The sequence below is a fragment of the Calonectris borealis genome, chromosome Z, assembly GCF_964195595.1.
Source record: "Calonectris borealis chromosome Z, bCalBor7.hap1.2, whole genome shotgun sequence".
Taxonomy (NCBI): Eukaryota; Metazoa; Chordata; class Aves; order Procellariiformes; family Procellariidae; genus Calonectris; species Calonectris borealis.
Window position 1 is genome coordinate 73,384,736 of NC_134352.1, and position 144,179 is coordinate 73,528,914.

General features: G+C 37.5%; 1 protein-coding gene across 1 annotated transcript; it reads right to left on the reverse strand.

Annotated features, from left to right (window-relative positions):
- Positions 1-545: 545 nt before the first annotated feature.
- Positions 546-68,134, reverse strand: SLC1A3 (solute carrier family 1 member 3). The gene is made up of 10 exons (XM_075136877.1): positions 67,565-68,134; positions 65,690-65,964; positions 46,371-46,508; positions 21,256-21,460; positions 19,806-19,848; positions 10,631-10,926; positions 8,757-8,990; positions 6,004-6,198; positions 4,445-4,579; positions 546-3,180 (listed from the first exon to the last, which is right to left on the reverse strand). The coding sequence occupies exons 2-10, from the start codon at positions 65,868-65,870 to the stop codon at positions 2,976-2,978; spliced, it is 1,632 nt and encodes a 543-aa protein (XP_074992978.1). The 5' UTR covers positions 65,871-65,964; positions 67,565-68,134; the 3' UTR covers positions 546-2,975.
- Positions 68,135-144,179: the final 76,045 nt, after the last annotated feature.

The window sequence follows — 144,179 nt, forward strand, 5'->3', positions numbered from 1 at the left end:
TTGGTGTATGTTCAGTAAGGCAGGATTTCTCCCTGCTGCCTCCATCTGCTCCAACCAACACAACTTTCCAGATGCAAGTGATTGAGCTCATGTCTTTTATACTTTCCCAGTCCTTCTGACAAGACATTCACTTCCATTAGATGATAACTGCTAGTGAAGTTGTTGCCGAATGAGCCCTGACACCATCACAAACCACTTTGAGAAAAACAGTGGATTGTCAAGGATGGCTGTAATGTTACGATGCTGTAATAGCCCAGTCAGTGGGGGTTTTGGACCATCTAATTATACACCCAAAATGAACTGGCAGCTTTGCAGTAGCTGAATCAATGAAAACGTAAATACTTATTTTTTTAGTATTTTGCAGATATCAACATGAATTTATATACTTGAATTTGAATGAACTTAAGTAGGACGAACATTGGTTGTTTTAATTTTTAATGTTCCTCCCTCCCCCCCCTTTACTAATTTATTTTTGATCATGAAACTGTAAGCAGGTATTTGAAGTGAGGAAGCCCTGCTGTACCAAAGCCGTGCGATATAAATGGCTTGGAATTCCTGAAATCCCATATTATGAGTTTGTTGGCTCTGAGTTTGTGCGAAGCTTCTATTACAGAGCCTTTGAAGGAAATTCTAAATCACAAAAAAGCAGTAATGTAAAACTATTTTTATTGAAAATACATCTACAAAGTAATGTTTCTCAATCCATTCTGGTGCATACCAATGCAGAACCAATGAGGGATGGGGAAGGGAATCTTTCTATAATACCTGATTTCCATAAGAAACAAAGTTAGTATAAAAAAAGCTCACAGTCTTTGTGACACAATTCATTTTTCTCAGCTGATGTCATAGAAAGACAGCCACTTACATTGTCTTTGCAATGTATTTCCAAACAAAATCTTAACAAAAAATTAAATTGTTATGCCATAAATTCTACAGTTAATGTTTATACACACATTCTGAATACAGTATCTATATAAAAATATCTCTAATTACATATCAGAAAATGCCTGTCTGTATCTTAGATTTGCATTCTCTTAACAAAAAAAAAAACCCTACTTGTTTTCTTTCAGTCCTAGATTCATTTAGAGCTTTGTTGGTTTGACTGCTCAATACTTTGTATTAAACCCTGCTTACTTCATTCACTGGAGAGTTCCTGCTTGTATTGTCTGGGTTACTCAACCGGAGAAGATGGGCAGGAGTTTTCAGTCCTGAAAAAAAAGTCTTGCCTGGGAAAAGATTTGCCTTCAACCAGCATGCTGACATTTTCACTACAGTCACTTGAGTGGCAACTAGGACATTGCAAGGGAATCCTTCATTTCCATCCTCAGAATTTTTTGGTAGGGGGAGGGAGAAAGAAGGCAACCAAACATTTTAATAAAAAAGATCACTCAACACTATTGTGCCTGTTGATTAATATTTTTTCATTCCCCCAACTGTAACTGTATTATAAAACTTTCCAGCATAACCTCTATAATAATACAAGGCCAAAAGGAAAAAATACATAATTTATATTTCTAGAGAAGGGCTTCATCAGGGAATAATCTTGAATTGAACAAAAAAAGCCACAGGATTACAAGTGCATTGTCTTCTTTTTTTCATTCTTTCCTTATCTATTCCCTGAAAGAAACCTACAATATTGCGCTTTAGAATCCTTTCTAATTAAAATTTCAACATTTATTATAGTACTTACTATTTTGCAATTTATATAGTTTTCCTAGTAAAAAGTAAAAAAGCACCCATTAGTTTTATTTCCTAAAGTGTTATTTTTTCTTTTTGAGATGCTACTGATAAACACACAATGATTTCAAAATTTCACATTGAGATAGAGAGCCGCCTTCTCCAGGTGGAAAAATGTAAGTCCAGCTAATAGCTCTATAGCTTATCAGTGGGATGACCAAGCATTTGGGAGGTTTCCAATTTAAAAACCTTCTGGTGGCCTCAGGGATTCAGATTTAGAATTCAATCCCTTTAGGATCTGAGCATCTCACTCTTCTGCACCTTCTGCAGAAGTCTGGCTCTGCCTTCTGTTCTTATTATTGCTTTTTAAGTAGATAATTGGTGTACCGAGAGCATGCTATGTTTTTTTTCCAGAGATGAAGACACATTTTCTGTCCCAGCCTAGGGCCGTGCTCCTACAAGCACTTAAATACATAGATTGTTCAACTGGGTTGTGATGTTGAAATTGATGGGGCAAATCCAGATTGGAAGTACATAGATACATATGTAAATGTTTGCAAGTCAGTGGGAGCTGACTAGGCTAATTTTTTGTCAAGATCAGCTGAGGCTAATACGAAAAACTGTGTCTAGATAAAATAACTTTCTCAGAAATATTTCAACTCAGCTGATAAAAGTGCTGATTTGGGGTATTTTTTTTCTTTATTTATAAATCTTCTCCCTTTTTATCCTTTCAGTTAATGTCCTTCTTTTTATCCTGCTAGTATTTAAACAACAATATAACATTAGAAAAAAAAATCAGATAAAAAAGGAAAAATCCTGTTAATTTGGTCAGCTGGATGTAGTTATCAAGTTAGAAGTATTGATTGTGTGTTTATAGATGTTAAGAATTTTGCAATAGGTATTTAAAAAAATAAAACCATTTTCAGGCTCTGTTGTCTGTTTTTCCTTTCCAGTTCATAAAAAAAAAAAGGAAAGAAAAAAAAAAGAATAGGTTCACAGGACTGAATAACGTATGCACTGATTTTTGTTTTTATTTAATTGACAATCTCTCTTTTTTTATCCTCAGTTAGCACACGTCTAGCAGGACCAGTGTTGTGGTCTGTTAATTTTTTTTAAGTGGGAAGCCAACATATACCGTGATCACTGCTAATTTGGAATATATTTTCATTAATTCTTAACAGTGCTAGCATAAAGGGAGAAAACAAGGTATAAGTGAACTTCGTGAATTCAAGATATAAATGGCTGGAAAAAGTGTGTGTTTTCCACACTTGTAGTGCTGGACTCATGCTTTCTTTACCCTACATCTTGGTTTCACTGTCTAATGGTTTTTCACTCTCATTTTCTTGTGAGATCAGTTGGTATGGTTTCTTCATTTCATTCTCCTCTATCACAGAATTACCCATTTCAGCATCCCTGTTCTTCAGTTCATGCCGTGATAAATGTTCAACAATTCCTGCTCCGATGGAGTCTCCCAGGACATTGGTAGTGGTACGGAGACGATCCCTAAGGAGAAATAGTAAGTTAGCCTTGATTTCACCGCTTGTTCAGAGAAGCGTGCAGACTAGCTGTTAAAATGGCCTTTAAATAGCTACTAGATGATTTGGCTATTTTATGTATATTCATTTATCTGAACTATTAACGCCTTGATTTCTTCTACAGAAATTAACAAATATACTAGGATTTGGAGTCACAAAATGTGTTAATACTCTTGGCAACTTCACAGCAAGAAACAGCTGTGTGATGAGGACGACAAAGAGGTATATGGAGATGCTTCTTGGAGGCTTTTCTATACTCTGGTCGTTTGGATTTATATCCTCTGAACATGTAAGCCAATGAGAATCTACCTTGTTAGGGTCATTTCCCTCCTGACCATAAACTATGGTCAGTAAGTTAGGGTGGAATTCTGCTGAAATAATTCAATTAAACTACAACAATTCAGCCCTCTTAGAGGGCTCTTCCCAGATGTAGGAGGCAGCTTGATGAGAAGTGACCGGCACTGTTGCTCAATAAGTGTCCACCTACGTAAGGCTGTGGACATGTGGTCAGATAATCATTTGAAGACATCATGTTCTGATAACCACATGAGCAGCTTCTTGCAGGGATCACTTGAGAAGACTGAAGGGTAAAAGCCTCTGGAAACTGTAGGGGTTAGATGAAATAGAGGTCGGAGGAAACCTTCTGCCTTTAATTCAGTTCCTGGACCTAAGGGATTTCCCCATCTACCTACCAGTGTCAGTTAGTCATCTACAGACAGGGGAATGGAAAAACTGAGGGGCAATACATTGTGGTGGCTGGATAAGAGAGTTACACAACTGTTTTTCATTTCTGTGTCCATGGAATAGACATATGAACCTTTCCTAGATTAGATAATCAGCAGGGCTGCAATGAACTGCGTCCGATCTGAACCAGCTCTGAGCCTGATTGATGGAAAGGTTGTCATTGCCATCCTACAAAAAAGAGAAGACTAAAGCAATTCTTTGCTAATTTAATTACAGTGTGTCTGACAGTTTTCTTAGTACCCTAAGGATCCAGGTTTCTAAGTAACCCTTTTGCATGCAAGAGGAACCATCATTAAGTAACACCCCTCACCATCTGCTCTAAGAAAACACATTAATCGCAAGAAATTGTGATTCTTTTTAACACTTCTTTCCAACTGCCTTCCACAGCAAAAGAAGTACGCCACTGATTGCAGTATTGCCAGAATGTCCTTGGCTATTACACTTCTAAATATTGTCTAAGCCCTTAGTGATTCCGTAAAAATACTTACAAGAACCAGTCCACTGCAATGATAAGAGTGATGTCATCTGTAGGCAAACCTACTGATGTAAGCACAATGACCATGGTGACAAGTCCAGCTTGAGGAATGCCTGCAGCCCCAATACTGGCAGCTGTAGCTGTGATGCTGTGCAAAGAGATGGCAAGAGCAATTAGTTGACTTCCATAATAAACTCTCCTTACCATCTGGCAAACATTAAGAACAGATATGAACGAAGAAGGCATTTGCTCAGTGGTAAATAAAAAGATGAGCCCAGTCCCTTATCTGAGCACTGCATAGCTGCAGGGGAGTGGGGATCTTAATCCAAACTGTTTACACTAAACCTTTATCCAGAACCCTCAAAACATGATTTTGTTAGGCGGTAAATTCCCTACTAGATGCTAAGGGCCAGACAAAAACATTATAGCTACGTGCCCCCACCCATTGAGCAAACTCACTCCACAAGCTCAAACATGTTAAAAGCAAAGCTGAGGAGGTAATTTTATCCTGGCAGATCTAATGCATGAACTTTTATTCTCTGTCCATCTCACTATAACTTCATGCCAGGTGAAGTATCTGTCCTCCAGCAGTTGGGAAAGCTGCCAGAAACCCTGAATCATACAGTCTAGTAACTTGATAGAAATATTGCTTGTTCACACCTGGGTTAGGAAGAATTTGTTTTGTCAGGTGATTTGGCATGGAGCAGCTCTTGTACTAATGAATGTGGAACTATTGCCTCAGAATGTGGAGGCAGAGTTTTGCCTTCTGTTGATGAATATTGAATTAAGCTGGTGGTTTTTACAGAGAGAAGCACTTCTGCTTGAAAATCTTCTACATTCCCAGTTCACCATATCTGAACTTTCAGTGTTTCTGAGAGATAAATAAGTGTGTCTTTGTCCTACAGCGTCCCTCTCTCCCCTTGCTGACATTTCTTTCTTCTGCACATGTAGCACATCACCCTTTTGTCTTAAGCTGTTTGGGTAACATAATGAAATTAATGCAGATCAGTTACCATTGAGTGCTACTTTGTGGGTTGTTTGCTGTTCTATTTCAAACACGAAGGTTTGTGTGCTTGAAAACATACTTATCTTCTCCACCTCTATCAGCTGGTGTAATAAAAGGCATTACTGCGCCTTACATAGCTTGCGCTACTTGTATCCTGAGACCACCAGGAGTAGGAAAACACTACCTCTCCTAGCATTAGCACTGTGACGCTTTTATGCTTTGGACGTGCATTATAAAAAACCTGGTACTGATTCTAAGTCTATAGCTCCCAAGAGCCGCATGAGTTCTTAAGAAAGAAAATTTAAAAGTAATTTAAAACTGTTCTTGTTGACTCTTCTAAGTGCAGTGATAAGTGTGTCATGTTACAGTTTTTTAAAGGTTTACCTAAGGGAGAATATGTGCTGGGGGGCCTCTTCTGTGCAGATGTAAATCATTACAGTTATTCAGCTACTGTAGCAGTTCTCGTTTTTAGCCTTAGACGCTTTTGTTTAATCCCACATATAACAGCAAGAAGGAGTCTGCACAAAGGTGCTTTTATTAGATGTAGGTAGTAATGGCTTCTGTACCTGATTGTGATAATCTGCCCAAAGTTCAGATCAAAGTTGTTAACCTGTGCAATGAAAATCGCAGCCAAAGCCTCATATAAAGCAGTTCCATCCATGTTAATTGTAGCACCGACTGGAAGTACAAATCTTGTAACTCGTTTGTCCACTCCATTTATTTCTTCTAGACACTTAAATGTAACAGGTAGTGTTGCAGAACTGAAACAAAACAAAAAAGAAGGTAATATATGATATAAATTCTACAAAGAGGGAATGAAAAGAGTGTCACACATTGTGAGGACAAGAGAGGTTGTTCTAACTGTCTTAATCTTTATGTGATCTACCAGAATTTTTTTTTTAAAAATGTGAAGGCTGAATGATAGAGGTTCTCCTAATGCTCTTGGAAAGTTTTTCCAGTGGTTAATTATTGTCACTGTCTATGTAGTCCCTAGTCTGAATGTGTATAACTTCCAGTATTTTGTCACGAATCCAGCTTCTCATTTTTTATGTCATGGAGTTATGACTGAATCATCCCTAAGCGTAGTTTTCCTGAAGTTATACAAATTGAGCTATTCAAGCCTTCAGTAAACAGCATGTTTTCTCTTATTTATTTGCTGGCTCCCCTGGAAAGGGCATTTTGATGGATGATTACATTACTTTACCACTTGTGGGTTAACACCAGTAGGCAGCCAAGCACCACACAGCCACTCGCTTACTCACCCCCATACCCTGAGTGGGGCAGGCAAAGAGAAAAGGAACAGTAAAAGCAAGAAAACACAGGGCTTAAGATAAAAAAAAAAAGTTTAAAAAGTGAAGGATAAGTGGAAGAAGAGAGAAAGAAAACAAAACAAAACAAGTGATGCAAAGGCAATCACTCACCACCTCCCACAGGTAGACCAATGCCCAGCCAGTTCCTGAGTAAAAGACGGCTAGCCTCCCTAAAATCCCCTCTTTTCCCTTTTTATTGCTGAGCATGATATTATATGGTATGGAATATCTCTTTGGTTAGTTCAGGTCATCTGCCTGGTTGTGTGCCCTTCCAACCTATTCCACACCCCTCAGTCTACTCACTGGGGGGGCAGAATGAGAAGCAGAGAAGGCCTTGACGCTGTGCAAGTAGTGTGATCAGTGTTGTTTTGGTCACAAATCTAAAACACGGCACCATATGAGCTGCTATGAAGTTAACTCTGTCCCAGCTAGGCCCTATACACCACTTAACCTTGTTCCCCTGCTGCTACATCCAAATATGACATAAATGATAATTTCATTTAAAAACCAACCCAGCTGAACATTTTGGGTTCATGCTACACAAGTAGCATATGCCCATTCAGCCCACATGGCACCAAGTTCCTTTTCAGAGACACTGCCTCAGAGGGAAGGATAAGGTGGCCATTTTATAAGAGCTGCCTGGGATCTTTGTTCTTAAAGATGTAGCTCTGCATCTGATCACGCCAAAGTAAAGAGGTTTTTCAAGACCCAGCAATTCAGATTACTCTGTCTCAGTGACCTCTTCATTCCTAAGTACTTAGCAGACTTTCTTGTCTTTGAAAACTTTATCAATATTGATAAAATAAAATACTGATAAAATGTAAAGTAAAGAAGGGCTGTGGAAGATTGTGCTAAAAAATCTCTTTGATGACAGTCAACGTACAGTTGAATTTTAAACAGCTTTTAAATCCACTCGCAGTATAGTGTGTTCTCTTGCCTCTATCTAGGTTCTTAGAATCTTGAGCAGCACCAAGTGGAATGTCTTACAGAAGCTGGAACATATCCTTTTAACGCTATTACTGCTATCCACCAAAGTTGTAGTTTCATTTTATTTTCTCTTAAACTATGTTGACTGGCGTTTGTTTTATTATCTTTTTTTAAAAATAATTATTAATCAAATTCCCTTTTAGGCATTCCACAAATTTTCAAGGATTGACATAAAGATGTCGAATGTGAAATTAGTAATTGTCCCTCTCTATCCATTAATATAGTGTCATAATTTTTTAAGTCCTCAAGAGCTTTTTCAGTTATACAAAACTTAATCAGATTCTACATTAATGGTCACAATAGCTTCTTATCCAGATCTTCAAAATAATCCCAAACACCAGGGACTTGAATTTGGTAATACAGAATGTCTGACTTAAAACAGAATCTGTCTTTAGAGACCCTTTCAAAATCTATTAAAATGAAAGGTGTTTTATGAAAGCTCATATGGTATAGAAATGTATATTTCATTACAGTAATGTTTCCTTTCATCATAGATGCAAATATTTTTTTATTCATGTGATGTACCTAGACTTCCTCAACAAAGAGCAAAAGTGCCATTTCTGTTGCAGGTTGTATATCCATCGCTGGCTATCAGGACTTTGAGCACAGAATGTCAGCTGTCAATAAAGGCTCTCAAGGTCTCTCAGAATCCCCTCTGAACTTTCCTGTTTGCTGCTCCATTTTGCCATGCACATCTTTTGCCAGCTGCATCCTTTACCAGGAAGCCATTACAAACTACTTAAAAATCTCAAACACCAAGGCTAATAAAAGTCACAAGGGTTCTGGCTGTACAGTCTGCATCACCAAACAGACTCATTACATCTCTGCTCAGGGATTCTTATAGAAAATAGAGTTCAAGTCAATATAATGATAATAATTATCTCTATTGGAGAGCAGTGGAACTGAAATAAAGTGCCCAAGTGAATACTTGGATACAGAGTTAACCAATTACATTAGACAAAATTGTTTCTAAACCCATTAATATTATAAAAACAATATGGCCTTAAAATATTGTATTGTACCTGGAAGATGTTCCCAAAGCTGTGACTAATGCCTGGATTAAGCCTCCAATAAATACCCATGGGTTCTTACGAGTGATCAGGAAGTAGAGAAGAGGTAGGACAATGACAGCATGAATTAGCAAACCGATGATAACTGTTACAGTATACATGGCAAGCTGACCACCGATCACACCCATATCTTCCATCTCAACAATTTTTCCAGCGATCAGGAAGAGGATTCCAAGTGGAGCATACCTGCAAGTAAGAAATCAAATCAGTGTTGTACTGAATAAAGTAGAAATTCATCCCCCATCCTTTTGTGTTTATATGCAGGCATAAATATAGGATTTCACTGTTAGGATGATGCAATTTTTCAGGAGCAGTTCAAGAGTTTCACTCTTTAGTTCTTAACAGTTCAACCTGGATTAAACCACGGCAGTGAATGTTTCTGATGCTCCACTGGATTCAGGGTCTGGTAAGGATTTCAAGTTGTATAGCATGCCTTTCAGACATGTAGGGAGATGAGCTCCCTTTGGAATGCAAGTGTCATTTAAGAGCTAGTTTAGCCAATTCTGTTATAATTCTGTCTGTATGAACGAAGGCTCAGCCAACATAGTTGTAGACTATGCCAAGTGCCCACTTCTATTATCTCGCCAGTGCTGTTTCCCATGTTGTTGGGGAAGGAACCCACACAGAAGGCTGATAACTTCTGATGATTTCAAGCTGCTTCAGGCCATGCCCCATTTTCTCCAGTGGATAAATACTTCAGCGTGAAGCCATCTGTATGACAGAGGTTAGCTGCATTGTGAGGCAGCAACAAAGCTGGTATGACCTGCTTTTTCCTATCGGTAAGGGCAGCTACAGATGAAGAAAGAGCTAGTGCTGAGCATAAAACTCTAACATAATTCTGCTGCAGCTGGACTTTTGGTATAGCCTAATTTCTATAAATGTCCACTTGTCTTTTCACACTAAGTTACCACAGAACAAAATTTATCCAGCATATCTCAATTGCAGTTTATGCCATCAAATCCATGTAGAAATTTCTCAGAAATAACATTTCTTATCCACTGCTTTATCATATTAAGCATGCTTGTAAAGGAGGAGGAAAGATTTTTGCTTTGTATAGGTGTTCCCTGGCAGAATAGAATTTTAGTTACCCGAAAAAATATACTTATTTTTAGTTTCATATCTAGTACTGCAACACATGTGTGTGTGCTCTTGGGTAGGCTTTTGGAGTTAATTTGTTTGTTTGTTTGTTTGTTTTCTGTAGTAAAGAAGGTAACAAGACATAATTCTGTTTCATAATTAACTTTCTACCTGACGAATAATGAATCTTCATTCTACCTAATGTGTGAGGGAAAAGGTATTGGTTTTATTTACCTACCGAACACAATAAAGAAAATAGGAAAATTATGTGTGTGTGTAAGCAGTGCAGCTACAATGCAAGGACGTACATATATACTACACAGCTGCAGGAACCAGTTGTGTTGGAAACTAATGATAACAAGGTCTTGCTGTGTAGAAAGAAGATTATGGGAGAGGTTTGTCAGTTTCCTTTAGTGAAGTCAGATTAGGATATGAGGAAACTTTGATAGCATACTCTTGTGATTGCTATCTTTATGAAGACATAGAATAGCTCTATATAAGCTTAGCAAGTTCTGCCATAGACCCTGTTTTTTCTCATGTCAAAAGCTAAACACGCTGAAAGAGTAGGTATATTTGGGCAAATCATTGACATGGGTCAACACAATCTTGGGTTCATTTATGAAAAAACCTACAAGGTAGTTAAGATCTTATTGTCTGACTTCCTGCCAAACTCTTGCTATCCAGTGCCTGACAGTGATGAAAAAATATTGTTAGTAACTTAAAATGGAATTTATCAAAGAGGCACTTACCACATGATTAGAGCTACCAATCTCATGATAGCCTCATTAAGGCTATCAAAGAAATCTTTTAATGCTTGACCTTGCTCCTTCATGCTTCCAATCACCAGGCCAAAGCTTATTGAGAAAACCACCAAGCCAAGGGCATTCACTCCATTTACAGAACCTGGAACAGGAACTATTTCCTCTTTCATTCGGGTGAGGGTTTCCATTGCTTCTGACACATTGCTTATTATGGAAGCCACTGTGGATGTGTCATTGGATGGAGTATCTACTTTAAACATTCTCTTTTCATAGTTAGTTTTGAACTGTTAAAACAAAAGTAAAAGAAAGATAGGAATTCTGTGAATTATAGCAAACAAAGGTAAAAATCACACATTAAATTATTAATTACTATTGTAGGATATTTCAATTCTTTGTGTAATATTTGTTGGTAAAATGTACCGTGATGAAAACCTGGCTTTCCTGAAAGCAAAAAAATCCAGATTAACATCAAGAGCTAAATCTTAACCTTTAGCTTCCAGAACTAATTTTCTCATAAATATGTCAAAATCAAAGATGCAGATTTGTCATGCTCATGACTTTTGTGACAAAACCATTGATTCTTAGTTTGCATTTTTATAAATTGCTATTTTCCTCACCAACGCATTTTCAACTCCTAAATAAATAGGTATTTTTTGGCTAGTGAAAATATTTTCATGTGCTCTGGAGTTTCCTTATTTTTTCATCTTTTTGAATTAGAAAAAATTAGACTGAAAGTAACTTAAATACAATGTACCTCTTTTTTCCTTTGCTATAGCAAAGCCATTAGTTTTCTACACTTTTGCAGTAACAAATCACCACTTTTCTTAATTGAGAAAAGGGTTCTACCTTAAACGGTTCCATTATGGAATAGGCAAATCAATTTCAAAATCTCAATATGCTCCTAAATGTCTACTTTGAAAACCAGTCTTTCACCACCTAATGATTTTTCAAAAAGAAATGTGCATCCTAAATATTTCTGTCTGGGCTCAAAAAGCCCTGCAGCCCTGTCCTGATTAAATTTGTTGAACACAAAGAATACTAAATATCACTAGTAAAATGTTTCTAACATATCTCAGGGTGCTAAATACCCTACTAAGGCAATGGGATGCTGGTGTCAAGGTTATTCAGCAGCTTTGGATTTTTATTCCTTTGGGCCTGCTAACAAAAGAAAGGACTCCTAAGTCCAGGACCTGTAGCATTATTAGTAATATCTGGAGACTGTTGCGCATTCCAAAAGTATTTGAGTGAAATGCAGTACTTATGACTAAGATGGGAAACCTGAATATCAGCATCTATCAACACTGACCTAATTTTCTGTTATTTTCCACACCTGAACAAGTTTTATGCACTCCTTCCACATATTTGCTGTATCCCCCTGAAGGCTTTAAGTGTTTCAGCATTTCAAATAAAACTTGCTTACAGGAGATTTATGGAAAGTTTCTGACTAAGATGCAGCAGAACAAATCTCCATGGAGGTCAGGTATTCTTGAGTTTTAAATGAAATTTGCTAAAACGTTTTAAGATTTGGGCTGTGGCTAGAGGAGACAGCTGAGTTGTTTGAACAGCTGGCTTACATGGAAAAGCCCAGTTCCACGCCCTCACCCACTCACATCCAACTTGTGATAATTTCTCCTCTCTGTCAGTTCTAGTTTGATCTCCCAGTGAGTCAATTCTACTTTTTAAATCTGCAGAAAACTTACCAAGCAAAAAAAGTGGCCATTTTTGGGTTAAGGTTATGGAGGTGTATCAGCTCACTGACTGATGAATGCCAGAGAGGGCAAAACTCTGAGACTGGAACTACACATCTGGGGAAGGAGGGATAGGGTTGCCTCTTTAAGTGACAGAGAGTTATTAGAGTGGAAATGGAAATTTTCTAGAAGTTCTCACTAAATTTTAATTCAGTCCTGACAGGAATGTTAAAATACTGTCTAACACTGTACATCAAACACTTCTAATTCCTTTTTTTTTTTTTTTAAATGTGTACAAGTATGATAATTATATGTATATTTCTATTATATATGTTTTCTAATAGAAAAAACGCTTAGGTAAAAATTCCTTCATTCCTTCATCTGAAGGATGTAATTATGCTGGACTTGTGGGCGCACAGATTAGACAAACATAAAAAAGCAAGCTGCTTAATGAGGGGTGGAATTAAAGCCTAATTTCCTACCGAATTTCCTACTTTCCCTAGGCACATCATAACTGACTTTGTCCTGATTCTCCTCCATTACCCTCTGGTCCTTCTCTCATTCCTACCTATTTGACTAGGTCAAAAGCAACACGTGGTGCGGCTGTTAGACAGCGTTAGTTGTGTGCTGCCTGGCGGGGTGGCTGCTGCCTGTTGGAACAGGCCACGAGCTGAGTCATAAACTGCTTTTCTTCCAGAGGCAGCAGTCTTGATTTGCCTGAGAATTGGCCCCCTCATGTCAAATTAGGTTGGAATTGGCCATTGGGCTCAAAAATTATGACGGGGGACTGAGAAGAAGTTAGGCAGCTACAGGGGAGAAAGCACAATCACATGAAGTTTCCTACCTCTAAAAACCCCAGTTAGAAATTATTTTAGGTTGTAATAAGCATATTCCTTCTTTTTTGTGCTGATTCTGGAATTCTGTCCCAGCAAGAAGATGCCTTTAATTCTTTATTAGTTAAGTCTCTTTAGGGGTATAATGTGGATTTTAGGACCTCACTTGGCAAAGCCCCTTTCCATTTCAGCTACTAGACTGGTACACAGAGATGTAGATCTTATCTGTGGACTCACCCAATTGGTCACACTTAAGTATTCAGAAGTGTTACTAGGGAGAGCAAACTTTTTAGAACCCCTTCCAGAGCAGTGGAGAAATGGTTAATTTAGAGGGAGATTCAAAATGGGAATCTGAGCAACAGGAGTCAGAGCAACTTCATTTGCTCTGGGACAGTCACTTGAGCTAGCCTTTCTTTCATTATTGCTAAATGAGGTTAAGGATAACTCTGTGGATGTGTCTGTCGTCTTATGCCCAAAGCTGTGTATCAAAAGTCATGAGAAGGTTCCTGGTGAAGCAAAAGAAATTCAGGAAAACCAAATATGGGAAATGCAAAGGAGGTATCTACTAAGAAAAAGTGTAGCTTGAGCTTTATTCTTGTTAGTCTTTTTCCACATGACACTAAAGGCAAAATACAAGATTGCTTGACCACCACAAAACAAATTTTCTGTGTGTGGAACGGTGAAAAAGCCAACTGTTTATAGGAGGTGACAGGATGAAAGACCACCTTCAAGATCATAGAAAACGTCAAAGGTTTTGAAATAGATGAGGTAATAGCAGAGTTGACTATTACTGCTCTGCAGAGAAACTGGTGATAAGAGATCATTTTGTAAGCTTTTATGAGATTCCTACTTTCAGGCAGATCTCTATCTTGGTGGGAATCAGAGTTATCAGCTGTTCATGCAGCTCAAACTGACATTTTAATATCACACTGGGATTTGCAGCATTCAGTAATGGAAGAAATTAGACAAATAAAAACTGCTCATATAATAGGTTGTAGACGTAAGGGTCTTAGAAGAGCTGGTTATCTTTTACTAGAAGTCCACACACCTATACTGATAATCTCTGATGGGCTAGACAACATCACTGAAGTCCCGTCATTTCTGAGGATGTTTGGTGCATTTTGTCTCCAGGCAGACATTTTTTTGCCTGGTAAGATTTTAGGTGCAAAACACTCATAATTTTTCCTTAAGTTCATGTATAGAGAACAAATTAGGAGCAAGGTAAATATTATTTTGGAACATATTAATACTAATGGCTTTCTATGAACAACCTTATCTGCAAGTAAAATATAAAAATAATAGCATTTCTGGACTTTTTTACAAGACACGGTGCTAATGAACAACTTTAAAATGAATTTTAATTAAGTTATCTCATTATGAATTAGGCAATATAATTACTTTATTGCATAATATAATGAATTAGTTGTTTACACTTTTATTATTATTTTGTTTTCCTTAGTGGTACATGTTACCCACAGTCCTTTGACTTGAATGTATTGCATGACTTTTTAAGAAGCAACATTATAACATGGCAGTAGCACATTCCAGTGGTTAACTTGCAGACAAGGTAATTGCATAGGTAACTGCTCTGAAAACTCATAATTTACTTTCAGTACTCTGAGATAGTATAATCGGCACTGTCTGTGCTAAGTCTGTATGATGATGTAGTTTTTAGTGAATGATGATTTTAAAAGCAACGTTTGCTTAAATGCAAGCCTAAAAAAATGAAAAGAAATGAAAATAAGGCAGTGATATCCCATCTTCCTAATTAATTTTTTCATCCCTTTCCATATGGACATGTGTGAAAGCACTCTAAATTGTCTACAGAAGAGCTGATAACACAGGTTAAAATAAATCTCAACCAGCAAAAATTATCATTGGGAATAGACAGCATATATTAGTTAGTATTCATGTCTGGATGTGTGATTAACACTTCCAATCCCCTGGATAAAGATGAGTTCAGGAAAGAATATTTAATTTAAAATAGCTCAGAAGAAATGCAGTTATCAGAGGCATGTTTCCAGTTCTTTAAGCTTCAGCTGGCGTCAAATTCCACCTAATCACAACAATCACAACCCTCCCCAAATTGTTAGACTGATTCTGTTTCTCTTGATGTCCCAAGTTCACTTGTGTTTCTTTCATCTTTTGATATATCCCCAGAGCACAGCACAAAGAACAAGCAGTTAAAAAGCAGTGTCTGCTTAACAAGCAGACTGCTTACAACTGCTTAGCCCCAGGCTAGATAGCATTTTTGAATTTAGCAAAGAAAGAGAAATGGAGATATAATGACCAGAGCTGAAAGATAAATCCAAAGATTTCTTTAGACATCCCTAAACTGGGGGTGAATATAGTGGTATAGAGAAAATTTTGAAGAAAGTATTTTAGGTAAGTGTGCAATATTTATCTGCAGACAGTCTTTTCAGATTCTCCTGTTACTGATAAAAATGACAAAAGCCTCCAAATGATCAGTGCATAGTGAAGGTAGCAACATATGTCATATGGAAATAACCAGCATCAGAAAGTATGCTGTTTGGATTAACAATCTGCTGTTTCCAGTGATCCCTGTCTGCCACTGATTTAATTGGAGGAGGTCCTGATAGAGACAGAGTGCCAACAGGACTTTGGTCTTTCACAGGAAGAAAGGGAGTAACTAGTGAAGAACAGAGTGAAGCTAAAGCCTAACATTTTCCAGAGTATTCTTCTTAACTTCTTAACTTGACCTGCTACGCAAAGATGGCTCTTTGTCCCCATAAACTTTCCTGGGGCATGGGGCTGAATGCCACCAGTTAAGCCTGAAATGGTTCTGCCGATTCTCAGCTGAAAGGTTTGAATGGAAGGATTTCCTTAGCTTTTCCGTGCGTTCTCTTTCTCTACTACAGGGAGTCCTCCTGGCTTCTGAGATCCACAGCGGGGGGTCATTTTTGGAGAGGAAGGGGCATTTTGTTCCACCACTCTTCCTGTTTCTGGGGAAAAAAATGTGCAAAGAAGGAGGAAGAGGAGAAGAAGCAGCAAGAGGAGGCAGCTTTGTTTGCCTCACAGACTGGGAAAGAAGAACAGGAAAGGGAATCCAAAGGACCAGAAGACTGAATGAGGAACAGTAGAAAATTTAGGAAGATCCTTCCTAAATAAGACCTAAGGTCCCAGTCTTCCTTCATGACTCTTCTTTTCCCAGCAGCAATCCTATAAATGCTTTCCCAACTCTATCTAGAAGCCCTCCCCACTCTGGTTACCCTCTCCACACAGCTCCATTTCATTTTGCAGGAGAGCAATTCTACATCCAGAAAACTAACTTTAGTTCACTAAAATCAATTATGCAAAGGAAAGTACAATTTTCCAAGTCTTGGTGTTACAAAATTTGAGTAATAGTTGATCTTTTGAGGTTAAAAACTTTGGAAATGATAGTTGGTCCTGTGTGCTAGTGCAGCTGCTTTGGGAAGTGCTTGCTATTGATGAGGAAAGTAACAGGTTCAAAACTTGCTGTGAGTACTAAAACAGTCATTAGAAGACCTGTCTGCTGGCCATGGTGAGAAAGAAAGAAAAACCTTCCAGTGGGTTCCAATGCAGATCTCTGTCAGGAAAGAAACCTGCCTAAGGATACTGTAAGACAGAATGTGAGCACCTAATATATTAAAGGATGTGATTTAGATGTGGAATGCATATGCCAGTGATAGTTTCCAGGTGTGCAAAGTTGTGGATCAGTATTATGCCTTTGAGTGTGGACGACTATGAGTAGCAGTCTGTTTTGTGTTTGGGCCAGCAAACACAGTGTTACAGAGCCAGATTAGTGCCAGATGGATCATTCTTCTTCATCAATCTTCTGAGAAACTTGTGAAAAACCTGATGTAAACTTTTGAAAAGAAAGTTATGGAGTCAGATGTGCAAAGTCATCTGGATATCTATGAATCTTACGCATACTTGTTTCTCATGTAAAATGTTTTTAGTTTAACAAATCTGCTACCTAAAAATATAGGTTTTGGTACCTGATTCAAAAGGTAACAGTATCGGTATGACAGATTTAAAATCCTGGTGCTTCAGTAAGCATAGCTGCTGCTGAAAGTCAGAAAAAACTTTCATTAAATATTTCATGTTTTTTGAACCATTTTTTTGGAAATCCCTTTAAGCTGTAAAGCACATGAGAAATACAATATACTTAATGTAAACAGAATCTACAGGACATCTTTAATTAAGAACATAGATTTAGGACTGCTAGTCACTGATTCTATGAATTGGCTCTTGCAGACACTGGCATCAGTGCAATCACCTGTTCTCTTTATCAAGAGAATTTTTCAAGCTATATCTTAAAACTGATGAGGTAGTTTATTCCCATGACTACTAATTGAAGATTTTTCCACCTTTTAATTACAAAGGTTAAAAACCTTACTAATTCCCATTTTAAATTCAGTCATAGTGATTTCCATTTCTTCTTGTATAAACATTTTTCTTTATCTTATACAGCTCTGTTCCCACTTTGGTTTTTGTACCTGAATAGTTTTTAAATTAAGCTTCGTATTGCTTTGTACACTGTGTTCTTTTGATAATCCCAGCAACTCCTGTCTCCATTGTGCTCATTTTGCATGAATCTTCCTATGAATCTAATGACCTGAACATACTCAGTATTCCAAACGGTCACATTCTTCTGGCTTTATTTCCTCTCTTGGAGTTATGTCACCTAATATATCCTAGAACTGAATTAGAGGGGTTTTAATTTCTTTTTTCTTTCTGATGATGACCTCCCATTTCAAAGCAGAAATTACTGCTAATTTCTAAATGTTTATTTCACATGTGATGAAGAGCTACAAGGAGATCACCAAGCATGCCAGTGTCTGCAAGAGCCGATTCATAGAATCATAGAATCATACAGGTTGGAAAAGACCTCTAAGATCATCGTGTCCAAATTCACTTTGTTGTTGTGACTTTATAGTATTACAGCGTGCCAGGGACACACCACCTTCTTTGCATTTGTTAGATATCTTGATACAGAGTGCTTGGACTTTCCTGTCATCTCTAAATTTCATTGTGTGCATCTTATGGCAATGTCATTCATTAAAATTTCAATTGAGGTACGCCCAGTCCTTCAGCAACTTCCACTGCTATCTCCACAAATTTTACAATTCTTACAATAATCTTATCCCCTGCTCAACTGTTTCACTCCCCTCATACTAAAAACTCTGTTTTACAGAAGTCTAAAGAGATTAGATCCATTGCACTTCTGTGGCACCAAAAAAAAAAAAAGATGGAAGGTTATTCTGGTACAATCTATATTTGAGAAACCTGTGTTATTCTTTATCTTTTTTTTCAGGTATTTTTCATCTTCATTTATTACGAAGTCTTTACTCTTTTCTTCAAAGTACTTATATCCTTCAGTACAACCAAGATCAAGCTAATGGGTTATTAACTGCTTAAATCAATTCCCAAATCTTTTCGAAATTGCAATTTGAAAGGTAATAGGATTGCTTTCACCAGTTATAGATAGTAACTTCCCAACTTGAGAGATTTATTAAAAATACTTGCTGCTAGATCTGTAACTTTATACCCTAATTCCTTCATTACTTTGAGATAAAGATGATATCATTCCCTAACTTTATTACATTAAATTCTTTGAATTTTGTTTCTAGTTTAGATACAAACTTTTGTATTTCCATACTGCTCTTCTGCATCACTGTCCTGAGTTCATCATCATCCTTACTGAAAACAGAGGCATAGAATTTGTTGGTTTTGGACCTAGGTCTAGTTTATCTTTAATCTTGACGAAATCTTTAATCTAGAAAGTCACTGCTTTTTATTGGTCTCTGTTTATATAACTAAAGAAAATGTTATTGTTTATTTTCAATTCTTCTGCAAGATGTAACTCAGCTGGACTTTGGAAAGTTTCTGCTTTATCCTCTTGCTTCTTGACCTCCACATTTCAGCTTTTTTTTATTGCTACAGCAATAACTGGTAAATAATATCAGTCCAAGATTGTTGGTGGGGTCAATATGAAGCAATTAGATTTTGGAAATACACATTATAGGTTTCACTGAATCTCTAATGTCCTCCTTTTAAAAAAGGAATGCAACTAGTTACTATTATTTTCTTTGTAGAACAGTTAAGGTTAAGACCAGGCTAATGATAGAGGAATTTGGGAAGAAACATAGAAAGAACTCAGCTCTGCACTCCTATCATAGGTGGCAGGAAGTCCCCTAGTTCGATTTGTTATTGATGTCCACCAAATTGTTGCTTCTGTTTCAAACCTGTGTATATTTCTCACATGAAATTCTTGAATATCTTCCAGTCTTTGTACGGAGGCTGCATATCTCAGTATCTCCCACTCTAACATAACACTGTTTTTGAAAAGTAAATTCTGTATTGACTTTAATGAAGCTTGCTGTAGACTTAAGAATTCGACATTTTGAAAAAGCTTATTTTTTTATTTGCTGTGCCAGGTGTGTTTTCTTCACTTCCTATAGCAAATACTGAGACAATATTATTGAAAACAAAGCACAGATTTGTTTGGGTTCATTTGGGTTTTTTTGACAGCTGGCAGCATACATAAGATTTGTTTCTGCTGTAAGTACAAGTACGTGATATTCCTAAAGCAAATGCTATTACATTTCAATTTCTTACTTTGTTGTGTTTTAGCTGGAAATAATGAAACATTTTTACCTGTTTAAAGCAAGCTTCCACCAGATTTGGAGGGAACATATTTCTGTGAAAAAGAAAGAAAATAGCATGAGAAGTAATAAGACTCTAGTAATATCTTAAGTAGGGGCAGAGCTAATAAAAGAATTGACCAGCTAATTTTCAAAAGAATCCTAAGACAAATATGTAATTATTTATACAGTGAGTAGAGCTTTGCATATAGCATTGGTCTGGTTAGTTTTATCAGGACGAAATGTAGTAGGGTTGGATAGATCCTGGCAATTGCAATCTCTGTATCCAACATTGTATAGCAGGTCTGGTTATGGAGCAGAATATTAGCTAAATTACCAAATGAACAAAGCTCTGTGGGTCAGTGCTGACTTTTAATTTGGTACTTATTAATGCTTTCTGAATCCAGATTAATAAAAAGTTATTAATATTTAATGCATTTCTACTTCTCAAACAATTTTTGCAGTCTCGTAGCCTAGTGCGTCATGACATTTATCACTCAATTTGGAGTCTTGTTGTGATTAAGAAATAAATATTTCTGAAGTTTGAGTATTCTTTCATAGTAACACATACACATATAATTATATATGTGTGTGTATACTTGTTACGTATGGCGTTTTTTTTCTTTGTTTTCCAGAATGGTGACATTTCTGAGGGAATTAGAAGCAGCCTAACTGAATAAATCTTGAGGAATCTGAGTGCAAACCTCTTCATGGGTCTTTCTGAAGTCCCCCTTCCTGGCAGCATGACTCTTGGAGGCCTTTCTCCATGTCTCTGGCTTCTCCAAATGGGTTAGTGGAACACAAAATTTTGATGGCTTTACCTGTGGAAAAGCTCCCGAGTTCAAAACCTCAGCTTCCCTACTCCCTGGAATACATCTGTGACATATTAGCTCTATAAAAGAGGCATTGCAGAGTCTCTGAGCAAGGAGAAAACAAGATTTTATATCTGTGCCCCTCTATTTCAAGCAGTTTACTTGCCTGTTCCTGGAACTTATTTCCCATCCATACAATTTAGCAAGTTGAGTAGATGCACCCAGATTGGCGGCTACAATTCAAAGTTAAGATGAATAGCTAAATCAGGAATTCAAGTGAAGTGAGAAAACTGTCGAAAGTTGGAAGTAAAGGAAAGCAGAAGAATTTGGTAATAAGGATTGTGCTATGGAAGGAGGGGAAAAGACCCATGCAGATAGCAGAACAGAAGTCTTTCTTTTGTGCGTGAAAGAAAGAATCTTTCTTTGAATATTAAAAGCACTTTCTTCCCTTGCAACAACTTGATTTGAAAATAAATCCATGTATTCTTTTGTAACGTTGTAAGGGTTAGAGATATTGGTATCACATAGTTGAAAGAAATTGGGCTAGTTTATGCAGTCACTGTCTAAAATTCTCTACTTTTGTTCTCATGTGAATCTAAATATTACTGTCATTGCTATTGGTACAGAAAATGTGCAATATCATAGCCATACCTGATTAAATCAAGAAAGGCATCTGCTGCTGTCACTTGCACAATTTTGCCTTCTCTGTGCATGTTTTCTTTAGTACCTTTCCCAGGGTGGATGATGACCACAATGATTATACCAATCAGTACAGCAATGATCGTAGTACTCATGTAGTAGACTACTGCTCGGACTCCCATCTTCCCTGATGCTTTACTATCCAGGGCAGCAATTCCTAGTAAATTTAAGCACAAGGACATTCACCTCATACAGTTGTGAGTAAAGACTATAAATGATGCAAATGGTTTTGTGGGAAAAGTTTTGATGATCAGTACTTTTAAAGCTATCCAAGGTAAGTTGGCCCTCTTTTGCAGCTCGTACTGCCACTGTGTTCCCATTCCACCCCTAATGCTTGTTATTACATAATTTTCTATTACAAACAGTTACAGGTTTCTGTTCTTTGTTAACACTTTGTTAAAAGCAAAGATTATTGGACTGATGCAGTGTGGCACTCCCTGTATTCCAGTGAGCCAATTCATGGTTTTTGATTAGCATAGTTACCATAGTCTGAAAAATGTGCCTTAGAAATGTGCTGCACCTAATTTTTAATAGTAAGAAAGAAAACAGAGTACTCTCAAGTAATGTTGATAATATTTGCTACAATTAATGTGTATGAAGAGTTTTCTTCAATCCCTAATGGAATGTCCTCAGTTTACCTTTGTCCCAAGCCATGGGAGTTTAAAACAGATTAAATGCTGTTAGCTTGTTTCAGAAAATCCTTACTATTGTATGAATAAGCATTTAAAGTCTTTTATAAGCTTTGCAAAACTTGCGACATTAATCCTAATTCTTGGCTCGTCTTAATGCATCTGATCTAATGTGAATACTAGGGTGCTCACTATGGCACTGCTAAAGTGTTTGTTCATCAGATTGCACCACAGGGCTGCACTGTGTTTTTTAAATGAAGGTGCAGTTCTGCCAGGGAAAGAGCTTTGAGTCTCTCACAAGCAGTGTCTCATGAGGACTGTCAGCAATGGAAATGCTCTTTCTCTTTCCAAGCAGGTGCAGTTGGTGTTCTTCTCCTTAAAATGCCCCTTTGCTCCTTCTCCTTAAAATTTCAAGTAGTTTATAACTTCCTCCTACCATTTGTCTCAAAACAGTCGCTGATGCTTCCTGTTGGAATCAAGCTTTCAAAGTGCAGAATGAAAAAAGAGGTCAGGAAAGGACCTCTTTGCTTTATTATCTCCTCCTATGGGCCCCTATATGGCACTGTCTAATCCGAACTTCTGCGGACTGCCCACACATTTATCTAGATGCCATCTTTGAACATATAAAATATAATGAGAGTTAACCATCTTCTGCTCTGGGTACCTATCTCAGAGGAGAAAGCATTTAAAATAAGGCAACAGGACTGCATGAATATAAATAATATGGAAACATAAAACTAGAATCATCACCTGGCAAAACTAAATGTTTTCTCAATTCGTTGTAGATATATCATACTTCTGTCTATCTTCTAAAGGAGGAAATATGTGCTACTGGAGTTACAGAGAAAGTACTCCTGTTGCTGATGTAACTGAGATCAAGGCTGTGTTCCAGGCTCTGATCAAATCTTCAAAGTATAAAACCAATCACATGCTTCATACTTACCCTTTCATTTCAGCTAGCGTTTGCCTGTCTTTTCAGCAGAAGCCGTTAAAGCCGGTAAGATTTGTACCCCCAAAAAGAATTGCAAAGGGAGATCACTAGATTCGCACCCTGAATTGCTTGATTTACATGTGCCATTGTAGTGGAAGAACAAAGCGTTATTGGCACAGTAAGAAACGGAAAATGGAAATCCAACATTTGAAGCACTTGGTCCTTCATTTCCCTGCTCAGCTTTTCCATCTGTAAAACTGGATGATAATGCTTGTGGTAAGTTTACATTTATGTTTTGAAATTCTGTGAGGGAAATGGTAAATACTACCAAGTAATAAATAGTTTTCTTATCTTTACAAAGAGGAAGTAAGTCCTGTAGCCCTCTTGTCGGTGGATGGAGGATTGGTTATTTTTTTAGAGTCCTCAGAATAATGCAATGCAAAATAATGCAAATATAATTAACCAATGCATAAAAATAAAGTTAATAACTTTTGGAGAATTTCAGGTCTGTTACTGAGTTGCACAATGTTTATACAGACAGCATTTGTTACAAATTTTGTTTTTAAAATATCAGTATGTAACTTAAAATGAAGTGTAATTTCAAAAGTGAAAAATGAATGCATGCATACTAGTCCAATCTACTTTACCTTTGTATATTTTAATTGCTGTTTTATGTTCTTACTTGCTATTTCCAAAGTAGCAGCAATGGGCTGTGTATTTTTTCATTTTAGCTAAGATCAGCTTTAAACTTGGTTTACATCCTGAGCATGAAAAGGTTAACCCATATAGTTTGGTAGGAAGGTTTGGAAACGCACAGATGTTAAATCAGTCAGTTCCCAGTATCCTGCCCCTGCCAGGTAATAGATTCAGGACCAGACATTGAGCACTGACAGTCTAGAGGGTTCGCAGGCATATGTGCTTACTGCTTTAACCAAGCCTGATATTTCTTTGCAGTCCACACTTCGTACTAGGTTGTCTCCTACACTCCAAAAATCACTAGGAGTCAGTGTAGGGCATATCTACTGCTAAAGATGATTGCTGTGTTGAAGGATTAGAGCTTGTGATCCTATTTCTTTCTTGGACTGATTCTGGGTGAACCACGTGCAAGTGATATGTCAGGGAGCAAGAGTCATTGCTCTTTCCTTTATAAGCTGCTTTCCAGCTTGGTTTCCTATTATGCTCCGGCTGTGACTACATGGCCCCTTATTTTAGGTTGCTCAGTCTTATTCCTGCTCTTGCTTATCATATAAATGACTTCTCAGCTTGAAAGTAGGGAACAGCAATTCCTGTCTTCTTGAGCTCTAGCCGCTCGTGGCATTCAAAGCAGGGGGATGACAGGCTCAAGTATGAACAAAAGCTATATGGGGAAGAAGCAAGCTCTCACCTCAGAGAGCCCTTACTGGGGAGCTGCTGGGCTGAAGTTAATGGGAACTCAGGGAACTCGCAAGAGGGACATTTGGTACCGTCCAGGGCTGCAACTGCAAAAGCTTCCAGCATGCCAACAACAAGAATTATCTAAAAAAATATTTAAAATCTGTTTTTAAAACATGAGAAAATGAAGGGGTTTGTTTTCTTTACGTTTTAAGATGTTGACAAGATTTCTTAGAACTGAATGGGACTCTGGAAGGGTCCTTAATGGAGAAGCAATAAAGTTCGCTCTAAAGCTTTCATGTGTCACAGACCATTGTATCCTCAGTGTGTCCTTTCACAGCCAGCCAGCAAAACTCACATTGTCCCGCGGGAGATGTATGTGCCCCTTTCATACTGCTTGCTGCTCTCTCCTCCACACGGCTGCTGGCTCCAGCACCTCTGCCTCCTCTCTTCCTCTCCCCTCCCCTTCCCCAGGGGGCCTGGGAAACTTTGCTGTGCCACTGGTCCCCACGCACAGGGATGCCTTGAAGTTGTCAAGGCAACCTGGAGCAGAGCGCCTGTAATTTCTCCCAGCGTGTGCGTGCACACAACGTGAATGGGAATGATTTTTTAAGTATTGATGGGGAGGGAGGGAGGCAGGGAGGGAGGAAGGGAAGAGAAGAAAGAAGGGGCAGGCGTAAGTCTGTAAAACTGCAAACAAACCCAAACCCTTACCCCTGTCCTCCCCTTCACCTACTCTTTTCCTCTCTTGAGAAGTGAGTGAGGAATCAGTCACACTGTGGGTGAAATAAAGACATGACAAGGAGTTCTCCAGAGTGTCAGGGCAAAAAGCAAAGCACCGTGTTGTTCTTGAACAAAGGTGTTTGTTAGAGAAGAAATGAAAATATTTTAGGATGTAGGAAAGGCAGCAAGCAAGTAAGTATGTAACTGCAAGAGAAGGAGAAAGAGAGAGAAAGGATGCAGCAAAGAGGAGGAAAAAATCTAGTTAGGGCAACTTGTTAAAAATTCTGAATTGTTAATCTGATAGTTCTGATTGTTCACCTGACTTGGTTCTGCAAATTAGCATGAACTAATGATGCAGCAACTTTCCTGAATAGCTACTATACTAGGACTGGTTTTGTGTCAATTATATTTTTTAATATTGAACTTATGATTCTAGATTATACAGAATTCTAGAATTTACAAATCCAGAGTTGCTTCTATTGTTTTTAATTTTCTTGCCGTTGAAAGCATGCCGTACATAATCTATGTGTAATCTTGGTTTATACTAGGGCACACTAACGCAGAGGCATGGTACTGTACTCCTCAGTAAGATCAAAGGTAAAATATAATGAGCATTTTTTTTAGATAACGTTTAAGCCAATAACAGCTTTGGATCTGCTTGTTCAAAAATAAATTTCAAGAAATTATTTTAAAAGCCAAAAAGCAGAGCCTATGCTAAAAAGTCCTACAACTTCATAACACTTTCTCCCTTTAATTAGCACAACTCCATCAACTGACTTTTTGCAGAACAGTCCAATGTCCTCAAGTCATAAGTTATGAGCTATTTCTGCGATTTGAGTTTAAGCACATACCTAATTTTCCTGTTACAGTACTTAAGAGCTTCTCCCTGTGGGTTTTTTTAGAAAGAAGGAATATACATATTTACACAATTAGACAGAATATGCATATTTATCACAATGAGAACTAGTTGGCAGCTGGTATGACTGAGGCCTTATTTCTGGGTGTAAAGTCCTAGTCAGCAAAGCATTCTTGGACTTATATTTGTCTTTAACGTTAATCACTAACTAATGTGGTTTGCCTAATCAGGGCCCATAACTAGTAGTTTTAAAATGGGATCTTTTTCTTTACACTCAACAGTAAGGAGCGTGCCACTGAAGAACTGGGCAAGTAGCAAGATTCATTTTCTTTTGCTTTTCCTAAAAAAACCAGTCACTACTTAGGACTGATCCTAGTACCTTCAGTGATTTTATCATTTGTCAGAGGAAGCGAGACTCTGTCACTGGGGGGAGGGTATGAGCATGTGAGTGTATGCATATATGCATGCGTATAATTTCAGTTTGAAAACACTTAAAATGCTCAGCTACTGCTTTTCATGTTGAAAGTCCCTGTTTCTGAAATCTTTTTGCTGTCCTTTAAAAACTTTTGGAAAATATAGGAAGTTTATGTGTTTGCTTTCCTATGCCAAAATTCTTGTGTTTGTAACAAGAGAATCTAACATTTTGCCCACAATATCTTTAACTTTTGGTTTATTTAAAATTACTTTTGATGCATAATGATGAAAATTTTAAAAATAGAATAGACTATTTCAGCTGGAAGGGACCTACAACAGTCATCTAGTCCGACTGCCTGACCACTTCAGGGCTGACCAAAAATTAAAGCAAGTTATTAAGGGCATTGTCCAATTGCCTCTGAAACACTGACAGGCTTGGGGCATCGACCACCTCTCTAGGAAGCCTGTTCCAGTAAAGAAATGCTCTCAGTAAAGAAATGCCTCCTTATGTCCAGTCTGTACCTCCCTTGACGCGGCTTTGAACCATTCCCACACGTCCATTCACTGGATACCAGGGAGAAGAGACCAGCACCTCCCTCTCCACTTCCCCTCCTCAGGAAGCTGTGGAGAGCAATGAGGTCGCCCCTCAGCCTCCTTTTCTCCAAACTAGACAAGCCCAGAGACCTCGGCCGCTCCTCATAGGATGTTAGTGTAATAATGTAGTCATCCTGCTCAGTACGAGAGGAACCGCAGGGTCAGAGCCCTGGTGCAGGCACTTGGCTGAGGAGCCACCGGCGCGAGGCTACCATCTGTGGGCATATGACTGAATGCCTCTAAGTCAGAAGCCTGCTGAGACCTAGCGATACGTTGTGGCAAATATGTAAAATAATGAACCAGATCTGAATGAGTGAGTGAACAAACTGTGCATTCTGGTCCTCATACATGTTGACTACTGGAAATAAAAAAGGGAGGATTTCTATGGTCGTGATGCATTCTTTCCTTATTAAAAGTCTTAGAACTGAATTGATGGCACTTCCTTGCTAATGTAGATTTTTATATAAATTTCCTTTAAATGTTTTGGACTCAGTCTTTAAAAACAAAATATTATGAACAGAGCATCTTTTTATTGTTAATTATTTCCCTGTTTATTTTTTACGATCTCTTCATTAAGATGTTGTAGTTGCTTGTTAAGCGCTCCTATGGTCGAACAGCAATAATGGCAACTGTTGACTCTGGAGTGTTGCCGTAATTTTGTTTCTTTAAGGTTGTCTTTCACTCTCCTAATGAAGCAGTTTTAAATGGGCTACTCCCGACCCCCTACATCCACTAAGCACTGTGTGATGAGTAAACTCCCAGTGTGAGACCATGAGAACAATCCCTTTTGTGTATGTTGATGAGGATTTGTGGAAATGAATAACACTGTACAAGGTCAGGGTAAAATATGCTGACAGAAAAATTGTAAGGAAAAGCAATAGTTAAATAAAGACAGTGGAACTATCGCCCAACTTTAATTAACATTATTAAGCTCTAGAGCTTTATTCTCATAGCTGCTAAGCACATCCTGAGTGGTGCTGAGCATTCCCAGAAAACCAAAGTTAAAAAATATTTAAAGCTTTGAAAATTGAGCCCTTCACAAGGTCAGGTCCAAAATTAGTCCAAACTCTAGATTATTATTTTTAATAGCAGTAGCACTAAAAGAATAAAATTGCAAAGAAAAAAGCTAAATAACATTTTCAAAGAACTGTATGCATTGGTAAAGTTAATTAACATTAAATCAATGCAGCTAATGACATAAAACACATGTCTGAAAAATAGCTCTGTATGCCTTTTTGCATCAACTGATGGGACAATCTGCCCGCACATGTCAGTTTAACTTATCCTCATTTGAGTACGGAAATTTAAATAATGAAATTAGATATTTTATTAATTTTTCCAGGTCCATTAAGAACACTGGGCAAATATCTCACAGGAAACTTAGCAGTTGTATTTGATCCAAAATTACATGACCGTGATTAAGCCAAGCTGACTAATGAAACCCATTGCTGGGATATAGTAATGCAATTCAATGAGCCAGTTAAATGGCCCCTAAAGGACTAGACCTGCTCCACAGCTTTGTAGTCCTGCGCCATCCCTTGCCACCGGAAAACTATTAACTTTGGGTTTTATAGAGTTAGTTTTTCTGTCAGTTTGTCATTCTGAATCATCTCAGAATTGTGTTATGTGAACACCAGAACTTGTACAAGGGAAGCAGAAGGAGAAGGGCAGAAAACTAGCATTTTGGCAGCAGTTTGCCATTACTTCAAGTTGGCTGTATTGTTAAACTGCATCCTTTGCTCTTTGGTGGCAGCACTGCTAAAAGCAAGTTAAGCATTCCTTACTTCCCCCTGCTTATCTTTAAGCTGACTCTGTTCTCACCAGGTAGCTGAGCAAACACCATCCACCATTTGATGACAAGGGGAGAACAAGGGTGTGTGAAAGAGCACCTGGGCTCAGGAGAGCTCTGGAGGGCCCCAGCTACTCAAACCAGCACTGCCTTCAAAAAAAAAATCAGCATAAAAATATACTCTTATGAAGATACACACATGTTCCTGTTACCTGTAAGAAAAAAAATCTCACTGTGTGAGTGGATCAGAGGAATCACAGACTTTAACAGAAAGGTGGGACTTAACAACATGTAGGAGAGTCCACATAAGGACTTAAATAAAGTGATGTACCTTTCTTTGTGGATTCTCCACTACCAAAGTGAGGAAAAAGGTAGTATGTGATAAAAAAGGACCTTTTCCGGAGGATGCTAACCTAACCCTGCCATACGTACTTATTTCTGATATTCATAGAGTGCTTGTTTTGAAATATAACTGTACGTGGATGCTGGTTACCTCTCAGTGATTCTGAAAGCTTTTGCATGTGCAAAAGTGATCCAAACTGAACATTGTATTCTTTGGTCTCATACTTCTTGATGGAAACATTGTAAAAATATGCTAGCAAATAGGTATAATGTGTGCTAGTTTCAAATATATTTCCTCCATCCCTTTCTAACTCTTGTTAAGAGAATATATTTTGTAACCGACCATGTTTTTTCATCGTTCATCCTCTTGGCTGCAAACACATGCTCTTCTAGCCACAGTTTATTCATTAGAAGGAAAATGTTTGTGAAACCACTGTAAGATAATGTTATAACATCACTGGCTGGTGTAAATGGTAGAGGCCCAAATAATCTGTAGGGCCTTTACAGTGATTTTTACCTTTCAGTTAATCATGAATAGTGAAAGACCATTTCGTTGTTATTCGTCACTGATACTTTCAGTGGAACTTTATGAAACTTGGCTTCGTTTCAGTGGATCAAGATTAGTTGTTATCTTATAAAAAATATTACCGTAATCTATGCTGGAAAGTATTTCCTGGGCCATCAAGTATAGCATTCTGATACAGCAGGCAAATATATTATACAGTCTTGGTTAGAAATTTATTAAGCTTGAGGTTCAGATCAGTTGCCATTTTGACCCTAACTATTTTCATGGTAGGGTATTCCGCAGCCTTGCTCACTTCTTACTTTGCTTATTTTCATGCACAAATAACTTGATTGGTCAACAGCTCAATGTCCGTATGGGGATCAGTGACAAGTGGTGTCCCTCAGGGGTCCATACTGGGACCATATCTTCATCAATGACATAGACAGTGGGATCGAGTGCACCCTCAGCAAGTTTGCAGATGACACCAAGCTGAGGGGTGCGGTTGACATGCCTGAGGGACGGGATGCCATCCAGAGGGACCTGGACAAGCTCAAGAAGTGGGTCTGTGTGAACCTCATGAGATTCAACAAGGCCAAGTGCAAGGTCCTGCACCTGGGTCGGGGCAACCCCCAGTATCAATACAGTCTAGGGGATGAAGGGATTGAGAGTAGCCCTGCCAAGAAGGACTTGGAGGTACTGGTGGATGAAAAGCTGGACATGAGCCAGCAATGTGCGCTCGCAGCCCAGAAGGCCAACTGTATCCTGGGCTGCATCAAAAGAAGCGTGGCCAGCAGGTCAAGGGAGGAGATTCTGCCCCTCTGCTCTGCCCTGTTGAGACCCCACCTGCAGTGCTGTGTCCAGCTCTGGAGCCTTCAGCACAGGAAAGACACAGACCTGTTGGAGCGGGTCCAGAGGAGGGCCACGAAAATGATTGGAGGGATAGAACACTTCTCCTATGAAGAAAGACTGAGAGAGTTGGGGTTGTTCAGTCTGGAGAAGACAAGGCTCCAGGGAGACCTTATTGCGGCCTTTCAATACTTAAAGGGGGCCTATAAGAAGGATGGGGACAGACTTTTTAGTAGACCTGTTGCGATAGGACAAGGGGGAATGGTTTTAAACTAAAAGAGGGTGGATTCAGACTAGATATAAGGAAGATATTTTTTACGATGAGGGTGGTGAAACACTGGAGCAGGTTGCCCAGAGAGGTGGTCGATGCCCCATCCCTGGAAACATTCAAGGTCAGGTTGGACAGGGCTCTGAGCAACCTGATCTCGTTGAAGATGTCCCTGCTCATTGCAGGGGGATTGGACTAGATGACCTTTAAAGGTCTCTTCCAGCCTAAACCATTCTATGATTCTTACTTTAAAATTCTCCTCTGTGTCAGGACACTGTCAGCCAGTGAGGGCAGGCAAGAATTCCATAAACCTCCCAGAGTGTGCTTGTTGTTGCTAATATAGACACCAAAGTATTACACCTCCCTCCCAGTAAAATGAAATATGTAAATATGGTACACTTAGATACTGCATTTCTTGAGTGTCGGTGATATTTGTGTTACTACAGGAAACCTCTTGCAGGACTATGCTCTACTATTCTGAAAAGTATAGTTGATTTACTTGTCGGGTTTGCAATATAACAGAATACGTTTGGAGAAGCAGTAGGAAAGTACATTTCCTGAAACTCACATCTGCCTGAGAAGAACCCTGCTGTGGGGCTGTTTAGATACCCATTTAACTCTTCGCATTATTCCATCTTTTGCTCACAGTATTGGAATGTGCCAAACAATATGCTTTTTGAAGGGAAACTAGGGAGTAATTTATCTTCTTTATGTGTGCTAAGCAGAGCAGGAGGGAGAGGCAAGCAGGGATTCACAGCAAGCCATGGAGCAGTGATTAGTAACAGCTGACAGTCTCAAACCAAGACTCTCTTTCTTTGGTTACCTCATTGTAATAACAGAGTACAAAGGACTGACTGTCTTCAAGCCAAGAATCAGAGACCCAGGAACACAGAAAATAGCAGCTCACAATTTTTTTGGTAACAAAACACTGCTGCTACCTGCACAGTGCAATTCTAAAAAGACATCCTTTTATGTCCAGACATTTGGACTAAGCTGTCCTGGAAGTGGGATTCTTCTGCTGGGCATAAAGCTGCTTATTTTCTCTATCAGGAGTGAAAAAATGAGCACATTTGCTTAAGAAAAAGCATAATGTAACACGGTAAATTATTTCAGTTTAGTTAGGAAAAAAGTTAATTGTGGTAGCTGATAAGCCAAAGCACATTACTTAGTTTGAATCCTACAGGACATGTTGTTACAAGACTGAAATAAATATGCTAGTAGTTGTAAGACTTCTACCCTATTCCCCAAGGATGAAAATATTAATTTTCACTTATTCTGAACATATTGCCAAAAAATATCTACTTTAAACATGAAACGCACTGCATCCTGGCAAGATACCACTGATAAATATACCTTTGCCTTCTGGATAATGTTAAGCACATTACTTAGTGCTCCATAAAAATCCATAATGCAATTTCTTAAAATACATGTGGAAGCTTTTAATCTGCTAAAATACGGGTCTGAGTTTTGGCAAACTGTGCCTGGCATCCTTCACAGACATGTTTTTGTATGTGCAGCACTTATTAAACAACATTCCACAAATGAGCTGTTATCTGACTGGTTGTATACCATGTGATGAAGCTATAAACTATTTACTATGCTAAAACACTCCAGATCTACTTTAGCTGCTACAGAAAAAAAATATGACATACTTGAGAATACAGATGTGAGAGTAGAGATGTCTGTAAAGGAACAGTAGCTAGTAATGCAGGCTAATGTAAAAATGCATTTGCTTTTACATCTTTGGTATGTAACAGATGTCTGAAGAGACACTTCTGTTGAATTGCTAGAAAAATGAAGTGAACATAATTCTAATTAGAGAGGTGCAAGATTTAAAGAATGGAAAATTAAGGTTGCCTGTCTAAAAAAAAGATAGAGACATATCTTTATCTGTGTGCAAAATGATGTGGGATTTGGGATATGGGATTGTACTGATCTGTAACTTGTCACAGCTCTATGCTGGAGGCATCACCTTCTCACTCCAAATGTCATCCAGTATTGTTGGACAGCCAGTTCTTGGCTTCTTCACTAAAACTTCCAATAATGGATTCTATTGCAGTGATAGTGTCTTTTATTTGGATGATTGTCTACTAGGATCTGACACTAGTTAAGTTAATTTTATAGAGTTCATGCAGCAGCCTTCATTTGGAAAGAAGCTTTGCCCAGTTGGATGTGACTCAACTAAGATTTGAACTAATGGTAGTGTGTTACTAATGCATCTGGTAACAAACCAGCCTTTGGATTTCCACTTGGAATTGTAATTTTAACACAGTTTTTAAAACCCTGAGATCATATTTCTTCGCTGTGCTGGTTTTGACTGGGATAGAGTTAGTTTTTTCCATAGTAGCTTATATGGGGTTATGTTTTGGATGTGTGCTGGAAAGTGTTGATAACACAGGGATGTTTTCGTTACTGCTGAGCAGTGCTGACACAGAGTCAAGGCCTTTTCTGCTCCTCACCCCACCCCACCAGCGAGTAGGCTGGGGGTGCACAAGGAGTTGGGAGGGGACACAGCTGGGACAGCTGACCCCAGCTGACCAAAGGGACATTCCATACCATATGACGTCATGCTCAGCATATAAAGCTGGAGGAAGAAGAAGGAAGGGGGGGACGTTTGGAGTGATGGTGTTTGTCTTCCCAAGTAACCGTTACGCGTGATGGAGCCCTGCTTTCCTGGGGATGGCTGAACACCTGCCTGCCCATGGGAAGTGGTGAATAAATTCCTTGGTTTGCTTTGCTTGCGTGCGCGGCTTTTGCTTTACCTATTGAACTGTCTTTATCTCAACCCACGAGCTTTCTCACTTCTTCTTTTCCGATTCTCTCCCCCATCCCACCAGGGGGGAGTGAGCAAGCGGCTGTGTCGGTCTTAGTTGCTGGCTGGGGTTAAACCACGACATTGCTAATTCAGCAATATTAAGGTAATTTGGAAAAGAACAGTGTGACATTGCTTTTAGATATGTTCAAAAAGACTTGATTTTTTTGAGTAATCTGAAGTTACTCTAGTAACTGCCCACTCACTAAAGAATCCTGTGTATTTTTTGTTGTTGCAGTAGCTACTATCTATCCTTGCACCAGGTTTACTAGTAATCAGAATTCCTCTGTCTTTTTCTTTTTTTTTTGAAACCTTGTCAGTGACACAACACTGATTGGTGCATCTGTGTCCAACTTAAAAGTGATAAATTTTCATTTCGTTTTCAAGCTAGCAGTTCATTCATCTGCTGCTGTTTTATCCATTGATCTTCCAGAGAACTTATCTGAGCTGCTCATGGAGCTGTTGCTTTCCTTTTTGTCTATGTTACACACACCCTGCTGGTGTTTACATGTTCTTGTAATCCTTTTAGTTTATTACATTCCTTCCCACATGCCAGGCATTTTTTCAGTTTGTACTATTTTGCAACAGTATGCATGCTTCCATGGGCTGTTCTTGATTGATTCACAATTTTTTTACTGACTTTTCTCATCTCACACCTCAAGAATAATTTTAATTTCTGCCAAGTGGTAGTGCTATCTGCATTCACATGAAGCAACATAAATCACTTTGAATGGAGCTCCATGCTGCTGTTGCTGTCCTGCTTCCCATATTGATATAAAATTAGCTCAGTTATCTATCATCTACAACAGTGAAGTCAGCGATGTCGACATAACATTTTCTCAATCTGGGGAAGTTTGTCCTGAAAGACATTACCCCCGGTACTGTATTAACTTTGGCGCAGGACGTAGTATGGTGGGGCCTCAGTCCCTCTGATAGTTGAGGTACAAATAAGATGCACCACTACATAGTATTATCTGTCCATGTCAAAAGGGGATGCATGGAACTCTTTCAGGTCTCTAAGTCATTATTTGCATTAGAAATTGCAGAACAGTAACTAATTTGGCAATACAGGTACTTTTAGATTCTCATTTTTCAAAGAATCACATTAATTTGGATTTGATAAGAAAAATTCTGCATATAAAGATTAATATGGCATCAAAATGCATCTTGTATTAATAAAGAATCTAGAAACAATCTGAAACTTCCTCTATCAGGCGTAGCAAACTCTATTTAAAGAGTATGGGATCTGACACAGATATAATTTGAAAAAAATTTTACAGACATTTTTAAATTTATGAACTAGCAGCCTTTTAAAACATCACATATAATCCATAAGTTAATATCTTAATAATAAATAAAAACATCCTAATGCATATCATCATAAGCATTTTTCAATTTTTTTCACGGACCATAGGATTAAATCTTAATTTAATTACACCCTAAATCCTCCCCAAGAATTTAATGGCTAACAATCAAATCAACTTTAGAATAAAAATACTTCCTGTTTGTGAATTTAAGGTCCTCTGGTAATACGCCGTATGACTACTAAGGAGTCATTACTTTAGCTACAATTAGTCTGTTACATTTTAAACTGTTGTTATAATTTGTTTTTTTTTTTTTCACAATTCGCTAATGATGTTAAGACTGTTCTGAGAACTCATTATGAAAGTGTGGAATTGGAGTTTCATGTGAACAGGCTTTTGTTTTCCTTCTTTTCTCTCCTTTGTTCCAGTGACCTCTTGAACTTTGGTTCACTGATTCAGTTACAGCCTTGCAACATCAAAGCTGTACATATTTTGCTTTGTCTTTCTCCACCTCACAGACTTGTAGGAGGCAATGGAAAGAAGTTAAGACTTCCTCTGGAATGACTGACAGTAGCAATCAGTGCTTTTTAATAATATTATTCCACTCTTTTCCAGGATGTTACAGTGCTAAGTATGGCTGAAAAATAGGTTTTAGCCTCCACAATTGAAGTGTTGTACAGTTGCCATCTGGGCATCATCTGCTTGCAGGCAGGATTGAGGATATGAATTTCTACGAGAGGTCCGAGGTACCAAAGAAAATATCAGCTGATTTTAAACTAAACAGATGAAAGAGAAGAGGGTTTTTTTAGATCACTGTTGTTATTGGACTGTGATGTTCTGCAGAACAGAAAAGAAGCCTACTTACTTTTTAACGAACTATTAAACATCCTATCCTGAATTTGAAAGCTTTATTTTTTCTATGGATGTAGTCCCTTTGCACAGCTTCATTAGCCTTGAGACAGATATTAGGCAGGCTTAGTAAGCTAATGTTCTTTACCGTTGTTTTCAGGGTTTGGGGAGTTAAGACATACTGCAATTGGAAATATTGGACAAAGCTGATTTTCAGTGCAAGAACGTATTCATTAATGAAATAGCCATTCATTAGGTGAACTCTTGACCAAAACCTATTTTTTCTCTAGCTCTGAAAAGAAACTATATTCACTGAAGAATCTCTGATATTATCTAAGTATTCAGATCTAAGTTAGAAGTGGGTGGTGAAATGTCAGAATAAAGTAAGTATTTAGCTTTGCCTACGAGTAGAGAGAAAATAAGAGAGCTGTTTATGGAGGAAAGAATCAGCATCAGAACGTTAATTCTAGTGCAAATAGTGTACTTCTAGTACTACGCTGTACTTTTCTTTTTCTTATCTACCAACAGTAAGGAGCTAGCGGTATAGTTGTCTGGGGATGAAAAGGTGTAATTATCTGAAAAAATGTTAATTCTGTTCAAGTATGTAATTATTACAAACTGAAGCCTGATCCTGAAAATGTGCTTAACTGAGGCATCTAAATAAATGTTTGTGTTAATGTACTTAGTCCAAAAAACTCTTCACAATTTGTGATATGTTTGAAACCCTTCAAACTCTTCAGTGAAGCAGAGAAGATGAATATTGCTTAAAGATTAATACCAGATCTGATAACTCTAACTACTCAGGAATTACAAGTCATGGTCTCCAAATACTGGAATACCCTAAAACCCAACATTTTTTCAAATAAGCTCTTTGTAGTGTGTCTCTTGAGTTTTCAGAATATATTCAGAATCTATTTTTGAGCTTTTCTTCAGAACCAGGGGCCCAGGAATTTAGTTTGCTTTGATACTTGACTTCCAGAGATGATGAGTCTTTAAGAATAACGTAAGATCTGAAAGCTTCTGTTGGCATGAGAGTTGAGCACTTGACTGTTTTCTTTATTTGCATGTTTCTTACTCAGATCTGAACTGCTATTCAGTTGTGTGAAACTGTAAAGAATTTTATCTTTCCACTTCCCACATGATATGGCCCCGTAAATAATGAGACCTTTTTTTGCACAAGTCTTTCTGTATCCTAGTAGTTTTTAATTCTCTTTGTAGATCAGCATTGGTATATCTGGTTTTGATAGACTCTGCAGAGAAAAAGGTCTTTTCAAGGTACTATCAATAGAAGGAATACATGGAATTTTTGTATCTGGTGAGCCGATGAACAAAAACTTAAGAGCTTGCCATCCCAGGTGCTTTTCTTGACATTTTGCTAGATATAACTGTCTTCACAAGAGCAGGAACTGAAAGTTTGTGGTGTAGTAAACTGCCCTGTTTTTATAAGTGTTCAGATCTCTGAGGAATCTGTGTTTGTACTGATCGCACATGTCCCTCTTTCAGATGGAAATGCCATGCTTCACAATGATGAACTTTTGGCCGAGATCAGAAATGCTAAATATACAAACTTTGTTGACCTGAGAAACACTGAGACAGGCGACTCAAGAAAGGCCAACCTTGAGAACAAGTAGGAGCCTGTAGGAATTTCTTTTTCCACATTTCTGGAATTCAGATGGCACTTGCTACCTTCCAGAGACACATAGATGGGATTTTTGGTAAATTGAATTAACTTTGCTATGGTATGTATCAGTGACATTGTTCAGTCAAACCTGGGAAGATCAAGTCCTAGAGAGAATCAAAGGAAAAAGTCCTTGTGTAAATAGGGAAAAGTGTCATCAGGGTGGCCCAAGTGAAATGTCTGAGGCAGTGCATAGAAGTATGGGCAGAGTATGCCCAGACCCAGCCAAAACTGATGCTTTCTAGAATAAGCCATCACCAAAAAACCCAGTCATTTCTGGGACTGGTGGTACGTTACAAGAGTTTTGCATCAAACTTCAGCAGTATAACAGCACCCTGGACTCACTTGAGTGAAGAAAACCAGATCGGACTGTGTGAGCCTGAAAAAGATCACATCGAGAGACTTTCCACCCAATTAAAAAAGGCTAGCAATTCTGTAAGTAGATTCTAGGTTTCAGCAAACATTTTGCTGTGTTCACGGCTGCCTCAGATACTCATCTGGAGACAACATTGCGACAAAGAAATCAGGAAAAGATATTTTACCCTGTACCACCCACGTCTCTGCAAAACATTACTAAATATGAAAAGGAACCATGACACAGCTGGAAAGCAATTCCTAGCAACCAGGCAAGTTCTTAAATACTTGCAATGATATCTTTGGAGAAACTCTTCATGCCATATACAACAGCATTGTTTATGTTTTGTTGCAGTCATTTCTCAAGGTCAGAACTGGAGGATATAGAATATATTCGGAAACAGCCTGGAAGAGAAAGTGAAGAAAAAATATGCGCTAACAGGAGCGTCTGGATGAAAGGAGTTGTAGCTGATGCAGGATCTGCTTTGGGACTCTCTAACATGCAGCTCAAATCCCCAATGTTGCTGATCCTTAGTTATATCTGTAGTCTCAACAAATCATTACAGATTTCCATCATGATTGTCTCTGTTTTCTCCTTCTTATCCTCCATCACCAGTGAGAGCTGTGTCATGCAGCTGGATACCAGGATGAACAATGAGCTAGGCAGCCCTCCTCCTCTTCCAGACAATCCAATATCTTACTGGAACCCAGACCCGAGGCTTGAGTCCTGTAGGTCTTGTGGTGCACAGTGACTTTCCTTGTTCTCCATTGCTCAGAACTCAGGTGGGGCACCCAGCAGTGCTATCGAGAGACAAGTATTCAGTATTTCTGCCTCCAGTAATGATGATGATGATGGATCTGCCTTACGGAAGTTTATAATCCAAATACATGGCTGAAGGACAGCATGTAGCAGATCCAGCAATTAATTTTGAGAATTAAATGGAAATAATATATATAATAGGTCAACAACTGCCCATTATCAAAACATGGGAAAAAAATCAGGGGTGAAAACAAGGGTAGAGGACCTAATGATAACATTACTGTCTCCTGTTTCTGAAAGATGACAAACTTCTGCGTGTGATTTGGTCTACAGTTGGTCCTTCTGTAATGATCTATGTAGCTGATGCATTGATTCAGAAGTACTTTGTGTCTGTCAGATTTTACAGCATTGATGAAAGGATGGTATCTGTTACTTCTGCTGGTGTGCAAGTACTCCCAGTAACATCCCTGGTGTCCCCAAAATGCAGCCTCAGGAACTTTCTTGATTAGATTCTTCTGGTCTTCATGAGCAGTTATAGCAAAGACAAACTGACAAGGAAGCAAATATGGTGGAGTTGCGCTACATTCACATGTAGGAAATGGGGATGCAGATCACGGCGTTCAGACTAGCATTAAAAAGGCGAAAGAAGTAGGAAAGTGAAAGTTGTTAAAACCTGAACGAAGCCTCTGTGTACCTAACTATCTCTGTGTGTAACTCTTCTCTTCACAAGTTCTCAGGCTGTTTTTTGTCATACTTTGATATGCCCCTTACACTATTACTATTTGTCAGCTTCCCAAGAGTGGCATAATTAAGAGCTGCTAATATTGTTGTGCATAGTTTTTTCCTTCTTTTTTGACATATGGTTTGTCTTATCTCTTTTATTTTTAGGTCTAATTTCATGTCAATGGAGTGAATTTACATTTGTGGAAGGTGAGATGATCCTCAGGTCCTGGGAGAGTTTTTCCTTGGTTTTGAACTGGCTCTCAAAAGAGCTATGTGTGTCAGAAAGCTGAAACTGTTGACAGTAGTCATTGCCTTAGAGCCATTGGCAGGTGAAGACTTAACAGGTGAAAACAGAGACACCCCTTCAATTTGATATGAAATTCTATGGAGTGCAACAATAACATAAACCTATGGGAAATTTGTTAGCCCAATGGTCCGCCAACCTACTTGTTTGTCTTCAGCTCTACCTGACAATAGATTCTTATTGAAAACTATGAGAAACAGAAAAAGATAGCATTCACTGCCCTTGCTTGCCCTTCCTGCATCTAACCACCAGTGGGGACTAGGGCCTTCCTAAATTGCTCGTTCCCTAAATTTAATAGTCAGTGATGGCTGTATCTGTGAACTCTCCAGTTTCATTTTGAAACTATTAACTTCTGGCTGGTGGCACTGTACAAAACAATTTAATTGTGTGCTGTGTAAAAAAGTACTTTCTTTTCTTTATTATAAATGTGCTTCCTAGTTATTTCATTGGACACTCAATATTTCCTTTATTATGAAAAATAATTATGAGCTGTAATAATAAATTGTTACTCCATCTAAGCCTCAACAAATGATTTGTGATTTCTGTTGACTTTTATGGCAGTCTTCCACGGTTGTATCTTTCTCAAGCCAAGAAGTTGTCGTCTGTTTAATCCCATTAGAACTCCATTCCACTAATTAGCCCTGTCACGGGCTGTTCATGGTGAGTCTGAGAACTCTTGCTGACTGAGAGCTTGTGATTAGGTGTAGTATAGGTGTAGCATGTTCCCCTTTCCCAGGTGTATTACTTTACACGTGGCACCATTCTAGTTCATCATCACAGTCATTAATTGCTGAAAACACTGTTCTTTACAGTTTCAGTCTTCAACATCCTGAATAAAATGCTTGCTTTCAGCGTCCTAATTCCCAAAATGCTGAGGAGACTTGGTTTTGCATTTTGGACATTTTGCTCTACAAAATGCAAACCCAAGTCTTTTCCATTTAAAATCTTACATAGCTGATTTTACATTTCATAATATTTTTGAGTTTTTTAATTTTCAGGTGTGCTATTTTTCTGTAACCAATTCATATTTGTTTGTATTAAAATAAAAAAAATTGTTTTGAGTTGTTCCTAAGATATTTTTAGTCCTTCTGTCTTTGATTGAAATAGAAATGTTAATAAAGAGACAGTGTGGACTCACAATGGTCCATCAGTGCTCAGGCAAGATGCTTTAACTCTTATGTGTTCTTCCAAATACTTTTTGCTTTTTGTTTTGCCAGTGACTTGCCTGCCAGCAAGCAAAGTCTTAATGTTATGCATCTGAACTAAGATAAAAAATCAAAACTAAGCCTTTGTGGATGGGAGGTTGTTAGCTATTATCAAATCAGTTGGAATCCCATGCAGAATGCAAACTGAATAAAAGTGTGTAAAAACCTGTTATTCAATATTTCGTGAAACAACTAAAAGTAGTGGTCCACTAAGAAAAGCTATATTTTGCAATGAAAGTTAAATCAGCCTTTAACTAAGGGCTTCTAGCAAACTTGAATGATTTTAGAGGGGTTTTTTAGTTTTGCTGTCTTTAATTATTGCAGCCTTTGTTCTTGCACACCCTTGCTGTTTGTGCATTATTGCTTGCAGAGACTAAGACTTCAAAAACTACACTGCTGCGTACTTTCTGCTTTTGGATGCTGTATATCATACAGCAGGTATATCAATCCCTGTCATACAACTTAGTTTAGGTCCATCACACCACCTGCTAACTTCAGGAGAATTTAACTTCATGGCTAACACATTCCTGTTAAACTGTTGTATCTAGTAAAAAAATATGGTCCATTTATGCATACCTGATTATTGCTGATATCATCATAGCTAGCTGCAAGCAGTCACTAGGTAACTTTGGGTGCGATATTTCTACAGCAACTGTCTCAGTGATGGCCCCACATACCATTCTTGCTGTAATTATTTGCTTAAGTTTATTTCCATCTCTACAGTGGTATAACTAAAATAGCTATATACTTTTTGTCTACTGAGCTGTGACAACTTAATCTACATGTCTCCATTAAAATTTCCATCATATATAGCCATCTTCTTTTCTGCCTAGTAGCTACAAAAAAACTTCACCAGCACTACATCTGAAAGGAGAAAGAAAGCACAGATACAAAAGGGAAACATGATTTGCCTGAGGTTATACAACATGTCACAGCGTTAATTTTCCACATTTTACATCCATAAGTTGCTTTGGGCAAAATTTGGCTTTTCAGCAGTTGAATCCATTCATATCCAGATGCTGCATTTTTCCTGACTTACGTAAGGGAGTGGCTTGGAGACTATTTCAACTTCAGTTTTTTCTTTGAATATTATCCTTGTTTCATTACATGTAATTTCAAGCAACTGCATCTGCAACCTGACTGTTAATTGTGATTTCTACTTCTGTTTTGTTTTATTACTTTGTGTGCCTTTGTTTTTATCTCAGTGAGGAGATAGACCATGTTCCTTACTCCTTGTTTCTAACATTGTCACCATTCATTGCACTCCTTTGATAGCTGAAATCAAAGGCAGCCCAAAGGAAAGTCACTTGTGTCTCCTGCAGTTGTCAATGTGTAGTCGGTTATTGCAAGGCTGCATCAGAGGCAGGGAAGTTTCTCTGTCTTCCAGAATCCATGAAAGACAGTCATGTCATTATTCAAATTAGAAAGGAGAAGACATAGTACAAACTACATACTAAGATGTCTTTCCTCTTTGAGGTAAACCTTCCATACTCAGTCTTCTAAACTGTTTAATAATACAGCCTTCTTTTGTGTAAGAAGATTCACAGTCTTTTTCTTTGTGTTGGTACAGGATCTTGCACACAAAATCCCAGTCTGTCATTAAGATTCATTTGTACCGTATTAGTGTTACTCCCATTAACAGTTTGGACAAGCATTGTCATCTCACGCAGAGTGCGTTGTACTGGTATTCATGATTGGGATCTTTGCTTGATTCTGTTATTGCTGACCTGCTGTATAATCTTTGGCAAGCCAGTGAACCACGGTGTTTCACTGTTTCTACATTCGCTTTCTCTTTCCCCAGCTTGATTTAAGTTAGTAAATAAACTATTTTCTTACTGTTTCTGCAATGATGTGCAGCAAAAATTATTCTCAGATATTTTTATGTTTTGCCATACTTTACCAGACAAAGATATTTGAAAGAAATGCACAGAATTTAATCCTAGTTTACTTGCATTTAAAAGTAGTGGTCCCTGTGCAACTAAATTGCCAGCTTCCAAAATTTTGAGGAAGGAGAAGCAGCCTGTCTATTAAACTGAGCACAGAATTGTGCAAAATATTTGCAAATGACCCTTATAAAATTTCTCTAGCTTTAAGATTTGTCACAAATGTTATGCTCCAACTACGCTTTTTATAAAGACTGGTCATGAATCATTTTTGTGAATGTGATTTCAGGAAATTTATAGTTTGGTTAAGAAAAGGTATCTCGTTATGATGCCCTTATATTCAGTGAATAACTGAAACATGCAGATAAAACTTGTGGGCCAGTTTTAAAGGCTGGAATTTCAACTTCATTATGATCTTGTTATAACAGCTCAAAAAATGTTAATGCATAGTGCTCTTAATGCAAATCTTGCAGTCTTTGCCTATTTCATGACGAGTTGAATTGTTATCGTATGTGTATATATTTATTTTATATACCTTTTAGGGACAATGAATATTTTAAAATAATTATGTCAAGCAATTTGCTTATGTCAAATGCTTCAAGTTATAATTAAATAAGAAGGTATACAATATTTTGGACTCCTACAACAAATTCAAAACAGAAATGGAGAAAAATTGTCAGCCCTGTGTTTGTGTAAGAATTCAGGCCAGATTTGGCCATAAAATAATCCAAATGGGTATTTAATCTATTTTTTTTTTGTTATTTATGCTACCTCCCATATACTGTGCTTTAATTTTGCCTTTGACTTTGTAAGAGATACTGATTGGGAATGCTGACTTAGGAGTTCTCCCATATGAAAGACTGTAGAGAATAAAGACCAGCGTAGAGTGTGCAGCTGGATTTGTGTCTAAGCCACAAAAGATGAAGAATACAGATATTTGTATAATCATATTTTCCTACAAACAGTAAAAGATGGTGAAAGGTATGCAGATAACCTCTATTTTCTCCCAAGCAGATGTTAGTACATGCCTGGTGACATACACATCAGAAGATAGAATCTCATGGAGAAAACTGCATACCTGCTTGAGCCACATGCTCATAATGGTAAGTCATAAGGCAAACATGAGTAAAAACCTCTGCATGTGATTCTACATTGTTTCTTTCATGACAGTACCAAAACAAGCTACAGAGAAATGTGACTGGGTTGACTTCACCTCCTATAGTTTATTTTCCAAAGAGTCTGTGAATAACCATTAGAACTGTATACCTGTAGAGCAGAAGTCTTCAGTTTCTCAATTTATCTTTCAATTACATAACAACCCATAGCTTCTGTAATTATTACTTTGTTTTTATTGTTCTAATTTCTTTGACATTCACAAAATTTGTGAAGGAATGTAATCATCCCCAGACTATTTCTAGTACCTCAGAGACCGTACGTTCTGATATTGTCATAACCAGTTATACTGAGCACACTTACACACAGACAAATGGAAACCCAGAACATCGTATCTGGGAGACACTGTCATGCCTGCAAACAGCAAAAATACTTATTCAGATCATTTACAATCGGAAGAAGCAATTATATTATCAGCGTGAAAGACCCTGGAGGAATCTTTTGAGATTAGTTAAGAGGCATCCACTTTGCTTGCCAAACGAAATACAGGAAAGAAGAGATTTCACTCACAGATGCCAAGACTGGTCTTAAGAATGACTTGAGAAGCATAAGACTTTTTATCCAATTAATATCCTATAATGTGTAAAAAAAAGAAACCAATAGCATCTATAAAATTGCACAGTAGTACACCTGTAAAGTTTATAGTTCACTATTATTTAGATACTCAATATTGTATATTTAATTGAGTATGAGAGCTCTGCAGCAAATACGAGAGCATCTTTTTTAAAAAAAAAACAATTTGTATGCTAAATGAGGTATTGTTCAGTGTAGAAAACACTTTTTCCACAGTTTTTAGCAATAAACTGGGAAATGTCTTTTAATCCCATGAAAAAAAGACATAGTCCTGTTGTATTTAACGATTTTTTAAATCTGTCGTTTCTGAATTGCATTCAGTTTTCTCTGATTGTTCCCTGCCTGACTAAAGAAGTTTAAAATGTTGTTATTCACCTTGAAAATTACTGTCTTTACTTCAAAGGGAAATTCTAAGAATAATCCACTTAATATTGCAAGGCACTTGTATGATAATAGGACAAATTTTAGACAAAATTTCTCTTCACCAAAAGCCTTTATATAATAAAGGAAATTTATTGTTATGAAAAAAGGGCATAAAAAATGATGAAGGTCCCCAAAGAATTTAAAAGTAAAAAAAAGCTATCAAAACCAAGGGTATTGTTTGAATCCAGAGATAGAAGATTCTTTTCAGAATAGAATTAGTTGGAAACTCATTGTTCTGGTATTTCACAAAATCTCTACTAAGACCTGGTGATACAGCAATGAGCTTGTTCTATTACAAGGCCACCTCCTTGTGACACTTGTGACTTACTGAGGTGCATTTGCTGATCTTTACCTGAACAAAGTGTTTCTACTTAGAATTTTGAAAATGAATTCAAATGTTTGTATAGGATGATCTACCTAATTTCCTGTTTTACCTTGAGCTCTCTCAGAGAATCAGTATGGATGCAGAGTTACAAGGAACTGAGCAGGTAATTTCTCCTGCAATAACTCATCCTATAAAATGGCGCAGCAGTGCCGGTCTCGACTAACACTGAACAAGGGTAAATGTCTCTCCTTTTCGACTTTTAATGGTTCTTCTATCAGTGTCCAGCCAACCTGGGGAGTTCTGCAGGTGGAAGGGACAAGAAGACAGCAAGGAGATATGACATGTAACAGAATTATACACTGGTTGGGAATAAAACCTCACGTTGTTTCCCTTACAAGATTTATAAATTTCTCTCTAGTTTCAGTGTGCATTAAGCTTTCAGTATCCATATAATATGTGTGTATTGAAACAAGCTTTACTTTCTCCTTGAAATATGTGAGGCCAAATGGTTTTGTAACTAGTTTTCCCTAGTTTTCTGCTGTGGTATTAACAGCTTATATACATACATACTATCTTTGATATATGTGAATTTGGGGTCTATGCTCATTTGCATTTGTAAGAGGAGATCTTAAGATTAAGATATTTGAAAATCAATGAAATAGAGAACAGCTTATCATATCTGGATCCTCTGACAATTAAGGTAGTGTGTCAGGTGTTTAGATCCTAGGACTGCACAGTGGGTGGTTTTGATTAAGCTCTCGAAGCTGTACCACTGATTTGCTGATAGACCAAAGTTCATGCTTTCTTTTCTCCAGATAATTAATAGGGTAAATACATCACAGGTGCATCCTGAACATTCACAAAAAATCTCTTCCATGAAACTTAAGTGGAATGACAAGGCATACATCATCATAAGAAATTAATTATTATATCTCTAGCTTAAGGAACAACTTAGTAAAGAGAGCTTGAAGCTTAATAGAGTTGCTGACCGGAACACAAGAAACCAGAACTGATGGAATGAAGTTTCTTCCAAATTATCCAATCTATCCCATCTATCACCTATTTTTTCTAATCTGCTGCTAAAAGATTAGGAGGTAGACAGATGCTTTACAGAGCTGGGTTTACAGGCATGGGTTATTGCCCAGGATGAATAGTTTAAACTTTCTTGGGTCTTGGAACTGTTTTTCTGAGATACGTTATCTTTGATAACACTAGGACACCGTGGAGGAAATATCTGTTCAGAAAGTAAGAGGAGAAAGTGGAGTACAGAGCCAGCTTCATAGCAGCTACATATAGTAACTTGTAGAGTTAGATTGCCTTGGAATTCGGAAAAGCATCTTTTAGTTTCTTTGTATATTCATTCAAGCCTTTTGTTACATTGTATCTAAAACAGCAAAGGTATCACTGTCTGCAGGTTATAACACTTTTTTTACCTGTGACTAAACTGGATACAATTAGTGGCAGGACCAGCATTTGCAGCATTCTCATGAGTAGTTCTCCTGGAAATGAAAAGTACTTGACTTCCCGATAGCTCATCTTATATGATCGGAGAGAAAATCCAAGGATTACACCTGAAGAGAGGGAAAAGATATCACGAGTTACTCTTCTATAGCAGTAGTAACATCTGAACGTGAATATCTGTATAGTACTTACTTGACATATCTGGTTGTAACATGCAGTTTTTATTATGCCCCAGATTGCACTCCTGATTTGCTCTCTCAAACTACTATTATGAGTAGTCCTACTGAAGCCACTAAATTATTTTTCACTCCAACCAATTCAGAAGGGTATTCGTGCTGCTATTTTTAAAAATCTGGATTAATGTAAAAGGTACACCTTGAGCCTTAATGAAAAGGAAACAGCCCCTGCTACTGCAGCCAAGTGCTTTAACTTGCGGGATTTTGAGTGTCATCATATACGCATTGCACATGCATACTAGCTACTAACCTTCAGAAGTCTTGTCCATGCCTGTTTTCTCTGTGGGGCCTGATCCTGTAGGTGTGCTTCAGATTGGATGAGATAACCAGGACGGACGTATTTGAGAATCCCCTTGTGGTTATGTCTTTACACAGCAAAACAGCGTCAGGCCCTTACGCAGGCCTGCCTGCAGAAACACAGGCACTTGCAACCCAGCAGCTGATCGGGGTTGGAAGGTCTTACTGGGTGATTCATGAGTGGTGGGTTTCAGTGCCTGAGGGAGTGGAGTAAGGGAGTGCCTGGATCCATTTATCTTGCCGGGAACAGATAAATGGTGCTTGAGATATATTCACAAACGGAAGCCATAGACGGGCTGACATGTGGCAACCTAAACTTCTCAGCTAGAACTTCGTAGATTTTGTCCTGAACTTGGCACCAACTGCTTTATTTGCTTATTTGGTTAATTATTTGGTTAATTGACACAACCAGTTACACTTTACTGAATGTTAAATGGTTTGGTGCCTATCTGATGCAGGTTTTCTAAACCCAGCCAGGATCTGGAACACTCCTTAACCATATGTATCGTGAAACTCAGCTATCCCTCCTTCCCATTCCTGACTCCGTGTTCTTCCCCACTGTCTAGTGTTGGCATTTGTGCTAATTGTGGTTGTATAGAAAGTTGGATCAGAGAATTGATCCTGCTGCTAAAATATTTTATTTTACTGCATTAATTTTCAGCCAAATCAATTCCTCGAGGTAATTTGATTGCATGGCTGCACAAGGGTTGGTGCCTTCACAAGGGAATAGGTAGAAATGTGCCTTGGAGAAGAGTGGGACTGCCCTTTTTGGTAGATAGACAGACTTAGGTTTCCTAAAACTTTTCATGAAACTGCATCCTCAATGACGTCAGACAGCAGAGCATTCAAGCTCACTTCTAAATCGTGTTAGAACTTGGGTATGTCCTGAAAATGCCGTAACATTGAACAGTTCTGGAAACTGCTAGTTCCAATTCTTAATCACTTTGTGGGTTTGGGGTTTTTAAATCCGATTTTAGATTGGTACATCCATACAGCAGATAATATCTTCATGCTAAAATAATGCTGCTATGCCTCCTACATTATCTTATTGCCATCTACTGATGTAAGGAAACAGCTGTAACTCTCATGTTAATGACCCCTGTCTGTCTGATCATGGGACTTCAACAGGTTGGTTAAGTTAGAGGAGTCCAGAAATGTCTTGTGTAGGACAGAAAATCTCAGTGTTACAGGATGGGAGAAAAGTGATTAGAGCACAAAGAACCAAGCATGGAGGTCACACTGTGGAAGAGAATGGTGGGACTAGAAGGCATTTGTTTTAGTCTCATTCATGTTCTACATTCATAGAACATTCTATGTTCTACTCAAGTAGTCAAAGTGCATTTTGCATAAATTACTTTTTTAGGTAAAAGTAGATCATAAACTGCATAGAGGAAGGGCCTCTGAATTATTCTTGATTAAAAGACCTGCTTTACAGTTTCCCTTCTTTTCAATAAGGTTTTAAATTCCACTGCAGTATTACTGATTATTTTCTTTTTACATGGGAAACACATTTCTCAGACATAAAGAATCCATCTGGACCCTTTGTTTCTGCACTTAATGAGCACTACATTTTGACAACTGGATAACAAGCAAATAGAGCTAGACCAGTTTCTTACTTAGGCCACAGTCCTGCAATTAGTTCCACATGAATTAATCTCTGCACTAGTACAAAGCCTCACTGAAGTTAGTAAGGGTTTCTGAGGCTGCTATAAGAACTAGTCCTTATGCTATACTATAAGGGCTTGATTATCTGGTCCACTACTGTCCAAAGTACAAAGTGGCTTAAGAGAGAATCAGGGCCTGAGTAGATGGCTTTTTGAATGAATATTATTGGTAGTGAGAGTAAGTTTCTGAAGCTCCATGTAAACCTATTGAGCCAAAAATTATTGCTTTTTTTTTTGTCCTAAAGTGCTCTGTGCATAATTACAGGGTTGCCCAGCACTGCAGTTTACAAAAAGAATTTCTGCGATGTGGAAAAAATGTGCCCTGGTAGTGTATTCTGGTGAACTGAGTCAACACCCGATAGTTACTAATTCTTCAGCCTTAATCTTAGCACTGCTATTCATTTCTATGCCTAAGCCATAAGAACCTTTCTCTGACTCAGCTTCCTACTTGTAAAATAAGTATAGTAGCAGTTGCTTCACAGATGTTTCTGAAAATTGTGTTCACATAGTGACCTTAGCAGTGCAAAAAGGAATTTAAGCAGATGATTTCCTCAGTGTAGTCTGTGATAATGAAAGCAGAACAGCATGATTTTACCAGTCTCTCTTGATTTTAGAATATATGGAGATGAAAATTCATTTTCTGTTCTGAGTTTAAATACCTAGATACTGAGTATTACATCCTGACAAAGTTTTATTAACAGAAATTAGGAACTTGAAACAGAAAAGTCAAACTTGGCAAGGTAGCTTTGACTTCTTTGAATTCACTTCTCAGAACCAACATTCACAGGTTTTACATACAATGTAAAAAAAAAAAAGAAGCAGACCATGATGATTTAAAGATAGAGACAATGACAAAGTATCAAAATAAAATCAGGAAATAAGACCTGGTAGGAGGTACTAAATCTTTGGAAGATGTGCAGTATTTCAGCAACCATCCACATATGCATGTATGGTAAAAGTTGTGGTGCTTAGCACCCTCCATGATCAAGACTGAGGAGATTAAACGCTGGAGCTGGCCTTTCTCAGTAAAAGTTTCAAGTTTCTGATTAATTCTGAAAATTGTAACGAAACAAAGCCTTGTGTGAAACAAGCTCCCACAACCTGTTGTGCAGGTTTCTGTCTACCCTTTGTAACAGAAAAGAACAACTAATCAAGGCTATCAGACTTCTCAAACAGTAAATGGTATACCATTTCTGCACTGCAGGAAAGAGTAGATTTCTCAACAGAATTTGGCAGGCTTTTTCTGGACAAAAATCAGTAGTGCTTGTTTAAGTTAAGGAGCTGAATTCTGTATGTGTGTATGGTTGTATAACAGAACCATATTGCTGAATAATTTATATAGTTCATAACGAAGAAGCAAATCGGATTGGAGTTATAAAAAGATTTTTGAGGTGTTCTTGTTAATGATATAGTCATATTTATGGAAAACTTGATTTACAGATAATCCTGATGATAATCAGAACAAGCCTTGAACTAAACCATTTTATTACATTTTTATACTAATGTAGATGTTCAAAATAAAATTCAATCTGTATGAATGCAGTGAAGAGAAGATTTAAAACTTGAAAGGAGCAGAAGGTGAAAATAATCCTGACAGTGATGGGAATGGGATGGAAATGGCAAAAATGGGAGATATAATTTGGGATTGCTTATTCCTAAAATAGGAAGACATTGATTCACTTCTAGGTTTCAGTACCAGAAAGGAAACAATAAAGTCTTTATGTCAGGCTTTGAAAACTATGGGTATGCCTGTAATTGCTAAGAAAGATACAAACTTTATATAAAATTTCTTAAATGGATTAACATCAAAGTGGGATGAAGTGAGCATTAAAATCAAGGTCTGAAGCAGCAAGACAAAAATTAATACTTTTGTAATACTCAATTTTTTAGGAATAGATTTGTTATGGAGATGGTTCTTCTTTTTTGTTTGGTTGTTTTTTTACAAAAAAAATTGTTGTAGTGATCTACCAAAGTATCATCAACTTATATATGATTTCCTAAACTGAATTTGAAAATTAAGTTTAAAATCCTCCATGGAGAAAATTAAATTCTTAATTGTATTACAAAATGCCGTGGTCTTACAATGGTAGAGAGCTGTTTCACATGATTCTTTGTGTTGCATAAATGAAATAGGTTGCACACCTACACATGGATTTAAAACACCACATCAGTAAAAAAAAAAAGAAACAATAACTCCTAGAAGATGAGAGATGGGGCTTTACTCAGATCTAAATGCCCATTCAAGAACTTTGAGAAAGCTTGAGTCTATCCTCCTCCTTGGTTTACTTAGAAGAATTAGATATAAAAATTCAATAAAGAGAGGGGATTGTTTTTTTCACTACTTCAAATAATTCATAATTTTGAAAAAATAAGGAAGTTCCAAATTGGCATGATGTTTTTAAGTGAACAATAGCAGCAGTTTTGTTAAATAAGTGAAGTCTCAATTTTTAAAATGAATTCTTATGAGCTTCTGGTTTCTATCTTATTTCAGAAACACACAGGAATTAAGACCATACTGTTGTTTGGAGTTAATTTTTTTTAAAATGTCCATGCTCTTTACTGTATTTTCATGGAGAAAGTAGAAAATCTAGCAGTATTACTTTTTAATTGATCAGAAATCACTCAAGCATATTTCAAGAGGAAATTACTAGGCGGTATATTCATGGCAGTGCAGGAGCTGCCGTTTCCGTATTAGTGCTTGCCTGTTCAAACAGAACACACCAGTAAGAGTTACATACACTTCTGCTTTTTACCAGTAAATCTCAAAACAGTCTTAAATGAGGTCCGTATCAATATCCTTTTTTTTAATAGATGAGGTACAGACTTACTTTTTCTTTTCCAGAAGGAAAAAGAAAACTTCATAATAACTGGAAAAGAATACCTTGAACTAGGTAGAACAGTGCACTAAAGTAACAGCTGTTAATAGTGCTCTTCCAGAAAACCTTGCAACCAGCAAGCAAATAACATTTTGTTCTATAACAGAAATTGGGCTAGAGCCAGTAAGAGAATAAGGCTCCTACCAGTTTAGTGGAACATTGTATATTTTTGTTAGCTGCACAGCCTTTTCATTCTTATGTTCCTGCAGAGCTCTGGAATGAATACTTTTGTTCTTTGGGTCATTTGTTTCTGCTTAATTTACCATTTTGTTCTGACACCTTTTCTTCTAACAACCAGTGTCAGATAAGGGCACAACTGTATTTACTTGAGACAAACAGGTAAATAATTTCTCTAGTGATAAGAAATACTTCAAGTTGCCGACAAAATCACAATCATTCTTCATCTCTTTCTTTGCTTGCCACAAGAACCACAGACTCACAAATTCACTTGCATGCTTTTGATTTTCATGTTTTTTTTCCATAATTTTATATTGAACCTTCTCCCCCCAACCTCACCCGCTTTGTATATCACCCACTCCTTCCTTACTTTCTGGTTTTCCTTATGTAGGTAGGGAGGTATGTTCCCTTTGAAACCATTTTGTTGAACGTAAATACTGGGTACCTAACCGAAATATTCAATACCTAAATACTGCAGCAGACTTTTTTGTGATTGTTTTGTTACTTTTACTAATTTTATCTTAAAGATTATCTCCTGTTATGCTAATTATTGTTTAGTAGCTAACTAGTTACTTTTTTTACTCAATTCATTTAATTTAGGACTGCAGCAGAGTTACTGCTCTTAAACTTTTGAGAACTACTTCTTGTATTATACAGTCATTAGTGCTGCCTTATTACATCTCTTTGACCTTTTTTATCTTAAAGATTAAGATTATGACCGTCTTTAAAGGTCCTTCACACAAAGTGTATTTGATGGGATAACCTAAACAGAGCTTTATGAGTCTTCATTCCAAAAAAGGAGAAATGCCCTTGGTTCAGGAGAGACAGTTACAGACTCTTTTGTCCAAGTCCTGTGGTAGGCACATAACTAAGGTAAGGAAGGGCATGTACGGCATCAAAATGAGGGGATTAATGCTGTGGAGAGCACCAAATTGCTACAGCCAGGAAAAGACTGCAATTTAAGCTGATCTTTTTTATAGAATAGAACAGAACAGAACAGAATAGAATAGAATATTTTCCATTGGAAGGGACCTACAACGATAATCTAGTCCAACTGCCTGACCACTTCAGGGCTGACCACGAGTTAAAGCATGTTGTTAAGGGCATTGTCCAAATGCCTCTTAAACACTGACAGGTTTGAGGCATCGGCCACCTCTCTAGGAAGCCTATTCCAGTGTTTGACCACCCTCTTGGTAAAGAAATGCTTCCTAACGTCCAGCCTAAACCTCCCCTGGTGCAGCTTTGAACCATTCCCACGCATCCTATCACTGGATAGCAGGGAGAAGCAGCTCCTTCTCCACATTCTCAGGAAGCTGTAGGGAGCAATGAGGTCGCCCTCAGCCTCCTTTTCTCTGAACTAGACTAATCTGAAGTCCTTACTTCAATGCCCTTGTACTTGTCAGATACTGAGTTGAGCTCATGTGGGGGCTAAACCAGGAAGGAACTATTTTTTACTGGGTTAGTTTTCTGCCAGATTAGTTCCCTGGACAGATTTACTGCTGTGCTAGATGATGGTGATGCTGGTGTGATGGCAAGGGAGGAAAGCAAACATCTGGGGGTGGAAATATGCAGCCAGAGACAGAGATAGGACTAGCTTAATCAATCACAGAAACATACCCTTAAACAACCAGTTACTCTTCCTATGGCAATCCAGAATTGGAGCTAATAAATAGCTTAAAATTCCTTTAATTCTCTTCGCTGAATTTAGAGCAAATGTTTTCCTCATAAACTTGCTTCTCTGTTTCAGACCTCAAGAAGACCAAGTATCAATTGGCTATATTCCTCTGTAGCTCTCATCTGACAGAGACCCAGCAGAGAATCTCACAGGTATAGGTGTATATATTTTTGTGTGATATATTCCTTCTCTTCTAACTGGATGATGCCAGTGCACTAGAGAGCTTAAGGACCTGTGCTCCAAATACCTCTTATAGGTGGCTATATTAAAGTGGAATATGGGTTAATTTGGACACAAATAGCTACCTCTCCTTTGCTTGAGAGATATCATGAGGGGAGTCATGGGAGAAGTACTACAGAAGAGCTAGATATCCTAGACATGATTGGGATCCAGAAGATCCCAATGATATGATATATTGTGGTATGGGATGGTTCTAGCAGCAAAGTGATACCTTACAACTTGTTGACTTAATTCTGTTGGGAAGAATGAACTACCTGGTTTATCTGTACATAAAAGACATACCTACTTTAGTCAGGATGCACTATATTTATTGTGCACAAATGGACTACCCGCGGTAGTTCTGGATGGCACATACTGATTTGTGGCAGGCCTGATACTTTCTGGGAGGGTTAGAGTCATTGCCCACATGCTACAGAGTCTACTGTGCATGCACGCATGCACCCTGGGGCTCTCCAGGACTTCCAGACATCAAGCAATTTACCTGAAACTCCTGCCTCAATTAAGCTGTGAAGTGCCAGAAAACATCAGGCAAAAAACCTAAAGTTCCACCTGGACAGAATTCTAAGGCTGTAAAAAGAGACACGTCCGGAGAAAAGGAAATGTGTAGTGACGTAAGAGTTACACTGATGTCAAAGAGTTGTTCCCTGCATCAGAAGAGAAGTCGGTGTGTTACCTTTGCTCAGGGGTCACGAGAGTGCCATGGTGCTCTTAGCTATACCGAGGGGAGACAGAGCCGCAGAGCTGCAGTCACTGTGCGTCAGGAGCACCTGCCTCCTGAACCTGTCCCTGAAGATTTGCTAGTGAGAGCCATTATCTTCCAAAAAAACCACACCAGACTTCTAACATCACTATTCAGTTACAATTTGCAGAGATCTAGAGGCATTTTGTAATAGTCATGTATTTTATGGGCATTTATAGGCATTTAGAGCTACGTTAACATAGATACATAGGCGCTTAATTCGCAGCTCAAAATTAAGACACTCAGAGACTCTGCCTGGCACTGCCTAACTCTGGAGGTGCCTGGACTCCTGAAACACCTTTATAATATGGCCGGGCACTTGCACGTTGTCTTTACTTGCAGACGTAGCAGCCCCACCTTGGATTATGTGGACAGAGGAATACAGTTGGAATGGGGAGTTTGAAGCTGTAAGGAAGAACGGATGTAACTCAGGAATGAGTAAAATCACTGTTTTATGAGGTACTGCCTAAACCAGGATGCTTCTTACACCAAATCTGAGGATTTAACAGCAGCTGAGTGCTGTTAAAAGGTTTTTTTAAAAAATCACTAAAATCTGTCCTTTGCTACTTCTTGGCTTCAGTGTTACACTCATACATTTTTTCCTTCTCTCTCTAGTTATTTGGTTCATTTGCCCTTCTTCCCTAATTAGGAGGTAATTTTCTTCCTCTGAGAATATGTCCAAAAAGATTGTTCTTTTTTATCCAACTTTTGCTTCTCTGTTTGCCTTCAAATTTTTCCTTATTTTTTTTCTTGGTTTCCTTGAACTGTTTCTGTATTTATTTATCATCTTTGATTTCTCTTTTGTTGTTATTTGTAGCAATTGCAGAGCATTTGTAGAGGATTTGGAATGAAGAAGAGTTTTCACTGCTGGCACTGAAGCAGACTATTCTTTATGGAATAGGGGCATTATTCCTGATGTCATCCTCAGACAAAAGACTTTATTGAAAGACCAATTACTCCTAGTTTATGTACCCTTATTAATCTTTGAGTTATAGAAAAAATACTTCTGATGCAAAAACCCCCCAAATAATTCCATCAAAATTCAGGAATTCTTTCTTACTATGCATATAAAAAAGATCAGGCATTCACAATATATGCCAGATTATATTTTGTGAATTATTACTTAGAATTATGGTACTACTCAATGCTTTAAAAAGTTACTGTAATAACTTTTTCATGCCTGGATTTACTTTGCTGCCTCACCTTCTTGACTAATGTTGATGTTTTTACTCACATAAAGAATAGTTCCCAACAGATAAGAAAGCTGCTCTCTTAAAGTTTACATAGTTCCTTTCTTACCTTTACATTTCTTTCTTTCCTGTTTTTCCTCAGCTGGAAGCTGACATAGTCCTTAACAGCACCAAATTCTGTTTTTCTCTAGCACAGTTTCAGCTGTCCATCTGTATTATTTTTTACAGTATAGTGACACTGAGGAATCGCAGTGAATGAGACTGACATGCCAAGAACTTTGTGTAAACATGCTCAGAAAACAGAGCTCTACTCTGAAGAACTTCTAGTGTAGTTTAACAGAGAGCCTGAGGTTAGACCTTGATAGTTGCCTTTATTTGTTTTTTTTTTAGTTCCACCTTAGACATACACTTCATTATTTCAGTTCATTATTGGCTTGGCTTCCTTGATACGCTGTTTTACACGATTATTTGTGGGACATTCAAATTATGCATTCATATCTCTATGGAGCTAGCCCAACTTTTCATTCCTACAAAACCACCTGTTAATTTAGTTTAGTGCTGATAGTCTAAATCTGTAACTGAGATGTTTGCCACTGAGGATTAAGTATTTTATTGAATCAAGATATGCCTATGCCAGAATTGTTTGGGACATGGAACATAACTCATGTGGCAGACTTTGTTGAAAGATTTTAAAGAATCGTTTTTATCCAGTATTTTGCTGACAAATGCAAACAACCTGGACAAACTGAAAGGAAGCATTTCCTGTTGTAGAATACAAGACTTTTGCCATATCAGGTGTAAGCATTACCAGAATCCTTTATTTATGTTTGATTTATCATTCAGCGACTTCTTTCATTAAGGAAATCGGGTTCATGACTGAAATTCATGGAATGATGTTTCCATCTTTTTAAAAAGATACCTAGGATGCTTCCAGTCCCTATCTGTTTGATTTTGTTAGTTGAGCCTCTTCATCCCTAAAAACCTCAATAACACTATGAAACTATTCATAACTAGAACCTTCCACCTATTTAGTTTACTGGTCAACAGCCTCTTTCAACACATGAATTTCCAAAAGTGTTTTATTTCACTTAATTAAAAAGAGGTCTCGTGCCTGACTTCTCATGAGTTAACTCATCTGAAGGATATGTTGTAGCATAAAGGATTAATTTAGATGTAGCCTTCATATAGGTTATGATACCTCTCATCTCGCTGTTAGATGTTATTCAGAATGGCAGAATTTCCCTATCTTAAAGGTCACAAAAATGGCAAAGGGCAACTGGCACCTGGAATGATACTTAATTACGTCGTAAATACCTGAGTCCAAATTGTGACCTTCAAAGTTCCTCTAGATAAAAAAGCTTAGTTCTGGAAATCTATAAAATTAATGGGCATTTCTTCATTTGTTTTGGAAGACCCCTCAATTCTCACCATTCTGCTTGTGTTTTTCTCAGAATTGCTGTGACCTAAACATCTATTTGCCAAATTCCAGGCTAAGTCCTGGGGATCTAGGAACTGAACATGACTCTACATGCATGCAGAGAATCACCTGGATTTGGGATGCCCTGTGTTCCTGTTCTTGCTCAAAGGATTACTTCAACCTAGGGCTCCCTCTTATACATGAGTGTTTTAGCCATTTAGTTAAAATATTGTGCTGCCTTTTGCTCTCTTGGTATATGTATTTGCATTTAGAAGTCTCGCATTTCCTTCTGCTTGATGACACAACTTTGAAAAGAATGGTGGAATTACATCCTACTCTAACTTGCCTTTTGAAAGGAAAAGAGAAAGCCAATTCCTCAAGCACTGCTGACACCATTCCCAAGGTGAGGGCTCTTGTGTTTCTGGATCTTGACTGGGTGAAAATATCTGGCATGGCCCTGACTCACTCAGAAAGGAGTGGGAGTAGGAATGCAAACCTGTTGGTTTGTTGGGGTTTTTTTAACTCCTGGCAAGTTTTAGGCAGTTATATGCTTAGCTTGTGGACTTGTGGGGTTATCCTTTTGAGTCTCCCAGCTCCTGTTCATGCACTAAAAAGACACCCAGCTCTGAGATTTGGATTCCGTATGCAGCTTCCTTTGCTTGCGTTTGAGGCTTTGAAGAACTAGATTGTACATCCATGTTTGTTTAATGTATGTATTCCCAAGTGAAAATTATTTTAAAAACCATCAAAATATATGCAGTAGCCTTATTTATCAACTGCCTTTAGTTAATACTCCCAGGAACTCCCTGATTAATGGTCCTGCTATATTCATACAAAGGCAATTTTATTGTTTTTTTTTTTAATTTAGCCCTTGTGAATAGTAAAACCAGAGCATTTAGTAGAGCCAGTTTGAGGGACCAGCTTATGTTTCAGTGTAAATAATGCTTAACACTTAAGCCCCATCTTTTATAGACTTTTTTTGAATAAATCAATTTTCAGTTATGCCAAGTTACAGTAGATAGTGAAAACCAAGCACACACTTTGTAACTGATTTCCATTTATGATCTTCTATCCATGCCAATAGAAAATACATAGACATGTCAAATTTCAAGCAAGAAAATGCATTTCTTCAATGTACAGAATTGAACAAGAACTCAGAAGGTGGATATAACTGCTGCTAAGAGAAAGGACATGGGAGAACAACCACAAAATATGAGTAAGTAACACTTTGTTATCCTCCTGTTTCTCCTGTTATCCTTCTGGTTTTCTTTGCCTCTTTTCCTGTTTTTAATTGTTTTCCTTTTCACTGTTGTATAGTTCACTGGACCTATTATGTTCCTTTTTTGCTAAAAAATACCTTATAAAATCTATCATTAAAATAAATTTCTTTTGTATGGATTTTTAAAAGTTACACACCTCATGGTTTCATCCTGTTGATTAAAAGTACAGTGTCAGTACAATTTCAAGTCTGATGGATTGACATAATAAATGGAATAATCCAACTCTTCATAAAATTTCTCTAGAATAATTTCCGTATGTTCTTTCCCTATTTTCCATAGTTTCTTCCCTATTCCATACCCGCTATTTTTTGTTGTATGAATGACTAATTTAAAACTCCTTAGTCAGGATCCTATTTGTTTTCTAATATACATTGTAGACACCATAGCATATTCTATGAACAACACAGTTGGAGAAATTATTATGGGAGGAAGAAATCTCTTAGCTTCTTACTATTGTTTTTATTTATCACTTGCATGTCTTATTGCTCCAAAGCAGCAGGTTGAACTGAGCTGTAATATGCTGAGAAACAAATGCATGACAAAATATGCTAAATCCCAAAGAAACTGAGTTGTAACCTGAAACTGAGTGAAATACAAAATCTGAAGGGAATGCACAGTAAGCGAAAGGAACTGGGAGGATGGACAGAGGATATACACAACTAATGTGACTGCATGGATTATTTTATGCAGCTGGTAGTTCCCGAACATCTGATTTTTTTAACAAGGTGTGAAAAAATATAAAAATCAATATCTCTCAGCTGCTGATCTAGAAATCAATGCTACAGTACAAATTATCACAATGCCTGCATCTTACTTTTTAGCAGCCTTATTAAAATCCAGAAGATCTAATTTATTTACCTCTCTTTAATATTGGATTTCTTTGTATAGTTTTTCAAAAGAACTTTATCTTGATTCACCTAAAAAGGCAAGTATTTTATAAAAATATTTTTTCTTCAGTATCATAAAATCCCCGGAAACCTTTAGATGCCTGGTTATTTCAAGAAATTTTGTGAGAAATTTAAGCCACATGAATGAAAGTTTCAGGAATTCATAAACAACTCAACATGCCATCTTCAGCTACACCTTCATTGTGGCCAAGTCAAAAGCATTCCAGTGCAGATGACAACTCATTCTAGCTTCACAATAGCTACGGTGCTAGTAAGGATCCAACAATATTAAACATTTACTCAGCGTAGAAATCTTTGGCACTTTGCTTATGATTTTGTACTGCTTTGCAGTCATCATAGTGACTACAGTGCACGCCTACTGAAAAGTGGAAAGGACTGGCAAGTCCTAATACTAGTTCATTTGATGCTGAAATGTCTTTTTAGTCCTCTTTGGTGCTCAACACAAAATTTTTTTTTACTGTCTTTGAGATGACTACTGTTTCTGTTGTAACATCTCTTTTGATAGCATGATTGCCATATTCTACTGGCATTCAGGGAATTTTCTTGTAAAATCTCTGAGAAACCACGTAAACATCCTAAATGTCTTATGCGGTTATTGTCCTATATTCTCCCCAGGATAGCCTTGAAATCTGCTTTGTAAGAAGTGGTATTACATAAATAAATTTAAATTTAATTTCTAGAGAGTGTTTTGAGACTCTCATCTTTGTTTTCACAAGCTGTATGCAGCGTGCAGTGAATGTATGTTTCTCTGGATTGTTTTAGGACCACTCAGACATACTACTTTTGAGCATCATTTTGCAAGTCCACTCATTTGACAATTTAGAGCAAATAAGAAGGTAGTAAGGCTATATTTAGCACTTTTTTTTATCTTTCCTGTGCATATATGCACAGCTGCTGTCTCCAGAATGCACAATTGTGATTCACAAACTAGCCAAGTTTATTGTTGTTACTCTGTGCCACATATGGCAGTCCAACCACCAGTGCTTTTTCATTTCAGTAACACCAGAGTGTACAATAAGAAATTAAGTCTGTCATAATAAATTAACATAGTTTTATTTTGCAAGTAACTGCTAAACTAGCGTACTGTTTGTATTTCGCAGTCTGACTTTTATTACTGGCTACTTAATAGCAGAATTAATGTTCTTTGTATTTCTATACTTTTTCTCCTATTTGAAAAGGATCATCTTTGAATTTTTAAGTGTTACTCTGAGTCTTGCAGAGTCTGTTTATTTTTTTTTCCCCAAATTGTAACTATTTCCTAACTTCAAAAAGAATTAATATTTTGCTTAGCAATGTCTTCAGAATATTACTTAGGAAGGTTTTGTCACTCAGTGAGAAAGCAGTTGCACTGGGCAGGTTCTTTGGGAGAGTATTGGGACAGAAGCAGCCTCTGAGTTCAGCATAAATAATAGAATTAATTTCAATTTAGCTGTCCCCAAACTGTCTTGATTTTCCTGTATATATCTTAATCTTCTATATGGTATCACATTTCTCTCTTTATGTTTTAACATATTCTCTCACCTAGGACTCACGTCCCACAGCTGTTTCTCCTATAGTGATGGATCTTTGCTTTGTTCTCATGCAAATTTTACCAAGGCTGCCTTAGGCACTGTCACCGTGTTCATTGTCAGTGTGTAATGGGGTCAAATACCCTTCTCTGGGTATGCCAGCCTCAGACTTCAGTCTGAGGATCTGATACAGAGGATCTGCCCATAGCAGAAAAGGTGTCACTTCAACACTCAAGACACTGTCTTTTTTGTGGGCCTTATCCAGGATTCTGTCTACCTGTGAATTACAGACTTGTACCTCTTAGGACTCATTTTAAACTATTGTTCAGACCAGGAGTGTGTTGAGATAGGAGAATCTGCTACTCTGCACAGCTTTTCACTGTTCAGATATTTTAGGGATTTTGTGGGTTTTTTGCCTTCTCTATTATGAAGGATCATCTGCAGGCTTTATTTAACTCTGGTTTTTTTCAAGGACATAGGGACATTAGCAATGCCTTCATCTCATAGAATCATAGAATCATTAAGGTTGGAAAAGACCTCTAAGATCATCGAGTCCAACCGTCAACCCAACACCACCATACCCACTACACCATGTCCTTAAGCGCCTCATCTACATGTCTTTTAAATACTTCCAGGGATGGTGACTCCACCACTTCCCTGGGCAGCCTGTTCCAAGGCCTGACCACTCTTTCAGTAAAGAAATTTCTCCTAATGTCCAATCTAAACCTCCCCTGGCACAACTTGAGGCCATTTCCTCTCATCCTATCGCTAGTTAGTTGGGAGAGGAGACCAACACCCACCTCGCTACAACCTCCTTTCAGGCAGTGGTAGAGCGCAATAAGGTCTCCCCTCAGCCTCCTCTTCTCCAGACTAAACAGTCCCAGTTCCCTCAGCCGCTCCTCATAAGACTTGTGCTCCAGGCCCTTCACCAGCTTCATTGCCCTTCTCTGGACACGCTCCAGCACCTCCATGTCCTTCTTGTAGTGAGGGGCCCAAAACTGAACACAGGATTCGAGGTGCGGCCTCACCAGTGCCGAGTACAGAGGCACGATCACCTCCCTGCTCCTGCTGGCCACACTATTTCTGATACAGGCCAGGATGCCGTTGGCCTTCTTGGCCACCTGGGCACACTGCTGGCTCATGTTCAGCCGGCTGTCAATCAGCACCCCCAGGTCCTTTTCCTCTGGGCAGCTTTCCAGCCACTCTTCCCCATCTCTCCTGTCTTCTTCCTGTACTTTTAATTAGGTTTTTTTATAAATATGTTGGAAAGTTTTGGAATCTTATATATGGTGCATGCTGTTATAGAGCAGATGTTTTATGGACCTATCTACACTTCACATCTCTTGTGAGATTGTCTGCAATTACAGAAGACTGGGTTCAATGACACAGCCAGTCCTGCACTCCCTTCAGTGGACAGGTAGCTGGGAAACAGAACTGGATCCACCTTCATCCCCTTTGAATGTCCCAGTGGACAACTGCAGCACATAATTTCGGCAGTGTAAAGAGGATTTTAGCTAATGATTTGGAATTATAATGGCTTCAAAACTATACAGAAACGGCTTTTTATAGTACTTGCTCCACAACCTCTCCCTACTTCACCAAGCAGCCCCTCAATTAAAACAGTGTTTCTCTGTGAACAGCTTCTCAGGATCTCTGCTCATCAGCTCTATGTGTCTTGATCTTTCCTTCAGTAAAGATCAGAATCCACAGGAGATTCTTTGACATTTAGAAGTCCTGCCAGAGTAAAGTCTGGACTCCTGTGGCATTTTTGGAAAATAGGAGGTAAGAAGCAGAGAATCAAGACAGTCTGCTGAAGGAAGGGTATCTGAAAGGACGGCATTTTGGGGACAGGATGATGGAGCTAAGTAGCGTGGGAGAGAGGGCACTGCCTGAGATTTTGCCAGTAATTTGGCTAACACTTCAAAGTTTGTAAGACTTCCCACAGATTTTCCATGAGCCACCATGCCCCCTAGCCTACCTTAAATTGCTCTTGGTCATCGTGACACTCTGAATTTACCAGTAGTCAGCTTCCCAAATTCGCTTCACATAATTGTTCTCATATATTGGCTCTTGCCAAGATCAACTGCAGAAAACTAATTTAGTATTTCTAGGTGTAATAGAAGAATCTGAAAACCTGCATCATAACTCACTTATTGACCATGCTTTTCTCAAAGTTTCTCAAGGGCTTGAAAGCAGTTTAAATTTTACTAAAAATAGCAACAATGATGATAATGACGGTGTGCTAGACAGACCCGACCCATACAGAATGTGAAGTCAGAAGGACCTTTCTTGAAGTTTTTGGGAAATGGAGAATATTGCTAAGTAATTCTCAACATGAATTATAACTTCTCACATCATCATCATTAGATTTTTAAAGATTAATTTATTTTGTATTGTAGCAGCTAATGAATTCAGTTTAGAATTCAGTTCAAAATCAGCAGAAGTTAGGGTAAATGGCTATATTTCTCCTTATCATGTGAATGCCAGAAAATCTCTACTACAAAATATCAGTATGCAACACAAACAAATGCATGTTGCAGCTACCCATTTCATCACAAAGTGCATGTTTCCACAGTCACAAACTCAAGTGCCTGGTATAAACTACAATCCTGGAACTGGGCTAAGACGTATGATCCTATCCGCTTAACCTCTTCCAGCATCAAACCTGCTCAGCAAAGAAATTGGAAATGCTCTATTAAATAGGCTTTTTCATGTCAGTCCCTTGACAAAAGAGGCCTGAAAGAAATGTTTCTGAAGAAATGTTGCTCTCTCTAAAGTTAAAATTTTGTTGGTCCTGAGTTTACTCTTTATGAAAATTGCTGGACTGACAGCCCTAAAAACTGATGTCATCTGTCTGTTTAGATTACAGAGAGCATTAAGCATCATTTCTTGTAAATGGTTCAACCCTGGCCTGAGTATAGTTTGGTTTCCACCTACACTCACATACAAGCATCTCTGATGAGACAGCCAGTGTTGCTAATTGGTTGGTTAATTTCGCAATGTTGATTACTGTCTGCTAGGAAAGCGATCAAGCCCACCATCTGATTTTCCACAGATCACCAAATAACTGAGAGATTATAACAATTTTGTCCTTGCCAAACTAGACAGATGGGGTTCAACCACTCAGTGTTTTCCAAACTCTTTCGCCAACTGTTCCCTACTTCTGGATATTTCCACAACAACAAAAAACTCTCCAAAAACCCAAATCTTACCTTTTTATAAGCTAGCAAGTGTGAACTTACTGTTCTAATCATATATATACTGTAAAATTACACCACAAATAAAAAATGTGAGAAAATTTTGGAATATTCCATCATAGTAATGAAAAGATATTTTTCCACATATTACACCAGATATGTCTGTAGATTCATGAGTAGAATTGGAACAGCCAGCTCATCCTAGGCTGCACATTTTCATTAGTTCTCCAACTTGTGTTTCAGCTTTACTGGCACTCTGCCATGGCTGTAGGTGTTAGTGGAGCTGTGGGCAGACGTTTGTCACTAGTCATCTAAAGCTAAAAATTGGAACATGCAATAACAGTAAAACCACTTGTCCAGCCTACATTTCTGTTCCTACATTGCCAAATTTATGGGAGTCACACTGAGCTAGATTACAGTTGAAAAAATTGCAAGAGCACATCGGTCTTGTGCAGTATAGACAGGTGATGACCTAAGAATTGCATTCCTTTGAGGTTGTCCAGTGTTTCAAAACCTGCTTAATTTGTTCTGCCTTTCCCGACCATTGTAGATAAAATGCCTATATTTTTTACCCCTGATATTATTGGGGTTTTTGCATTGAACAAATTCTTATTTAGGAATTAAAAACACTTATGATCAAATACTGTTGATAAATGCGAGAGACTGACATTTCTGTTATAGCAACAAAGTACTTTATTTTAACAATATGCAAATTAATATATTTGTCTCCCAGAAAAAGACCATCAAACCTGAAATTAATTTAAAATAACCCTGCGGGTGTGGTATCAAGCAACAATAATGGTAAAGCCCTAAAATTCTAATTCCTAAAAAAGCTGTAGAAACATAGCAAGCAGATCTATACAGAACAGCATTATCAAGGACATTAGGGCCTACATAGATGTAGGATATATACCCTTATCTTTAAGTGCTAACACTTGGGTTTTCATGACCAGATTCATAGTTTTATATTTTAAACTAATTAGAAAATAAATATGAAAGTAGTAGGGTAAAGCCATAATGTTCTTGCTCACACTATAAAGAATAATATTTCATGAAACATAGTGTTATTTAGAAAATCTGTAGTTAACGAAAATTACCAAAAATGATTATGTAATTATATAAAGGAAAATTTGTTTAAAAAATGTTATATTTTTCTCAGAAGAATCTCTTTCTAGTGTAAATTCAAAATATGTAGCAATATTTTAAATTTACATTTTGGTGCATTCCAAATCTAAATGCTGTTTGATGTTCTGGATTCCTCTCCATATACTCCAAAAAGGCATTTAATCAGGTGCTATCTTGCAGTCCTTTGAATGAGTAGCATTGTCATTGTTGCCCCAATTGCATCTGAAAGATGCATGTGTAAGATTGCGAGTGACTGAGAGAGCATAAGCTTGTACTTAGGTTTGATTGTTTTGCATTTATCAAGGGAAAACTGAAAAGATTGAGGCTCTAATATATACCTTTTCTTAGAAATGTCACTTCATTTCATTAGTTGAGGACCTCTGTTTGTCATTGAAAGATGTTATTTTTTGATAGATTAGGTAAATAAAAGCTACTTCCTGAGCTTTTTGCTGCAGCTGGCTTTGGTAGAAAAAGGTTTCGTTGAAAACATCTAATTCAGTTATTGTATTTGATTCTGTAAGAGAAAAATCCATAAACCAGCTTATTTTTCCACCAAAATTCTCCTTAGGAATACTAAAATAATTAAAATGGCTCCTCCCTAAACTTCAACATGCAGCTGTCAAAGCCAAAACTCTCCAAGCCAGAACATTCTTATCAGTAAAGAAGAATTTGGGATCTCATTTGTAATGCAAATTGCTCAGGCAAATTGTCATTGTCAAATGCATTGAAGAACAGAATATTCCTATTGAACAAATTACTCACCAAGAATCACAGCAACAACGGTGAAGAGCACAAAGGCATTCCTCAATAAATAACTTTTAACATCATCCTTTGTTATGCTCTGTACTTTTTTTTTTGCCAAAAGTGTACGTTTCCGGACTCCTTGTTGAATGCGCTCCATCCTACTTCCAGTTTTTGGATCTTCTCCGTTACCTTTAGTCATCTATCTTGCAGAAAGTTTTCTTTTACAATTAACTTCTGTCAATATCCCTTCAGCAAAATGGAAGACACTTTTCCGTGGGACGTACTGGAGAAACCTGCAAGACAAGAAATATCAAATATTGAATAAGATTTTAGAGGAATGATTAGCCATATGTTTATATGGAAGCAAATATTCTTCATGTTTCAGTAAAACATATTATTTGTAATATCTAAGTTGTTGATTGCAGTTTTTGATAAATAATAGCCTCAATGACTCTTAAAGAACTCTTTGAAAGAAGGACTATGTGGACTGATCAGATACGTGTCCTGTTTCTTCAGAAATTAATCTGAATTGCTGTCATGCTGTAAAACCCCAAAAACTCTTTTTTCACCATTGCTAGAGGTATACTAGTGTAAAATTAGTACAATTTGTGGAAGCATAAGGTGCTATAATGTTTAAAACTATCTGTCAGGCTTGCTCTTCATCTGTTTAGCAGGCCCATATTATCTGAAAAAAATTCTAGCTCACCTTCACATTAACCATTGGAGAGAAATATTTTGCTTGAACTGATACATTTAAAATGTTCTGCGTTTCAGATGTTTTTAAATGGTTGAATGCATTGGCTGAATACCTCTTTTTCACATGGCAAAACACAGCAGGAATAGTTTATTTATCCCTCAACCACTATTTAGAAGATATGCCTTTGACGGTTTTATGTTGATAACATTAATCTTTGAAGTGTATAAACTATTCAGAGCACATCTGTAAAACATCAGAAGTTATATCCCACTTAGCTTGTCGCTTCGGATTGTAATACAAGTTCACATGGCAAAGTAATGCTTAGCTTTGCCTGACAGCAATTATGGAGATATAATCTGATTTTAAGAAATCATACACTGAATCAATGTTAAAATGTTTTAATATTAAAAATCCTTCATTAGGACATTAATTTTTATTTTAAAATTAATTTTTTTTGTGGCTGCTTGGTATGAATTTATTTAAAAATGGAGCCTACACAAAGGTATTTTCCAGACTGAGAATCCCATTTTCTGAAGTCTTAGTTAATACACTGGCATGTTTTTATGAAGAAATTAGAAATTAATAAATGGATAGAGTTAGTTGCTTCCACTGAAATCTCTCTCCATTTATACACAGTCCAACTCTAACATTTTACTTTTAATAAACCTAGTGCCTAAATACCTTTTTTTAGGAAGCACTTAGAATATAAATACACAGGGTTTTCAAACAGCATGTTTTAGAGGAAATACCATGTTGTAACAAATTTATTTTGATGGGATTTGATCGCTGCTTCTACCATATGTTTCAAGATTGGCACTTCAGTGCAATATCGTCTCTGAATTTTAACAGAATGCTGTACGCTTTGCTTCTTTAGAGAGTGGAAACATTCTGAGACTGAGCTAGATGTTTAAATTAGTAAGTATTCTAGCTTGGACACGGATACTGTGTGCAAGCAGTTTTTTTTTTTTTTCTTAGAACAATTAATTTTAGTATTTTGTAAAAAAGAGATTCGTTTACAGTGCCTTTTCTTTCCAAGATGATTAATGCAGCTAATCTGTCCTTTACAACTTACATTAAGACCCAGAAACAACATGGGTACAGCCAAAAGGATCATTACATTAAGCAACATACAAAGGCAGAGAGTAAAAAATTAAGACTTCGTACTCAAAAGCCACCAAACTAAACAACCGGCTCACCTTTTCAGATCTTCAGTACTCTAAGACGACGGCAGTGGCAGATAAGGTAGGGGTTTCCCAGCAAGTACGAGAGAGCTGCAGAGTTGAGCGAGCGGGAGACAGAGAAAACTGACAATCTGCATGTGCTCTGGAATACAGCAACTTACTATCACGGTAACTTAAGGAAAGGGGAGGAGACTGCTAGCCCAACTCTGGAAAAAAAAAAAAAAAATCAGAAGAGAGAGGAAAGCTGAGCTTCTGGAATATTGATTAGTCTTGGCACAGTGAAAGCAGGGTCACTTTCTTTGTTTTTCCTTTTAGACCACTTTCACGCTTTGTCAGTTCAGCTTCGTTAGAAATGCAAAATCAGAACCCAGGAAGAATTGAAGGATTGCACACACACACACAGAGCAGGGGAGGCTGGAGCGCTTCTTCATTAGATATTCCAGACTGGAAATCTGAAAAGCCTAAACATTATTACATAAGACTATTTCTGTGCTTTTTAAAAATAAATGGTAAAATATGTGAGCGTGCTAGTCTGTTCTAAAAAGAGACATGGTGTGAGGCTATCGCGTATTTCCTAATTCTTAAAGACAGTTATTCATGATCTACTCTTCCCAGGGTGGGGAACCAGACATATCTTTCAGAAGCAACGGGAGCATTATCAAGAATAGAGAAAAACATAATCGGCTATAATTCTTTGTATGTTTCTTGTAGATATACAAAACACATGATGAGACTTGCCTCTTGTTTAGCAACTCAAACTCACTGGTACTAAGCCCCATTCAGCCTGTTTCAATAGCATGGAATGAATGATGAAGGGAAAAGCATAAAACATCCACTTTTGAGAAATAAGTGGCCTTCAGTTTTTTTAGCATTTAGAAGTTTGTACTGTTGAAAAGATATTTACAGAGGAGAGTCAGGGGAATTCCCAAAGACCTTCTTTCACTTTTTAGAGGAACACTGTTGTTCTGAATGTTGGTAAAGTCAGTTTAAAATATTCAATAATTATATTTCAGTGCATCTTTCATGAGATTTTAAAGTGTATTTTGTTATAAGGTGAACAAATACTGTAAATGGAAATTTATATAAGTTTATGCTAAACATATAATTTAAGAAGTTTGTTTATAGATGATGTGGCTTTTAATTTTTTTTTCCTGGAAAGTCATTTTAAGTGTACAGAAATAACATTATGTATTAGACACACACAAAATAGTTAGGTACGAAATAAAATTAAGTGCAGTGTTATTTCCACACAGTCACAGTAATGGTTTTGCTAAAGTGTTTTCTAATTTAAATAATGATATATAATGTAGAGAAAAATAATCTTACAGTATAATGCAAACTTGCTCATGATTAATGTAGGTTTGAGACTGAACCGTGTACTGCGGAATCTTTGTTTTAGATATCTATCTTAAGAAAGAAGTAAGTATCTAAATTAAGTTATTAATTGATTTTAAAAAGCAAAAAAAAATGTTGACAACTTGCGTTGCAAAGATAGAAACACATGCTGTATTTTCTTATACCTGGCAGCTTAAATGCCTATCTCATTCTTATTTCTCCTGGTGCAGTTTTTAAATACTTTCACCATTTTGCCTGGAGATGGGAACTGACCTCTTAACTGACCTTCGGCCTTTAGTGATCTGCTTGTTTGATCTTTCTTTTTGGAGTATGGCATGCTTTCTGTGAAACCTCTCGGATAAGGACTTCGTTCTGCCCTCTGTTCATATGAATAGTAATGTTCCAGTTGCCTTAATGGGACAGGGGTCAGGCCCCAAATGAGGTGATCCAAAAGTATGTCATCATTTAATGCTTTCATTATTAATGGAGTCTATGAGAAATGAGGCTAATCCTGTGAAAGAATTAGCTATTCAGTGAGACAAAATGAAAATAGACAATAAGCAGTCGTACAGCCTAGCTTAACTTTAGCAGCGATACTTTTGTTAGCTCTCAGTGAGCAACAGACATTATTACACAGTGCTTAGAAAAATAGAATATTAAGAGCTTTTTGGCAACATGTTCTTGTTCAAAATTTTCTTTCTTTTTCCCTCTCCTTTTCTGACATCCATTTCTGTTATTGATTTTAACTTTGATGGTGAAATAAGGAAACTATACTACATAAAGAATATTATCCTTTATATTACAATAAATATGTATTTTAGATATCCCTGGAGAGCAATAAGTGAGTCACAGTTCATAGTACAGTATCACCTTGCAATAGGTGAAATTACGATGTACTGGAATTTCCTTTTACATATACAACAGATTTAACAGATTTAGTATACAGTATTTAATACTAGGACTAGGACAAATTTAAAATGTTGCTGGTTAAGTGCTTCTATTTGTAATTTTCAGTAGTAGTATTAGTTTCCAGGAAGAGCAACTTAAAACATAAGTTACTAGAAACATTGTAGACTTCAGATTGGATCAGCCAACACTAAGAATATACAAAAGCATTGGTATGTTTTGTAGAGTAACACAGAGCACCAGTCATTGGTGTTACCACCAATTTTACATTGACAAAATAATTTCTACATGCTTCAGGGTTTTTTTCATAAAAATCGACAAGGAATGACCTAAGGCCTTGGTGAGCCTGTCTGTGTTGTCATATTAGCTCAGCACTCTAATTTGTGCTTCAGGTTTCAGTTTCAGCCCTTCTTTGACAACGCACCAAGTGGCTTGCAAAGCAGAGAAATACAAGTATAGGGTAAGGACTGGCTTTAACTTGAACCTCGTCCTCACAGGCAGTGTGGGTTCAGCCAGCTGAAATCACGTGTCGTGGTAAACTCCAGCCCTGTTTGTTGTGGCTAACAAAATCAGTCAGTAAAGGTACTTTGCATGTTGGCAAAGTATCTGAGTGCCTTTGTAAAATAAGTAAAGGTATTAGAGTGGAAGCTGCTGTTCAAACGTAAAGTATTGTTATTTTCAGCCGAGTAGAGCTATCAAACAAAAACCCAGGGAAGTCAGTAGTAGCAAATGCAAGAAGTGGAAATAAAGCAACAAATTGTACAACCATTTCATTTCCCAGATAGTAATAAATCTAGTGTAAGAGTGCATGGATCCCAGCTGAAATAAGCTTTTTAACATTCAAAGTAACCCAGTCTTCACATTAATAAATCAGCACTATAAATTAATACTGGCTGAATCTTTGAAGTTTTGTAGTTTTAGGTAGAAGCTCAGTGAAATATTGTAGAAACCACAATGGCAAAACTGGAATAAAATTCTTGTGAATGAGTATGTTTATTCATGGTAAATGGTATGTTGGTATGTCCCCAGTCTTCAATTAAGTTGGACAAAATAAGAATATATATGACTCCCTTGCAAGCTCCAATCCAGCTTAGAACTGTAAATTACCATCATACCTTGTTGTACCAGTGAAGAAACTGAGTCTCTAAGAGGTCAAATTTAATCCATACAAGTTAGCAAATAGTTAAGACACAGCCTTAGGCTCCTGAATATTTCCAGAGGACCATTGAATGGTTTTTTTCCTGAGATACTTGGTTGGCTCTTGCTTTTTTGAGCATGCTAAAATGAGTATGAGAAATTGAGGTTTGGTGTTTGTTTCTTTTCAAATCTGTTTATCACAGTGGAATGTGACAAATACCTCACGTTTGGCCAGCCAAATGTGAAAAATGTACTTTATTTTTTATTAAGATCTGATGCAATGAAAGTTAACACATTGCTTTATTGAAGACAGTGGGAAGAGATAGTGTGCTGTAATTTATATACTTGCATGTGCTCTACACACATCAAAAAAAGACATAGGCTATGTTCTGCTAGCAAATACGAAGAGCTGCAGGAAAAGATCTGTAGATCCGTAGTTGGTATGGAGGATGTGACATTTGCAGTGTACGCACTGCAGGAGTGTTACTTCGGATTAGTTCTAACTTTGCTTTGTGGCCTAACCACCCATTAGTGCTTGGACTGTATGATCTGGTTTTGTGTCTCCTAAAAGAATCCAGTTCACACCTTCTAAAACCGCTCCATGGTATAAATCAAAGCATGTTGCTGTTGGTCACTTTTAGTAGGAAACTTCCTCTACTGGTTACGCTGAACTTGAGTTTATCTTTGATGCATTGCAAATCATTGGTCAAGCTCAGTTATCAATAAAAATTACGTTGTAAAATGTTCCGTTGATGGTAAAGATTAAATGATTATTATAAAATGCTACTATTCCATCAAAAGAGATTTCAAAAGCAAAGTCTTTTGCCTGAGATTAGGCAGAATGATTAGTAGTAATAGCCAGTCTAATCAGCAGGACTCGGATTTTCAGTGATCTGTTTCTACGTTTCTATTTAGTGTCCTATTACAGTCTTAACATTGCTCACTCAAACCAGCCAACAAATCCTCTTGGTAATTTTTTTTTCCTACATTTTGAGGTCTTGTGCCATGAGAATAATTGTGATTTTATGCTTTCAAGCTCTGGTAGTTGTCAGTTGGAAGTTGTACAATAAAAAAGCGGCATTCCTTTTCTGCTCTGTGAAAATTCCCAGCAGAGAAACTTGAACCTCTAGTATCTCCATTCAGCATCATGGGATGTCTGGGCCTTAACACATACTGTATGTCTGACTGCAGCTGAATAGACAACCTTGTTTCCCTTCAACACAGGGAGTCAGAGCATCCACTCACTCTTGGGAAAAGGGGGAGGGGAAATGAAGTTACACCAGCAAAGGATGTGGCTCGTGATCTTTTCCCCTGACTGTCTTATCAATAATGCGAATGGAGAAATTCTCACCAAAGAATAGGCAAGGTTGTCTAGGAATGATGGGAGATAGGATGGGATTGTGTCATTGTAAGAAATCTAATGTGATCGCATCGATAGCTGGTAGCGCTTCGGATCCAAACCGCTGTATAGTAAGTATGGTTTCACTGGCTTTCCCACAGCTAGTGGCAACCTCTTAAATGGGCACCAAGGGACAGACAGGTTCATTTGAAAAGTTAGAGCATTGTAGCTAGTTACAAAGGAGCATGGCATTGGAGCCAGAAACATGCTACCCCCTTTTTCTCAGGTCCCTCTCTGTTTCCTCTTCCTGATTTCTTTTTTTTTAAACCTTTTCTCTGACTGTAAAACCTTTTTACTGACTGTAAACTTCAGTAGCTTGTGAATTGACTGAGCTACTGAGAGTCCCCTGGGGAAGCTCCGGCTGGAAGTACACACTGTCACGGGTACTCTAAATCGTGACCTCCAATCCCTGCTGATCACGGTAGCAACAGAGCAAAGATCCCACATAAGTCCTACTTTGGGATAATAACACCTTGGTGGGTGTTCCACTGGCTGAACTGTTTTCTGTCTTTATTCCCTAGCAGACTGGTTGTTGAAGAAGCCCGTTTCTTGGATCTTGTGATGCTCTTTATACTGGATGTTCTTTACACAGGATACAGGCTTATCACTAGTACATGTGCTAGCCTGTACAACAGACATGGTCTCAGATTCCTTTTTCATTGCTTTATTTGTTTGACATGATCTCTTTAAACAAAGCAAGGGCAGAGAGGTGGGAAACAAGACTCAAGTGAAATGTGTATTTCTGAATTAGAATCTGGTATTATGTGCCAGATACTCTTCATATAAAACATTGCTTTTCATTTGACACCTTTGTCCATAGTTATTTTTATAATGAAACGGTAGTTTATCAGCTGTTTAATACATCCTACTGTGTTGTTAGCATAGCAAGTAAGAAAAATACAAAGAAAACCACTCATTTGTATGAAGTTCATTTAAGGAAACTCATTTATTTGGAGCAGTAAGCTAACATGACTTTCTAAATACACATTTACTACGATGGAATCATAATTACTGCAATCAAGACACATAAAAATCTTTTGTAAAAATAATTATAATTTAAAAGCACACAGCTCAAAGTTGCTGTTATAATAATGACTGTAATAGCAACTGTTTAGCATTTGGACATTTTTTTGGCAGGAGGGCTTTGCATTGTTTATTGTGAGAAAGAAGCAGGCTCTGAGAAAACATGCAAATTTTCAGCAAGGGAAAAAGCAGCATCAGGTTTGGAAAACAGAATGGCAGAGAGTCTTCTTTGCTTCTATCTTTCCAGTCCACATAGGCTGAGATGATTTAAAGTCATTAGGTTCTTCTGGATGATCTCTGTTTAATATACCATGGAAGATCCCAAAATATCTCTGTTTCATAGTACCCCTGGCATCCAGACACTCAGGCTGCGTGGTGGTCAGCATTTATTTTCTTGCTGTGTTTTTCATTCCGAAATTCCACTCTCTGTTGGGATCCAGCGCCCACAGAAGTCATTGGTAATCTGCAATTTACTTAAAAGAAAATAGGAACAGTCCTTTAATATTTATTACTCATTGTTCTTCTTGAAATGTGATAAATGCCTGTCATCAGATCTATAGAAAAATTAAATGTTAGATAGCAGCGTGAACAAGTATGTTTCAAAGGAAAGATGACATATCACTGGCGTGATATCTTAGCTCAATTTGTTCTGTTCAGAAGGACTAGGTTTTTCACTCAGTCTGAGAGGATATGAATATTATTTTTGTACAAAAGAAATTCAGAAAATTGTAATTAAAAATTAAGAAAAATCAAGAAACAAAAATGTTGAGGCCACATTTTAAACCTGTCTTTTCTATAACAACATGAAGGATAGATACATTGTACATTGTTTATATTTAGATTTATTTGGTATACAATGAAAGCTCTTCTGACATACATTATCAATGCATCTGTAGAAAGAACGCAAACAATAGTCTTTTCATTCAGACCAGAAATTGTTAAAAGAAAGATGTAAATAAAATATTTCAGCCATAGTATTGTATCCTATCCTTCATTTACAGATTCACTGTATGCTACATCAGATTTGCTTTTTCATGCAGTCACTTACTCCATCCCTTCTGCTCCTTTCTGAACTTCTACTGAGTGCTACCTTCCCCCTTGTCCGTTTTTCCTCAGTAGAGCAACTACTACCCATGTTTTTGCAGGTTCATTGCTCTTCTTCTCCCTTTACTTCCATTAAGTCTGCCTCCCTTTTTACTCCTTAGCTCACCACGACCTTCCTTTGAGTCAGAAAAAAAATGATTAAGGACAGGTCTTGTTTTCATTTGAATTAGTGAATCCAAGTTTTGAGGGAAGCTTAGATCTTGGCTCTGTTTGGTTCTGAGACACCTATTCCAAGCCATCCCTTATTTTATGCTCCTTCTGTGTGTAGTCTGTAATACACCTTTTCTCTTTGTTCTCTCATGTTGTCTTTTCCCTGTAGGCTTTCTCGTCCTGCTATTTTGTTCGTTTCCTTTACTTCACTCTCCTTTTTCACCTTTAGCTTTTCCCTGTGTTCTTCTTATAGCATCTCTCAGTTGTGTTGGGAAATGGGATTGAATGTCTCACTCATACTGACTTGTTCATGGAGGAGTTTGTATCACAAATGTATAGCTGGGGGTGTCCCTATAGATCAGTGGATATGCATTTACATAGCAGCATGCTGAGAACTGGTTAGTTAGAAATCTCTCCCTCCTCCAACTAAACAATGATAGAGGGCACAGACAGTGGAACAGATTTCCGTTTTCAGCTGCAAGGATGTCAACCCTTCCCCTCCAAACAGGGATGTCTCTTCCGCCTACAGACTGCATGTAAAAAGGAAATTATTTTAATTAATTTGTTAAACCAAAGGAAATGTCAGAGTGAACAGCCAGATACCTTTCAAAACAAAAATGTTTAGGCCAAAATAGGGGGAAATAAAAGACAATACATTTGAAGTGCTGCTTTATACAAGTCTTTCACATGGCTCCAAAAATGTCTGTATTTCTTCCAGTTATGTCTACCACCTAGTGTTAACTTCAAAATGGTGATGTATTGGGTGCTTTACTTAGCTACTCTGTGAATGGTTCCCATTCACCAGAAGTCCCAGCTCACTCCATATGCAGGCAAAACTCCCAGTGAAGACAATGGGAGTCCAGGTCTCCTGACTCACATTTTGCTCAGGCAAAACTCCCATTGTCCAGTGATTGCTTTGCTCAAAGAGCAGTGATTCAGAAGTGCTGAATAGAAACCCAGTCAGCTGTGCTTTGATATTAATTTCCTGATGAATCATTAATTCTGTAAAATCAAATTCTTTGTAGAATTAGCCAGGAATTTTGGTTTAGCCTAAACATTAAAAACACATCACCTATGAGAATGTGTCACCTTGGCAAAAGTATCCCTAAAGCAGTATTTTCTCTGAGATCTGAATACTTCTTAAAAAGTATTTGCTATTCTTGACTTCCTCTAAGCCTGGGAATATAAAAGCATTTAATTCTTTGATCAGGTTCCTGATAAGTTATTAACAAGAAATCCAGTGATTCAGTGACTCAAAATAGGACAATAAAATAAGAGATGAATGAAATGAGACAGTCACATTCAGCTGCTTTTGTCATGCTGTATTCAAACAGCTTAAAACAAGTTATGTGAACTCTGTATAATCACAAGCTATTAAAGTCTACAATGGTTCAGTAAAAAATGAAACTCAGAACTCCTGTTTGCACACAAAATGTAGTTAGAACAGTTGAAATCTTGTTTGAACAGTAGGAATAATATTTTACTTTGATGGACCTATGTGAATACCATGAAAATCAAATATGCTCTGCCTCAGACTAAAATTTTTTATTTTGTATTCTCCCCTTTTTATTAGTGATGTGTGAACAGCTTCATTCCTTTTTTTCCTCTGATATCTAAAGTTTCTCTAAATGTAGTGCAAAAGAAGTGTAAAATGTTACTAATTTCACTTCCCACTAATTCTGCTGATGTGAATGCTTGTGTAGGTTGTGTGTATTTAATGTTTATTCTGTAAACCTTTTGATAAAAGGCTGTTTTTACACATTCGCAATGTACTACAAAATTATAATTTAAACAGGTATGAAGCATAACCCTTAATATATTTCATTTGCATTACCAGAAATTCCATAAGCCATCTTCCACAGATAACTCACTGCTCTGTAAGATGTGGAGCAGTGACACAGAAAGTGCAGCTCCCTACCTATCACAGAATTTCTCTTGGATTACATTAAAAATGTAGGTGTTTAGTGCAAGCCCCTCAAAACCTCAAAAGTGACAGCAGGTGCAGGAGTCATGAAGCACATTGTTTGTGTATCAGATGAATGTATTAGTGGAGAATTTATTAAATAGGAATCTTTAGATAATCCTGGAAAGGTATTTTGCCCAGTATTCTGGGATGGAGATCAGCTAGGTATCAGATTTCCACCGCCAGTAATCAATAAGGATTTTGCTTTCACTGGGATTCTGGTTCTTTCCTTCTCCCCGTTAGGCATCCTATCATCCTCTTGTGTAAGATCATTTTTAGATATAGCATTCATATAGAATATTCCAACACTTCTCATGCTTCAAGAGAAAGCTTTCTGCTGATGGTTCTTTTCCTTGTAGGGCTTTTACTTACTTTTAATGGCTTTTTGAGATGCTTTTTTTTCCTACAGAGGTAACCTTTTCCTACCAGATTACAATGTTGGCTATTGTGTTTAATATTGGGTAATCACAGGCCTTCTTCCCATATTGGGTTCCTCAGGATTCTTCCAGTAAACATCACAAACTAATCTCCATAAACCCCAAAATTTCCATAGAATATTGAAAAGTAAATATAAACTCCTTTTTTTTTTTCTTTTGTGTCAGACTGTTTCCTGAACTGTTTTCCTCTGAAATCACATTGGTAAACGTAAAAGGATCTATCACATCTCTTTTCATAAGTTATCAGTTGTTCTAACTTTTAAATTATTTCCTTTTTTTGTTGTGTTTTTTTAGATCACAATAAGAAAGTTGTTTGAAGAGGCTTATAGGAGATCTTTTACCTTCCTCTTGTTTTTTTAATTTTTTAAAAAATTATTGCTAAACTGCTTTCCAGAGGGACGTTTCAGCTCTGGACTTCTAAGCGCTATTAGAACAATTTACAGTTCTATTCATTTTCTGAGTGCTTCAGATAAGAGCCCTGGAGAATGGACATACTCCGTTCCCACAGCAGGCATCAGTACATGATAATAGCTTCTCCCAGTCTCAAGATCTCAGAACTATTCTCTTAATTCTCATCCTTTTAACACAGTACAATATGAGAGGATTTTCAGAGTCCTAATACATCACTTTCAGCTGAGGTCTCAGCATCCAGAATGGATAGCAATCTTCAAGCAGCAAGATAATTTCTATTACAATCTGTCTCTCCCTCTTTTTTTTTTTCCTTCTTTTTTTAAAATTGCACACTTCAGTTCTCATTCTGCAGAACAGATCCATACAGAAAACTGGTTTTAGAGCATGCTATATTTGTTTGCTTTTCTTGACATGTTCATGCTGTCTGAAAATAAACATATACACATATATAAAACTTGTTTGTAAGTAAAAGTACAAATGTGCATAGTATATGTGTAAATTAGAACCCCAGCAGTCATTTTGAAAATACGATTTGTAACAGACTATAAATGCTATTGTATATTATGGTACATGAAAGTATAGCAAAATAAACATAGATTTTCAGTTATTTTTTCATGATTTTTTATTTTTATTTGCTACAGACATTATAAGCAACAGTAATAATATTTTACTAAATTATTTTTAAATTTTAAAAAAGGAAATTACCCTTTATGGCACTTTGGAATCTTTCACTCTTAGCAAAACAGCATCTGCCTTTCACAGCTATCCATAGTAAAGTTGTCTATAAAAAAGTCAGGTACATTTTTACATAGTAGAGCATTCTTGAAATCAGAGTAACATTCAGTAGGTTTTAGGTCTCATAATATATGGAAGTAAATATTATTGCCACAAAAGGAGCCCTACATGGGAAAATGGGTTTTGTTTTGGTTGATATTTTATGAAATAGAACTGTGAAACTGCTATTAAAATCAGTGAACTGTGTGTTTATTGGTGTTTTGTTTTTTCAGATTTGAATCTTAAAACGTGTAGCAGGATGCACCAGTTTGAATTTAATACAATAATGACTGTTAGAGTAACTACTATAATAAAATAATGACTCAACTTACTGTGGAATATTGGCAATGATATTCTATATATGATGCAACTTTTGTCCTTTACATGGAAAATGTTGTATGAACCAACCACACAGGTGTAATTCTGTCCGAATAATCATGCCCAGTCTGAAAATTCAAAGTAAGTTATGCATGTATGCCACTATTTTGACAAGTTTCTGAAGAAGAAGACACGAGACATATTCAACCAGGGGGCTAACTGTTGAATATTTGAATGTATATTATTCAACCCTTACATGGTATGAACTTTTCCTCTTTAAATGTAAAATGGGAGAAATTATTCTAGTGACTTCCACCAGACGCTAAATTAACTATAAGAGTTAGAAGGTTTTGAAGTAATTTTTAAGCATCATAAAAATAGCAGAAAATGTCCATTCTTCCTAGTATAGATGAATCAACATCTTCCTACACTGTAATGTTAAGATCCCTTGTAGATAAAGCTTATAATTTTAGTTAGCATTAGCATGTAAGTATCTTTGTGTTGAAAGCTAGATGTTTTGAAAAGGAGTCACTGTGAAATTTCTGTTTAATAGCTGATTTTTATCTTGTTCAGAAGATATTCTTCAATCTGAGATATCGTATTAAGGTGTCCACCAATTGCTTTGGATATTTCTTAAGAAAAGATCTTTTAAAAAGACTATTACCCTCATGAATATTCTGTAGGTGGCCATTTGATCACATTACTTGCTAGGAACAGTCCACAGAAGAGAAGACTTTTCTAACATCTGTATTTGCCTTTTATAAGCGTGCAAATTTTGCAGTTTTGTATTAAGAGCTATATGTGACTTTTGAATGAATCCTTGACCAACAAGTGAGTTTACTGGAATATAACCAGGGCTACAAAGTCATCTGCAAATTGTTTAGGAACTTTCCTATTTCAAAATTCCTTGTTGCTTTGTAACCTGAACCAAATCACAAAAGGATCAACAAGCATCAGAGACAGGTAAGAATAAAAGACAGGAAAATGCAGCTGGGAGTAGAAAGGTGAGCAGAGTTGAGGGAAGATGACCCTTTGGAAGAGCTGTGGTCTTTGATGGTCTCATCCATCTTATGAAATTAACTGGCATAGGATAAGCAAATATTGCCAGGGAAGGAAAAGAGCGTGTTTAAGCATATATTGTGTTTATTGACACTCACAGCACTGTTTTTTCCATTGTTTATTCATTGTTTATTTGTGTATCAGTCCTTGACTACAATACTAAAGGTTTTCATGTCAAAGACTTAGTCCTAACAGTTTCCAAATGTCATTAATGTAATTTTTGAAATGCCTTTTGGATGAACTTCATTTCAAGAACAGCTTTGGTGTCGTGCATAAAGCAAATTCAATATATCTGTCAGAAAGCTGTAAGCAGTTGATTATATGTAGAAGTCTATTCACTCATTATTTAATATCCTTAGTACAGGTTTTTATTATTTGGGTTGAAACGACAGTGTTTGTAAATGCCATATGCTGATTTTTTTTTGTCATAGACAAGATAATGTCTGTGTTTGCTGTAGTAATAATAGAAAATTTTCACAGATTTTGGCTTTAAAAAAGATGGTAAATGAAGGAATAGTCAGATTCTCCTTTATGAACCAACAGGAACTGCTGCCTAACACAACATCTGAGGTGGAAGAACCAATGGGAAGCTACGTTGAACGGGCCAGCGCGTTACAGACATGAGGCTGCAGTATTGACAGGTCGTAGTTGTTGATGTTGTGTTTGCCAAAAGCAAAGAGCAAAAGAAAGCACAAACGGCAGTGGTGAGCACAATCCTATTAAGCAGCTGACAGTCAGAGCTTCTTTAGAAAATGATTGCCACTAGAAATGTATAGTTTTCTGAACTTGGAAATTACCTGTTAGCTCATATGCTTAATACTTAGTGAAACAGGATCTTGTGCACATTTTTGAAAATAAAGAGGTACCTGGCTATCATCTTTCTAGTTAACGATCTGCTGCTGCTCCTGACACTGGCCAAATGCTGAGGGCTCTATATCTTTACTTGCCCCTCTTTACCATTATTAACAGATCAGCTATTTGAGTGAGAGAAATACTCAGTGAAATCTGGATGCTGCCATAGAGTGAGTACAAATGTTGTGATTCTAAACCTAGGCTTTAATATTTAAATAAGCTATATGTGTTAATCTAAAAACTATCCTTCTTGTGCTAAGATCTTTGAAGTGTTTCACTCTCTGGACAGGAATGTTAGTTCTACCATTGGCCAGAGAAAGTAGACACAGTTTTACTTGGAATTAGTGAGAGCAGCCAGACCTGAGGAGTTTGCATCCTGCCTACCTTGCTATCCTAATAATATCCTTCTCTTTCTGAACTTAATCACAAACAGCCTGGCCTTTCCCAAATACACAAGCAAAAAGAGCCTCCCTCTTACCAATAATGCTTTCTCTTTTCTAAAAATATATGTAAGATAATTCCCTGACTTTTTTCTGTACTTCTACAAGTGAAAGTCAGTACATGCACTGACTTTTGAATCAGCAGAGTTCTGTGAAAACCGCACAACTGATCAGCAAATATGGAAAGAGAAAAGTTCTAGACTGATGGATTTGGGACAGAAAAGTCTTAAAAGGGATCCTCAAAGAATAAATGCATTAGGACCACCTTTATATACTATTTGTCTCGTTTTACTGCCACTATAGCTTATTCTGTTAAACTAGTTTAATTATGTCATTTGGAAAATGATAGTATTTTGGGGCCATCAGCATAGCATTCTGTAGTATATTTGAACAGGAATCTTGCAGATAGGAAAACATTAACTCCTTTTTCCCTGTAGGTACTCCTGCATTTTCTCATGTAAATTCTACCAAGATTAAAACAAGAATGTTATTAGAACAGTTTAATATTGCAATATTTTTGCCACAGGTACTTTCAGAAAATTTTGGGGGAGACTGTTCCAAATAGCAACAGCACTGCTCTTAAACCAGACATTCTTCTGGGTTCAGAAAAACTTCTAAACCTCTCACTTCCAGCATCCATCACTGATTACATCAGACACATATGAAACTTGAGGGACAAATCTCTCAGCTACATTTTTGCAAACTCATTAACGTCATTCTGCCTTTCCCCTTTATGCCTGCCTCTCCCTTTTGTTCACAAACATGGTAATGATTGAAATCTTCTTGGTATGAATGTACGATGACTTTGTATAGTTAAAGTGGTTTTGTTTTCCTATTCTTCATTGTTTTCTTGATAAATCTGCACTTTGATCTTGAAGCTGCCTTACCCCTGGCACAGCTCTCCTTCCAGTGGCGCCTGTGGATTCTTTGTGAATAAAGAGGAAAAAGTAGAGTCTCCAAGCACATGAGAATGTGAGAGTTGTGATTCAGATGAAGTATAGAAATTTGCTGTTTTGTTTTCAGAAAAATGTGCAGTCTCTGGGCAAACCCAGAGAAAAAAATGACATTTCACATAGCTTACAGTAACAGCTATAAATTCCTTCCCAGGGCTACTGTGAAGAAATTTCATATAAAACTTAGATGTAAGTTAACTGAAAGAGTGAAACTGGATTGAAATGGTTATCCCATTATTTCCCATCATTATGATATCTTCTATCAAAATTTAAAAATGGAACAATCAAAGCAACTTTCAAAAACTATTTCTTTTGCTCAGATCTGTTTCAAATAAAAGTTCTAACTAAATAATAACTATGAAAAGAGACAATTCAAATGATTAAAATTTCTTTTGTCAGAGATGGTTAATGTGAAATTCTGTTCCTACAGTATGCACCTTCACCGTAACCTGCTCAACGGCAGGAAGCCGGTGGCTAAAGAGGCTGGGAGTGTTGTCCTTAAACACTACATTGCAAAGGTACCCTTTGGGTACAATTCATTGACTGACAGTGGTTTGAGATACACCATAGTGAGAAAATAAAAACTGAAAAGGCGGTAAGAAAAATACAGACATTCTTAAACTACATTTCTCCACATATGATTTTTCAACTTAAAAAGTATTCTCATCAGCTGTTGTGCATTTAGAAATGCCTAATTCTGAAGGAGAATAGCAGTGGAACCCCCACAAAGGTCTTTTTATTCAGAGCATATACATTAGAATAATAAATACGGCATGTACTGCCAGCATGATATAGTCTTGCTGCTTCTTATTTTTCATTCCATATTTGCATTTACAAAGGTTGATATGTTGGCGCAGTGGGAATCTTATGTTTGCCCTCTAGCCATTTACAGTTCTCTGTGATACAGGCAGCCGCACTGGGAGCTCCCTGATACCCTGCCAAAAACCCCAACCCTGTGATCAAAAGCAGTATTTTCTTCATGGACAAGAGGTAATTCAGTCTCTGCGCTTGTTCGGTTTGGGTCTAGTGTGATGAGCAGTTTAGAAAACACCTTCTGTATTTGCATGCTGGTTTCATAACTCCATATGGACAGTGGAGTCAAAATGCTCACAGGGATTTGTGTTCCATGTACTTACCACTATGACTATTGTATCTGCAATTTTTGCGTGTTCAAAATTCCATATTTGAATGTGTGTATTGGGAGGTTTGGTTTCTGACTATTGGGCCAGCTCATATTAGGCTGCATGCAACTACAGGGTCCTGTGTGCGGTAAATCATGAGCACAGATTCAGAGATTGTAACGCTTAGGCCGACATACAGGCAGAATAAGGACAAGGAGTCTTTTTAAAAGAAGAAGAAGAAGAAACTTTTGTTCTTTTGTCTATGGATTTAATGTCTGATGGCAAATGTAGAAGAGCCTCAGCAGTCTGAGCCCAGTGTCCTGTAGGGGTGGCCTGGTAATGGAGGGAGATCAAAGCATCTGTTAGGATCTAGATAGCGTCCAGGTTCCCAGCGAGGGTTGGGCCTTTTGTGTCCTTTAAACAGAGAAAAGAGACAGACTGTGCCCTGAAGCACTTTCTGTCTGAAGACACAGAATAAGGGTAGGTTGTACCAAACAAATCAGTTTGTTGGGGAATTGGCCCTGCTGTCAGAGTTGTATGGAATGCACTCTGTTTCTTTTTTTTCTTCTGAGTCTGGAGATTGGGAAGGAAGGAGCATTAAAAGGAATACAAGGATGGGAAAAAGCCAAAAAATCTTCATAACTGGAAATTTGCCAGGAGCTTGAGGCCTTACGGAGGGATTTGGTGGAAATAAAGTAACTTCCAATTATTTATTGGAATTTTAAGAGGAAGGTTTTGCAAAGCACAATATCATCATAGAAGGAATTTTAATTGTGCTTAGGATTTTGATGATGATTACCTGTTCTTATAACAACAGGTAATATTTATGGTGTCATGACTTTGTGTATTTTATTTACTATAAATTAGCCTGGATGCATGCTGCTTTGAACTTAGGATTTATTTAGGAACTAGACATACATGTAAGATTCCCACTGAATCCTGTGAATTTGACTCAGTTTGACTGGAATGTTTTAGGAGGTGCTTGCAGAGAAGCTCTGCTGGCAGGACAGAAAGTGTGGTGAACACTGCAAGGGGTCAACCCCTGAGTAGCCAGGGATGAATAGGAGTTGTAGCTGTTTGAGCTGGCACAGCTGCGGCCAGAAAGGACGCATATGTGCCCTAAAATACTCATATTCTGCTGCTGTACGAGTAGGTATCTCCAGTGGAACATGCCAGGTCAGCAGGGAACGTGAAGAAAAAGCAACAGCAAAAAACCAGAACAGTCTCATTGCCTGCCCAGTAGTACAAATGACATAAGTCAGCTCAGATATAAACTGATCTTGTCTGTACGTCTTCCAGGCAGAGTTCCACATCTTCATGTAGTCACACTGACTAAAAAGCTGGGAGGCTCTGGCTGGCATTTGTACTGTCCGAGAATTTAAGTTCATGTGCCTGTACTGCTGGGGTTCAAAATTAATCCATTTTCTGCATTCTGGTATGTTAAACAAATAGAATAATGAACACCCCACTGTTTTGTAGAATGACATATTTCAAATACAGTTTAGTAATGGCTGTATAAGAGACTCAATAGGGTTAGAAATAAATGGAGTGCTAATAATTTTTTTGAATTCTCTGGAATGTAGATGTCGCTATGGAAAACTTACCTTTCTACAATACTTTTGATATTTACTTTTATTTTTAATAGTAAACTTAATTTTAATTTACTTTTGTTTGGTTCCTGCTGTGCAATCACAGCAACTTTTACATAACTGTTTATGGCAATGTCTCTAATAAATGAATGTAAACTGTCATTCTTTCTTTTTTCACACTGCTGTGACTTTTGAACAGCTGCAGAGCATTTTTTAGTTCCATTGATAGGTTTGCACAGCATCTCCACCTGCATTAGTCTCCAGGGCTGACTGTAAAATGTGTATATACAGCAATCAAGCAGACAGGGCATGCAAAAGCCTTGATAATAAACTCTGCTGACCTTTCTGGACAGTGCATCTTTGATCATTTTATCTTGATTTTCTCAGCAGTTCTTTTTCTCTGAGTTGTTTTCTCTTGGCTCTTCTCTTGGCAGAACAGCTGCTTCTCTCTGGCCACTGGGTATAGCCTTATTTTATTTATTCTTGTCTTTAACTTTTGTAGGACAGCCAGATACATGGGGATGGGTGTTATATAACAAATACAATAAATAAATAAAGCCCTATTTGCAACGTTCTTGCTGTCCACAGTGAAAGCTGTGGTCATGGAGAAAGGAGTTCGTTACAAAAAATGCCCTGTTTGATCCTGTTGGGGCAAATGGCTAAAAAATAGGAGGGGTAGTTTGAACACAAAATTTGAAAGCTGAAAAGTGAAATTAACAGAAAATCAGCTGGTTTAGGGACAATTGCTAGACTTGTTGAATGTTTTTGTTAAAAAAGGAAATCAAAGCATAAAATGTTCCTTTAGGCCAAAGAAGTCACTGGATTTAGATTTAAATTCTTAATGCTCCCAAATTTAAAATGGTTGAAACTCAGGTTGCTGCTGGCACTGGCTGCTGTGAAGCAATGCCAGAGTCTCAGTGTACTGCGGAAAGTTGATTATGCAGAGCCAAAATACTGATCAAGGATTCACGCACTGCAAGCGGTCACTGAGTTTATTTGAAACACTAGGATAGATTTTATAGCATTTAGAACTTTAAAAAGGTTTGAAAGAGGGGGTCAGCAGGGTCTGTTTTTGCAGTAGAGCTTGAGAAGAGGCCTTTGCTAGTGTTGCCAGACTTTCCAGATGCTTATAAAGACAAAAGACTATTTCTTCCTTACCTTTCACGTCTACAATAATTCTCTTGCCCTTTCCCCTACCTTTTCCCATTTTGCCCTTTCATTAGTTCCTCCTCCTTTCTTCCCATGCCATTACTCCTCCTTGCTGCTTCTCATTATATTTCTCCCCTTGAACCATTTTTTTCCTATTGCACTCTTTAGTCATTGGGATCAAATACTGTCTGTATTATTTTTTTCCTTTGGGGCTAAGGAGTAAGTGGCCATCTTGAATGGAGAATGTCTCCTAAGCTGGACAGTTAAGTACAAGAGATGGATAATTGTTTTGTTTGAAATTTGAATAAGAAAGGCCTGATGATACATTTAAGTGTACAATCAAAACAGAACCTTTGTTTTTCCTGGCCTTGTAGCTCAGTGTCAGTGCATATGTGTCTTCACCTCTGTTAGTAGTAACATATTTTCACATTCTGCCCTTGCAGAATGCCAACCACATTAAGAAGATGACTTTTAGAGTGTAGCTGGTAGGTCAGGGGAACCTATTTGTTCCCTCTACTTGGCAGTAGTGATACCTCATTCAGACTACTCAATCAAGTCTTGGGCTCCTCAGTACAAGAAAGACATTGACATGCTGGAGCAAGTCCAGCAGGGAGCTCTAAAGCTGGTCATGGGGTTGAAGCATATGACGTACAAGGAGAGAACTGGGATTGTTCTGCCTTTAAAAGAGAGGACAAAAGGGGGTAGATCTTACTGCTGCCTTAAAATATTTCAAATATGGGAGGGTGTAGAGAAGATGTGTGCAGACTCTTCTCAGAGGTGCACAGTGGAAGGACAAGAGGGCAATGGACACACGTTGGAACAAAGGAAATTCTGACTTCATATGAGAGTAGGTTTTTTTACTGCAAAGGTGATAGACTTTGGAATAGGAGACCAGAGAGATTGTGGACTCTCCATCAGTGGAGATATTCAAAACCTGACTGGACAAGGCCCTGAGCAGCAAGGCCTTAAATCACACAAATCTGTTATTCTGTTGACATACTGTTGACCTTGCACAGTGTCATTGTGTCTTGAGGGCATTACCCTGAAAGACATAGTAGAATGTAATTTGGGCAGCAGCATACCACAGGTAAAGACCATAAGCCAGCTCAAAAGAGTAACAGGGATCAAAACTGTCTTGAGCTACTGAATTTATTTACATTTTGCTGAAGTGAACATGATGTTATTTAAACTTGGCCTGAGATGTGCATCGCCATAAAACAGACTCAGTATCCTTCCATTCTCTTGCTCTTGAATTCCAGCAGGGCAGACTGCGTGTAGCCCACAGGGGATGTACTTGTGCTGGAAGTGAATTTCTCACACTGCCACACAGTCCTTTTGGAAAATGTAAAGAGTGACATACAAGGAATACACAAAGCAAAGCCTTCATTACTAAAACAGTGAGAAAAAATACTCATCTTGTAGGGCACTGGCATTTTGCTTCTTGCATTCCAGATGTTCATTTCACCATCAATATAACTGTATCTCAGTCACTATAACAGTATTTATTCACAGTAAACTTAAACCAATGCAAGTATGTGGTGAAGAAAAAAAGTGAGTCAGTTTAGTTCTGAAATAACAAAAAAGATTTAATAGCAGAGATACAATATATCCAGTGAAACCTGCCTTTAGTGATCATCCCAGCTGCATAGATTTAAATTGACCTGGAAAGGTTTTTTTTGATGAAAGCTTGTACAAAATTGAATTGAAGTACAAGGTGATAATTAAGTGGGTAGTTATAGAGGTTTCTCTCTATTTACTTATTAGTATTAGGGGAGCATCACACATGCAGGAAAATTTCTCCAGTACTGGAGATGGTTGTGATGCCATCATGAATAACATTAGAAATGATTTTATAAATTTCTGTTTTTTTCTCAAAGGACAAAATTAAAATGCTCTTTTGCATCTTTATGTGTTTATTGTCATAGTGCAACAGAGGCTGCTTAAATTTCCCTCCATAAATGATGCAGTAACAAGTTTTCATCATTGTTACACTAAGTCATGAATACAGTCTTTAAGTGCTAGGAACATCTCCCCTAAATTTGGATTTCTATTTTTTCCTAGAACTTAATAACATGAATTACTGCATTGGTATCACAACATCTGTTTGATAAATGGAGCAGGATATGAGTTGCAGTACTGATCTGTAGCTGTTCATTCTGCTTAACTGAAACACTACCTGACATTGTTTTGGCAATGGACCAGCTAATGATTTTCCATATATTGTGGTTGGGCATGGGTCAGGATGCAAAACTTGCCAGGGACTGTTATATTACCCTGTTTTAGGGGGGACGGACATTTAGTCATGTAGATGAGAGTTCTGCTGTGGCACTATATAGCCTTTATGTCATATTTTCCCTTTCTTCCTCTTCCCTAGGTTTCATGCAGTCTTTCAGAGCTTTTCCCATTATCATAAGCTCTGAAAAAATAAAATAAAACCAGGGCAAAATTTTAGGACGGTAATGAAAAACTGCACTGGTCAAAGTAGTCAATGGAGACAGCCGTTAGATAACATTGGCCTTTACTGGGTCTGCCACTATACAGCAAATCAGATTCTGTCTTTGTATCTCTCTTCTGTTGGCAGTTTAGGCAAGATCTTTGCAGAGCCTGGAATGAGAGGGTGTTCTGGCTACTTTCCTCCTGCAGAATTTGCTATGGCCTTCTGCTAGCTGTCTGTACGTTAAGAAGTTCTGTACAGGTATAAAATCTATATTCTCCTGTCTTTTCATAAGTTATATGAAACGTGCAGCTAGATGTTGTTTAATAAAATTCATATTCAACATGTTACCTGTTGAGTTTTGAGCTGTAAATAACAACTCTGGCCAAGCACCAGAGTAAGATTTCCTCCCCCTAAGGTAGGTCTGTGACTAAGCCTAGGACTTGGAAAGCTCAAGGGACATTATCAGTTTCCTCTGGCTCCTACTAGAACATGGGCTGAGTGTTCCTTTTGGGGGGAAATGCACATAATTTCTTGGTCTGAATGACCAAATGACTGGAAGGGCTTTTTTGGTTACTAGTCTCATAATTTAAGCACAGGTTCTCTGTATGACACCTCCCTGAGGGTCCTACGTTTCACCACTAATATTCTCCATGCAGGGTTGGACACCTTGAAAATTCCCTGGCTTGCTTAAAAAACAAACCCTGCTCGTGGTGCAGTCTTAGGGTATTCTGGTTTTAGTATATTCCTCTAAGACAGACTTGGAGCAACTATAAGGCGGTAACACTGGGTGAGTGGATGGGGAAGTCACTGTGTGCTTGCTCTGTTCTTTGATGTTTGTTCTGTTCTTATACTCTTCCATAAGGATCCTCTTTTTGGCCACTACTGGAAACAAAATATTGCGCTAGAGAGATCTTCAGTCTGACCTAGTACAGCCATTGTTATATTCCAACAATGAATTAGAATTTGCAGGGGAAGGGGGGGTCAGTTGTCTTGTGAAAGACAGAGGAAACTGTGTAATACGTGAAATATCGATATACAGTTTTGTGTCTCGTTTCCTTACCACTTTTGGGATTTGGGAAAACGTCCATTCAGTGTTTAATATGCACAAAGACTTCACTCCTTGCTTCAGGCTTCTTCCTTAGATTATAGTGTTTTCTTTGTTATTTGTGCATATTTCCTTTCACTGTCAACTGGTAAGGAGTTTAAAAATTTTCTTTTTTTTTCAGGTGGCATGTCCCTTTTGTTCTCAAACTCTTAGATCTCAGTTTTTAAAGCTATTATGAACATCTTGGTTCTTTGCTCTGTTCTTCCATGTTAGACACATCTGTCAGATCATAACTATTAAATGCTAACAACTTCTTTGGTTGGTTGGTAACTTCTTTCAGCATGTTAGGTGGCTGGGTCCTTTTCAGCCATTTGTGCATGAAGGTTTGGAGTAGTACATGTAATTCATAAACACCAGAATCGGGTTTGCATAATTTATAAAAATCAAAGAAGTTAAAAATTTGTACAGAAACAGACCTAAATGTATACAAAATTGATGCTCTGAACAAGTCAAGTTTCAACAGGATTTAATTAGAAAACTTTTGCCACTGTACTTCCTTAAAGGTTCCTGGAGAATATTAGGAGATGGAACTAGAGAGAGTGTTCTATTCTGTCTTTGTATTTTTGTAAACTTATATTTTATCATGCAACAACTTAGGAAAAGTCTGATCTTGTGAATAAAAGAGGCTTAGGAAACTAGTCATGCCAGCTACAGGAATAATTTAGTGCTGAGATATCCTAATTCAGAGGTCTAGAAGGAATTCTAATTACCGGGGCAAATTTGGAGAAGATAAGAATGAGATAATTTACACCTATTTCTGTGCTGCGTAAACCCTCAGGACAAATTCTTTCCTTCACTTAGAATTTCCATCTCGGGGCAAATATTAGCTTCATTCTCTGTACTGCAGAGCACACTTTTTTTTTTCTTTCTGAGGACATAGACACAGGGATGTCTTGCTGTGGGTTCCAGGTGGCCTCAGGTGAGAGTTGGATAGCTGATAATGCATCTGGAATGCAGAGTATATCAAGTTTAGACAGGTAAAAAGTTTTGGCTTAAAACATTTGGTACTGCAGATGTTGCTTGTCACAAACATAGGCGTTTAAATTCTGCACAAATTACACTTTGAGTGCCTAAATTCTACTTTTGATTTTGCCAAAGATGGGAACTAAGAAGGGAAGAGGTTTAAATATATTTTACTAGCCCTCCCCAACATTGTTAAGGTTACAATTCTTTTCCTGCAACCACACATAGAGTCATGAGAGATGCAAAAAAGAAAACCGGGCTTATTTGATTAATGTTTGAAAAGTACTCCTACTCTACTTCTCCTTCTGAAGGGGTAAAATGAGAAATCATAGAAGCTGTGACTTTGGTATCTGCATAACATGATTAAAGCCTGTTGCGATAGGACAAGGGGGAATGGTTTTAAACTAAAAGAGGGTAGATTCAGACTAGATATAAGGAAGAAAGTTTTTACAATGAGGGTGGTGAAACACTGGCACAGGTTGCCCAGAGAAGTGGTAGATGCCCCATCCCTGGAAACAATCAAGGTCAGGTTAGACAGGGCTCTGAGCAACCTGATCTGGTTGAAGATGTCCCTGCTCATTGCATGGGGGGTTGGACTAGATGACCTTTAAAGGTCCCTTCCAACCCCAACTGTTGTATGATTCTATGATTCCATGAAAGCATTAGCAATGACTACACACTATAATTTTACTTACACATAAATTGTTTCAGTTAAGGGATGTGTGTGAAAACGCAAGAAATGCCATTACTAGAACTCATGTCCTCAGTGAAGTTTAGAGAATCTTGAACAAATACTTCTTTTCCTGCTTTTCCTTTGGTCTGAAGTTTTCCTCTGGCAACATGAAAAACAGGTTCTTTTATTTTGCATTTGTTAGCACTTGGATGTCTATAAAGACTTCTAACAATAAGTAGGCAATGGGCTGAATGCCTTAAAACCTGGAGAAACATTTTTAGGGCTAACTAATGTTGCATATTAACTTGCAAACCTGAGGGAAAGTGAAAAAAGGGACAGTATTTTGTACTCACTATTCAGGGATTTGTGTATCCAAACTAAAGTAAGAGCCCAAAGAACAGGAAGATAGGTCATAGCTGTAGTGCATGGAGCAGACAGAATAAAAAAAAATCTGTTTAAATGTATCTGTTCTTGTATTGCAACAGACTATACTTCTAGGCAGAACAAACATTAAAACATTTTAGAAAACACAGTGCAAAATGAATTCATCTTATAGAGGGAGCTTTGATCTTTTACAAAATTAACTGCATATACATTTTAAAAAATCTCATTTTTTGTTTCCACATGATTGTGTAGCTACCTTCTGATGAACAGTAGAATGCTTTACTTAGATATCTTTACTGACTCTATGAAGACCAAAATACTCCAGAATAAACATTTCTTGTGCTCTTGTTTCACATTTGTCTCTCATGTGTGATGTAAGAACAAAATAAAAAAACCCTGCAATCACTCAAAATCTCACAGGGGGATATTGAACACAACCGATGGTTTCTGACAAGGAAAATGCTCAAATCATGCTAGCCTGCCATATTAAAGGTAAAAGTACAGTCTTTTACATTGTTAGGAAAAAACAATGATCTGTGTGCCAGTACTCAAATGCATGGCTTTGCTCTTTGCTGTTAACAGCTGAAGTGATCTAACATCTACATCAAACTGTTCTGACTGCTCTAGCAGTTAGCCCAGCCTGTCCCCATTTTGTTCCCTGTGTGTCCTGCCCTCACCTCACCTCTCTGACCCCCACCGCACTCCTCAGTGTTTTGCATAGTATCTAAGTAGATGCGGAGACAGTGGTGAGATCTGATAGGAATGTAACTTTTTCCCCTCTATAATGTTAGCTTAAGTCAGTTTAGCTTCCTGACCCGGATCACTGAAGTGTCAAAGAAGGCACCATTGCTAATGCAAGGGAAGGAGTAGAAACAGACCAACAGGGACCAAGGGGAGAGCTGTTCTGCCTGTTAGCAGCATTCAGCTACTAGGTGCACTTAACTGTACCAGTATACCATATCCTTAAGCTGCAGTTTCTTAATTTCTTTAAGCCTTTGCTCAAGCTGCTGCCCAAAGTCTTATTTGCCAGAATGAATTCCAACCAAGCTAAACAGTTGGCCAGTTTTGGGGACTGATCTGGCTGAGAATTAACTTTGTGGCATCACTAACAAAATTGCAAGTTTTCAGCTCAAGCACCTCCTTGATTTGGAAGTAGCTCCCCAGGCAAATGCGTAAGTGCCAGCAGTAACATGTGTCCAAGGGCTCTGAGCTCTGAACTGAAGTTTCACAACTGCAGCTTTCAGACAGGCAAGGAACAGCCTTCCAGACCACTTTTTTCCTTAGCATTTCCTGCCACCTGGGTTAAGTATTGTCTTCTCCTTACACTAGCTGCTGTCTAGATATGTCACTCCCTCCCAGTCACTATATAGGGAATTTATCAGCACCTTGGATTTTAACTTTTAGGCACTGAAGCATAAGCATCTCAATATCAAACTCATTTTTTGGATCTCGCCCAATGAATGAGATTAGAGGACAGCTCAGGAAACATTATAGAAAGTATTCCGAAGCTTTAGCAACTCATTTTAGTGGGGGCAATGGGGGATTTGGAGAAAAGGAATGGAATATTTCTGTGTTTTTACTTTTATCTGTAAAGAAGTTCAGGTAATTTGTATCATGCCATCTCAGACCTGACATCACTTAAAGATGGTTTTCAGAGAACAGTTCTTGAAATAAGCCTATGGTTTGGAACAATGCTAACTGATACCAGTATGTGGCATCATCTGATATAAAACAATAATTATATATAATATATAAAAACTATAACATAATTTGATTTTCCTTACTGACTATATTACTTTCTCAGCTAGGTTTTGGTTTGTTTGTTTGTTTGTTTGTTTGCTAACAGTTTATTATAAATGTATGTGGAATAAATGGCTTCCCTGAGTCTTATACATAAATCCTGAGTTTAGATTCCTGTTTACAAAGATACTAATATAAAAATTACCCTCTTGGTCACAATGCTTTGAAAAAAATGTTAATTTTATGTAATTAATTAACTTGCACCTTCATTGTGTGTAAATTAAGCATTCGGAAAACCTGGGTGTAAACAGCTGGATTCTCCCTTTCATACCAGTACGCCTTGGAAAGATCTCTTTTTGGTGTGAAGGTGAAAGATTTGCTACTGTATTTGCCACTGATAGTTATTGATATGAAATGATCTAGGCATAACAGCTGTTCAGAGGCAGAAGGTGCAGAGTAACAACTGTCTTCTCTGTCTGCCTCTTACACCGCCTTGGAATCAATTCTGCCACAGGTACTTTCCCAATTTCAGTTATTGTTTTGCCCTATGATGTATTGTCTTCTTGTGGTAAATGTCAAGTACTACCTAACAACCTGTCCTCTTATTTTATGAGAGCTTCTAGAAGGCAGAAAGTACCTGGCATTATGCTGGAAAGACACAAGCTTTCCTTCGGGAATGCTGGAGTGTGTGTTTAGTGGTGGTGATTATCCTGCTAATACAGCTAGGTTATATGCAAGTAGTATGTTTTTGTTTAAGAAAGTGATGAACATAAAGCATTTAAAGAATTTGATAGGAGCCAGCTATGAATGAGGCACAATGTGCAAGCTGGGGAGAACAGCTGGAAATAACTCTAAAAGATGAGATGCAGGCAAGAGACTTTTTGCCTAAATGATCCCCTTACAAAAGAAGGTGGCAGAATAGGAGAGTCTGAGCAAGGACGCGCGTAGGTGAACCATCCTTCTTTTGGGGCTGTAGGGGAGGGATGCTCTCTAGTAGAAAAAACTGAGAACAGTGCCTATTCTCCAAACATGGCAGATACCTAAGGACAGACAGAAGACTCAATGGAGATTGCATGACTCTGTGTCCCCCACACCTCTGGTTCCAGAGAGCACAACAGGCACAGGAGTCATGCTGCCTGATAGGTCTGCTCTACAAAGGACCCCCATTTTTACAGCTGTAAAAATTCTCTACAGGATGGAAGGAGATGATGTGGATTTCTTTTATTGTTCTTTCTTTATTCTGCCCTTTTACTACTTTCTCAGTGTACTGAGCAGGCGGAGGGAAGGATCTAGCTCAGTCTCCTACAGTGTATTACTTAGTATTTTGTTTCAGCTGCTTTCAAATATTTTCTGCAAGAGACCATGCCCATAGCAAAGTTACTTTTATGGAGCTTTTTCACTATAATGTCCTTTCATAACCATAAAATAATGTGTCTCTCCTTCATAATTCTGTACCTTAAATCTCCCCTATATCACCATCCAGCAGTTACTAAGCCATCATACATTAGGCTGTAGATTTCATCCCAGCTCTCACTTGAACATCTTTATTCTTCTGTTGATCTTGTCTAACTAGATTCCACTAGCTTTTAAGAGTTGAGCAGGTATTAGTGACAGTAAAATTGTTTCATGTTCACACAGGTTTTAATTTACATGATTTATGTGTAATGACAATCTATATTCAGGGATTTAAAATGCTGCAGAAAGAAAGCTTCTCTTTAGACTTCTGTATGGCATCTTATTCTTGCAACATTAGCTCCTCTACATAAAATCAATCATGAAGAAAACGTCTGTTTGGGCAGTGTGATTTGACATCCTGGAGAAATACTGGGGAACTCAAAGAGTACTGCATTTGCAAGCAAATCTGTGACTCCTTATATTTTATAATTCCATTGCTAACTATTCTTAATTGTGGCTGTGAGTTGTAAAATTGCATTCTTTCTTTAATTTAAAATTCTTTCCAAGACTGAGGACTGAGGCCTACTAAGTAATACACTAACAAAACAGGTATTCTTAATAGTTGCATATGCTACTTCTAGAAACAGCTTTGTGTGTTAATCCCGTGCTGCTTATTTTGCAAGCCACATAAAGATTTCTTGAAAATGGCTATGAGAAGAAAAAAAGTTGCCATTTCTTGCTTTTCTGTTTAGCAAATTAAAAACCCCACTGTTTTTGTACCCAAGAGAGATGATACATTGCAAATGCTCTGGGAGAGACTTTTGGAATCATAGAATCATAGAATAATTTAGGTTGGAAAAGTCCTTTAAGATCATCGAGTCCAACCGTTAATCTAACACTACCAAGTGCACCACTAAATCATGTCCCTAAGCACCACATCTCCACATTTTTTAAATACCTCCAGAGATGGTGATGCAACCACTTCCCTGGGCAGCCTGTTCCAGTGCTTGACAGCCCTTTTGGTGAAGAATTTTTTCCTAATATCCAATCTAAATCTCCCCTGGCACAACTTGAGGCCATTTTCTCTTGTGCTATCACTTGTTACTTGGGAGAAGGGACTGTTTAGGTACTTTCCCTGCTGTCCCTGATGTCAAAGAACCTCCAGTCTACTCACCTACAGATCTCCCTTTCACATATCACAGCCTCCAGACTTGTCCGTGCAGGTAGTTGAAGTATCCTGTTACCGCTTGGACACCCTTAAGATTTTCACTGAATTACTGGGTGCTCTCAGAAGGGTCCTGCATTCCAGTTTTCAAAGGTCGTAAGAGTGTGGTGCCCTATCCTCAAACTGCATTCTTACTCAGACTTAATGTGCACCCTTCTCTTCTTCAATTAGGATTTCTGTGAACATAACTTAATAAGGATGTTGACCCTTTCTGGGAGGGTTTACCACTTCTACATAATATATAATAAACCTAAAGCTAGCAGGGCCTGTTTAGTTGAAAAGTCTTCTGTCTAACCAACAGACGCAACCTGCTAAGAAATATCAATTTTTTTAATGTGGAAAATAGTCTTTTCCACACTGTAAACTGGAGTTTAATTTGAAACTTAAAGTTTAAATTGAAACTTAGAACTTTTATAAATATGGCCATGCTGGTAACTGTTTATTATATGAACAAAAATAACATATACAGTTTGTTTTAAACTTCTGAGACTGAACACACTAGTGATGAAATACTCCTGTAAAAGATTTGGGTTCCGTGACTTTTAATTTAGGCTTTAAAATACCATGATGTCTCTCATACAGAATTTCTCAAATATAAGGTAATGCATTTAATTCACGTTTGCCATGGCAAAAGTGGTATTATGCCTTTGCTGTTGACTGCAATTCATTACACCGTATGCACGCAGCCAAGTGTCTGGTCCTTTACGTTTTTCTGTATCTCAGTCTTCCGTCTGCAAATGCTTGCCCAGCTCACTGGACTGTTTGTACAGGAGTTTTGTGAAACTAAGTACACTAAGAATTGTATGATCCATGTAACTTGTAAAAACAGTGATAATGGCTGATTTTAAACTCAGATCTATTAAAAGAAGTTTTTTCAGTCAGCAGTATAGTGAGAGTTGAAAAGAGCTCTGCGGAAGTGGGAAACTTAAGCTTACGGGGTAAATTCAGATAGTCTGATTCTTTCTGCTAGCTTTTTTCTCCATAATCATTCCTGTGCCTTAACTCACTGAGTGAGAAAGGAGAATGGAATCTGGTCCTCCAGCAAGTGAACTGAAGATAAAAATGTTTTATCTTCCTCCAGTTTAGTGCAAGATGTGTTTTCTTTGATTTCTTTCCCTTTTCTTTTTTCTTCTTTCTTTTTTTCTCCTTTCTGTTTTCTCTTTTCTCTCTTCTCTCTCCTCTCTCCTCTCCTCTCCTCTCCTCTCCTCTCCTCTCCTCTCCTGGCAGTTTATTAGGAGTTTCCATAGCAGTCATCGTTGCCATAGTAATTGTAAACAAATGAATTATGTGACCAAAAGTTGGAAGTGGTCGAGCACACAAACAGCAGCCCTGCGGGCAGTTCCTGTCACTACCAGAGAGTGAAGGAAGTGGTTTTTTGAAAAAATGAGTACTCACTATCCTTAAGTGGCACATAAAAATGAATAGAGGTTCCCTGGGTCATTGTGAGTAACAGGGTTCAGTTACAGGTGATGGGTCTCACTTTATTGCAGTATAGTCAAAACAAAAATCACACTTTCTGCTATTGCATTTTTCTGCAATTACTGTTCAGGCCTGTTTGTAATGTACCAGTGCACAGAGAAAAGTAATAGTTATTAGAATCTGCTTCATGATTTTGCTCTTCATTTCTGCTGTGTGACAGGGTAGCATAGGCCCATATGCTTCCATGAATGAGCCTTCTATTTTTTTCCTCTTCCTAGGGATTTTGAAGTTCACATTCAGAAGTTGCAATTGCTATAAATACAAAAACCAACTAAAAAGGCCTAGCATTTTCTTGGTAATTTAGCTGCATTTCATGCGAGGGTTTTATTATATCAAAGATGTAACGTGGTATAATAGCTTTCAGTATGAAACTATCAGTGTTCAGTTGTATCTGAAAAAAAAAAAAAATCAGCTACAAGGGATCTCAACGGCACCTGAAAATATTCAGACAGAATGCATCCTCCCTCAGCTTCCTGACTTGCTGGGGCTGGAAGCGAGCTGCGTAGCTGCTCAGTTTGGGTAGCCTCTGTGGAATGGAAGAGATGTGTGAACCAGGCTCCTTAATTCCTCTTTGTGGATTCTTGTGCTCGCTTTATCCGCTGTATGCAGACAAGTAAGTCCGCATGGAAGTGTATTTTAAAGGGAATAACAGATCATTATAGTATGCCAGGAACAAGAGCTACCACTCTCAGAATTAAACTCCATCAAAAAAAGGGAAGCTGACCCTACCTTTTCCACTAATCTGAATATTAATATCATGTGCTAGTGCTACATATGGAGATTGATTCTGTCCCAATTTTTTTCCTGCCACTGAAATGAAAATCTTACATACAAAATTATTAAAGAAATCAATCATAAGGCTGATATTGCAGGGAAATTTGCAGAATACTGCAATGAAATTACAATTGAAAAATTCAGAACATAAATGGGAGACATGCTCTGACTTGCTAGAACTAATGGTTTTATAAAAAGAAATCTGGAAGATTCAAACACGAGCAAAACTTTCAACTTGTCTTATTCTATCTGAGAGACTTCGAGAACCTTAATGAATTTTATTTTGAAACCAAGATCTCAGAAAAAGCCCAGTTATTTAAAGGAAAAACTGCAAGGGGAAAATCATCAAATTTAGTAGGGTGAAACAGATATAGTTCTATAAAAATAATTTAAAAACAAGTAAACACAAAGTAAAAAAGTATAACATTTGTCTGTTTTTTCCAACTTTATCAGTTGGTCTAATAAAGACCAATTTCCTCTTCCTATATACCTTGTTTGCCCATTTTTGCATGCATTTATATCCATGGTTTCAAGTCCTCCTACAAGAATATAAAATTTTGTAAAACTTCCAATGGGGAGGTGCCCAAAACCAACACGTGTGACTTACTTATACTTAATATAATGCATAAAAATGTAATCTCTAACTACTTGGACAACTAATAGGAGTAGGTGTAAATTATTGATTTTGTATTGCTGGAGGACACGAATTCTGCTAACACTTGTCACTGTTGTCCACTTACTAAAATGTTAGTGGAACAAAGTTTACTGAAGGACATCCCCACCCTTCTGTTGGTATTTGTTGTACTTCAGAGCACATAAGGAAGTTACATACCTGTCTCATTTTCCTCTTTAATTCTGCCTACCTTTTATGTTTTTTTCAGATCTTTAGAAGCTGCAGGCAACCCAGCTTCATTGGCTGAATTCCTGCAGTAATTTTTTATAATATGTGTTGGTCTGCCATAGGGGAGCTTCAGACAGTATGTCGCTGTGCTCTGTTTAGGTTTGTCTCCATCCTTTACTAGCACAGTCTACTAGTAAACTAGATGGCAGGGAAGTGCTATATTTCTATGAAGCCTAGCATGAAGCAAATATCACAAATATGCAGCAGATAATGTATTGAAGGTAGTTTTTGGTATCTGTCATGAAGTACTGTTTATTTGGACAGGCACATAAAATATATTTTTGCTTTGTTCATCAGAAAAAAAGACAGTAATGAGAAGATTCATATCAATTTAAATTTTCCCCAGTATATGTCCCAGAATATTCACGAAGCTTGCTAAAAGCATTTCTGTAGAATAGATATCCATCCAGAAACAATTCAATGTGAGTTTGTGTACCAGCCATAATAAAAATTGTTCTAGTGAAGAAATATTAAAAGCATTTGGAAAATCAGTTTAAAATCTGTAATTTTATGAACAACCGATTAGTTAATATCAGAAACAACAAACAAATCTGTTAATATTTATCATTCACAAATAATTCTTAGCAGGAAATGTTTGCATTGCATTGCATTTTTTGCTGTAGGTTCTTCACCTAGCTAGTCAGAAATACTGTCTTCTCAAATGGAAAAAAATCTTCCTGATCTTCACAAAGAACAAAGCATGAACTGTTATGTTAATCAAAAGCATTTGATAAAATAAATCTAAATGTAATTGGAATCTGAATCTGCAAGTAAATCTGAATCTGGGATGAGATGTATGTTATTTATGGTTTCTTATTTAATTTAGAACAGTTTATATGCATTGAGACAAAAGTATGTTCAGCAAATTTATAGAATGGTACAAAAAAGGCAAGGGTAGTTGTTTTGCTTAAGGCAAGGGTAGTGGTTTTGACATCTTTAAAGAGATGGAATAGAGGAAACCTAGTAATCGAATTACAATACTTTGATTTATGTTTTGGTTTCAGATGTGATCCCGAGGCAGTACACCTGCACAGTAGCCAACTACTTGAAACTTGTAACAAAGTCACAGCTGAGTCTTCACAGAATTTATAGCTTCCAGTTCCAGTAAAGGGTAGGGATTGGTTTCTGTTTTATTCACTAACTTGGCAGGCTACATTTTCATGTGCACTCTCTATGGATTAGTGTCATCCCGGTGGAAAGAATTAGGCAAGAAAATGGACTGCAAATTACTTATGACCCAAGTGATTACTACATTTTTTTGTCCAAATATGTAAAAGCAAGACACCAAAGCAAAAAACCAAAACCGCTAAGAAAATGTATTATAGATGATGTTCACAACTTGAAGAATGACAATATTTTAAAATTCATTAATATTAATAAATTAACATTCATATAAAGAGATACTACAGTTTTGTTTTATATTCTGCTGTAGAGGTCAGTATTACTCATTTCACTGCTATAGCATGTAGTATTTTATTCTGTACGTCAGACATGAAAACACATATTGCTTCTACTGAAAGGTAGGTTGGACTAAATAAAGAGTTTTGATATCTGAACAGAGGAAAAAGACATTAAAAGAGTTTTCCTGGAATGTTGAAAGTACAGTTAAACCCACGTCTACTGGAAGACAGCATTATCAATGGAAGTCCGGAAACTTTTGTTATGCCTTCTTTTTCAATTCTTAAGGCAAAGAATGATATCAGGGGACATGTGTACAGTAAAAAAGTGTATGTGTATTGCATGTATTATCCAGATTATTGTGAACATTTTCAAATTTTCAGGCAGGTCTTTTCAGACTGTCTAATGTCATTCATTACACATCCAGAATCCTGCCTCCTATTAGAGTTTGAAAGAATGCTGCTGTAAGCTCAGATTGTCAAATACTCACTTACTGAGTATTGTAAAGCTGCTTGGACAGGTTATGTTGTGAAATGAGATTAAAGTAAATGTATCTTTACGCTTACCTGCATCTCTGCAGGGTGTCTAAATTGGCAAAACTTCCATGTGTAAGCTAGTCTCCCAAAATGTAGATTTTACTCAATATCACTTACATTAGTTGTAATAAAAAATAATACCTAGTTCTCATGTAGTGCTTCCCATCTGCACATTTGAAAGTATTTCACAAAGTAACTCAGTATCTTTTACTCATTTTACAGGTGGAGAAACCATAGTGAAGGGAGGAGAATGGACTTGGGGTTGATTATTTCTTAGCATTTCTTTACATTCTTTAGCATAGGTGGCTTCATTTATTTTATGTCACAAAGACGGGTTTCGCTGTGGAAACAGAAGAACAAGTTTCAACTTAGCGAATAACCTATCACAAATAGTGTTTACACAGAGGAAAGAATTATGGAAATGAGGCATTCCCCTTTTAAAATTATGACTTCAGTAAATAGAGAGTAACTGGGGGTGTACACTTACAGTACTGGTAAGCCAACTTCGGTGCTAAATTGAGTAAAAAGTTAGATGTATGGACAGGGTAGTGAAAGGGCGGGACTGAAAGAGAGATCTCTAGAGAGCTTAGCTCCCTTCTTGTTTCCTTGTAAGCTGTATTTATCTGAGTTACACTGCAAACATTTGGGGAATCTGTGGACTGATAATGAACAGAAGTTAAATCCCATGACAGCAAAGATTTGAATATGAGGCCTAAATAAAATTAAAAATTTAAATTTTTGTTAAATAAAGATGGTTTGCTTGACTTGCAGCTATTTAAACAGAATAATCAAAGAACCACACAGATAGAGAAGCTATTTTTAGCCCTATAGCTGTTGTAACCCAGAGCTTAATGGACTTTTTTGAATGAATCTTCTTGAGTTGTTCTCCCTGAGTAAAGATATCTCTACAGAATTTCAGAGTTCTAGTATTGGGGCTTTTAAATAGGAGAAACTGAGTATTTCATAGCTTTTAAACTATAACATTCTTGCATGACTATAAGCAGCTTAGTCTGTTCCGAAATAGAATCTATAGCTATATACAAATAAGTGTATAGCTTAGGATCCAACAGGACCCTAATAAACTTAGATTTCATCTCTGCAGTCTTAATTTTATTTATTTCTCATTTGTTTAGCAATTATATAAAGTTATTCCTCACTCTAGTGTTCTATTTAGATTACCAGTATGTAATATAATTCTTTATACTTAAATAGACAGAGAGAGACAGATGGAGTCAGTGTTTATGTTTCTGGGCTTTCTTCTCTGTTCTCGCTCTTCCATGTGCGGATGAATGCATGATTCCCACTGAAATCTAACAGTGTTGGTTGGGTAAACTATAGAGTAGTTTTCCATTGTAAAATTATCTTACTCAATGAGAATCTTTTTATTTCATTCTATGAAATATGGACCAATCCCAACCATATAAATCACCTAGGGCACGCCTCTGGGTCTCACTAACAGAAATAGGAGCCAGATGCTTTCCTGTTAAAGTTATTTCAGACCACTTTCAAACACGCTATTAAAATTACCATATTCACAGACTTGGCTTTATCACTGGGCTTGAAAAAGGAGATGTGAAAGATTATCCTTTAGTAAATGACTGGTAAGAACTAGAAATTCAAAAGTGCGTTTATAGATTCAGAAAAATATACTTTCTGTTCTTTTGTTTGACTCCTTAAACTAAATAGCTTTTCATGAAAAGGCCCTTCACTCAATTGTTCAGCAGTAAAATGCCAAAGTCATAATGGAAAGGAGTGACTCCTTGTGCTAAAGCAGCTGGGCTGCATACGTCAAGTGCATTGTACCTTTTGCTGACCACCACATAGCAAATTTAAAAGCTCTTTGAGAGCAATAAACAGGCAGTATAGGAGATTTCTGGGGCTGGAATCAGAAGAGTTATGATCTGATCCTGAATATTACACAGAACTAATGTGTATTTTTTGAGATACCCTGTAGCTCAAAATTTTCAAAAGCGCCCACCGTTTTTATAGATCATACGGAGAGCTGATTCTTTGATTTTCAAAAGGACTGAGTGTCTACAGTTACCACTCAAACAAAGCAATGAGATAGATGCTCAGCATCAGGTTCTCACTATGAATATTTCAAGTGAGTTTTCTGAAAAATGAACCATTCACAGCTATTTGGGAAAGTTTTGAAAATACAGTCTTTCTGTGCCTTATTCTTTAACAAAAATAAAAGTGAAAAGTCTTCCTCACCTCAGCTCACAAATCTTTGAAAAGCACTTAGTCCTCTTCCAATGGGAAGTGCCACATAAATGTGTATTACTCTAGATGATAAAGACAGAAATCTCTTCCACACAACTTAGACACATGAATTATTAGCAAGTAATCCAAACACTAGCTGAGTTACCCCTAAGGTTTTCAGAGTGAAAGTAAGGAACATAGAACAGGAAAACTGACAACACTGTCAAAATAGAAATATGTGTATGTATATCTGCCAGAGTGACAATCTAACCTTCTTCCCAAATCTGTAGAACAGGCTGACAGAAGGTACAATTCTTGACATATGATGTACAGATATGATATATGGATATGACCTTTAAAATTAAGCGCTCATAAAATAAATGTATCTTTCAATCTGAGCAGGTTGAATCACTGTATTTTCCTTATTCCTATTTACCACAATGCACTTCTAACATATGGGGAAGAATCATAGGTCGGTGCTTACAACTTAATTCAGCTCTAGATACCAACAAAAGAATGACTGTGCACAAAGTACAGCTCTGCCAAGCCTCTGTCACGTGACAGTATCAAATTTCTAAAGACAAATAATCAAGAATCTTGAAAACTTAAAGTTCAGTAGTTTCAGTACTCTGTTTATACTTGTCAGGGTTTATAAATAATGATGGTTTAATTCTTCTTGCTTTGAAAGTGGAGTAGCAGCAAGAATGATTAACTTTTTTCAAGCCCAATGCTGATTTTCCAATAACATAGTTTAAATTGTCACCTTGCAGCGACTCAACTCATTCTCATTGGAGAAAATGCTGTAGGTATTACATAGACTAACCAAACCCTATGTCAGTCTGTCATCTAAACAAATTATTCTGACAGGTTCAATAACTGTATGTCATAGCTTGGAAAAAATGTTGCTGCTGTTGCTACCATGTTAGCATTTCAGCTCCTAGTAGTTTCTCTGTGCTAAGTATTGTCTTACATACTGTCTCGGCAATGTTATAGCACAATAGCTGCTGGTACCACTTGAATGAAGTATGAAATCAAGCCCTCGCCCTCATCTGAAACGTAAAAATATTTACAGCACTATTCTTAAAAGTAGGGTTATTTACCTTCATGTCTTTGCCAAAGTTAAAAGGAAAAAAAGAAGAAAATCCAGCCTGGTTACTATTTGTCGAAGTAACCCTACAATTTTTTCCCACTCTTTGCTGAGTTGCTGCTCGGCATGAAACAAGTACTGAATGCCTCTTGACGGGGCAGGAGGCTGAAGGGGGGCATCTGCATTTCAGCAGTGGGTGTGTTCATTCAAGTAAATTACAGAGATTCCAATGCATTTGGGTAGGATTTAAGTTCTGGAAGCTAAAAACCAGAGTATACCTGAGCTTACATATTCCCCAGAGAATTTTAAATCTACTGCTTATCACATACTAAAACCCATCAAATGTTTACAGATTTCAACCCAGGTTTAATATTTTTAAGAATTTCATTAAGATATTCTTCTAAAGTATTTTGTAACGAATTTATTATTTTACAAGTGACACTTGCAACCAGTGTTTTACTTTTATGATGTGAGTTTGAGATGCAATTTGGTTTTAGTATTTTTTTTCTCGGCTTCAAATTTTATGTTTATGTTTGTATTTTCATTTTGTTCATTCTTATATTCCAAGCACTTTAAACTGCTTCATTGCTGTTAGAAGCATCACAGGCTATTCCATGGCTGGCAACATGAGGACCATATTTCACAGGATGGAAACACAACTGTTTGACATTCTGAGAGCAGAAGGACTCAAGCTTGCTTGGCAAGGTTGAGTACAGAGCAACCCAAATAACTACCCACACATAACCAAGAGTTGACTATATGGCTGCCATACTTCTTGCTGCATTTTCCTGACCTTGCAGTCCCATAACATTAGAAATTGTACTTTCATCATGGGCAACGGCACATCTGGTAAACATAGAGAAATATAAAAACTCTGTCAACTCTGTCTGGACCGTGTTTTGAAGTGGAAAAATGAAGCCAGGCCCTGGAGGAGTAGGCATGCAGTCTTGCACTCTGTAGAGTGGATCTAGTTTCTGAGTTATGTGCCAACCCCTGTATTTTGTGTAGGTCAGGATGACCCTCGGTTTTACTGAAAAATGATGGTCTTGTTATTGGAGCACAGGATAGAAATGAGAAATTGAGTGTCTGCCTCCAGATTTGCAAGGAGTGCTTAGTGTGACCCAGGATACGTTACTTACAATCTTTAAACCTGAGGGTTTTTTCATCTACAAAAATGAGCTGAAAAGAGGCATCTCTTTCTAGTTCTGTAAAATGCTCTGAGCTCCAGGGAGAGAAGCTAGCTATTATTATTTCATGGTGTCTTTCAGCAAGACAGATCTCAAAATATTTGGCAAGCCATATAGTTTAAATTCACTTCCTCCAAGTGGAAATGACTTCCTAGAAAATATGGACTAGACTGTACCAGAATAACATTCAGATCTGCGGTCAGGCATGTTGGACTCCATGTTCCCTGCTAGCCCTCAGCTCTGCCCCAGGACAAGATACACTTGCAACTACAAACTGAAGCCATGTGGTGATTTTTGGTATATAAGACAGATTTTCCAAAATGCAATTTGTTGGAATACTTGGGCCTGTTTTTGCAAGAAGTGCTAAGAGGGGAGATTCTCAAATGCCCCAGGCTTCATTTTGCAATGACACAATACGCTTGTGGTTCAATTATTGCAACTTTTGAAAACGCTTTCTTACATCATCATCCCGTTTCTAGTACGTATTATACAGCTTTCCTAAAAAAAAAATTATAAGCTTAAGCCATTAACGTAACTAAAATACCACAAGGTAAGCTTATGAGCATAAATCTAATTCTCTGATAAAATAAACAGTTTTTAAAAATAACCGTACTTCATGAAAGTGCGTGTTTAGAGTCCCAATTGCTGTTTGATTTTGTACTAGCAATTTAAAGTACAATTAGCAGTAAAATAGCCAGTTGTTAAGGCCACCAATAAATTAAAGCCAGAAAACAATGGTGACTTGTGCTTAGTATGCAGATCATATAAACCCCAACTGCAGAGCCGAGCATTAGAATTCTGGACACCTGGTCTGCTCTGGCGGTGAATAAAGAGCAGGGCTGAATGTTGGGCTTCAGTCGTACACTTCTAGTAGTTAATCCTCTTTGTAACGGTCAATTTACATGTTAGAAGATCTAAAAGACAGGAAGTACAGTGTCTGGCTTTGAGTCTCGGTCCAAGAGCTTTCTGTTCACCTTCCTACAGCAGGAATCGCAATTTATTACCCGCTATTCTGTAGCTTGCTTTGAAAGATTTTCGTATGTTATACAGTAATATAGCAATTGAAAAGCATGAATACAGTTCAGACTTGGTTTGTATGTTTTATTTTCTACAGTTGAAAATATAGCTGCTCATAATAGGTATTAAATACTGAATATTACCTAAAAAGTGTGACGGCATTATTGAATATGTCTCAAATATGGGAAAAAATGTTCAGGTGGATGTGTGTTCAGGTGTATCTCAGGCCACCTCATCCATAATACAATGCATACCTTCATGCAGTTATTCTGCTTTTTAAAGTGTGGTAAATATTACTAAACCAGTTATAAAACAGCTTGAAATGTAGCGGTCAGTCACCATGGGTCAGACAACGGGCAGTAATTTGCTAAGGTAACCCAAACGCTTGAATGTACTCTCTGTGTCATAGAGGGTCCATGCTCCTTAAATGAAGCCTGTGAGCGAGTACAGACCCCAGTCCCCCCGCAATCACTCAAATTGCCCCCTCTACGTAGGCTGCCCTCGACTGGGTCCTTGCCGACATGTGGAGAACCTTCCAGAAGGGCAGCCCGTGAGCGTGGCAACAGCCAATTGGCAGGCGACATGACAATTTGAGCCAATCGGAACCAGGCATTCTCCATCCCATCTGCGGTTGCTGGGTAGACTCAGCAGAGACCTCTGAAAGGCTCCCAGAGCACCTGAGGGCTAATGGCGGCAGGGGGAGACTGCAGCCCCGTCCCCTTCATGTGCACTGCCAGCTGGACCACTGCGCTGGCCCGCCTGGACTTTTCTTCTGGATCACATTGTGCCCTGGTGAAGGACGGGGAGGTCGTGTGAGAAAGCGTTATGCTGACCAGCCTAGCTTCTCTCCCGGGCTGTGCTATGGCTGCTGCACAACGGGCAAGTTGTGGCACTTGTTAACGTTCAACATGTCTGTGGGTGAACGTGCTGTTGCATCCGAGCCCAGGTAGTCTCCACGACGTCAGTTCAGTCTCAAGCATCAGTTTGGTCTCAGACTCAAACAGACTGGTGCTTCAGTTCCAGTGGTCACTCGTTTTCTCCCCAGATGTTCTGTGCCCCTCTGGGTCTCCCTGTCTCACAGCAAGTTCTTTTGGCTAGGCAAGCAATTTAATTACTTAGATCAGCTTGAGTCTGCATTTCTGTCAGGTATTTCCTGTGACTTTTATCTTTTCCAACACAGTCATATATGCAGATGGGATTTTGCTTGTAGCTCATTAGTGATAAAATGTAATATGTTATGCTAGTTGTTGAATGGTTGTTGTAAGTGTATCTGATCTATGTTAGCTGCCACCCACTCAGTCGAAATGTGGAAACAAGTACACTTACTGTTCTTTGACTGATGGCTAAAACAGAGTGAGACATCATCCAAATGCAAAACCTGGGGAATGATTTGGATTAATCTGTGAACAAGGCCACTCTGGTTTCCTCGATTAGGAAAGAAAAGTTTGCCAGAAATTTTTGAAGCATAAATGCTGCTAACATATGATAGGGTCTCCAGCTTCTCTTGCTGTTTCTCAGTGATGTTAAGCTTTTTAATGTGAGCTATTTATTGGGCAGATGAAGGATGATGACTGAGTGCCCTTTTAGTATCTAAAGGCTAAGTTGTTTATAGATCACTATCTGAGATTTTGGGTACTTGCTGTGTCTTATACAATATCTATGAGAGGGAAGGTGAGAACAAAGGTGTGTGTATGTATTAAAAATATCTAAAGAGCAGAAGGATGTTGGAAACACACATATGCAAGCAAGCAGAGAGCATAACAGATTTTTTTCTGCGTGCTGGCTGGAATCTCACGATCTTGGACTTGTGAGCAAGGAATTGCTTGACATAGTTTGATCTTACCACATTCAACAAAATGAGACTTCTTATAAATTCTCTTTAAAAAATAAAAAAATAAATAAACCCAGCAACATTAGATGGATGTCTCATTCCATCATGTGGTTTTTTTTCAATAGGAATTCAAAAGAATCTGGACAGTGTTTAGACTCTGGCCACAATAATAATATTTTCACTGTTAATGGAGTGTAGTGCACATGAATACTTCTGTCACTTTCACAGGGAAAAGATTGGGCTACGTAGATCACATTTTATTTTTTGATCAAGTTCATGACTAACAGCATTACAAGCATACAGCTATTGTTTTTGTCACAACAAAAATCTAGTTCAGCCATACAGTGCTGCCTACTTTTCAGAACCAATGCCTGCTGCTATTGATCTTTGTTAGCTTTCTTCATTCAGCATATATTCCTTTAGAGATCCACAGAACCAAGGTAATCAATATAACACAAGTTTTAACAGTAATTTGCTATATTTGGGGATTTTCATGTTTTCTTTTGCTGTTTGGGACTGCATCTACTAAATTATCACTGCTTGCAGGTAAACAAAATTCTTAAAGCTGTAGAAGAAATTACTGCTTAACATTTTTCCAAATAGAATTCATTTAAATCTGTAAATTTTCACATCACAATCAATCAGCTTAATCAAGACTTAAAACATAAGTAAACAAATGGATAGAGGTGGGGAAAAATTAGAAAATAAAGTGTCATCTGAAAAAGTAATCTCAGCTGAAACTCGTCCAACTCAGCAATTCATTTCTGTGATTTCAAAAACAAAATACAGATTTTTATGAGTGTATTTTGTATTTTTGTTATTGTTTTGAAATGTCTCACTTTTCTACATTTAATTGAAAAAAGGTAAAACACCTGAAAGTAAGGGGTAGCATTTTATTTTAACCAACAAATCATTTTGATCCATCCAAAATGGTCTCTTTTCTGTTTGTCCAGTGAACTGAAGGATCAGTTATTCACTCAGTTCTACAGATCGACTTTTTGCCATGCTGGTGTAAAGCTCTGCCAGACTGATAAAGGAAAAAAAAATTCCAGGAGTGAAAACAATTTGGCAGATTTTCAAATCAGTCAATATTGGCCTTACCTTACTTTGCTTCCACTCGTGTCATCCAAGGCTTTAGAGATTTGTCCGTGGAATCCTCCCTTCATTTATGCCTATGCAAAAAATAATACTGCCATTGGTGTCTAGTCTCCATAAACTTGATCTATAAGGATGAACAAACTTCATTAGCAACAAGGCCAAAAGAGAGGTAACCTTTCACATAGCTAGGCTCATTTTCCAGATGATATTGAAGGTCAGCTATTAAACATTGGAGGAAGCCCTGGTTTTAAGGAGATCTAAATGTAAAATTCTTGCTGTCTTAGTATGCTATATAAATCACTTTAAGCTAGATTTCTTTAATAGCATATCAAGCCTTTTGAGTACATACACTATAAGCCTTTACAGCATTCAAAGCAATTAATGAAATCTTTCTAGTTCACTGTCTGACTCCATTACTTACCTTTTGGAATAACATAATTAGCTAACTTCTGCCCACCATCTACAGTTATTGTCTTTGCATTTCAGGTCCTTCATAATTTCATAATTATGAAAACTCCTTGTTTGTCTGCACAGACTTATATCATATTGCCCCATCATAAATGCTGATAATCTTGACTTCTACTGTGAATTTGACTGTTTCTTTAAACATCATGGTTGTTTTTTTTTTTTTTCCTTTGTGTGAATGCACTGCCTAAACTAATTCCTGTGGAATTATTTTCTCCTATCAGATATTTCTGAGAGACCCACTTCCTTGAACCTGCAAGAAATAGGCTGTAACTTGTATAAACTTGTAGGAAAACACACAACCCTGTAGCTGTAATGTATACAACAGTAATTATAGGTTGGGTTGGTAGCACTTTCTTTTATGAAAGCTGACTGACATTTTTATTAAAAATCTACCTTCGGTTGCTTATAAATTTTTCAAGCTTTTACTCACTTTTACTCAGACTGAATGTCTGTCATAAACTGGAATGTTTTTATATGTAATGTGTCCATTCAGAAGAAAGAAACTTTTTCTCTTTCAAATTACAAAAGATAGGTATCAACCTTTTCCTTTAAAAGCCCTGCCACCTCTTTACTATGGTATTTGCAGTTTGGCAGAGTGTGCTTATAGCTATTCCCATGGAGCTCCACCCACACATAGCCAAGTTGAATTATCTCACTTGGAATATGCTCCAAGACTTCTCAAGAGTTCAGCAGCTTAATCTGAAGATTGATGGAGACGGTCTCTCTCAGTTCTAGCCAGCCACGGCACTCCGAAAACACAGCCATGCCTGCTGTGTAGTAGCCAAGGCACAAAACCTTTCTCGGCACAGTTACTCCCAGCTGCTGGTGGGCCAGCTCCGTCCCAGGCAAGCAAATGCTAGGGGCAGTGGGGTCTGTCCTGCACGCAGTTGCGCAGACAGTGCAGGGGCAGGAGACACCTGGCTGGAGCGCAGTGGAGATGGGGATTGAACGAGGGGCAGTGTGGGGAGCCGAGTGTTGAATTGCGAGGGCCAGGTGCGCAAGGGGAATGCAGTACTGAACTGGGGGTGGGAGGTGGGGGACAGACACGACACAACATTATGGGCGGGGAACTGACAAGAGATGAGGATGGAAAATACTGAGGTAGACAGATACAAACAAGATTTAGGCTGCCGTTCCTTACAAGAGTGAGCAAACCAAGAAGGAGATCATCTGTGCCACATCCCTTAATCCCCACTCCGTTCCTGCTCCTCGCCCTTCCCCTTCTTGCATTAGGTACATTAACCTATTCCTTGCCTTGACACTGACAATGCTACCCTCAGCTGCCTTAATGCACTGCATTCAGCAGAAACCTACCCAGCTTTTTCTACTGAGTTCGTTTTAAGCAACATTAGGAGACTAAAGTGACCATTCAAGGGGTCAAGCAAGTGCCAATTCCAACACGAAAGAGGATGTAGCCCATAGCACAGAGGGGAGGAGAGTAAAGTGCAGTCATTGAGAAAGTCTCCCTTTTCATGGCAGTTTATTCAGTGTATTTCATGGAACTGAGTTCACAGAGGGAATTGACGGATGTCTAAAAATGGCTGATGAGAGGTATGGGTAATGGTGGGGACATGGGCTGCAGGTCAAGGGAGAGAATTTAGTATGAAAGCAAGATGGGTTTGACTGGAACAAAAAGACAAGTGATAAGGTCTGAAAAGGCGATGGGATTTGACTGATACTTAGTAATTTTGCTGGTAATGGTAAAGTGAATGGTAAACTAAGAGGGTGAATTTACTTCTTTTTTGTTTTTATTACTGTATACTTAGGGACTATAAGTCAAAACATGGAGAAAATGAAAGGGGGAGAACAAAAGATAACCCCATTCAATTTGTGGTAGACTGGGTAGGCAAGGGGAATGGGACTGAAATTAAGAAGATACGAGTATATCTTTAGAACTGTTTCCCTCCAAAGGGTGGATGCAATGCAGATTGATTAACAATTTTCAGAAGATCTGTGAGTGTGAATACATGCCACATTCTTCACAGCATTCAGTTTGCACCCTTTAGCATAATGCAGTATGGAGAGGACAGGAGAAGATGTGATAAAAAGTACATTAAAGAACATTCATGTTCAGGTTTTCTGTGTTTCACTGTTCCTCTCTCAACAGGTATCTATGCATCTGGCCAAGTAACAGTTTGTCTTGGTACCTCTCAGGGCCTTATTAAGGACAGCAAGTACTAATGATGAGTTACCCTTTAGCACAGTTGCTGTGCCATAAATCTAAAATTCTTGTTCTCTTGATTTAAAAAAGATAAAACAACAAGCAAGAACAAACTAATTAAAAAAAAAAGATGAGAGAAAAAAATAAAAGAAGGGAAACCCCATGATGAAACTTGGGAGTTTTTTGTTGTTTGTTTGTTGTTTCTCATTTGCTTTCAGGGAAAGCCTAGGAAATAATGCACACCTCAGAGTCATTGCCTAGAATTAGTAAGTATCTACTCAACCACTTTACTGTATCTGTAAAGTGATACGCCCCCCCTTCATTTCACGAGTGTCGTAAAAGTTACATTAACAAGAATGAACAACTTAGATATTATATTAATAAATGCCAGAGAAAAACACACAAGGAAAGTAATAATCCTTGTTGTCAGACAGGATTTTAATAGCATGTGCTAAATTATTTCTAGAACTAAGTGAGCAACATTCCCATTATTACTTGAACGAGCAGAAGAAATATTTGTGATATGTAAACAATGCAAGATAATGCTTATATGTGACAAATGTTTATTGCAAATAAAATTGTTACCACTGATAGCATTAAGAGGAAGAAAAAAATACCGAGTTTGTCGTGTCAGTGATGGTGTTAGGGACTGGTTGGCTTAGCATTATTCCTACCAACAAAGCACTGTTTTGCAGTTTAGGCATTGGCCTGAGACCCTTGTGATCTGGGGTCATGTCTTGACTTAGTTACAGACATGCTGTATGACCCTATAGTTAACTCACATAGATTCAGTTGCCTTAGTTTTCATCTAGTTTCTCATATGATTTCTTTTCTCTTTTACATAATAATTTCAGATCATAAACTCAAGGCAAGAACCCCTATAATGCCTGGTATGTGCTGCCATATGATTGGGAGGCACCCGATGTTAATTAAGGTCATACGGAAAGATTTGAATAGCCTTGAGACTGGAGTAATAGAAATGTGATAGTATGAAGTGTAAGGTAATGTATTTCTGGATATTGAAAACATTTCTAGGAGCTTAAGAGTTGGAAAAAGCTGTTTCCAACAGATGACAAAGGATTTAATGTGCTACTCGGACAAATGTGGTGAATCCAGTATTACAGGTTGCAATAGAACTGTACAGAGTTCTATTTTGTCCTTTTTTGCTTAATGCTAGCTTACTTGGGTATAAGCACTTCAAAAGGTATTAGTTTTTTAGCCATATATCTTTGTACACTCATAGCTTATTTCCTATTTGTTACCTGTTTTGGATGTGTTGCCACTTTTTCTCATTCTCATTCCTCTTTAGGTATATGCTGCATTTATACTTTGTGTTTATAGGACTATGTTTACAGGTGTTTCTGTGTGTTTGTATAAAAGGTATATAACAATGTATATGTGTGAGATGCTGAATCACTTCCACAGTGGATTAGCTTTTATTTTCCCCAAATAAATCTTGTTTTATTATTTTATGTTTATACTTCAGTTTTGTCAGTGTCCCTGTCCTTTGTTTCCTTGCCATCTTTGATATTTGGATTTCTTGCAAAATACAGTATCCCAGTTGGTTCTCTTCCTCTGCAGGTTAGTAACCTTTGGTGAGGGGCACTGTGTTTCCCTCTTTACATGAGACTGGGTGGGGTATTTAAGCTTCAACATAGTAGTTTTATAGTGCAGGAATTGCTTTCTATTCTAGCTTTGGACACAAATAGCCACATTGCCATTGTTCAGTAAAAACACTAATAAAGATATGCATTAGAAAGTAATGGGATGAGTATATAGTATGGAAAAATGCAGAAATAATGAGATACTTGTTTTCTGATCAGTTATTGACACATTTTTAACAAATGTACAAATTCAAGTATGCATTTGTGCAAATAATGCACAAATCAAATAGGCAGAACTTCTATTATGTAGATGAAGGGGTTATTTTCATTATATTACTTCAGTTTCATGTTAATGTTAAACAGAAAGAAAGTACAGTCCACTGGTATATCAGTTACCAAATTAGCCAAACCCCCCTCAGAAATTAACTTAAAACTCTGCTGTTTAGTCTTCATGTTTTATATCCCTGTTTTTCACTCTGCAATTTTGTAGAAGACAAGTACTTTCATTACCATAGCAACCACAGAAATGTGATACTGTACATATGAAACATCTTTTAAGAAAGTACACAGCACCATGGGAACTGAGCTGTCAACTCTTGGGGGCAGCAAATGCTTGCAGTAAAAGCAATTCAAATACATCATTCAAACAAATGATAGAAGTCTCACATTAGTGATGCAAGACAAACAAAGACTGAGGACCCTTCAGATATTTCCTCTTATTGCTTGTGGACTGGAAGTTTTAAGCATGCTATTCAGGAGATGGAACACTATGCTGCTTTTGCACTGGAAAATATTTTCCTAAACCCACCAGTAATCCAGGCATTGTGACTATATTCCTTTCACAATACTTACCTTTCTAAAGCTTCCAACATTCTTCTGCTTCCAATGTTATGCTCTTAAATTTAATAAATTTATTGAACATCTATGTTTAACATATATATCTAAACAAATAAAAAAAATCATTAAACATCTCTGATTTGGACAGTTTTTAATATGTTATTGCAGATAACTTTGTATGTCTACAGATGCATCTTAACCTTATTCCAATGACTATGTAGATGAATGAAGCAAATATCTCAGAAGTCTTTTTAGAAAAAGGTGGGTAGGTAAGCCATGTGTTCGGGAACTTTTCAGATCTTTTTTAATTAGGATTAATTTGTAATTCTCCTTTCTTTAATTATAGCTATTTTTCTACCTTATGCTCAGTTGTGCAGCAAAAGTACATTGCTAAAATGACACCGCAAGGAGCATAAATCAACACTCTGTGTAGTACTGATTTTTTTACTTCTAAGTTGTGTAGACAGACATAACCTTATGTTCCCATAGCAAGCTAGGTTTGACATGTGGAATTACAGTAGAAGCAAGCACTAGCTGGACCTCTGTTTTTATGATGATTCATGATGTCATGAATTGATTTAAGCCTCCCAGATATATAATCTGCATTTTTACGGACCAGGATTTGAGACTAGTATAAGTTAACACAGCTAAGGCAACATCAAATGTCTGAGCTGAATCAAAGATTAGCATATTGCAGTGCAGTTTCCATCTGCTAAACTGCACCTAATCACATCAGTCATTCTTTTTTCCTGAACAGGAAGGATCACCACATCAGAATATGAGAATGGCCATTCTGTGCCACACCAAAAATGTCTATCAAACTCTTGTTTCCAGCAGTGGTCATAAATGAAAGCCAGGAGAATGAAAAGAGCGGGCAAATGTGCTCTCTACCACTACTCAGTTCTTTTCAGCTCAAAGACTTGCTGTGCCTGTTATGGTGTTATGGGTACAGTTGAAGAGAAATATTAGTGTATAAGAATTCTATTCATAAAATGAAGTGTTTCTTTTCCTCAAAAATGCACTTAGTGGATAAAGCAAGACTTGTGGTCTGAAGGAATAGTGTGTGTATTCATTCACTAAAACAGGGGCGAAATTCTAAGTAATAAAATACAAACTTCAATTGTATTTACTCAATCTGTAAATGCACACTAGAACTACCTCTACAAACAACTGAAGTTACCTTATCAGAGTGAATAGCTGATCTCACTGAATCAATTGATTTCACAGGAACTGTGATTTGAGCTCAAAAAAACTGTTTCCTTCCTTTTTAGATAAATTACTTAAATTGCCTCCTTTCATTGCCAGCCTTATCATCTGGTGTTTTGTAAGACCTTTTGAGCCATGTGGCACAGAAATGTAACACTGCAGCATCCCAGTTACCTGTAAATAAATCTTACATCTATTATTTAATACTTCTAGCCTCAGGAAGGTGGATTAGGGAGTGTCCATCCTCAGGGGACCACCTGCATTGATGCTGAGACAAGGAATAGGAGCCCTGCAGGGTCACTCTGAGGACAAAAACATGGCCAGCACAGTAACATGCTGTTACTGTGATCCTCCTGGATTAAACTTCAAATGAGCCTGCTATTCTCTTCAATTACTGTTGACTAGAAGTGGCTACAGCTTGTTCTCATGTCTGAAGGAGAACAAGATCTTATTCTATCAGGACCTGCTTAGTAGCAGCTATATGATTTTACCCTTTTCTTAGGCAATCAGTAAATGTGTCCTTAAAAAAATCAGTGGAGCGTACAGCAACTGTCATTGCTTTTGCATCAAATGCAAATTAGAGACCCCCAAAGCAAGGGAGAGAGCAGAAGCCTTCAGATTAGTTGCAAGATTTAGCATTGCTAGGGTACTTGCAAGTGATTCACCATGAAAGAGAGAACAACACCCTGAGAAAGGAAACACATTGAAATGAAAAAGAAAAGACAGTACAATCCCTCACAAAAAATGTGAACACTGCATTACACAGATCGCTGCATGATAAAAGTACCACTGGTCTGAATTGAAAAAACTGGATTATATCATATCCAATCAGAATTTAAGTGTCACCACAAAAGTTAAGTTGCCTGCATGGTATGTACAGAACAAGTTTATGTTAGGAATACTTCATTAATATTTTTAAAATTACAAATGATACCTCTGCCTATTTTAGTAGTATTTAGTAGCTATCAGAATGGCATGAAGTTTCTCTACTATTATTGCCAATCTGGAAATGCTGTGTTTGTCAGTCTGTGCCTGCAGCTGTGTGTATGTTACATAATTGTTATTAACAAATGTACCTCACATTTCTGTTAAAACTTTATAAAATCTTCTTTTTCAATGCTCAGAATTTTTCCCAACTTTAAGAGTCTTGGGCTGGAATTTTTTGTAAGACTATCAGCTTAGCTGTTGCCAAAATGACACTAGAAGAAGATATTTTTTCCTCATATCATATTACAAAAACTCAAAAACTTTTTGGGTCAGGAACGTGCCATTTGTTGGAGCAGGATATCTTTGAGGATATTCAGTGTGAAAATACTGTGAACTTGTAAAAGCTAAAGTTGCAGAGGGGATCTCCTAATTCTTCAGTGCTTGATTTTTGCAATGTTAATGAAGTTTTTATACCTATTTCCTAAATACGGAACTACTGCATCTAACCCATTACCTTGTTTAGACATTGTCTGTAAGTATTTAAAGCCCCTTGCCCTCAAGAACACAAGAATATGCACTCATGCAATAAACAGGGCTCTCTCGTGCTCTTCTACCTATATGATTCCACTCATGTGTACCTGCTGTTATATGTGCTCTTGCACTTACATATTTGTGAGAGGCTGAATTTTTACTATCTGCTGGTGACAGCAGAAGAAGTAGTAGTTTATATAATATTTGAAATCTCAAATTCTTCTGTAGCACCTAGTTGGATATGTGTTAACTAACCCTTCAAAATGCAGTAGCAGAGGAGATCTGAGAATCTCGGTTTCTTATCAGAAAAATAAATGAGTAATAGTTTAAAAAAAAAAAAAAATCTTCTAACCAGTTTCCAGATCCAGATTCCAGATTCCAAATCCAGATTCCAAGATTGGCATTTTAAGGAGAAAAGATTTTAGCCTGAGTGGGCAAAACACAGAATGAGTTACCCTGTATTACTATTCTTGCTGACTTTATGAAATACGAACCATTTCTGACTATAGTATTTCGAAGCAGTAATGAATCTCAGTTTCTTCCCGAAAATTCTTTCTGTGCATCCGCTGTGTAATGTATCGATGACTGTGTCTTTGTCAGTCTAGCTGTTTTGGAAACCAAAGTAATTCAGCTCTCATGGTTGCAAGAGTGATGTCTCTGGGATCTGGATTTCTCTCTCATTCCCTTGTGGAAAAAAAACCAAACAACCAACCAACACAAAGAATTATTCTTAACAACAGATTCAATGGGATTTGCACACTGAGATACAAAAGGGGGCTTGGCTTCAACTTTAAGATGTGTTTTGTTTTGCACAGGTGAGCTTGACTAGGTGTTTTGTTGGAGTTATTTTAATGCCTTGTAAAACAGCTTGAGAAGAACTAAAGAAAAGTGTGCTGTAGAAGCAGCTCATCTGGTATTGTAAAGTGCTTTATATTTGCATGAAACCTGAGTGTTCAGTGTCTTTGGCCAGTGGATAAACCTGATTTTAGAAAACTACAAATTGAGATAGCCATAAATTTTCCATTATCACAGTCAGTCACATTCCAAGGTGAAATTTAAGCATGAGAATTTTCATAGTTGGTCTGCTGTGAATTTTCCCCATTTTTCAGTTCTGTTTTAGTTGCACAAGCTTAATTGTGAAAGCGGATCTTGCAGAGTGATCAGGAAACCAGCACTCTTTATTTTTTTCTGAGGTGTTTCAAGAGAGCTTTCCAAGTATGTGTAAGAGAGGTTATTAAAGGTACATAGCTGGCATTTTTGGTGGCTACTGTGTGGGGGAGAGGAACATGAAAGGAAGCTAGAAAGAAGAGCATTACTAAGTTTTGGTTGATGTGTTGCCTTAAAAGGAAAGTGAAGAAGCATTAAATAAATATGAAGAATTTGGGAGCAATATTTGTGTATGTATTACACTTCGTTTGGGCTGAGTAACGTGACAGTTCTGAATTGGAGCTGAGTACGAAGGTATGAGTGGTATATAGTATGATATTTTCATTACAGTAATGAAAGCATAAACACAACTTCAATTTGTCTTTTACAAAACTTTTTTGATGCCTGATGGGAACTGTAGGAATGTGTCTAAGATTTTGGAATTATAGTGCATAAGTACATAGAAAAATGGGTCCATCAGCTGATGGCAGTTGCATGTATGTATAGAGAAAAACATGCTCTTTCTCTTTACAGAAACGTTTAGATTCTTGACTATTATGTATCTTGACTCTTCCGCTTCACTCTTCTTTTGATTACGTTTTATTTAGGTTATGTTTTCTAGATGTCTGAAAATCCTGTTGCTCTCTGTTAGAGTCTGCCCAGTGGATCTAAGTCTTTCTTGAAGGGCAGTGCCCCAAACTGGATATGCTATTCTGCATACTCTGTGGTTTCATCAGTGCTGATCCAACCAGATGGATTACCTCACTTGTTCTGAGGTTTATATTCTGTTTATATAACCTAGTCTGAGCTTTGCTTCTTCCGTAACAGCAAGCCAGTCCTGGGTCATGTTCAGCTTGTGATTTACCCCTAGTTTCCCCTTAGCCGGGGGATTTGTGCAGTTGGTTGATGACTCCTGCTTTCATATAGTACTTTTATGCATGCCTGCTGAGCTTCATTCAAATCATGGCACCGCTCAACACTTCCTTCCATTTTGACAGCTAAACATAAATAAGTACTTTGGGTATGATTTTCCAACAAATTGTGCACCTACTCTATGTTAGGAGGCTCCAGAAAGCTGTTCATGGGGATGTTATACAGGACAGTTGTCAAAAGCCATACTAGTGTCTGGAAACATGGCATTATCTGCTGCATCCTCAGTTGCAAGTCCTGTTACTTTATAGTAAAAGACTTGACATGATTACATAGAATCATAGAATCATAGAATATCTCGAGTTGGAAAGGACCCATAAGGATCATCGGGTCCTACTCCCTGCTCGTCACAGGACTACCTGAAACATTATCTTGACAATGTTTGCAAGTTGTTTATTTGTTAGTGGGATTTTCCCAGTAATTGAAAAATTAATTCTTCTTTCCATCTCTCTCCTCTCCCATTAAAGTTGTATATTGCGTTTTCCCTCTGCAGAGTCTTCTCATCTCTCAGTTTTCTTTCACAAGTACTCAGAGGACTGCTTATGCCCTGAGGTTATATCAGGCATTTTGCTAGGTAAATTTTGATAGTGGATCAAACTGATATGAAAATTATTTTAAGCTGTTTCATTTATCACATATTTAAAAATTGCCTAGCTTGTTCTTATTTTACGCTGAAGTCATATGTTTTATCACTCAAATTAATTGTGTTAGCTTCCTGTTCACAAATGATCTCTTCAGTGAATTCTCAAGCCCTGTAACTTTTCATCTCTCCTATGGAGCAAAGTTTTATTATCCTTGGTCTTCTTATTGTTACTAATGTAATTATTACTTATATATTTCTTTCTTGTTACTCTTGGTCTTCCTTGCTAATTGCAGCTGTTTGTACCTCCGCCTGAGTTTTGTGTCTTCCAAAAAATACTTGTCCCTAGAAGCCTAACCTAATTTCCACTTTCTCTGTGCTCTCTTCCTGTGTTTGGGGCTAATAACAAGCTCATGACTTAGCCAGCTTGGTCTCTTTCTACGTTTTCCATCCTTCCTCTGCATTGGGCCAGTTTGTACTTGTGCCTCAATACCATTGCTTTGAGGAATTGCCAGGTCTCTTTAACTCCTTTTCCCCATGAACTTGCCTGCCATAAATTCTTAACTAATGTTTCCCTGAGTTTACTGGAATCTACCTTCCTGAAGTTTATTGGTTTTATTTTGCCTTCCTCTCTTTCATTTCACTGCTCTTTACTGTTATTCTCATAACAGATTTCTCTGTGGTAAGTAGTTCTGATACTCCAGGGAAGCGGTGGAAGGCTTCTGAATGTTTAGAAGTGAACAAAATCACATCCAGCATACAAGATTTGTCAAAGAACACTCCCAACTCTCTTAGAGCACTGCATGGTCACTTCAGTTTTATTTGCTGAGACCGTGTCATGGGAAAGTATTTAATACATCTTTTTAGTGTCTTTTATTTCTGTTTACAAGGTTACAGCCAGCACCACGTGACAAGCCAGCTCTCTGTGGATGACTGCAAACAATAGTTTGAGAAGTACTGATTAAGAGTACAGCAGTTGCTCTATTGGAACAGGTCCTTGGTCCATTCAAAACAAGGTGGAAAAAAACCCTTAATGACTTAGAATGCAATGCACGCATGTGAAGATTACTTAGGATAAAGTTCAAGAAAGAATTATAGGGAGAGGATAATTACAGAAAATATTCTGAAGATTGACTCAGTCCTTAAAATTCAAGCACTTCATTTTTCGGTCTGATCCAAATTTTATAAGCAAAAGAAAATTAACATTCCCACTGACAGTATTTAACATTATTAGACTAGGCAGGTTTTATTTTCTCAGGCTTCAAACTTTTCTTAGAATTAGCTTTGCTTCATTTTCTCCCCAAGCACGTGACTTCTCTGAAAATCCTTTTCTTCTCAAAGAAATCTCCCGCATCAAACCTTCCATTTGTTTTTAAAAGGTTAATCTATTTTGTCTGAGCTCAAGTTATAATTTCAGAAAAACCTGTAACTTTGCCTGTTGTGATTAACCAGTCCTTTCTCTCTTTTAACTCCATGTTCATCTTTGTTACCTCTGAAGAAAACGTCTTATGTATCAGGTTACATAATGAACCTATTTCGTCAATATGCAGTGCTTTTCAATACTTAAGTATTGTGTAAAAGATGATGCACATACAACAATGATCTTTTAAAAGAAGTCCTTGAATATATGTGTGCATACATCACCGGTGTTTCACAGGTATTAGGCTATTTCTTAGAGATTTTTTTTTTTTAATTCCTCTAACTCCTTTGCAATGACAACCTTTTCTCAAAAACTCTTTCATTATTTTGTATGCAGTAAGAAAGTCTTATCAAATCTCTTTTCAGTGTACTGTAAATTTCCACTGCTTTCATGCAAAACCTCAAATGTTTCTGCAGTAGAATCAAGTGTTTTACATGCATGTTGGTGAGGTTTGTGCTGATTTTTTAAGACATGGAGTTAATGCTGTAACAGCAACTCTTCAGCTTGGTCCTTAACATTTCTGGGGAGAAAAAATAACAAGAAGTAATGAAGTGATTAATTAAGAGGATTAAGAGGATTATGTTAGTTAATGTATGCAGAGTCCTTGAAGATGAAAAAGAACTATAAGAGTGCTAGGCAAATGTAGTGTTACTAGAAGTTAAAAGTCAGTCAAAAATATATAAAACACCATGTAAACATATGAAGTAGGTGTTGGCAAACTGGGATCCAGAACTGTCCAACACAGGGTGGTCTTGTAACCTTCATGCTGCTGCTGCATGGATGTATAGCACTATCAAGCCTCTCAGAACTACTGATGAAAGAATCCTGCAAAAGATTTACAGTTAAAGAAAGAACAGGATGTATATTAATGGTTTAATCTATTTTGTCTACTTAGGGTACATTAGGATGGAAAAGCCCTTATTTTGTAAAATATTTCATTTTATTTAAGGGAGAGGTGGTGATCTTGGTTTAATCAGCAGTCTGTGTGTACTCTTGCAAAAATCAAGATCTATGATTCAGATCCTTCCTTAGAAGAGACCCCAATATGCCTCCACATAGGAGGCAGCAAGTCCTCAGCTCTGTGTGGGCTTAGTACCTCCACATCCAGTATAGACGTGCCTTTGCTCTTGTTGCGTTTAACAATTCTGCACTAACAGTCCCACAATGCCTTATGCCAACCTCTTGGCCAGAGGTTTCAGCTCTGCTGGCTGAAATGTGGCTGAGCAGAAGGTCCCCTTAGAAGCCTTGAATAAAAAGTGCATTTCTGCCAGTCCTAGTTTTTAAAGAGGAACAAATGCTACAGTCCCATTACGTTGGTAGATCAAGTAGCTGTGAGGAAAGGGCAGTGACCATGCAGGCCACGCTTCCTGGGAAACTCCAGGAAAGAAATATCTACAGTCTGATATTGAAGGACTTTCAGGCACCAGGTGGAAGGGTGGGCTGAGAGGCAGTGTCACATCCCTGCCAGAGATACTGGAGTGACTCTGTGGAACAAGAAGTATTTCAGTGAGTGCTGGACCAGGTGAAGCCTGGTTTCCTGTATGCACTGGTTGAGTAACTGTTTAACTGAATCACGCTGAGGTTATGCTTTGAGCTTAGCCCTTATCAGACATCAGAAAACGGGAGAAAAATACTAGGAATGTCTGTGCTGTGGGAAAAGGTTCAGTTGAAATTTGTATTGTGTGAGATACCAGAGAGCCTAAACAGAGGAGAATCCTTGGCTCACAAAGACTTGTATAAAAAGAGTGGGATCTCTTGTGAGCCTTGTTTCCTCAAGAAATCAGGTCAAAGGGTCTGAAGCAGCTGTTGAGACTGGCTCCTTCTGCAGGGAGCCTCATATCGTTCTTTTGACGGGGTAAACACTGCACAGTTGCAACTGTGCAAGATACCATGTTTCTGAGCTCCTTAAAGAAGAGGTGAAAGAGAAGGAAAACAACCTCCTAACACGGAAGGGGCAACCTCTAGGTAGACGTCAATCAGATTTTAAGTCATTTAAGCTATACCAAAAGAGGTAGAGTTAGTTCCAGCAAACAAACTAAAGCAAGGACAACTTTGGTAGATCTAATTTTTCTTCCTCATGCAGCATATTCCTTTTGTCCTTTGGCCTTCTACCAAACCAGGTTTGAAAATAACTCCCTTCATTGCTCATGTGTATACAACAGATAATACAGGGCTGGAAATGCTTTTTGTTTTGCAGATACTCACTCCTTTTGCAGCTCAGAGAATCTGAGTCCACTGCCACATAATGCCTGATCCCGCTCAATGGTATCGATGCCTACTCAGTTGGTGACCAAGCAGTGGGGATAATAAGTAAAACAGTGCTGTCTATCTCTGTATTTTTCTGCTGCCCTACCACAGATTGAGATAGTATATTTGAGTTGTTTGAGGATATTTTTATTTTCTTATTTTTTCCTGTAAAGGACCAAATGTGGTCCAGCTGCCAGCACCCTGGGTGAAAGTACTGTATCCGCACTCACTGGATGCGCATGTTGAGGCAGATAAAGGAAATGGAGGTGATGTCCTGCTTTTCCCTGGGCCTAGGGCAGGATTTACTAGCTCTGGCTATCAGTCATCTTCAGCAGCAAGTCAAAGTAGCTTCTAATGGCAAAACTTTCAGAAGAGGCATAGAATGTACTTAAATTGGAGACAAAATAATTGCAAATGTGAACCTGAGAAGAGGGATAGAGGTTCCTGAAAACAAAACTTGCCAGGGTAATGGATTGGGCAGTTTCTAACTCAAGAATCTACCTATTGCTGGTTTTAATATCTTAAGAAAACAGAACCTCCACCACATTTTCTGTAAATAGGTCTGGAGACTACATGTCTCAGATTCCCCATTCCTGATCCTAATGGAACTTACAAGCAACTAATAACAGAAGGAGAGGATACAATCCTCACCTCTCCAAATTAGCTTTCTAAATAGAAGCCTCTAAAATAATTTCTGTGTTCCCGTGGCATGAAAGACACTGCATAAATGAAAATGTTGTTGTTTATTAGAAATTGGTTTCTTTATAGATTCTTGTTACACTCAGACACCTCAGAGTTTAATTTCAAAGAGCGCCTTTTGAGCTAATTTTTGAGAATGTATTTTTATCTTCACTTTTTGGCTTTAAAAAACATTTTCTTAATCCAAAATAGTAAAAATCAGTTATCAAAACTGCAGCTTCTCTTCAGGTATTTAGTAATACAAACTTAAATAATCCATACTTACAACACCTTACATGTTCTCTTTTTGTAAAAAAAAAAATATAAATTATTTCTCATTGTCTTGTGCATGGACTAATACTTGACATCACTAAAAACCTATTTCACTGTCAGTCTACATGTAAAATGAGATGAAAGCCCAGTTTAAAAAACTTGGAAAAGTCATCTCTGGAAGATCTTTCTGGAAGAAAGATATTGGTTCCTTTTCTTGACAGTTCAGTCAACCTTTTCAAAACGAAGCAAAGAAATCATAAATGATTGTTTTATTTTCTGTTCTACTATTTGAGAACTTGCCTGAAATTGGAGAACCGTGTTATTTAGTGGCACATAAGCACCACCTTCTGGTAAAAGGTAGTATTTCTCAGTGATTATAGGGTTAGAGGAAATCCCATTTGTTTATTACTGAAAGTCTGTATTTGAGTTTATTACTTTATGATACTGCCAGGTTTTACACTACAGCAAGATAAATAGCTTAAAGAAATGTCTTGATATTAATAATAATAATAGTTGTGATAATTATTGTTACCTAATTACTCACATTATCTTATACAGTAATAACAGCTTTACTTTAATGCCAGTAAGCCTCATTCATGGATCAAGAGTCCACTGTGTGTTTTTTTTTGTCAAAAATCTAACAATATAAAACAAGTGACATTAGCTACCATCAGAGAAGTACAAGAGGACATTGAGATACTGTTGGTCAGTATGATAAGCAAACCACAAACTGAATTATCATGCTTTTGTAGGCACTCTAGAAGAAAACGACTGGTTTAGAGTGTTGCTTATAAACATCAGGGATATTTCAGGAGAAGGTAATTGATGGAATACTGAAGTCAATATCTCAGTAAAAATGGGAAAAAGCAGATAGGCTGTGGGCCCAAAAGAGTCTTAGAGATGGGGAACAAAGACAATGGTTTTTGTTTCCTAGAGAAGAAGAAAAAATGTAAGTGAAAAACTTCCCACAAGATTGTATCAGGGCCAAAAAAACAAGTTGAAAAAAGTTTTCTTCTTCATACATGTGAGCAGGACAATATATCATCTGTCAAAGGCAGAAAAGCCCTAATAGAAATGTGATCATAAAGCTTGAAGAGTTTTGCTATGCAAGTGAATAGGGATCTCTGCTTTTCAGAAAAAAAAATCAGTGGCAATCAAACATAGCCTCAGTGTAAGACTGTGGAACCTTCTTGAACAAAGTCTGAGTCCAAGGTGATGCCCAGGTTACATAGTAATTCAAGTGTGCTGAACTTGCCACCACTCAGGGCTACAGAGGGAGGAATGAATGGGCTTTTCAGCCTCTTCTCTTGTTCCATCCCAGGGAAGGAGCAAAACAACTCTTCATTATATTGCTCCAGTCTATAGCTCAGTGTGCAGATGGCAATTGCTTATGGGAGAAGGCTGGCCTGGTCCTGAGTTTTCTAAATGATAAGAGAAGTGATTTCATGAACAAAAGAACCTGCTGTTTCTGTACCACCAAATAACCAACATGGCAAAAAGGAAATGTGCCATATTAGGCATGAAGACTATCAATGAGATAAAGGCAGGCCCATGTGTTTCTGCGATACATTTTCTGAGAAATATCTGGCACGCTCAGGGCAAGATAAATTAATAAAGAATTATAATTGTTAATGTCATAAAAATGCTGTGCTTTGCATGGCGTGTCTTTGAACTGCGAGCGAGGAGAGTAACGCTGGCAAGACAAAACAGACTTCAGGAACTTCAGCAAACAGCTGCACAACAGGGAGTAGTTTTAAAAGGCACCAGCCATGAAAGAATTGGGCAACTTGTCAGACTGCTTCAAGATTATATTGATAGGCAGCATTTTTATTAGAAAACTTTCAGTTTGTTTTTTCAGATTTGCTCACAAAAAGCAGATGTTTTAAATTATTGGGTGTTGTTTATTCAGTTAATGTTTTGCAGGTGGTAATAATTCTTCAGCCTTTGGAAAAAAAGCGTATCAGAGAAAGTAGACAACCCTCCTTTTCCAAGAGTCCTACTAGGGAAACTTGACAGAAAACCTCTAGATCAGTTCAGAATGTAATTGAATCAGTCATTGGAATTTGCTGTAGGTTATCACATTATGCTTTATTAATATACAAGACAGTAAGGTGCCTGTTTAGAGGAATTTATGACGTGAATTAAATGATAGAATCATTGAATAGTTGAGGTTGGAAAGGACCTCCAGAGATTGTCCAACCTCCCTACTCAGACCAGGGTCAGCTAGGGCAGGCTGCCCAGGACTGGGTCCATTTGGGTTTGAAAATTGCCAAGGATGGAGACTCCAAAACCTCTCTGGGCAACCTGTTTTGGTGTTCAATCACCCTTACAGTAAAAAAGGTTTTTCTTCTGTTTAAACAGTATTTCCTGTATTTCAGCTTCTTCCCATTGCCTCTTGTCTGGTCAGTGGACACCAATAAGAAGAGTCTAGCTCCATCTTCTTTAGTCCATCATCCCTGCCCCTGGCCCCCCAGGTATTTATACACATTGATAACATCCCCCTGAGCTTTCTCTTCTCCAGGCTGAACAGTCCCAGCTCTCTCAGCATCTCCTTGTATTCAGACACTCCAATCCCTTAATTGTCTTCATGGCCCCTCAATGGACTTGCTCCAGTATTGGTGCCAGTACTGACCCCTAGGGTCAAGTGACTGGCTGCCAGCTGGATTTGTGCCACTTATGACATCGGATTGAGCCTGGCAGTTCAGCCAGTTTTCCACCCATCTCTCTGTCTACTATCTAGTCTGTACTTCATCAGTTTGTCTATATGGATGTTTTGGGAGACAGTGTCAAAAGTCTTACTGAAATTGAAATAAACACCACCCAGTGCTCTTCCCTCATCTATCAAGACCTCCAGTTGTGTAGTAAACAATAAAACATGCAAAGTTAGTGATATGTGAGAGAGGGTTATAATGACAGCATGTATTAAATTAACAAAAAGATGATACTATCTGTCTGCCCTTCTTTTATAGAAAGGGTTAGAAAATGTTTGATTTGAAGATGTGTGATTGGATCAGAAATGAAGAATATTGATGTTGATACAAATCTTGAACAATCACTACAGTGAGGACAGGGTCAGATTCTAAAGTATTTAAGCACCTTTTGTAATTGTTTCAGGTAAATCAGATACTTGTATCCTTTTAAAAACAGTGAGTCTCAGGTATAATCTTTTAAGGCATTTTTGTAATAACTTATTTTAAGTCTCTAAAAGATTCAAAAAAAGTAGCCATATTTGTCATCTCCAAGTGTATCCACTGGATATTACTTTTTCTTATTACCACAAGTAGCATAGTGCTTCTAATGTGCCCTAGCTCCAGATATCCTGTTTGCCTCTGGCCTTTTGATAAAAAGGTCAGCATGAACTAGAACCTGTCACTGCACATTTGTTAAGATCTGAATTTTTACCATTAATTTAAAACTTTTTTTCTGAGAGGAACTTTTTTTTCTGATTATTAATTTCATCTTTCCTTAAAAGTATTTGCCATGATCTTAGTTATATTTATTACAGTAGGAGTTGTTTTTAAAAAATATTACCAATTCAGAAGAAGATATTGTAAAGGACTGAAGGCTCACATTCACATTCAAAGTGAAAGGTGCAATGTATCTAAAGCTTCCAAACACCAGCAACTCATAACAAATTCTTTGTTCTTGTCTCAATTTCCAAAATATTGAAGTGTCAATTTTAGGTGAATATAACTGATTATATCAACAATAATTCCAATCTCTTCTTCTGGCATCAGAAATATGATGTGAAATCCAGTATTGTCTTCTGATCTCCATTTTCATCAGTTTAGAAAAGTTTTTATGATTCAGTAGCAGCATTCGTCATTAAAAAATGTCTTACTTCTTGTGACATTTCTGCCTTATTTTTCTTGACATAACTGAATCGTAAGTGACCTGAAGAAGGGTTGAAATCTCATTAGCAACAATAATATAACATGTTATTTTAGGAAATGTTTACTAAACTCTTGATGAGCCACAGGTACACAATTTTGTTAAGAAATCTGATGGTGGCATTGTTTTTTCTCAGGAGAAACCTTGCTGTGCCTGGATAGTTCTTTTTGCAAAAGCATGTAGTGTAGCACCACATGATGCAGCTTTTCCAAGAGGAAGGACTTGCATGAGCTGTGGAGTACCAGCACTTAGAACCTCCCCTTTACCTGCTGCTTTACTTCTTCATTATGGCAATTTATTCCTTACCATGTGCTAACCAAGTTTACTACCAATTCTGTTGGAGAATGGAAATACACTCCCCTATCTCGTATTAACAGAACTAAAGCCAAGCAGAAGATTTACACCTTTTTCAAGTTAGATAGTTATCTGGCCAATTTCTTTTGAAATTTCATTACAGCGGAGAGCTCATTTGGTCTGTTTATGTCCTGACTGTGTGCCTTAGGTGTGATTGGTGCATAATTTTAATTTCCTCCAGGCCAAATTATAGGCATCCTCTGTCTTACTTTGCTCTTCTTCACATATAGATGTATGCCATCTGGGATGACAAGTCATGTCAGGGACACATGAGACCACACAAGGACACCACTCTTTGTGACCATTTTAATTTCTGCCCCAGAAGCATGATCTTTTGTTCATTCAGCGATGGCAGCTTCATGATCCCATATTGTGTTGGGATTTTGTATACTTTTCCTTTTGAACCCTGCTTAGATTATAGTAAGCTTTCTACTTCTTAGCCTTCATTTAAACTGAAAGGTGACAAACCAGATTTCATTAGTGCTGTCCTTGATTTAACAATACTAAGGATGGATAAGGGTCTGACTCTTCATCATTAATGAATAGTTTATTTATCACTTTAATGTTGTTTTCAGTAGCCATCAGTAGCTTCAATACATTTGCTTAAATGGCACTGAAAGCCATTTTGATTGAAATTAGTACAGTCGTTTAAATGCATGTCCAGGAGCTTTTTGTTAGATAGAGGATATAGAGTATCTAGCAAAAATAGCTATGCTGTTTTGCTACTGTAATTTCTTCTTAAGAATGTTTGTTTAAAATCTGTGCACAATTCTTTGAAGAGCCTTTCAATCAAGTCTATGCCTGCCTTGCTCCAAGGAGCCAGTTCTTCCTTTAACAGTGGTCTGGGCATTTCTGCTTGGCTTGGCTCATAATTTTGGCATGTTGATCAAGACTTTGTTGCTACTGACACGAAGATAGTATAAAACATTTCTCACCACTCCATTAGATTTTCTAAATCTCCAAATAAATGAGATTTATAGTACCTTTTAACTTATTAGGCTCCTTTATATAACACAGGGAATCACTGATGCCTATAAATGTAATTCCACAGAGGAATGCTATCTCCCTCTCAAACACATCCTTGGAGCCTTATCCACTTGATATTACTTCACATCCTGAGTTACTGCTTTAGCTATCACAGTCCATGCTGCTTCTATGACCAAACTGGATTTTTATCAAGAGGATACCATCTAGCTGTAGGCTTTGCTTCTCTATATTTTTGCAGAATAATAGATTCTCTCTAGTTTTACAACAGTCGTAATAGTTGGGCCTGTGTTCCACACCTCCTTGTAGCCCAGGTGGAAGGGTTGTGCTGGAGGATGAAAGCTCTGTGGCAAAGTCGATTTGAAACCTTTGAACCCTGTCTCAAGTCAGTATTCTAAGGACACCAGCTGTTGTGAAGCATGGTTATAGCTGTAGTTCCCTTTTCCATTAGAATCGTGTTTGGAAGGTCTGGTATTCTTGGCCTGATTTCCAGCAATTTGCCAGAATTAATTTGACAACTTTGACAGTTTATTTCAGCTGTGTTTAAAGTTGCAGGGTGAATTTTGTTTTGGAAAATCTCTGTTCAGAACATTTTTTCCAATTACCTTTTTCAAAGGTAGATGTGAAAATAGTTACAATACATTTGGGCCAAATTAAAAATCTCCTGTGAAACAAAGTTTCTGAGCTCTGTGTGGCTTCAGCTAAATGACCTCTATATTCTATAAACATAAAGAGTTCACAAAACAGCAAAACAAATCGAGGCAGGAACTGGCTGAAGCAGATAGTAACCAAACTTTACTTTTTCTTTATATCTTCACCTAAAAATACTTGATCATTGTAAAAAGCAGTGAGTAATTCATACACTGCATAGTAAAGTATAGAGTAATAACAACTTCATACCACAGTTCCTTAGAGTTGCAAACCACTGTAAATACTCTAAGCTTCAGCAGAGTTGTCCAAACTGAAGCAGTGCACATCAACCACTACTTCCCTTTCTGAAGGATAGCTGTGATAGCTTTGTAAATCAATAATAGAAAATGGACTTACAAATTACAGTAGTCAGTAACAGGGATTGGTGATCATTCCTAAGGAAAGATGCAACTCCCTTTGGGACAGATGGTGATTAATTCACAGCAGGCTTACCACCACAGAATGCAAGTAAATGTGCCTAAATACCTTCTTTAATTTTAGAACATTTTTTATTAAAATGTATATTCCAAGACATGAGAAAATGGAAAAATCATAATTTTCTAGTTGGAGCCACTTGTTATTTATCCTAAACTATCAAACATGCAAAAAATTCTGACATTGGAGAAGAAATCACAAGGAAATATTGCATGGATTACTGTATTCTGCTTGACTTACCTTCTTAAAGAAGAAAAAAAAGTTTTCATTGGCACACATTACGTCTCACATTTAAAGAATATTAAAAAGCTTTATAAGAAAAAAATCAAACCTTGTTTTTTTTTATTAAAGCAAACCACGTTGCCCTCTTACATTTTGTAATTTCTTTTGCCTAAAATTATTCAAATGTGTTAATATATAACTGAGAGCTAATTAGAGATGCATGTATGGTTAACTCTTTTTGTTTTTCCTGCTCATCTTGAGAAATGAGCTTACTCATATTGATTTGATGTTCATTCTATAAACTGCATGACCAAATGTTGTATGCAAATCTGAAATAATTATCTTTATATTGTACTATGTCAGACCAAAAGTCCATCTAGCCCAGAATCCTGTCCCTGCCAATGGCCAAAAGCAGCTGCTTAAATGAAGAGTTTGCAAGCAAGACAGGAATATAGTGGTGTTTCCTTTGATGCGCCCTCCTAGCTTCAGGCAATATGTGACTTGTGAATGGGATTTATAAATGCGTCTTTGTGTTTAGAGGCTTTGACTTGATTTTTTTTTCTTCCATTATTTAGTCTAATTGCTTTTAAAATTCAATTTATAGTGTTTATAGTGTTTATGTTATCCTGTGGCAGTCAGTTTCCATCATTTAATTATTCACTGTATGGAAATTTTTTTCTGTTTAAATACTTCTGTATGATAATTTAATTTGATCCCTTGCATTATTTTTTCGTAATAGAAGAAATTTTGAGCAGTCATTCCATGTTCACCTTCCACGTAGCATTCATAATTTCATAGCCTTTAATCATATCCCTCTTAGCTGTCAATTTTCCAAGTTTCATCAGCTATTTACTCTCTAATTCTGTGGTAGATGTCTAACCATCTGTGTTGAATGTGCCAAAATTGTCTACTTCTATTATGTTATTTTCAAGGTAGAGGAAAAAGAACGTCAATTTGCATAATGGTTACCATATTCATAAATTGCACAATTTTGTTATACAAGCTGTCCCTTTGTTACTTGGCCATTCAGTCTGGACTCAAAATCAGTATAATACTGATTTTTTTTTTTTTTTTGGTAGGTGCAAAAGGTTGGCTTTCAAAGAGCTTTTGAAAGCTTCCAGCAGTAACTAGAAACAATCTACAACACTAGTTGAACTGTTGAATTTTAAGTCACATGCTCTGGCTGTGACCCTACCAGAGTAATTTCTTGGATTCTCAATCCTGTAGACTGATTTTATTAAATCAAAGTCCCTAAAAGTTATGTGAAATGAAATATTACAAAGTAAAAAACCAAAACTTAAAAAAATACAACATATTACATTTAACTTACATATACTCTGAGCCTAAGTACTTTATAATTTACACTCCTTGATCTGTAATGATACTTTCATTCATGTTTCCTTTCAGAATACACAAAGGTGGTTCTTTATACACTCCTGTAGATCTGGTTAGACATATAAACCACCAAAGAGATAATTATTAACCTTTACTAACCATACAGTGACACAGGCAGCTCAGATGGGAGTTTTAAAATCAGTCACTCAGCATTCATTTAACTGTGCTCTTACTGATACCATTGGTAAAATCCTTTTGTTGCAAGATGAATAGAGCTAGATTAATATCAAATGTTTTAAAAATCTCTCTCCTTTTGCATGTTTTACACTATTAGCATTTCTTTGGGAATTCTCAGTATATGACAAATAGAAGAGAATAGAACAGAATATTTCAGTTGGAAGGGACCTACAATGATCATCTAGTCCAACTGCCTGACCACTTCAGGGCTGACCAAAAGTTAAAGAATGTTATTAAGGGCATTGTCCAAATGTGTCTTAAGCACTGACAGGCTTGGGGCATCGACCACCTCTCACCACACCTGTTCCAGTGCTTGACCACCCTCTCGGTAAAGAAATCCTTCCTAATGTCAAGTCTAAACCTCCCCTGGATACCAGGGAGAAGAGACCAGCACCTCCCTCTCCACTTCCCCTCCTCAGGCAGCTGTAGAGAGCAACGAGGTCGCCCCTCAGCCTCCTTTTCTCCAAACTGGACAAGCCCAAAGTCCTCAGCCGCTCCTCACAGGACATGCCTTCCAGCCCTTTCACCAGCTTTGTTGCCCTCCTCTGCATGCGCTCAAGGACCTTCACATCCTTCTTAAATTGTGGGGTCCAGAACTGCACACAGTGCTCAAGGTGATGTCGTACCAACACTGAATGCAGCAGGATAATCACCTCTTCTGACGGGCTGGTTATGCTGTGTTTGATGCTCCCCAGGATGCGGTTTGCGCTCCTGGCTGCCAGGGCACGCGGCTGACTCACACAGAGCCTGCTGTCGACCAGCACCCCCCGATCCCTTTCTGCAGGGCTGCTCCCCAGCCACTCCTCTCCCAATCTATACTTATGTCTGGCATTATTCTATCCCAGGTGCAGAATCCAGCATTTGTTCTTGTAAATTTTCATGCCATTGATGATTGCTCAATGCTCCGATCTATCTAGATCCCTCTGCAAGTCTTCTTGTCCCTCAAAAGAGTCAACAGCACCTCCCAGTTTGGATCATCGGCAAACTTGCTAATGCTGCATTCAACTCCCGCATCCAGATCATTGATAAATATGTTGAACAGAACTGGCCCTAGAATTGAGCCCTGAAAAACACCGCTGGTGACTAGTTGCCAGGCAGATGTAGCCCCATTCACTACAACCCTTTGAGCCCTGCTGTTCAGTCACTTACGTTACAAATGTCTTGGTTTCACAGTTTTTAGGTGTTGGTATCAGGTTATTGTTAAACTTGGTGTTGTATGCTTAGTGTCAGGAACATTTATTTGTCCGACTAGGACATCCCAAATGTTTGTCTCATCCCAGAGTCTGCCTCCACAGCAGCTGCTTGGAGAAGACTCAATGAAAGAAGGCATAACTTCTGCTTGGGTTTTCCTGAGTCACAAGCTGTGGAGCTCACTGGATTCACTGCATTTTGTCACTTTTCTATTGAATTCCTTAAAATATTGACTACCACAACACTTTACAGCAAGAAATACCTCAGTGAACTGTGTTACACTGAAAAAATACTTTCTCTTGAGGTTATCAAATCTGGTGATGGGTAGTTTCGTTGGCGACCTCTGGTGTTTAAATTGAGATAAATCTTTAATATGTATTTTCTGTTTATTTTCACTCAAATCACAATTTTGTGTCATCTCTGAGATATTTCTTTTTTAAGATGAAAAGTCCTATTCTGCTCAGGCTGACTTCATGTGGAAACCATATCTCCCTTATCTCTTATTTCTTTATGCTTTTTTTTGCTTCTAGCATATTCTCTTTAGCAGCGAGAAAAGAACTGTGAGCAGTACTCAGGATTCATTAACCCATAAAATGGATTTATAAGGAGGCATAACTACCTATATTTTCTTTATTCCTTTCCTAATAATTCAGAGCATTGTGTAATGTTCTGATTCCCACTTGTGGTTTAACCCCAGCCGACAACTAAGCACCACACAGCCGCTCGCTCACTCCCCCCGGCAGGATGGGGGAGAGAATCGGAAGGATAAAAGTGAGCAAAACTAGTGGGTTGAGATAAAGACAATTTAGTAAGTAAAGCAAAAGCCGCACACACAAGCAAAGCAAAACAAGGAATTCATTCACTACTTCCCATGGGCAGGCAGGTGTTCAGCCATCCCCAGGAAAGCAGGGCTCCATCACGCGTAAGAGGGAAGACAAACGCCATCACTCCGAACGCCCCCCCCCTTTCTTCTTCTTCCCCCAGCTTTATATGCTGAGCACGACATCATATGGTATGGAATGTCCCTTTGGTCAGTTGGGGTCAGCTGTCCCAGCTGTGTCCCCTCCCAGCTTCTTGTGCACCCCCAGCCTACTCGCTGGTGGGGTGGGGTGAGGAGCAGAAAAGGCCTTGACTCTGTGTCAGCACTGCTCAGCAGTAACGAAAACATCCCTGTGTTATCAACACTGAATTAATGCTTTCAGAAAACTATCCACATTGACTAAGATTTTATTCCCTGAGTGCCAAAAGCTCAATTAAGCCCATATTTTTACATATACTTAGGGACTTTTTTTCCCAGTTAACCCTTTCCTATCTTGTGGTTGTCATTTCATCACCCAAACATGTATTTTTGCAGTTCCTTTGGAGCCAGCTTTACTCTTGACTATTGTGAATAATGTTGCAGCCCATTTTGTTGCTTCACTACGCAAGGCCTTTTCCCAATCATTAATAAATAAATTGAATACCTCAGATTCCAGTACTGACCTTCTTGGGACTTTCTAGGTAACTTCTCTCCAAATATTCCTAACTTTCCTTTTGTATGCTGTAACCAATTACTAGCTTGGAAGCATAGGAACTGCTGTTTTACAGACAGAACAACAGTTCTTGTCCCCAAAACCTTACAGTTTTCCCACATCCATAATTAAGTGTTGGCTGTACAGAATTAAAAACAGGCAAACAGTTTCATTCAATAATAAAGAAGGATGACTGACTCAATGGGTGACAGAGACTGGAGAATATTACAGAGAGTACCATGTGTCCGTATAAGGAAACAGTATAGCAGGCTAAAATATGATCCTGCAGTTTGTTCTTAGGCAAATGTCCCACAAGTTTTAGTGGATGTGTGCATTGTGAGCCCAGAAAACTCAGGAAGACCAAAATCAAAAACTGGTCAGAAGACTGGAAGGAAAAATAATGTGACACAGCATTCCAATGTGTTTATGAAGAGACCACACACCCCCCCCCCCTTACCATGGGTATGGCTCATTCCTCCGCCAATAAAGCATGCAGTGGAAATTTCCACTGCAAGTTACAGCACATTTCCACCCTTTAACCCTACACATACTGAAGTTTTGCAATTCTTTATGGTAGTTGAAATGTATAACCTTTATTTTACTAAAGATAACTAATCTGCTTTTTTTAATCTAATCTAATCTTTCTTGTTTAATCAAAAAGATCCTTTTTTGCAGTTCTAGTGAGAAATATGTAGATATAATTATTTGGATGATGAGCAGCCATCTTACCAAAATCATAAATATTTGTTTTAAATTGAAATATCTTTATATAAGTCAGCATTTTTATAAATAAAATTGGTAGTTTTATGTATGGCAAATATGAGTACTTTTAGGTTTTAATGTTTAATAGTTGTTAATATGTAATAAGTTTTTTGTTTTTCTCACAGCAAATCATTTCCATTCTAAGCATGCTGATTAGCAGGACACTGTGAACAGAAGGCAGCTTTGATGCTGCATTTGATGGGCAGAGCTATTTAAGCCTGTGCAGCTCAGTACTGCCACCTAAATGCATGCCCATAAGCCTAAATGTGCATTTGTGAACCACTGAATATGATAATTTTCTTATTCTAAAAGGGTTATTATTTAAAGAAGATAGGATTAAAAGAACATAGCAGATGGGCACAGAAGAGAAATAATCAGGAAAGAGAAATAATTAGGAAGAGAAAAAGAGCAGAAAGCATTTCTAGGAAAATGTTTTTTAAGGCAAGATTTTGAGAAAGAAATGAATAGAAGAACTAGAAATGAGAACAGTAATGAAAACAAGAGTGTCCTGCAGTTGCTAAGACGGAAGAAAAAATGATATATGGCTTGCATGTATGAGACAAGAGAAAAGGAAGGAGAACGTGTTTTCAAGATACAATGGACAGATGATAAAACTTCCCATGATTCCTTCAACTTTGTTTGGTTTTTTTTCCCACTGTTTTGCTAAGAAAACTCCTGGGCCAGCTAAGCTTACCTCCCACCCCATTTTGAAGAGCTTTCATGTGGTGGTTTTTACTCTGTCTGCACTGCGACTTCTCTTGCTGCCTTCCTTTACTGTGCTGCATGAACACAAAGCATAGCAAGGGAGACAGGAGAAGGTGGCAAGGGTGGTAATGCAGGGCCTTACTGTTCCCAGACAAGAGTCTTTTCCCCTGGGAGTCTTTGATAGCAGGATTAATTTAGTTCAGATCTGAGGTATGAAGGCTTAATAAAGATTCACAAGCTGCATGCTCCGTAGACGTAACCAATTTGTCTTCTTTATATCTGAACATAAGTGATGGTATTACATCTCTGCCCAGTGTTATGCATTCAGTGCTTAGCATTTGAAAACATCTGCAGTTTTGCTGGAAATATGATCTCAGTTTTGATTGACCTTTATAAGCCTTCTACGCTTCAGCTTTTCTATTTTTGTGCAGACTGGGAGATTTCTATTTCTGCTTCCTCGTTTCACATATTTAAGCCATTCATCAGGGCTTCTACTCCTTTAGCATCCCTTTTTCTTACCATTCTCAGTTGTATATCTTTAGAGCAAGCCTCAGTTACACTGTGCATTACCTACTGCAACATCTTTTTCTTGAGCTGATTCTTTAAAAATGCCGTCACTGAAACCCATGTTCCTGTCCCTCTATTTGACCATGGTCTATCCATCTTTGCAAACTTTCCATCTGCCATCTCATTAGATTCAAGCTTCTTATCCTTCCTAACTTCTTACAATTCATCATTTTTTTCTAGCGTAAAGAGATTTCCCTATTTCCCCATGTCAGGAACAACTTTCAGGTACAAGGAATTGTATGTATTTGCCTCTCGAATCTTGCAAAGACTCTGCACCCAGGCAGATTATTCCTGTCCTTTTTTGGGGATACTGAGGATAAGTCAGCTATCTGTGTATTGTTGTTACTATCAGGTTGCAATAGAGTTGCTAGTCTGTGTTAGTATTTGCAGCTTTTTTTATTAGCTATCAGATGGCATAATACCAAAATTGGAATCCAAGGCTGTGGCTGGAATCTGACTCGTGCTGATTAGCTTTCCCATGCCCAGCAATTGTAATTTTCACTACATGGTTTAATTTATAGGTTGTAAGATGAGAAAGTGTCCCTTGTGGTAATGTAGTTTGATATAGAGCTTCATGACTGCTGTCTTAAACTGCATACTGTTTGAGTATATCCATTTTATTAAGTGACCCCATTCTGTACCAGTGACCCATCTTTATCATTGCTTACCAGTCCTCCAAACTGTGCCATCTACAGGTTTTAGCAATGATAATTTTACCTTTTCTTCAAGATAACTGATAACAGCGGTAAACAATCATTAGGAAAAGAAATGATCTTATTCATTTTAAACATCACATTGTTCAAATTAACCAGTTCTTAACCTTTGCAATACTCTTAGTATTTGTGTTAGCCAAAACACTGCGCAGTACAGTCAGTTGTCATACCGAAGAAAGAGTACTCCAACCTTGGAGCCTTAGCAAAAAAATGATCAGTTGGGTTGTCAGGCTCTATTTTCATTATGTTTCTATTCTTAGTACCTTTTCAAAATTCTATATTAATTAAGCTGTATCAGTGATTGATTTTGTTAGAATCAATCTCAAGTCGATAAATATGTAATTATTTGGACTTCTCAGTTTTTAAACACATGTTCAACATTAGCTTCGTTTCCAGTTTTCTGGAATTTTTCCAGTGTTCCAACAGTTACTGAAAATCAACAGTTATGGTTCAGATAACTCTGAACTCTCTAGCTCTTTAAAACTTTTAAATGCAAATTAGATTGACCCACTGACTTAGATTTTTTTTTTCCTAGTATTTGTATGATATCCTTGCTTAGTTTTCACATGGAAATTGTATAATTATCTTCCTGGAATATATAAATCATCTGCTTTTTTCCTCTGCAGATACAGACTAGAAATAATAACTGTATGCTGCCTTTTACTAACATGCTACTGTATCTATGTGGCTATGGTCCATATCCAATGTTAGGAACCTGTTCACTGCTCCTAATATATGGAAAATCTTGTTATTGTCCTTATCCCTACGGAAAACAGATTTCTCCTTAGAGCTGTTGATTTCTTTAGCAGTTTTCTAAAGTTTACAGTTTTTAGTTTATTTTTCTTGCTGACAGTTTCCTGCTTCTTCCATTTGTGTATGTATTTTTGTATATAAATACAGACATACATGCAGATCCTTGCTGCTGTCACATTTATCCCAAATGTCTTTGTTTTTCAAATTTTTCTTGATATCCTTAAAATGTTTTCTACTACCATTCACATTTTTTTCCCAGGCAGCTGATTCACTGATTTTTATCAATATAAAATTAGCCTTTTAAAAATGTTGATTGGTTTATAAATACATGCACGTATATTAGTAGCTTCAGTTTTCTTCTGTTCACCTATGGAAATCTGCTTAGAGTTCCTTGCCACTTAATTACTGCTACTTTTTCTTTCAATGTCCAGGTCTTCTTTATCTGTGCAGTGTCTTTAGACTTACAAAATTGTTACTGAAAATTATTGTTATTAACAATTATTGGTATCACTATTTCATTAGTGATATTTAGAAATGAAAAAGTTGGAAGAATAAACATGGATACATTCTGTTCACACTAGGAGTGGGTATACTCCATTACCTGCATTTAGACTTCATGACATTATTTATATGTTTCTCAGGTTGAAGTCACCTGTGATAATACAGCTTTCTAGCCAACACATTACAGACTGGTTCTTACAGTGATGATCATCATGTTCATTAGTGTGATAGGTGTCAAGCCGTGCACAGTATATTGGTCATTTATCCTTTAGGACATTGATTTGTAAGCATTCAAGAACATTTTTTCTAATTTCTCAGTGACTTGGAAACAAGTAATGCCATTTTTGACATAGACTGAGAATCTCCTGCCATTTTTTGTGCACTCGATTCTTCCTAAATAGTTGAGCCTGAGTGTGAAGTGGAAAGTTACAGGTATGCCTGAGAGTAAACTTTCCAAATTACAGGCTGAGGTCAGGCAAACTGTGAGCAGTATCCTAACAGTTCTTTCAAATGAGAGCAAACAAAGCCTCAGACCTTGTAAAATATTTAAAGCTGTGTGAAACTCAGCAGTTTTTGTTGGCAAGAGTTCTGACTTTGTTCTGGCTGCAGTTTGCATAAGGTTTGCATACGCCAAGAATTCAAACAAAAATGTAAGAGGGAACTCAGCTAAAAGCATCATGTTTTTGATAGAAACCTCAAAGCAAATATTCTTGATGACTTTCACTAAAAATCCGATTTTGGCATAAAATTTATTCACACCTTGGTCCAGGTTTGTCAGAAAGTTTAGGGTTGTGTTTTCCCTGTCACAGATGTAAGACCAAATTTCAAGTTTTAAGGAAAACAGACGAACCCTATTGAATTGTATTCATCTAGAAAATTTGACAGCTCTGAAAATTTTGTTGCCTTTTCCTTTGAAAACTTGGACTCCCCGATCACCCTCATGGTACCATTGTGGAGATTCTTCAGTCCCATATCAGCTCTTAGTTTGATCTGTAGGAAGTAGAATCATAGTATTAAATTCTTCTAAGAGTGAATTCATCTGGCTGTGCAAAAGCATAGAGAAGGGAATACCAGCTTCCTTTAACTCCTCAGTACAACAGCCTTAAATTGGTGAAGAGGTTAAATTGAAGTATGTGTCTTTAGATTTCAGTCCAAAGAGTTTCATTTATGACAGTAAATGTGGCCCATATAAGATCACTGAATTCAGCAATTTCTGAGACAGTAGAACCAATCATCTCAAGCTGATCCATGTACAACAGAGGGAATGCAAAGATATAATTTGTAAATGAGGTAAAAAATACAGCAGTATCCAAAGAGAAACAAAATTAATTGAAGCTTTTTGTCAGTTCTTGGAGCAGTATAAGGCTCTTTGTCATGTGCTTTCTTGCATTCTCAACTACAAATTGACATCTGCTGGGGATGAAACAATGTGGAAATCTGGAGGCATATATTGCATACAGCTTCTTTTTACATATACTAAAACACATTATTATGAGTCAGGCTTCTTTGGGTTCAGTAAACCAGAGCCTAAAAAAAGCTATGTGTTTCAGAATGTCAGAATAATCATTATCACCTTCATAATGACAGGTGTAGGAGCAGTACAGAATACCTACCCTGCCTGCTCCAGTTGATATCACAGTCAAAATTGCCACTGACTTCAGTGGGAGCATAATATATATCTTTAAACTGAAAAAGAAATATATTATCTTGGCATCTTTCAGTACAACTTTCCACTGCTCAGACTTTTTATAACATGTTCCTCTCCGTGCAGTTGGAGCAATTAATCATCAAATACAAAATCTACTGCTTACATATCTGAATGTTTTTTTCTTTCCCTTCTATCAGTAGAAGGAAACTTTTTAAAGAATTTAAGTAGCAGTTACAGAGTGGTTGTGATGCTTTTTTTTTCAGATTGGAGGTCTCTGGATGCTGCAGTGGGGGATGCCAATTTCTTTTGGGTTTTGCAAATAAATTATTGTTAAGGCTGATGAGAAATGCTCCAATGTGGCAATATAGCAGCAAAATGTCCCTTGCAGTATAGCAGATAAATTGTTCATTATTTAAAAAGTTTTCATGTAAATTAGTAAAATGTCCATAAATCAGAGATTAAAATAGTGTTCCGTGTATAAACTACTGCATCCTCAACTTCCTGAAGGAAAACTGAATGGGAAAGCCAGGATGTTTTTCATACACGAGCATGCTACTTCTTAATGTCAAGTAAAGGATGTATGACACCATGTTTCAGTGAAGCCCAGAAATACTTTGTCCTTTCTGGAAACCATTAACATTAAAACGAACTAGTTTCTGTCATTGAACGGTTAAAAATCCAGTCAATTCCTCACTTCATTCACGATTTTCCTGCCCAGTTTACATTTTCTAACTAATCTGGACTTTGTCTGTAAATTTTAAAAGATATATGTGGAAATCAGAATAGCACCTGATTAAAAGAATACTGTGAAAACTGATCTTTCTGTAAAGAGAGAAGTTTACAGTTGTCTAGCAGGTTGTTATTTGATTTTTAAAAACATTTTCAGATTTTAAGAGACAAGATTGTGGTCAGATTAACACGGAAAATCAGATGGAGTAAATTATAATTAGAAAGGCTGTTAAGAATCCTGTAATAATTACAAGAGAGTCTGATTTTTTTTAAGGCTTTAAGTCATTTATAAAGGAAATGTTCTATATCTGGTCTCGAACTTTATCATTTTTAAGTCTTTTTAAAACAGAATTTGTAATTAGGGATGGATGTCACCTTGGTTTTGTGCTCAGTATACCCTCTCACTATATCTACTCATGGTTCAGGAGTTGTTCTAGCAACCACGATTGCATCTTGAAGTCTTTTGTTTCCCCTATTGTAATTCTCTTGTCTGCTGCTCAGTGACCTCAGACTTCCTGTAGTCAGGGGCTCTTTGTCCTCTCTTCGTTTAATATCTACGTTGTGATGGCTGCCCAAATGATCTTAACTTTCTTTTCTCCTTTCCACTCCTTCAGACTATCCAAAACCACCCTTTCCTCCATCTAGAGTATTCAAGTCCCTTTTCTTCTCTTTTCCTGACATCAGTGGATGGTTCGTTTTCCATACCACTTTAGCTGATTTAAGCTGTTCTTTAAACTCGAAGTGTCTTTCTGCTCATTTGTGTATGTGGATAAGAACAGGTGGTATCGATCCAAGCAGTTAAGCTAAGTATTCTTCATGCAGGGTTAGGAAAGAAGAAGTTGACTTTCATCTAAGCAGAGATCAAACTGTTCAAATGTTATTTCAGTCTGAGTGGGACTTTTAGTCAAATACTTAAAAACAACTAAATATAGTGCTGTTATTTTAAATTGTGTGGACAAAGAAAATTACTTCATAACTATTGTTGGAGCCAATAGTGTGTTTTGAAATTTGTGCAAAGGACAAATTGTACAAAATGAAAACTGAACATACTTATTTCTGACAGCTGGCAGTGTTAGTCATGAGCTGAAGTTGAAACTTCTGACATAAGTGTATTGGAAGTGGAGAAACCTATTTAATGATTGAAAGATTGAAGATTATCTGCTTATCTAGATGTCTTTTATGAATATTTTACAAGGAAACAATTCACCAACAATTAAAACCTAGGCAGTTAAGTTTTTTTCATATGTGCTAAAGCTTATTAATATGTAGTAGTATTTGTGGGAACTGATTTTTCCTTTGTTGTATAACTTGCACATTTTGACCTTGGAAAATTAGACATAAAATGTCTTCAAACAGAGTCAAGAAAACTAAAGCAAATTGTTTAAAATGTCCATGAAACACAGCAAAGAGTTAAACTGAATCTCTCAAAACTGTTGTAGACCCTAAGACTAATATATTTGAAGCCCCGTAGAAGCATTACATGTATATGATTAGCTACGTTATATATAAAGGGAGGCAGGAACCTGGAATCATATTGTCCCAGAAATATTCTGGAAGAAAACCCTTATGATGAGAATCCAGTAGGGCCTGACATTCTCAGGCAGGTTTTAACCCATTATTTGTGATTTTAAGAGATGGTACTGCCAAACTGGACTGAACCACATGCAGCATACTCCTGGTGGAAACACTGACTTCAAGAGTGAATACTTCACAGCGGCAGTCTGAATATTCATGTGATTTTTAAAAAATCCATTTAAAATTGATCTAATTAAAGAGCAGACAGGAAATATCCAGGCTAACAAATAGACTTCACTTTTGAATTTTAAATATCAAATACAACAGGCTGTAGAAAATCAAAATAAACAACTTGACAACATTGTGGCATTAGATTTTTAGCAAGTAAATTTTTGGAAAATCTTTTCTTAAATTTTCTATATTAATGTGATGATGTAAATTTTCCTCTATTTCAGATTCATCTGTTTAAGGGGATGTAATGGTTCTTGCTTCTTTGTACTCTTTACTTTCAAATCCCCTCATGAAAGAACCGAGGTGAATTAAAGCAGTGGAATAAAAAGCCTTAAAAATGTGTTGAAGTAAAATCACAATCCTGAAAAATCAAAGTAGAAAAAATGCACTTAACAGTTCCACATAAAGAAGACATTTAGAAAATAAGTATGCATGTGTATTATTACCTTTGAACTTTCTACATATGTGAATTTAGCTGGGTATTATAATAAACAATAAACAATAAACAATAAACAATAAACAATAAACAATAAATAATAAATGGATGTGACTTCACTTATTTCCAGGGGAATTCTCCTAGTGTAGGAGAACATACAGCATATGTGAGGTAGGAAAACTTGAAAATTTAACTGGATCAAAAAAAACTGCAAACCATTACTGTCTGTCTTGTACATTGTAGCAGAAAATAAGAAGTACTCCAAAGAAACTTTGATTTAAAATTCTCAACTAATACCGGGGATTTGACAGAAGTAAATTAGATTTCTATGCAGTCACTCAGGATTTCATGGTTTGTCATTTTATGAAGCTTTTTAATTAGATGTTAACTTTTTTTTCCCTTATGTCATTATTCTTTACATTGCTATCAGCAATAAACCCTGTTACAACTTAGTCACAAATGTCAGCAGAAAATTAGAGATTCCTGACCCACGTTTAAAGATGAACTTGGGAAGCTCAAATTGATGAGGAAAGCTGAAGTTATAATGTCATCCTACATTTTGGCTTTACAAATCAGCTATATTAGGGCTGTAATTCAGCAAAGAGCTTAAACATATGCTTAGGTCTTATTCAAATAAACGAGATTTTAGCATGAGTTTAT

Excerpts from the sequence above, each read along its gene's own strand:
- SLC1A3 (XM_075136877.1), bottom strand. The coding sequence starts at position 65,870 with ATGACTAAAGGTAACGGAGAAGATCCAAAAACTGGAAGTAGGATGGAG. Across the intron at positions 46,509-65,689 it reads CGTTGTTGCTGTGATTCTTG|GTGTAATCCTTGGATTTTCT; the intron begins GTGAGTAATTTG and ends CCCTCTCTTCAG. Across the intron at positions 10,927-19,805 it reads TGGAAGCTTGCTTTAAACAG|TTCAAAACTAACTATGAAAA; the intron begins GTAAAAATGTTT and ends TTGTTTTAACAG.